Here is a 144179-nt window from a genome sequence, read left to right as displayed (position 1 = left end):
CCCTGCCTCTCCTGCTTCCTCTCTCTCTCTCTCTCTCTCATTGTGCAAGAGCCCGCTAAGACGACTCTAACATTACGCCGAGTTTCATTTACTCGTCATGCTTATTTAGTTTATCGTGGAGTTGTAAACGTTTCGGAATTCCCGTCTGCCATCAATACCTGGGCTTTTACGGGAAAAGCAAGGTTACAAAAGACGGCTGTAACTCGTGCTTCACCGAAATTATTCCAAAACAAATTTTGTGACGTTTGACTGCTCAGACGACTACATAACCATGAGGATGTTTATCTGAGCCGGTGTCACGGGTAATTATCAGTTGCAGTTGTGATGCAAATAAAATGCTGCCTCCGCTGCCACGTTCCAGCAGCATCACAAAGCCACCATGAAACGGACATACCCATGTTTTCGAGATGCCTCTTTATTGCACAAGTACGTTTATTCAGCAACCATCACCACGTCCCGGCGCAAAACAAAAAAAGACAAAGAAAAATACGACAGAGGTCTAACATATGCAGATATGTAGAGCGCCTGGCTGGACAGGTTTTCATTTGTGTACTTCAGAAAGATACACATAAAATACACAGGCTCGTTTGAGAAAGTTGTCTGTATTATTTATATGTGGTCTGCAGGGCGGCCCACTTATTGCACAAACAGTAGTTTAAGAACCGCCAGCTTCGGTCATTGCGGATTAGCACATTTGCAGTACTTGCGGTAATACACATAAATTCTATCCGCACAGAAACAGCCAAATCAAAATACGAGGGCGAATCAGAAAGTCTTTGTCCCTATTTTTTTATTAGCCAAAATAAGTTACATACAGGTAATTACAAATATACGTATATTCTAGGTACCTCGAAATTTTTTTCCACATAGCCCTCGCACCGGTTCAGATATTTCTCCCATCTCAGCTCTAAATTTCACATGCCGCTGGGGTATAATTCGTCTGGCTGGCTGTGGAACCAACGTCGGACTGCTGTCTTGGCTTCACCGTTGCACGTGAATCGCTGTCCTGCCAGGAACTTCTTGAGCGCACCGAAAATGTGGAAATCGCTAGGGGCGAGATCCGGACTGTATGGTGGATGGTCCACTCCCTCCCAGTTGCTGTCGTCAGTCAGCGATGCACGCGGCCTCCCCGAACACTCACTGCATGCTAGTCTTCACAGCCTTTTGCGAACTCACAACACCGCCGCCTCGCACTTCTCAAAGCAAGTCACCTTTTCCATACGTGGGCTGCATTTCCCTGTTGATTTCGGTGGGCGTTCGTCCCTTGCTTCATAGAAAACTTCGTTGCTCGCACGCCGTCACCGTGGGGAGCACAACCGCCACTGACAGCAGCGCCGTTCCTCGAAGCTACCGGCAGATAGACCTAGGCTGGTCCAAGAAAGTTCCATCGCTGGGAATGGATATGTTGACTTCGCATTTACAGCCGTAATTTGGCTAAGAAAATAGGGGCAAAGACTCTCCGATTAGCCCTCGTATGTAAAACAAGAAAACCACCCCCAAAATTAGAAATGCACATTCAAGGTATTTTTGCTACTTCACATGATGGTCCCGAACGTAACCAATTTTCACGTAAACGTTTGACAAAGCCCATAAAATGGCCTCATACCTAATGTCGTGCTCATGCAACATCCTGTCATGGCCCCTGGTTGAGCTATCAAGCAAATTTGTTCGACAACTGCCAAGCCACAGCAAAAAGAAAATTTATGAGCTACAGCTGCATAACGTACTGCATAGCCCTCCAGAACGGAACGCCTCACCGGACAGGTATAGTTTCGCACCTTAGGCACACTTAAAAAAGACACTCGTAAAATGCACCCAATACCCACAGAACGCACAGTCTGTCTTGTTGAAGGCCATAACAGGGGCTCGCACCCGAGGTCGTCTTCATCAGCAGAGATTGTCCCATCACTACTCATTGTGTCCTCTCCGAGGTTCACCAGCACTAGTTCCAGACTGTCAACAACATCATCAAAGATGCGATCCACTCTGGTCATCGAGTCTTCTTCGTCTAGAGCGGGCTGTACGTACCTCGTCCACTTCTCTGTACTCACTTGCTGCATCCCCCTACATGCCAGCGGCTCCACGCCTTGTATCTTGAATGCCTTGTTTTCCCTGGCCACGAAACTTTTGACGTCACCCCATGCGAGCTTTATCGGATTCAGTTGCCAGTGATAGAGTGGCAAGTGCACAACGAGGCGGCCCGATGCTGCAGCGATACAGTCCACTCGGTATTGGTCTCCACCCGTGTTAGTGTTTTCGACGAGCTTCATGAGCTCAGCCTTTACCATGTCCTGGCCATACGCAACACCCTTTGCAGAAAGCCAGTCCTGTATTTTCTTTGTCGGGCTTCTCATTCGCGGCTCCTTTTCCTGCTTCACGGCGTGATAAGGTGCATTCTCCATGACCATAACACTTCCAGGTGGCATAAAAGAGTGCAATTTGTCAGTAAACCACTTTTCGTAGTGCTCTCCATTCATCTCCTTCTGATAATCGCGTGAGCTTTCCTTTGCGCGAAACACTTCCCCTGCACCTTCAACAAAGCCATTTTCATTGCCGCAGTGGGTCGCAATAAGCTTGCCGCCTTTGCCACTGGGGTTTCGAGCCGATTGACGCGCCTTATGCAGGGTATCTACGGTTTCGTCAGCCTACACTTGACTACTCGTGCGGCCAGCGTTCACCCACGTTTCGTCGGTGTAAAAAATCTAACTTGATGTCGCAACTCCGCAATCTGGCGCAGATAGCGGTGACGGGAGTGCACAATCTGCGTCGCTTCGATGAGCAGTGCGCTCCGAGACCGCTCCTTGTACCGGAAGCCAAGCTTCTTCGACATACTGTGCATAGCTACCGTCGATACGAATGTCAGCTCGTTGTCCCCTTCAAAGTATAGCGCGTCAGCTCGGCCACAGCGGGCATCTGGTTTCTCCGGAAAAAGTTGTGCACGACTCTTCGCAACAGCCCCAGACCGAAGTCGTCCAGCTTATTTTTGCGCTCACGACCTCTTCCACCAGAACGCTACTTCGGTGTCGATTCTCTGCCCGCCATTTCTTTTTCCCACTCCCACTCGTATACATTCGTATACATTCGTATACCCACTCGTATACCACTCGTGTCCGCTCCCTCACCTTCGTGAGTTGTGCTGTCCTCTTGAACAGAAAAATCATGCTGGCCCTTTCGCCGCAGTGATTGCGAAGCGATTCTAAAATGTTTAAAGCTACCGATTTCGCCTCTGTCGGGAAAGATTGCACGTTAGAAGAACGGCGTGCACAAGACACGACTGCTTCGGCGGACGCCATGTTTGCTAATGACGGCGTAATACTGTGCAGGAAGTCTCCGCTTCGTTCTTTCGCGCTTGCTACGTACGTTGGTTTAACTGCGTCCAAAAAGAAGCTGAACAATAGGCTCAAATCAGTGCGGCACCCGTGGATTGATTTCCGGCATACTTGCAACATTATAGTGGAATGTGCAAGGTACTATCTTCAATGGTATTGGCGGAAAGTAAAAAACAAATTTCAATACTAAAGCAATGGGGCTTAAAATAATCAACATGCTAGTGGGTCTTAAATTACACCAATACGGACAACAATACCTATTGTAGTGATCAGACCAAGGAATAGAACCTGCAATGAGCGCACAATTTGACGCTGCGCCTTGACACCGCCGCCGCCGCGCGTTCTTCCACGAGAGGGAACGGATAACGAGCGCGCGCTGCCGCAGCTGAAATACTCAATTTAGACGTATATCGTTTCAGCAACAACAATGGCACAAGGTGTCTAGTTAATATTTTACGTTCTACTCATCCAATCTATACTAAGCATTTACAATGATTAAAAGAAATGCGACTACCTTTTATAGAAAACAGTGAACCTTATATCAACCTGTGAAATATAGAGAAGTAAGATTGGGTTAAAGCACAATAATCCTGCTGTATGGACAAGCATTTTTTTTTTCACATTTTCACATTAACGCCGTCGTTGCGCAATAGCACAGTCGCAATGTTGGCGCGACGGGCTCTGATCTTCAGTTGAATCATTTCAATCACCAATGGTAGGCGAACATTCGCGTTTTTAAATGCCCAAGCATTTTCTATGCCTGCCCACTGAGGAAACCCGACCGTCCGACCGTCTGTCACGTAAGACGAATCACTATAAAGAAATTAATGTGTCATGTATAGAATAAGTTCGGTAGGAAAGCCGTAAGCGGTGATCAGTTTCGAACACCGACGACCGCACGCTCAGAAGCCGTGTGTCTTAGCCACTGGGCCAAACACCCACGCTTGCAGAAAGTGAACATATCTGCACCATATGAATGCGTTGCACCGGCGGTACAAAAGTCAGAGGAGAACAGTTTCTATGAAGGCTTTGTTGAAAGATTTGGTGATGGTGGAATAAAAGCCATCTTTAGGACCACATGTAGAGCCGGCTTGGAGCATTGTAGACATCAGGAAAATCCCGATTTTGCGAAGATCTGTTGCAAAACACGCCACATCCCCGATGCATTTCGGTGGTTGCGGGATGCGCCTTCCTTTCGCGCGTTCCTTCGCCGACCGAATGGCACTAATATTTGAGGTTTCATGCGCTTCACGTCGCGCATGGTTTGCTGTAAGGGTAGCTCTCCCGCCGTCACCAACAGTACGAGTAGTAAACTCACTTATTTTCTCATGGTTCTGGCTAAACAAGTCGCAATACGTAGCGCAGCAATTCTTGCGTCTGCCAAAATCCAACGGAGGATGGAGCTTGCCGTGCATAGTTACATTCGGTACGCACTAAGAGTACATGTGATCTACTTGATGATGATGAGTACCCTGGTAGGCCACTGCTCCTTTATTGGCTGGGCCATTACCGTCGAACGCTTATGCCGCAGAGTACAGGCAACTTGCTTCCGACGGCGGTAACGCCAGCACCGCAGTATGCGGGGGCTGCGCGCTTGCAAAGCTTGCTTGTACAACTAAGAATTACAAAGTGGCGTGCGACACCAGTTTCCAGGCTTTGTGAAATGTTGTGTGAGACAGCTGTACCTCCACGGACAGCTACTACACAAACATGGACAGCTGTGCTTTCACCTGATTTGCCCTCTCAAGTGAAGGATTTTCATTGGCAATATCAGTGGGGCATTCTACCTACAAGAGACAGGCTTGAACGCTGGCATATGGTAGCGAATGATAGATGCATATATTGCGCACAAACAGAGACCAACGCGCATGTAGTAAAGGACTGCGTTTTAGCACGCACCTTCTGGAAGCTAGTTGCAAGAATGTTCGGAATATCCATCGTGCGGCCACCACAGCGCCGAGATCGGTTTGCGAGTCTCGTCTACTACAGCGCCAGCTACGTTTTGTGGTGCTTCCGTAACATCGCAGAACGATCTCGGCAGTCAAATAGAGCAATGTACCCCAGCATGCGGAAACTACGGGTGATAGTATGGGGTCATCTTGAAGAACAGTTGTTCAAACTCGGTGAAGCCGAGTTTCTTCGCCGCTGGTCTACGCGGTACATAACCGTCTCCCGAGGCAAAGTCTTTCTACAGCCAGAATAATGCTCAATTCTGTTGCCTGATTTCAGACTGTATCTGTATGTGCCCCGGGTACCTTTCATAAATTCGAGGCTGACAATAATGCTTTTGCGTGGATGCGGTAATGAGTTTTGTTGTTGTTGTTGTTGTTGTTGTGTGTGGCAAAGCCAGTGTCAAGTAGACACCATTTATTATTTCATTTGTTAATCTGTTTTGTTTACATCAAGTATGATGTATTACATGTGATGTACTTTATATTGTACTTTTCGTTCATACCACAGTTGTAAGCGTGCCTACGGGTGAATAAATTTCCTTGTCAGCAACACCGACAGGTAAGCAATGAATGAGTCGATAAACAGTGGTGAGGGGGTACATGGGTTTTCATGGTTGACAATGGTTCGACGCGGATAAGGTCCTAAAGAGCGATAAGAGCTTAGGTTGGTCGGAGCAAATATGATAAGCTTAAGAAGCACCGATAAGGGTTGATTAGGGTCAGAGCAAGTCCGGTAAGGCTGATAAAGACCGATAAGAGCTTATAAGGATCAGATCGATTGCGATAAGGTTGCTACCTACCATTAAGAGTTGATAAGGCTCGTATCGAGTTCAATAAGGTTGATAACACCCGATAAGGGTCAGATCTAGTCCGATAAGATTGATAACGACCGATAAGAATTTATGCTGGTCGGATCAGGTTTAATAACATTGATAATGACACCAGGCTATGTGGAGATGAGCAATTGGCACAACGCTTTCGCATACTTAGGCAACTCCCAGAGGAGTTTCTGCGTGAATTTTTCTAACTAATGTTTTCCCGTGCTTATTCCCCTTAGGATGATCTGTCCAACTTTCTTCATCATTATCCTCTAGCATTATCTTCAAATTCAGCGTTATTGTCACCTTACAGCAAAACAATTACGTCAGGAACTCCACAGGAGTTGTTCAGTATGTGTAAGCATTGTGCCACTTGTTCATCTCCATGCAACCCACTGTCATTATTTGGTCAAAGTTGATCCGACCAGTGTAAACCCTTATCGGCCGTTATCAACTTTATCGCATTTGATACGATGATAATTAACCCTTATGTGTCCTTATCAACCTTACCGGACATTGTCCCACCGTTATCGGTTCTTATCAACGTTATCCGAGTTAATCCAACCCTTATAAACCTTATCGGACGTTATCCGACCGTTATCGGTTCTTATCAACGTTATCCGATGTAATCCGACCCTTATCAACCTTATCAGAATTTATCCGACCATTATAAGCCCTCATCACATTTTAGCACTTTATCCATCCGCGTCGAACCATTATCAACCGTGATCAAACCCGTATAACCCCACATCACTCTTTACCAGCCTTGTTAAATCATTGATTGCTTATCTGTCTGTGCTGCGCCACGTGAAGCACGCGAGCCCTCAGAGGTCGGTGGCATTTCGGTCGATGAGCGAACGCGCCAACGGAAGGCGCATCCGGCGACTACCGAAACGCATCGGCGATGTGGCGCGTTTGGCATTACATTTCCGCAAAACCGGAATTTTCCTGATGTCTACAATGCTCCAAGTCGGCTGTATGTCTGGTTTTTATCCCACCATCACCAAATCTTTCAACGAAGCTTTCATGGGAACTGTTCTTCTTAGGCTTTCGTACCGCCCGAGCGACGCATCCGTATGGTTCAGATATATTCACCTTCTGCAAGCCTGGGGATTTAGCCCGTTTAACCCAGGAGGTAAGACACTCGGCTTCTGAGCGCGCTGTCGTAGGTGTTGGAAACTCACCACCGCCTACAGCTTTCTTCACGAACTCCTATATTTAACGCCAAAGCGTTAAGGGCGACGCGTCGCAGAAAATCCGGTGTCGGTGTCGGCGTCGCCGACCAAGAAAATCATGTCGAACTACGCATCCCGATCCACGCAAGCCCTCCGCGGGGCGCTAAGGCGTTTCTGAACTAACTGCCTTTCTCAAAGTAAAATACGTCCGAAAATTCGGATAGTATGACTTACCCACAACCTAGACATGATAGCGTCGGATTGTAATTTGAATATCCCAGAAAACATAATTCTGTTACGCGGAACCTCAAACAAAAACCCCTTTTAACGCGATAGCGTTTTTCAGGTACCGTTAGAAGTCTGTCTTAGTAGGAGTGGCGCGGCGTGCCGGATTTCTTGCAACATCATCGAAAAAAGGACCACAAAGCTCGCCTTCACCACCAGCGTTTCCAGGAAAACATTAACGTTACATAAGCTGCAGTTGCCGGGAAATGCGAGAAGCAGCCAAGGTTCTTTCAATGCTATCGCATTCCACTCTTAAAGGCGAAGCTTAAGCGTCCTCCGAATTGTTTGATACAGTAATTGCTTTAGAGTGATTCGTCTTACGTGACAGACGATCGGACGGACGGGCTTTCTCGTTGGGTAGGCATAGAAAGTGCTTGCGCATTTAAAAACACGCATGTTTGCCTACAACTGGCGATTGAACTGTTGACCATACGGCAACGCACAGTTCAGAGTCGGTCGCGCAGACATAGCCACTGTGCTAGAGAGCCTCCGTAAACTGTGCTATTGCGCCGCGGCGAATGAGAAAAATTGGTTGTCGATACTGAGGCGTATAGTTCGGCCTTAACTGAGTCTTGCTTCCCTGTATTTCAGAGTTTAGTATAAGGTTCACTGCTTCTTATACATTGTTGTCGCATGTCCTTTAACCATTGTAAAACCTTAGCAGTTCGGATAAGTGGAATCTAAAAGGTTATAAAAAAAGAAACCTTGCGTCATTATTTTTGCTGAGACGACAGACGTCTAAATTGGGGTTTGAGCCAGGCCCCGCACACTCTCAAGTTACAGCGGTCGCCACAGAGGGCGAAAAATAAGCCCCGGTACGTTCTAGCATGAAGCGCGTAAGTGGAGCTGCTGTAATTTGGTGGTGTACTTTAAGTTGTATTTTTTTCTCCTAGGGGCGCTCGACGCGGCTAAACATTTCATCTACAAAGGCACATACAATAACCGACAAACATAGTCATCATGTCACTTTCACAAAACACGTAGGTTATTGTTTTACCGCGGAGATGTCATACGCTAGGTTCTGGCGGTTTGTGTGCGTAGACAAAAAAGGATGGCGGCCACCCCAGAGCTAAAAGAGATAAAGCATCAAGCAAAAGCGTATCGTCCGGTATGCCCCAGCTTCGTTTAACCGCGACAGGTGTCAGAACGTATTGTGATAAAAAGAATAGCGTAATAAAAAAGTAAAACCGGAATAGACACTGTTGAGTATGGATTGCGGTTCGTCGTCACGGGATCTATAGGAAAACCACGCAACGTAAGCTCACTTCCCTTGCAACCGTGCCATGAGTAGACCGCGCTCAGTAAGGACTGCGGAAGAACACCGCGCCTACGAAGAACACCGTCGCGAACAGAAGCGGGAATGTGCGCGGCGACGGCGGGCGGCACGCAGTATGGACGAAGGTCGCGCCGCATAACGCCAAGCGTACGCACCTTTGGTTGGATCATCACTACCGACTCCACTACCATCGTAATTGTGGGTGATTTCAACATAGACGTGTCTCGGCCAGACATAAACTGGTTCGTGGCGTTTCTCTTGGAGACGTTCGGCATTCAATGTTGCACAAGCATCAGTGTGCCCACGACACGTTATCGGTCGTGTAGGTCTCTACACGGTCGTGTAGGTCTCAAGTTGGCCAAGAACCGTGCACCGTCGCCACAGAGCCACTGGCCGTACATCATAGTGATCATAAAGCGATAGCCACCTTGGTGAACAAACAATAAATCCCAAAAGGCAAACAAAGGAAGGTTAAAAATCAAAAAGTCTTGAGTATGCGATTCAATAAAACAACAAAAGAATCGCGAAAAAACAAAATTCATTGTTCTATGTGTCTTTATTTCCAATCAACGTATTTATTGTCAACATATTTATCACCATACATACAGCTCCGCTGGTCCTCCACCTTCACGGAGTGGAATGGCCCTGAAATTTTTATTAGGCTTCCGTTAATAATGTCCGTGCTCTATTACTTGAATGAAAGTTACAAGACCTCAGTGACGTTCGATAAGCAGCAGTTCATTGGCGTCGATTGCAGTCCGCGCCGTTTATCGACTCAAATTGCACGGCGGTAAAATACTTGCGAACCGGCTGGTCGTTCCGTTTGAGCAGCATCACGCAGGTTCGTTTTAATTATGTACCAATAATAATACCTCAGCCACTTTATGCGTCCAACATTCGATAGCCGCCACCAATTAAGCCAACGTATTTAAAGGGGGTGAGCTTTATCGGCTACGGCGTTTCGCTGGCGTAACAGTTGCACGGCTTCTATCGTTAGTAATCCGCCGCGTATGGCCGCGTAATGACATGTGGCTTGAAAAAAAAGATATCCTGGCAAGCTGGAAAGTTCATCGATGTAACCGAGCACAGTCTGTTTAGAGAGTATACCCGAAAGCGGATTAGCCTTGCAGCCTCTGGGCATGTGCACCGGCGAATAAAAAGCACGGCTTCCCATTCTCAGCATTGAATTTCTTTGTATGCGAATCGGATAAAAGAGATTCCTCTAGTTATTTCTTAAAAGTGCAAAATAATAACAATTATGAAGTTATTGACCTTCAAATCGTAAATCAAACGAGGCTCCCTTAGAAATACAAACCCTACTAGGTTCGTTTCTAATTATAATTTTCTGTTACCATCAGTTCGTACTAACTATGGTAAAAAACATCTACATTCGCTACCATTACACTTTGGAATCGTTTGCCTGCTTCGCTTAAAATACTACCTACATTTCAGCGTTTCAAAGCTTCGCTAAAAGATTTTTTGCTAACCTCTGATAATTTTTCCTAATAAGTACTTGTATTTTCATAGTTACCTAATAAGTATCACCCATTCTTTTCTTTTTTTTTGCAGTGTTCACATTGCGCCACATTTTTCTGTCCCTCTTTGTTCGTTCTTTCTTTTTGCTTTTTGCCTTTAACAATTGTATAAATTTTGTCACTCCCCGTTGTTATATCTGTTATACTATATCGATTAGAGCATAGTTTGTTTGGTTTTTCTTCTTTTTTCTTTTCGTTATCATTTGATTTTCTTGCAACTAATATATTATTATGCTATCCACTGTTATGCTGCCAACTATGTCACAATTCTGTTGTAGTTACTAATCGAGGGTACCGTTTTCAGTATCAGTACTTTGGTACCCTCGTCTGTATATTACATTTATGTACCTATGTTTTTTCATATGAATAAACTTCAACTTCAACTTCAACTTCATCTTCACGTTGCTAAAAAGCACCGCATAAATAATAAATAGTTTTGTCTGTTTGTGCATTAATGATATACTGTGGTAAGCTCACTGCACATTAGCGGCGAACGTACTTCCGGTGGTGCGGTTAGCTAGTTATTGCGTTTGAGACATAATAAGATGACTGCGTTTATTACCTAGTATCTGGCAGTAAAAATGTTCATTTAATCGAGGCTTCACTAAGCACAGTTCATTCAAAGACACCATTGAAATAACTGCACGCGCAAAACAGTGCTGTGCGTGAGTGCGTGTGTTTGTCTGTGTGTCTGTGTGTGCTTTTCTGTCATGGACCGTTTTGAGCACTGTTCTTACTCATTGAATCGCATGCTCACCCACACCTCCACCATAGTAACTGAGGCTCTTTTTTCTTTCGACTCCAGCCTTCAAGACACTGCCAATATTTGTTCACCCTTTTGGACAATATTGTCTCTGGACTTACAACTGCACATTGAATGTTCCACCACTGGAAGTAACGTCAAAGGCCAGAGTCCTCACAAGGTGTGTTTCTGAATACTTCAACTAGAACCGTGATTTATTGATTTATTGAAATAAATTTTGTTTCACCATTCTTTCCTTGCATGTTTGTCATGGTTTCATCATTTATGTTTTCAGGACGACGGACAAGGGAGAGATTATTCGTCTGCAAGCTGCCCACGCCAAGCCATAAGACGCTCAACAGTCACCATAGTGGCAACAAGTCCTCTTGCAATTAGCTATGTGCCTCACCATGAAATGTTTCCAAGTATATCAAATATAGGGGTGTGAGCATCAGGAAAACAACAGTCTACATTTTCGCATCGTACCGAGCGGGAATACTAAAATGTTGCATACAATCTTACTTGCATTTAAAGGCGTTTTCTGACAACCGGAAAAGTAACATGTTGAGTGCCAACTTCTTTCTTTTCAAGTCGCTATAGCCATGACTACCAGAAGAGAAACATTGTAGCAAGCTGCTGCTTGCTAATTCACAAACTATGTCACGCGCTCCTTGCAAATCAGCTTGACGGTCATTGTTACTACTAAGTGTCACATGCTCTGTCACAACGTTAATTGGTCACATGAAAATGCTAATAATATTAAAACCTTCAAAAACGCTCAATTACCTTTTGAAGAAATTATACTTCTTGTTCACTGAAACCCTGGCAGTCACTCTTCATTTTATTATTTTATTTAATATACCCTCAGAGCTATATGACATTAAAGAGGAGAGTGGTTACAAAGTAGTAAAGCAAACAAAAAAACAAGTGCAGTGAGGTCTGGTAACGTAATGATTCTCCTGAGTATACAATGTTAGCTAAGGTTTTGCAAGAAAGTTTGCTATTGGTAACAGCTACCATACTTGAGGGAAGCTGGTTCTATTCCTGAGATGTACGACGGATGAAAGATTGAAAGAAAGATTTCGTGTAACATGAACAAATTCCTACCTTACTGCGATGGTCAACGCGCTTTGAAATGTACTGAGGTCTCAGTATGAGGTCGTCGTGAAGTTTGGTGTAACAGAAACTTTTATGAAATAGCGAAACACTGTCGACATTGCGGCGGTTAGCAAATGGAATAAGTGCTGGGTTAGTTTTGATTGAGGTACTCGTGGTACGGTTATAATGAGAAATAATGAAATGAGTAGAGTGAAGTAACAAGACTAACGCTGCTAGGATCCCATATTGCAGATGCATATTCAAGTTTCGAGCGTATTAGAGTCTTTAAAGCTGTAGTTTTAAAGTATAGACGGTGCTTTGGAAAAGTTGCGTAAGTACCCGAGCATGGCATGTGATTACCATTTTTAATGACGTACTCTGTATTAATGGCCCAATGTAAGTTATTTGTAATGAGTACACCAAGATATTTATATGACATGACGAAATCTAAGGGAATTTTGTTAAGATGGTAAGTTCTAGGATTATAATTACATATAGATATGCGCATTATTTTACATTTGTTAATTACAGATGGTTCATGCACAGTTCCCATGAAATCAACAACTGGGCTAGCCCCGCACCGTAAGAGATAGCTAGAAAATTTTAGTTCGCGCAACCTGCCTACTCCCACTTTTCAGACAAATTAGTAAACATATTATTTCTTTCTTTTCATACAGTAGATGACAAACATGAGCACAGTGTTCTCGCAAAAAAAATTTTGAAATATAGTTGGAGTAGTAAACAGCGCTAAACAACAGGACGAAGAGCGGTACACAGACCGCAGCGCTGACTAACAACCGAGTGTCTTTATTGTTGCAGTGTCGCAGTGTATATATATATATATATATATATATATATATATATATATATATATATATATATATATATATATATATATATATATATATATATATATATATATATGTATATATATATATATATATATATATATATATACCGCTATCTCAAAGCACAAAAACAACTGTAATTCAGCATGCGGAGGGCGAATAAACCGCAATCAATGAGATAGGAAGGTTATCTCCTTCGGAAGGAGAGAAATGTAGGGGGGGCTTACACATGCTTCGCCGCTATTATGAATGTGAAAGGCTTCGGAAATAAGACGTGCGCGGTCATCGCGGTATTTTGACAAATACGTCACATCTTTAAAAGACGGCTTGCAACCACATACATTGCGATGCGGTGACAATTGACTGTCTCTAGCTTGTTTTTGAACGTTGTTTGAGTGTTCGCGCATGCGGTCATTGATGCACCACCCCGTTTGACCGATACACAAACGCTTGCAATGAAAGAGTAATCCTATAAACCACACAGTCACAACAGCCAACAACAAACCTCTGCCTGTGCTGCTTTTTGAAACTTTGTTCTCGGTCACCTGAGTGACTTGGTTATACAGGCAATCTAACTTATTTATGGCAGTGAACAACCTAACGCCTGCCCTGCTGACAGCCTTTTGGAGATTATACGCAAACTGGTGCAGATCTGGGATAACCGCAGCAATTTGCAGTGAAACAGTCACTCTGACAATCTCATCGCAATCTGGCTTGCTACGAGCAGCCAGAGTGTCCATGTTTGTCAGTAGTAGACGCATGACATTCGTGAGTGACTTCAGCACAGCAATCACTTGTGGGCCCTTGTCTCGCATGCGGTCAACTGCAGCGACATTGGACGTTAAGTGGCGACTCATGAGCTGTGGCTCTGGTGCGTGGCATGTCTTCGGGAGTACTGGCCACACCTCACTTGACGAAGCATGAATAGTATGGCCACTTTTTTCGCTGACATTCGTGTTCTTATTGGAGACAGATGGAACAGGAGGCGGCGTTGCCGGACGAGACATCTCCCTTGAACCGGAAAAGGATTTCGTAGACTTTCGTTTCCGGGAGCAATGTCGCCTCACCGCAGCAGAAGCATCTCTGTGTCAGGATCTGTCTCTGGCCATTTTTCTCAAAATTTCTACTCTTTCTTTAGGCGTGGACCGTCTCTTGGGAATGCAGCGTGCAAGCCCTGACAATTTGAGCACTTGAGCTCCGTTGCACGGCAAGTGTCAGTGTCGTGTTGTTCGGAACATCGTGAGCATATTGTTGAACCTCGGCAGACATCACTCACGTGTCCACTTGTTTGACATCTTCTGCACTGAAGTGGTTTGGGTACGAAAGGCTGTACCACATGCCGAAAGTGGCCGACTTTTACACGTGGTGGTAGGCGGTCACATCTAAAGACATGTCTTGCACAGGTCGAATTGCCAAGGCGCCGAGCTTGCAGTAAGGCAGCACCGTCTGTCGCAGGTTTGATTAAAATTGGCGGGTCGCTGTCGCTAATCGATGCTTCAATATCATAAACAACAACCCCCGTGGTTTCGTTGTCCTGCGGAATGAGGTAGTACACATGGATGTATACCCAGGAGCTTTACTGCCATAAAAGCATTGATTGCGCTTCGGTTCTGGACATCGATAGCCAGGACGTTCTTTCTATTACTCATTCTGATATCCTTGTTTTCTCCTGGGCCAGGAGCCTCCAGAGAAACGGAAATCGCTTGTGGATTAAGGCGGTTGAGGTTGTCGGCAAGTCTGTCCGACACAAAAAGAATTGTGTGCGCCGATGGCCTTCGCTGTGTCACGACACTTGACCTACTTGACGAAGACCGTCCGCTCATGTTTCTTCTCCTGGTCTTCCGGTGTACCACCCTTTCGAAGCCTTCTTTATCATCTGAGGCGTCATCGCTTGAGCAGGAATACAACACAGTGTACCCGCAGTCAGCTTGACTTGGAGAGTAGTTTCTCTTCCTCGGGCCGGTTCCTGCCGAAGCAGTCACTTCGCGTCGGCGCTCTGCCGACTCCACTTCCATTACCGTCCCAATGGGAGCGGCGTCTCCCAGTAACACACGGGAAAAAAAACGAAAATACTGCAGCGCGAAGGAACAGTGGCCGCTACAAGAATCGCCTCGTCGTCGTCCCACCAGGTCACTCACTAGGTATGTGGCAATGCGTATATGTGTGCCGCTTTTTCAACGAACCTTTTTTTTTTTTTTTGACGCCGACATCGGCCACTGCGGATGCGGCGCCGGGAATGTACCGGTCTTCAATGAGCCTCTTCGACGCCGACTCGGAGCACTAGGCGTGTGCCACACTGGGCCTGTGCTACTCGTTAATGAACGTTCGAAACCAATTTGTGTATTTGGGTATGTACCAGCGGGTGTGTTCCGCTCTTCACTGAACCTCTTTGACCTGACTTGGGTAACTAGGTATGTACTATACACGGGCGTGTGGTGCTCTACAATGGCAAAAAAAAAAAGACGATCCTTAAATTTGTTTGATGCTCGGCGGAATCAAACCCGTGTCACGATCGAACTTAACGGCAGCATCGCTGGATGGCACATCATGTGCAGTAAGAAGCGCGAGAGACGAACCCTGATGCATACACGTTTCGGCGTTGGAAATACGGTGCGAAGCTACGCTGCTTTAAAGCTAATCGCATTAACGTCGGCATTCACTGGGAGATGTGTTCTGTCAGATTTAACGAAACGTGTCACGGCTCCATCGCGTCTGATGGAGCGATCTGATCGTATGATAAGGCACTCGCCACTTTTTGGGCATGCTTTCGCTAAAGCAATAATATCGAAACCTTTTCTTCTTTTTTTGCGTTGTAGGAGAAGAGCAGGAAGCGAACCTATAGGTTATTTCTTAGACTGCGAGTGTTGCTACGAAAAATTGAAAGCCTCGAATAAATTGCACACTTGTTCAGCTCGAGCTTTTGGGTCCGACATGGTGATTCCCTGGCTAGGCGAAAGTACCCATGAAACAAATACTTGCACAACTTTGGCTAGATCGTCCTCATAAGCCGCATAAAACGCGCTATATACGTCGTTTTTATCATGAATTACCAACTAGCCCAAGCAACCACCCTAATTCACTATATGAACAACTTTAACTCTTTCCGACTTCCTTGTAGGTACGCACCCTCGTAAACCCGGGACACACTCTAAGAAGAGATTACACCCTTTGGCGTGCCCCTTCTGCCACACAACGATAATCGTCATCTGCCTTGATGCGTTTCCTTTCGTTATCGCCGCGAGCCCGGAACTTTCCGGTAACGAACGGCACGCGCGTTATCAGAAGGGGCACTCCAAAGGGTGTAAACTGTTCTATGCTGATAACGCGCGTGCCGTTCGTTACCGGAAAGTTCCGGGCTCGCAGCGATAACGAAAGGAAACGCATCAAGGCAGATGACGATTATTGTTGTGTGGCAGAAGGGGCACGCCAAAGGGTGCAATCTCTTCTTAGAGTGCAGTTAACCTAACCTAACTCTCGTTTCGCGCCAAGTGAAAACTACCTTACCAAGCAGGATCTTATTTTCAGGGCATATCTTATCTATTAAGCGAAGCGACGCTTGGTGCAATACGCGGGCAAATCAATAAAATTGTCTACATTAGCTCGTCCATAAACTTCTTATCGCGTACGAATAACCAGCTTACTTGAGCCGTGGAAGGCTTGCAACGCTCTGTCCAACTATAATGGGTTTCAAACAATCTGCGCGAGTGTTCTTGTCGAGGACAAATCATGAAAGGACTGCACGTTGACGACGATGTATCTACCAACAACTTTACACAAGCAGTTAAGCAGAATATGGTAGTTCATGGCGGTAGTAGCTTTGTGCGCTATCTGGTTGAAACCCTTCGTCAAAATATGTCGCTGGCAGCGCACTCCGGAAACAGAGCATTCCGCACATGACAATACGTTTACAGAGGAGCCGAAAGAAATGTATTGCCTCCGTAAATAACATGGCGTTGCGGCGAAATGCCATAGCCGAAACCAGTTGCAGCATTATTCGGCGTGGTGTTCCCGTGGGACTCCGCGTTCGGACCACCGTGACAGCGGTATATAAGGTGTCTCCGTCGACGGCCTCTGCACCCCCGCGTGGTACGGGACACGGAGAGCGGCGGCCGCGTCTTTTGACACCACGAGCCGCGGGGGGCCCCATTTCGAGTGCAGGCCACGAACTCCAAGCGCGCAGACCAGACGAGTGTGCTGGCGTTTACATCACGGCTTGTTGGAGGGAGCGTTCCTGCGATGTGCCATTGACCCTGGGAATCGACGTTCGCTTGGCACAGCCGTGGATGAAATACCGAATGCCCCGTGCCAGGGAGGTCTTTAAAGGGACTGACAACTGGACAGAATGTGTTGTGGGACGTTGATGGAGATGAAATGATCATGATTTATAGTGATAGAATCGGCATTTAAGTAGGAAATGTAAATTTAAATTGGCAAGGAATTAAAGTCAGAAAAAAGCCAGTAAGTAGCGAGGCCTGACGGTGAAATCTTGATGCTTTAAAATGAAGTCAAGATATTACTGTACGAAGTCCACTGTCATTAAGAACAGTGTAATTATTGCTTAAAATTGCAGTTGGTGTATTATTAGACACTTGCGCTTTATTCTATGCGTATTACGAAGTAAAGAAAGTCCACGCGCTAACGAGCGGCGCTCGCGTCGCCCCACATGCACGGCGGCGCACGTGCTGTTGTGCGCGCGCGAGTATGTAGCACGAGTTTGCGAGTGCCCAAATTTTTATGATCCCCCCGCGATACAACATGCCATCGACGAGTTGTGCCGTAAATGGGTGCGTTTTTTTTACCTCCGTGTCGGCGCGTCTGTCGCACTGTACCGACGCCGAGCTCTCCGCCGACCGTCGGCAGATTGTCGGCGTCGGCACAGTTTGACAGAGGCGCCGACACGGAGGAAAAAAACTCTGTCGCCAACAGTCGGCAGACCGAAATCGGTGTCGGGTCGGCCTAGTGTGAGTAAGCCCTTAGCAATTGGTAAAGCACTTATTTTAGCACTTATTTGCACTTATTTTACCGGTAGGCACCCGGTGACACCGGTATTACAGAACGTCTCCTACGACATGCCTATATATAGACTTCGCGTCCTGGCGTGAAACGTCCTTAAACTCGGTCATAGGGGGTCGCTTGCTAAAACCACATGTAACAAAAACGTGCTATATTATTGTTGCTTATATCACGGCGCCTTACTCTGGTATCGTTGTCCAAAAGAAAGAAGCCATTACTCGATCGTACGCCTGTCGCGTGCTCAGATGGCACTGTTATCGCCACGTGCTTGACGCAATCGGAGATAAGTTTAGCCTCTCGCTCTGCATTCAGAGAGTTGTAGCTCGACAGTACGTTTGTCGATCCGAGCAGGAGTGGCCGCGTTTGAGGCAGCTTACTCAGCCGTAGTAGGCATCTTAGTGCCCAAGCACCCTCTGTAAAACAAACGGGTCCATCTGCGAATAGGCAGTCAGCACGATCGTAAAATTAGACCGTAAGACCCCCACTATATGTAACGTAAGTTAGACGCGTGAATTTTTGAATTCGTGAATAAATGTAACTTGGGCATTTGAAAATTTTATGCTAGTGTTTTACGTGAAGAAAAAAAAAAACGATTTGATTACGAGGCACGCCGTAGTGGGGGATCGGGATTAAATTTCACCACCTGTGGTTTTTCACGTTTACAGAATGCATGGTACACGTATACCCGCCGTTTTTTTTTTTTCATTCTTTCTTTCGCGTTCTGTCCCCATCGACAAATGTGGCCGCCACGCCCCACATCCGATCCCGCGACCTCGTGCTTAGCAGCGAAACGACATATGGCCGCTAAGCCACCACGGCGGGTTTGTGTGTTCGCTTATATCATTTCTGTACCTTAGCAACTATGCACCTCCTGCAGCACGCACAAGTCATCTATACAACTGCGGCTGCCTGTTAGGTCCCTGATGCAGGCTGCAGCCTATATGGTTGGTGTCTGTTTTTTTTTCCGCGTACACACTTAGTGAAAGGTGCGATTCTCACATTTACGGGACACCTAAACGATGGTTGTGTTGTTGTTAGCGCAGGCTCATTCAGTGTGTTCTGATAAAGACACGCCGGAGCGTTGCTTTAGATCTCTAGTGTGTTATGTCGCCTGTTCATCACCGACCCAGCGAACAACTAGTCGTGACATTACACTACTTCAACATCACGCAATCTACCAAGGACGCAACATCGCCTATCAGTGGATATCGGACCATCGCGGCACCCCTGGTAACGACCTACTGATGAGGCCGCCCGATCTGCCCGCGATGGTAGCCAGTGTACAGAAAATACCACTGTCGAGAACTGGTGCATCTACAAGCCTTTGTTCGCCACCACGCGAGCTTAGACTTGCACAATGAGATTCCACGGAAATTGATTGTGATGATGATGATGATGATGATGATCGCTTGTTTAATGGCACAAACCCGCTGTAGGGGATAGACCACGAGAGGGGTGGTTTTACTGGTACCCACAGATACGCCTGCAACATCACCTTCCACCTGGGATACCACGAGCTGAAGCGACACTCCTGTGCCGCCTGTGGCTCAAAATAGCATTCACTAATGCCTATTCATTCGGCGTCACAATGACCGACAGCCCTGCGTGCGACAGATGTGGCTGCATGGGGACAATTAGGCAGCTTCTTTGTGATCACCCTCGCTTCAATGCGCCTAAATAAAGTATCCTCGTACACTGGTCCAGACCGACTTAAACGCAGAAGGCTTTGAATGCGTCGCTCCGCGTCCTAAGGACTTGCGAACTGAGTGACCGACTTTAGCGCTTCGTCACGTTTACTTGCAGTTTTCTTTCCTCCTCTAAATTTCTTATTTTATTTTATATATCGCCTCTCTATCAAGCATATTTAGGTGCCCATGGATACCACTTACCCAAGGATAGGGCAGACGGCAGAGTTGCGGAGTGGAAATTCTTCGAGCTTATGGATCTGGAATCATTCCACATTTTTTTTTTTTTAAACGCTTGCAATGTAGTGGGAACAGAATAATGGCCCTAGTCGAGCAAAGAGAATGGGACCCCGAGATTCTGAAATTGAGTTGAGACGGAGTTGGAAATGTTGATTTTATTTAAGCAAGACTATGAAACCGGGATATTTGCCAGTTATATTAGACTTGGCAAACTCAGCCCATTTCTCAATTTTTATTCAACACCAGCTCTTGTAGTATTTAAGCAGGGTTTAGGGAAGCAGGGAAGACAATCAGCGCTTGTCTTCGTCGTTCTTTTGGTCCCTGTCTATGCACGCGCTGTAAGCGATGTTTGAAACTTGTAGTGCTTACCTGCAGGCGATTACCCCTACCACGGTAATTATAAACAACACGGTGTTCTACACAGTTTACACTTTTGAATGCCTGGAAGCTTTTTTATTTTTGTTTTACGTTGGGTCCAAGTGCATTTCAAGAGAGCAACATTCAGTTGCCAATAATGACTCAATTTATGAAGAGCCTGCTTTACCTACGACACAAGGGTGGGGGTACACAAACGACGTTGCAAACGGTTGCACCTTGGGCGAGTTCGCAGTGATGATGATAATGTTCACTGGCATCCCCTTTGAAACGAGGCGGCGACAAATAGTCACCTAGCCTGCCTTATCTAATCATGTTGTACTGCATCTAATCGCCGTCTAGCATTTTTCGCCTTATCTCGATCCTTACTTTTGTCGTTAAAATCTGTTTCGATATTGTACCTTACGTGCCTTTGCAACGACTCCGGTTCTATCAATGTCTTCCCTAATTTTTGCACCAATATACATTAAGCATCTCTTACTCTTTAAAACTGGTGGTAAAACGGTGAAAAGACGACACGACGACGAGAAAACGTTCCCTCGTCGTCGTGTCGTCTTGTGTTCGTCCTTTTTAGCGCTACCACCAGTTTTAAAGAATGCATCACCAACTAGCCCAGCACCAAGTTTTATTGAAGCATGTCTCTTACTCGTCTCGGTGATTTGGAAAACATGCGCCGCGCTTTCTCGCACATTGTAGAGCCTATCCAGAAGGTACGGTAACAGGCGCTGAGAGAGGTGTGCCAGGAAAGAAGAAAAAAAAAGGGGGGATATCGTTGACAGGGAGTTTCGGGAAAATGTACCCAAGCTTTACTAAACCAAAGGCCCACGCCCTGCTTGCGTTCTTTTGCGCACGCCGGTGGGTTCGCATTCCTTAATTTTAAGTGTGAAATACCTAAAGCTCACTAATGTGCCAGCAAATGTGAAACAAAAGAAGATCATCCTACAAAACATATCGACGTGCTTTGCTTTTAGGTTATAACCATCAAAGTGATAGCATACTATCGCGTATGCATAAAAAATAGTCGATATCCATAACGTTTGTAATGGTTCGAGACACGTTTTTAATTGATAAGCACCCGAGCGCAAGTACAGCAAACAATCACGTGAGAAAGCGCTTCATTTACTGGAATCGGGCGACGCGAACGGATAGGCCGAGCGACCCACAGCCAGGAATGGTCCAACTTTCAGCATTCTGAGAAGTTTTATTACAAGGAGATGGAATTACGGGGTTAATCACTCTACGGATTCAAGTGTAGGACCCCACTACGCAACTCTGGCAGACAACCGATTTTAGATTGATTTAACCTCCCTGTCTTTCCCTCTCTTATTCATCATCCTCCTCCTCTGATAAACTTATTTTGATGCTTCGAACCATGCTTACACAAGGTACAGTATGTGCTCGCAGCCGAGTGTGTGCGCGTGCGTTGCCTTCTGGTCTTCTCTCGAGGTTTTACGCTAAACACAACAAAAAGTCTAGAATATGCCGGTAACTATAACGGGTATACCATGCGTAACTGGGCAACCTTACGCGTGGCAACAGCTCGTAAATAAGTAGGACCCTCCAGACGGCACCAACTGTGCCGCACAATTGAAACGCTGCTTGAATATAAATCTTATTGCATTGAAACGTACACCAGAAAGCTAAACGCACGAGGTGAATGCACGGTGCGTGTTTCTTCTATTTGGACACATCGAAAACATTTTACCTTTATTCGATCGCGGTACGAAAATACTTTTCTTGGCAAACTAGGATGTCAAAAAGCACGCGACCAGAGTTTTGACGAGATCACAAATACACTGCAGCCACAGTGCGGAACGACGGCGAGGTTCGGTTCAGTTTCCAACTCGCGGCGCTTTCTCGGCGCTCTGTACAAACAGCTTGAAGGAAGCCCTCGGGTAGGCATCTGCGCTGTCGAAAGCTTAGCAGTGCACGATATCGCCTGCTTCGCTGCAGCGTTCCGTTTCATGGATTCCTACGGCTCTACTTAAGCTGCGGCCAGCGCTAATTGCGGTACATTCCAGTCCGAGTCGTTGCAAAAAAAGCGGGACGTGTCCAGCCTTCTATCGATCCTGCGTGTTAACTTCGGAAACTGTGCTAGCGTGAGCCGCGCTTCTGACTTGGAAGCGCTAAGGAAACGCGCGCGATACATCCAGCGGGACCGGTTTCTCTGATCACGCCTGACCTGCCGAGCTCGATTAATTCGGTGCCTAATTTTCTTTTCTTCTTGTTTTTTTCTTCTTGTTTTTTTTCTTCTTCTTTCGTTTCTTATGTCGGGCCAAGTGTCTATCGAGCTTATTCTTAGAGGGGGGGGGGGGGGGGGGGAGGGGGTGTACGCGAATATGCGCTGGGGCATCGGAGGTGACCTCCGATACGAGGTGCGCGATGCGTCTGAAATGGAATCGCTACGGCTCCGACTCTTACGGAACACGTTGGGAGCTCGTTGGACTCGGTTGTTGACACACACTAAACTCGTACGTTGTATAACGAGTGCGATAATTCTAGGAGCACAGTTTTTTTTTTCGGCGAAACCAAGAATCTAACTCCAATTTCTTCTTTTCTGACTGCATAGTGTTCGGATAGAAACGATAATCGTGGTTTCTCTCAGTGATTTACAAAAAAAAGAAGTGAAAATAAAGGGAAGGGAATGCCCGCACCACCTAGGTATAGCAAGCTTGGAACCAATTAAATTTATAAAAAAATATGGGTTTTAATAGAAAACAGATGAGTTTGGAGTGTACATCGAGGTGCGTGAAAACGTCACGTATAACAAGCTCGACTTTTTTTTTTTTTTTTTAATGCAGCTGCCGCACTGCTCGTACCAGTGGTTTAACAGATGCGCCCAGCTCAGCCCTCCTCCGCGCAACCATGGCCGATTACCTAGAACGTCTGTCGAAGTTTAACCTAAGTTGTCAAATCCAATTAGAAGCCGAAAAACACATATCCCAGTGACACAAAGCAAGAAATGCGCTCACAGGAAGATGGAGGCTCGAAGTGCTTAACAGTGGTAGAATGCTGTTCAAGCCACCGTTTCAACGCGGGGACTTATTTTCTTGCTGCTTTTACGAATACAAGTTCCATTCTCGAAATGTTGGCTTCACCACAAGTTTTACCACTGCTAACCACTTAAAGCACCGGGTAAGCATGCGGGTAGCCACGTCTGCCGGATGCGCTTACGAAACCAGTGACGCGTAACGTTTACGATTGGGATATGTAGGCATTCATCATCATAAGTGAGAGCAGATTGATTGATTGATTGAATCATGAGCAGAATCATGATTGATTAAAGAGAGCAGAGCTTGAAAAAGGCCTAGTTGGCATAGCTCGATCGTTCACTCGTTGTTTTCTAATAACTTCGTGTGTCACCGGTGCCTGCCTCAGCGCCAGAGCACGATGAATATTTATTTGATGCCTCAGCCCTGCAGACTACGCCGTATATAAGCAACAAAGAGCGCGTTCCGAAGCTTTTCTTTTTTCATTCGTGGAATTGACAATGAGGATCGGGGCCAACGCGTGCTGCTTCTCGCCTTTTCACGGTGCATAACGTTATGGCAGCTGCGATGACGTCAGGACGCAGCTCTCTATATATACTGCGCAGCTCCCACCCCAGAAAAGTAGAAACAGAGTACACAGGCAAAAAAAAAAAAAAGAAATCTATTTTCCAAAGATACTTTGAGGTAACGATTTCTCCTGCGACGAAAGGAAGACGTAGAATTAAAAAGAACAGCTTTCGAAAAACAGTCAATCAGTCAGTGAAAAACTTATAAACAGCGAATATGGAGCGTTGAAACAAGAAAATATATTCATCCGATTCACATCTTTCTTTTCTTTAAATGCGCTGTCTTGGGTATTCGGACGACATACTACGAAGACCTTCTTATACGCCCCCCCCCCCCCTCCTTCCCCTCCCCCCTTCAAAAAAGAGCACATGTCATTCATTTCTTAAATGTACTCTTATTCTTGAAATGAACAACAAAAAAAACTCACTGCCCTTCCACTCTGTAAAGAACGATGACCATCGAAGCTGTGTATGTGGGCTTCTTAATGGCGACGTGCACCTTCGCTGTGGGTCGGCCCGGCATTGCACAATCTTCGGGATTTTGTGTTTACACACGGACAAGATCCTGGAGGAACTAGCCCTTAACAGCTTCGCTGTGAAAATATGACCTTTCAGCTGCCTAGCTCAAAGTGTGCAACTTAGGTGTCCAATCAATCATTAAACTACTTCTTCTTAGGTGTCCAAACATAGGATCACGAAATTATTTTCAGCATATCAAGCTCCTCGCGACGATATAATGAAAACGTAGTAACTTCAGTGCCCTTGTTTTAGTTAGGTGCTACGATGCTGTAGTCGCGGACCTTGGCCCCGAAGAGCTATACCTGGGCGCCTATGAAGGGGAGAGGAGGGGCGATGGATAGTCCGACGGTACCAACGTCGCGATTAATCTCTCCCGCGAGAGAAACGAGATGCAAGACACGAGGCGAAACCATCCTACAGGTACGTTCGGCGTGGAGGACGCACGCGCTACCGAACGCCGCCAAAAAAAAAAAAAAAAGAACGAAAACACGCGCCTTGGTAATCGGATTTCCTTATGCGCCAGGATGGCGCCAAATCTCGACCGATGCTTTTTCCCACCATTGAGAGTGTGGCCAGCCACAAGTGAGGAACGATACTTTTGGAACAGTTCGCTGCGTTCGGCAGGAAAATAAGTTTTTGTAGTATAGGCGTCCAAAGGTCGCAATGTGCCGTGAATCGAAATAACGCTAAAGGAAGTACAAAAGAGGCCAAGCGGAGCTCGGTTTACTAAGTCCACTTAGCCGCTTGGGTTAGAGCACTGCGCGGGCTAGGGCTTTACCCGAAAGCGCGGGCCCGGCCCGCGGGCCATGCTCGGGCCGGGCAAGCAAGTTTTGACGTGGGCCCGGGCTGGTCTCGGACCTATAAAGGAGCTTGGGGCGCGGCTCGAGCACGTGCTTCAGGCCGGCCAGTAAAGTAGGCCCGGTTATGGCGTATGTCTAGCTGCGCGAGACGGTCGACTATGAAAATTGCCGTTCTTACAGAACTGTGAGTGACTGGCGCTTGTCGACCTACATGGGGAAGCAGGAGTGGCAAGGCCAGAGCACAGCAACGGCGCACTCCGCCGAACAGTGTACACTCCGGTTCTCGGCAAAACGGACACAGCAGTGGCCACGTACCTGCGCCCACTTAAGCCCCGCCTTCTTCTGTTTTCGCGACGTACGGAAACTCTGGCCAACGTACCTCCCGATATGGTAACGTATTCGAAAGACATCTTCACGGTTTACCTGTCCAAGGAGGCCTAAAACCCACTGCACACCTACCCAGTGGTGTGGTAACGTATTAAGACTACGAATTCCTTGCGCCATGCCACAAAGCCTCTGCTGGACAGTACGAACGCTTGTGACAGCTAGCGAACGTTCCCCCGAGAGTGTATTGGAAATGACTGCCTCTTTATTGGTTTCATTTAATATATTTCTTTCGTACCCTTCCACTTTTTCCGTCTCCAAGTTTAGGGTAGCCAACCGGGAAAGTCCTCTTGCAACGTGCGTACCTTTTCGTCATTGTTTCTCTCTCTCTCTTTTTTTTTCCTGATTCCATAAGATCGGCTTCGCGCTCGGGTAAGAGACGGACGACCCAACGTTCGAATGAAGGTGACCATATGGGTAACAACGGCCCCACCGGACAACAACGAGAAGCTCAATAGCCGGGTAGGGTGTGGTGCGAAAGACGAACTTGCAATAGTGGTGAGGCGGCACGGAGTAAGAACTATAGATGACTAGCTATTAGAGTTATAGCGCTGTGACGAGCATCGAACAGAAGGGGGACGGACAAGAGCGCTAGACAGGTATTTGCATCGCAATGGCGTTAAAGAGACGAGACGCCCGCTGGAATAGCGGAAGCGTCACAGAAAAAGAAATTTCCTAGGCTATCTCCGGGTTATACCAATGATACTTAGTACTCCTCGTATAGCAGCCGCAAGCGCAAGTTGTGAAATATAATTTAGTGCAGCTGTTTTACGTTTTTCAAGAGTATAGAAGACGTGCCTATAAGAAGCAGTCACTGGACAACCTTTTGCTCCTGCACAATGGTTTTTAGACTTTTCGGCAGCAGTGAATAATGTGCGGCTTTACAGTGCCGTATATGTGGTCACTTTATTGCAAGGACAAATAGTAAAATTTTACACTCTTTGTTATAGTATCGAAATAATTACCGCAGCCGCAAATAAGTTCTGGAATGTATCGCACGTTGACAAATTATGTTGCACGATAAGGCATATTGCAGCTCTCTACTGGTTTCCACTTGAATTAATTCGATCAAGCAAGTTCAATAACCTACCGTAGTTTATTGCGCATAATTAGACCAACATGACTGAATTAAGACTTTCAAGTGTTCTTAAATGCATCAAATCAGCGAGAATTCTGCAAAATCTTGCGCCATTGGGGCGGAGAACGTGGAAAATAAATCAGAAGGCAGAACATTTTCCCCCCTCAGCGCATTTTTTTTTTTTTTTACTTATCCTCTCGCATTCGTTTATCCTGGCATTACGCGTTTTCGTTGGGAATTGACATGAACGAATACGATATCTCACCTTAACCCTTTCAAGGCCGATTAATTCTGTCGAGTGAAAACTTAGTTTGACGAAATTCTGTCGAGTGAAAACTTAGTTTGACGACCCTTTCTTTATCTTCAGAATCATCAGAAGCGTATTGCTGCAGAAAAGACGAATAATTTTCAATTCTTCATTTAGTATTGTCACGTTTACAGAATGTGGACCCCAATCGAAAAGTTCCTGCTAGTAGGATCGTGAGACATGAGAACGTTAACTACAGCATGGCTAGCATACTTGGAAACCACTCGTCCAGTCGCTTTAAATGTACGGTGGACAAAAAATATTGAGAAAAGCAATGACAGAAGTGAGCCCGTTGCATATGACGACCTACAGACACCGATCTCGTTTACTAAACACTGCACACACATTATTACATATTGCGGCGCTGGGCCAATCAGAAGTGTTCTAAGACGCTTGCGACACATTTTAAAAATAATTGTTTTCCTCGGTGCCTTACATTTTGATGCGCTATCTCGGCGCACACAACTGTGCACATAGCGCCTGAAACGTTTAACAATCTTTTTTTAAAAAGGCGTAGTTTAAGCTGTATACATGCACTGTGCTTAACCCTTCACATGCTAGAAACAAAACCGGACAGAGCTGAAATTCATGCGTATTACGAAACACACATACTTCCATAGCTGATTGAAAAAAAAAACTGAGGTTAAAAATGAAGCCGAATAAATAAATCAAAATTCCTTGCTCCATGTGATTTTATGGTGGAGCATCAGCGTTACCTTCGAGCGTCAGCTGCTTATACACAAGTGTATTGCGGAATTCTGAAAGCCACACGTTACGGGTCTGAAAGATTGAGGGCGGACTGGGCCGGGCCTCAATCTTCCGGATCCGGGCTGGGCGCGGGCCAGTTTTGAAACCACCGGTCGTGCTGGGCTCGGGCGGGTCAGCGCATGGCACTTTCGGGCTCGGGCCGGGCGCGTGCCAGGAAAAAAAAAACCGGGCCATGCAGTGCTCTAGACGGGTATGCTATTTTTAAGCGTATCCAGGGGGCCCTTGTAGCGCACCCTAAAAAAACCGCTTGCATTCTTTCGTATGCTCACTTTGTGTTCCATTGTATGTATGGCAGAAAGCGTCTCCTCGGGTCCCCGATTCCTACAAAACTCAGTCTGCTATACGTACGTGCGAGACTCCCTTGCTGTGCGGCAGTGTGATTAATGACTCCGGCCCAAAGCCGAGTTCGTAAATGAGAACCCTTATTCTTGTAAGACCCAGTTGTAATTGTCATTCATTAAAAATTTCGTTTTCCACTCGCGCTTACAGGTCGGGCACGCGGAAGCATTAGTGCTTGCAAAAGGGCCAGGAGAGCCTGTTAAAGTTTCGCGACACAAGTTTGAAGCCGAACCGCATACTGCTGCACAAAAAGCAACTCTACACTAATGAACAATAATCAACACGTAACAGTTCGTCAGATAGCTTGTCCTCACATAAAAAGAGTATTAAAAATGAAGTCTGAGGTATATTCATGCGGGGAAAACAAGACTTACTCGGCTGACTAAGGCGCGTACATCAATTGGCAGGCTTGTCAACGCACTATGTACAGTCGCTGTCCCGTGTATCCTGGCCGTGTCTGCGCTTATATCGTACAGGTTAATAAGGAGACTCAGCGCCAAACTGACCACATCCCGGAAATTTGCCCAGCACAAAACACCGCATGACAACGTGGGACCAGCTCCGACAGCTCGGAAAAAATAGATTTTTCTAGGTAAAGTTGATCTCTTTACCTACGTACAGCGCATAATTCCGAGTAAAGAGAAACAATAATTAACGAGCATCGAAGACCTTGAAACAAGACGAGCGAGGCGCTACTTTATCGAGAAACTTCGGGCACCGATGAGACCGTGTGTACATCGTCCCTCCGCCAAACATGTCACGAGGAGAAATCATATACACAGGATGTAGTACTTACAAGGCAATTTCAGGTTGCACAGCTCTTTTTGCACCAATGGTAGGACTAACGCGTGGAACACCTGAGTTAGCCACACCGTTGTCGTCGTCCGAGCATCGACTACCGAATTATCAGCTTTGTCACATATCACGTGGCAAATACGTCACTTCCTCTGGGACTTCTCTGCACCTCTGGAAGTATAAAAAGAGCAGTAGAGCGAAACTAGGTCAACTCACAAGTAAACACCTCAAAGGGGCACTGCAGTAAAACACTAAACAACTCTAGACTGATGCAGTATTCGAGGGGAACTCTACTTTGTTGATTTCGCGGTGACAGGCTGATTATTAGAAAAGAAAATTACGATCAACGTTTCATTTTTTTTTTTAAGTTCGCGCCGAAACTCCAGGGTTGTAGGTCAGTGTGACGTCACGAACTGCACAGCACTTTATATTTTTTCGCATTTCGGTCGCTGTGGTAAAGCAAGAGTTCTTGAAACTTATTAAGTTCAGTTTATGGCTATTTTAGAATGCAGTGAAGTCCCATTTTTATCGATAAAAATTTATGCAGGCCCGATCAGACAGCGTGATAATTTGTGACGTTTTTGTGAGCTGGTGCAGGAATTTCAAGGCGGCGTCGCCACCAGTTTTTCGTTTTTGCCTCTTTTATGGCTTACCAAACGTCTTTCAGCAGTAAGAATTTTTTTTTTGTATTATGAGACGGTAATTTACTAACACAGCTCGAATCATTTCTCTCTTTAGCCACCCTTTGATAGTAAGCTGACTGACTGATAGATTGTTTGATTGATCAATCGATTGCTCGATTTATTTATTTATTTATTTATTTATTTATTTATTTATTTATTTATTTAATACCGATGTTAGATTATGCCTGCCCTGTATGGGATCCATCGGAAACCACTTTGATTCCTCAAATAGAATGTATTCAAAGAAGCCCAGTCAGGTTCGTCCTGGGCAGGTATAGAAGAGCCGAGAGTGTTGCCATGATGAAGAACTGAGTGGAAATCACTGTATCTACGCCGAAGAAAACTAAGGTTAAAGCTGTTCTTTTCTTTTTCAAATATTCTACAATAAAGTTGTAATTAATAAGGAAACTTATGTAAAGAAACCGTTTTATATTTCCAAGCGCGGAAATCATACCCTATGAATACATGAATACCGGCCCAGGACGTGCCTGTTCCCCAGTTTCTTTTTTCCCAAGAGCATAGAGGAATGGAACAAGCTGCCTGAATAGCAATACGCTACCAAAGTGAAGAGTTGTTCACGTCCACGCTGTAACGACCCCCTCCCCCCCCTTTGTTGCAAAGCCCAAGTAAGGGCAATGCGGGGTGATACTCGAACAAAACAAAAGGGAAAAAACGGTTTACTGTTCCAAAACAGCACTTGGGCTGTGAGAGACGCTATAGAGGAGAGTTCCGGATCAATTTGGACCACTTGAGGTTCTTTCACTTGCTCGCCACATCACACTTCTACGATGGAATTCACCGGGCTTCAACTCACGCTTGCACTCTTTCGAACCTACCTTGCGACTTCACCTGCCACCTGGACTCTCCCATCGCGAAACAACTTTACTGTGTCGCATGTGGTTGGGCGTCGCATTTACAAACTCCTATTCGTTCCTGACAGGAATGGCCAACTGTGAGACTCTAGAGCGCCTTCTGTGTCACTGCCCATCCTTTTACACTCAACGACGTACTTTACAAACGACTCAACCTGCTGGACAACAGAGCGCTCTCAGAAGAAAAGATCCTTGGACCATGGCCTATGCGTTCTTGCATGCATAAGGCCACAAAAGCCCTTCTGCGTTTCTTCAATGACATTGGATTGTGTGAACGCTTATAACATGAATATTCCTCTGCGACCGACTGTGAATGACTGACTATTGTTTTTCTTTTCTCTCCTTATCTGTTCTTCCATTTTCGTCCTCCCCAAGTGTAGGGAAACCAACCGGGCACGTCCTTGGTTAGCCTCTCTACCTTTCCCTCTTCGTTTCTCTCTCTCTCTCTCTCTCTCTCTCTGGGTTTCTTTAATGTGCACCTACGCGGCCTTTCTGGAAGCTTGCACTTCTCTGTGTATTGCGTACACCAGTATACATGTACTTTATAATAAACGGACGCCATGCTCACATGCATGGCGATGATGAGGCGAGGTCAGATGCGAACTGGAGAAAACGCCGTTGACAAAGTGTGTACGAGCTGGCCAGCCTCAAGATTCCGCAGCTCCTCCTTCTCTGAAGTGAACGAGGATGCTGCTCTCCGACGTCAAAGGAACAGAATAGGTGCTAATTAGTAATCTATGTCGGCATTCAAAGCATGTATGCCATGTTCTAAGGGCACGGCGCCTCTACCTATATCCGAAGGAGTGTTTCTGCGAATATTTTGAATAATATTAAAAAATATCTGTCTTTAAATAAAATGGCGGTTACTTCAAAGACGTTCCGTCATCAGTGGCGACTATGGATTGACGGGTTATACGTAATAATTAGCTGCCAATTAAGAAAGCGTCTTTTAATTACCATTTAAGCTATGTAGTTCAGCGAGCTCATTGTAACTGGGAAATTGAAGCAAACTCTCCCGTACAAGCTATATCAACTTTAAATCATTTTTTCAACTTTTCTAGCTTGGTCTCGTTTCACTGTAGGCGTCGGCGTAACCGAACGAACGAGCACAGCGAAGGATGAAAGAGCGTACGCGGGAGATGAAGGACGGCGATAGCAAAGAGAGCGCGAGGAGAAATGCAGAGGAGGAGGGTGCAGCGGTACCATGAGGCAGAAAGCGGAGGAGGAGGGTGTGGCAAAAGAGTGAGAAGAAAAGCGTAGTGCCGCGCAAGACGGGCCCTGCGGCGACGAGCGCAACGAGATGGCGTCAGAGTAGCGCGCCGTCGTCTGTTCAGCGATTACGTCATCGATAAGGCGTGCGGCGAGCGCCTCCACCGATACCATATACGGAAACAAAGCGCTGCATGAGCGGAGGTCTCTCTGCGGCGGCTGCTGTGAATCGAGGCAACGCGTCACCCACACGCTGCCTCTCGCCATCTCTCGATTTGGCGAGGCAGTTGCGCCACACTTCGCTCCGTTTGCAACATGCCGTACGAGACAGATTGTCCGCGCCAGCCAATATATCGCGAAATGAAAACACGTACAGAGCTGCTCTTAAATTTCGCGTTAGGAAGTATCGTATCGTCGGTGAATCTTCTTTTTTTCTTGCGTTAAATGAAGGTTTGAGACCTTCAAACCCCAAATAAAATGCTAACAGGCATTAGACTACCCTACATAATTCAATATAACAGTTCTATAGTCAGTTTAGGTTTTGTTTCCTAGCAGGTTGCTGTGACGTCATGACGCAGGAGGTGGTGAGCAGGACGTTGCGATGTTTTGACATCGCTGCGGCGCGTTCGGTTGCACCCTATGCTTCTATCGTAGTGAAGGCCGATGTAGCAGCATAGCAGACGACCGAGCGATTGTCAAGACGTCGTAATGTTAATTATGTTCCCACGTGGCCACTTTCTGCGTCATGACGCCACAACACAGCAGAAACCAAAACGAAGCTCCATGGTTGTAGAAAAGCTATTAAATAGCTTTTCAGTTAGGGAGTCTGAGGCTTGCTTTTGAGGTTCCGAATCTTCGCTAAACTGCCATAATGCAGAGTCAAAAATAGGTCAGTATACACGTTTAACGCAATGTACAGTATCGTGCCATTCATTACAATAAGCACGCAATATCAAACCCTGCACACTACTACTCTTCCTCCGTTTTCACATATGTGCATGTCTAACAAATATATCAGGCATGTATTGCTGATAAAGTTGAGGGAGCGCTCCATATACAGGGTGTCCCATGAAACTTGAACCAAACTTTAAAATTGTGCAAATGCCACGTAGCTGGACCGAACCAAGGTAATGTTGTTTGCCGCCGCTTGGAGATCCTCAAACTATTTTTTGATTCCACCTAATTAGATGTGTCCTAATTATTTAATCCACTTCTAAAATAGCATAAATTTCCGCGTGATTGGCCGCTCGAGGCACTTTGCGTGTGTTCGCGGGCTTCTTTCACACTCGCAAAAACACTTTTATGTGGGACTTATCGAGCAACAGAAAGCTGTATCGAGAGGTTTTCATGTTGCTGTACAATTTTCTCATTGGCATTGTTCGTCTAATTACGGTAATTAAGAAGTTGGTTAATTAATTAGGACAAATTATCTAATTAGGCTGAATACATGAAATAACCCGAGTTTCTCCAAGCGACGGCGAATAACATTGGTTTGGTCTAGCTACGTGGCATCTGCATATCTTAGAATATTGGCTCAAATTACGTGGGACAGCCTGTAAAAGATTTATTACTATTTCGAGTCTTTTATTTATTTATTAGTTTGAAATGTGGGTCCTCTAAATCCCATAAATATGCTGTCAAGACCTAGAGCGCCATAAATTAGGCTTATGTGAATATAACTTTTTGGGCTTCAAGCCGTATAAACGAATAGTAATTAGTGTCGAGTAATTTCGAAGCGAATAGTTCGAATAGTTGTGGGATTTGCATTGAACCTTGGTACAAGTTTCAGACGTTGCAAAATCTAAAAAAAAAGATCGCTCTTTACTCGCCAAAACGGAAAGAGTTTCATCTCCGAAGTGAGTTTATTTTTGACGTGTTGCAAGACGTTCACGTATTTTCTACAAAAATTACAAGTTCGACATTTCTTACAACTCTAGCAGCACAGATTTGCTTACAGGCTCCTTGCTCACAGTTGCGCTTCAGTCTACCCGGCATGTTGCGGTGGTCGAGGCTTCGCGTTCGCCCGTCGTCGCGATGCCGCGGAGTGCGGCCACGACTGCGCGCGACGCCGGCTGTGTATGCTGTACAATTCGCGGAAATACAGCTCGACGCTTTTCGTCGAGGCGCTGAGCTTAGCCGATTCTATTCCGCAAGCGCACAAACGAACTTGGTAGGCCCGTTCGCCGCTTAAGCGGTCCATAGTCTCGCCCACGCGCATGATGTCGGGCTCGATCACCGAAGGGCGGCAATTTTCACGCGACAGTTTACCACCGCGCCTGCCTTGGCTGTTAGGTCAAGGCAGGCGCTGTTTCGAAGGGTGTCGGCCGCCAGCGTTACTGTTGTGTCGAAAATGTAACAAATTTAACAGCAAAATCGGGGGTGCGAGTTATAAAGTTATATGCAAATTTCGACTCAATGTACGTGTGGCTTCATGGCAGTGCGTGCCGCGCTGCCGTGAAACTACCTTTAGGGCAGAGTTCTCCGCCATCAGCATTGCCGATTAGGTAAGAAACAGCCGCTGGCCGAAGATTCGACGTGAATGTAGATTAGAAGATCATCCGCTAATGTTCACTCTATATGGAAAGGTTTCAGCGTTGTATGGAGTTATTTCCGCGAGTTCTACACACGGACAAAACGTTTTTTTTCGTTCCCCCTCCCCCTATTTATGGGGTGTTGTAATTCGTTCCTTTCGAGTACACTCTTCAAACAGTTGCACCCTGTAACAAGCATGTGACGCCCCCTCGGGCATAATCTGGCGACGAGTACCCATGGATTAGAACCCATGAGTGCGCACACTGGCGACGAGTACCCACGGATCGCCCCACGCCGCCGCGAGCGGCGAAACACCGCCTCCCGTTGCCGCCGCCATGCCGCTGTACGGAAGGCTCGAGCCATTCGAGGGAGATTGGTCCACCTGGTCAATTTACGAGGAACAAGTCCACGTGTTCTTCCGGACAAACAACACACCCCAGGCCAAACAGCGGGACATTTTCCTGGCCAGCTGCGGGACCCGCGTCTTCAGTCTCCTGCTCGACCTTCTCAAGCCAGCCACGCCGCATTTTAAGACGCTGGGTGAGCTGCTCGCCATACTGCGCTCGCATTCCGGGACCGTTTCGTCTGCGGCATTAACAATCCCGCCATGCAGGCGCGACTCCTGGAGCTTCCCGACCCCTTGCTGGACGACGCCGTGAAGGCAGCGCTGGCTATGGAAACTGCCGCCAAGGACGCCGGCGAGATTGCCCGTGCGACTGGCTCACTGGCTCACCACGTCATGGTCGAGGACCCGCCGATTTTCGACATGTGGCACACAGGCCTTGTTCCGTTGTCTGTGCCGCCGTACATGCTGACCGTCGAAATCTGCGGGCACCCCATTTCCATGGAGCAGGACACAGGGGCCAGCGCGTCTGTCATGGCTGGGAAACGGTTCAAGTGTACCTTCCCCGACGTGTTCGTCGAGGCTTCGGGCGTGACGCTGCGCAGCTACCCCGGGTAGCTCTCCCAGGGCCAGGGTCAGGCACAGGTCAGCGTTCGCTTTGGCGACAGGGAGGCAACCCTTCCCCTTTACTTAGCCAAGGGGTCGTCGCCGACGCTGCTGCGCCGAAACTGAATTCATGCACTGGGCGTTTGTCTGCCTCAGCCCCGGCCATATTTCAGAGGGAGATGGGCAACCTCTTCAGGGGCATGAGGCACGTGGCGGTGTATTTGGATGACATCCTGGTTACTGGCAGCGACGACGGGGACCACCTGCAGAACCTGCACAACGTCCTGGCACGGCTGCAGGACGCCGGTCTCAAGCTCAAGCTGTAAAAGTGCGTTTTCCTGGCCCCCGGTGTTGAGTACATGGGGCATGTCATTTCCCAGGCTGGCCTAGCCCCGGCTCCACGCAAAGTCGATGCTGTGCTCAAGGCGCCAAAGCCCCAGAACAAGAAGTAGCTTCAAAGCTACCTCAGCCTCATCAACTTCTACAGGAGTTTCCTGCCGAACCTGTCGGAGCATCTACAGCCGCTCCATCTTTTGCTTCGAGATGGTCAGCAATGGGTCTAGAAGAAGGAGCAGGAACAGGCCTTTCAGCGCAGCAAGGAGCTAATCACCAAGGCTCCAGTGCTAGTACACTTCGATCCTGCCAAGAATGTCGTCCTGACCGTAGATGCGTCGCCGTACGGCGTGGGAGCTGTCCTGGCGCACCGGGACAACTATGGCCAGGAACGCCCTTTGTCGTTTGCTTCTCGTCCGCTTCATGCTGCAGAGCGACGCTACAGCCAGCTTGACAAGGAAGGCCTGGCCCTCATGTTCGGTGTCGAACGCTTCCACCAGTATCTGTGGGGCCGGAAGTTCGAGGCGGTCACGGACCACAAGCCGCTATTGGGGCTGCTGGGACCTGACAAGGCAGTTCCCGTGCAGGCATCACCTCGAGTGGTACGCTGGGTCTTGAGCCTGGCGGCTTACAGTTACCAGCTGGTTTACTGTCCGGGAAAGGACCTGGGACCTGTTGATGCCCTGAGCCGCCTGCCCCTGCCAGAGGTGCCTGATGCTGTTCCGGAACCTGCTGAAGTGTTCCTGCTGGAGCACGCGTACTCGGAGGTGCTCTCCAGGTCTGCAGTATCGCAAGCGACCAGCCGGGACGCAGTATTGTCTCAGGTGGTCAAGGCGGCGTCCAGTGGGGACGAATTGGTTCAGCAGGCCTATAGCCACAAGACCGATGAGCTTGCAGCAGGGCTGCCTACTGTGGGGTTCCAGGGTGGTGATCCCACAGTCTCCAGTCAAGGGTCCTGCAGTTGCTGCACGTGGATCATCCTGGCGTGGAAAAGACCAAGATGGTGGCCCGGTCCCATGTTTGGTGGCCTGGCCTGGACCAGGACATCACTCACGTGGTGCAGAGCTGCCAAATCTGCCAGGAGTATCAGTGGGCCTCACGTCATGTGGAAATCACCCCCTGGCCGTTCCCACAGAGACCCTGGTCCCGTCTGCATGTGGATTTTGGGGGGCCCTTCAAGCGTCATTACTTCCTGGTGGTGGTGGACGCCTTTTCAAAGTGGGTGGAGGTTCTACCTGTCACCACTCCGTCAGCAGGCGCGACCATTGCAGCGCTGCGACAGGTCTTCGCTACCCAGGGGTGGTAGGACGTCATCGTGTCCGACAATGGTCCTGCTTTCGCCAGCACAGAGTACCTGCCCTGGCTGACGAAGAACGGAATCCGCCGGATGATGGTTCCGCCGTACCACCCTGCTTCAGATGGTGCAGCCGAGCGGGTGGTGCAAACCATCAAGGACAAGCTCAAGAAGAGCCAGGCTGGGGATTTCCGAACGCAGATTACCCGGATACTGTTTCAGTACCGGACCACGCCCCACGATGTCACTGGCCGTGCCCCCTGTGAGCTCCTGCTGGGTCGGATGGTCAAGACACCCTTGGACGTCTTGCACCCGCACCTCCGATCCACAGCGCTCCTGAAGCAAAAGCTGGCTGCTGACCGAGGGTGCCGTCCCGGGCCTTTGCCGGAGTCGGGAGCACCAGTTTTCTCCAGGAACTTTCGTCCTGGCCCACCCTGGTCCGCCGGACAGGTGGTGTCTCCTACCAGCGCCTCGTCGCTGCTCGTCCGTATGCCAGACGGGGCCACGTGGCACAGACACGCCGACCATGTTAGGTCTCGCCTCGGGACCTGGCTAGCACCCTCGACTGCCACTTCCGAGTTCCAGCCGGCAGGAGGACTAGCAGCAGTACCAGACGCTTCCAACGGAACACCACCCACCTAGGAGGCGGCAATCGTTGCCAGTGGCGCGGCGCCTGTTGGGCCGGTGTCGAGCCCGTCACCACTCACAAAGCCGACCACTGTGGACCCTCGGATGGAGCGAGGCTGTCTCAGGCAGCACCTGGCGTTGCCACACCCGGCCCGTCAACGCCGGTGCCCAGGCGGAGTACTCGACGGCGGAGGCCACCAGACCGTTACTCGCTTGGGTAGCAGGCACCGTCGACCCAGCTAGGTCGGAGTCAGAGCCTTAAGCTCTGAACATGGACGTTTGTTTCTTTTATTTAACAAACAAACTGGGGGTAAGGGGGTGTAACAAGCATGTGACGCCCCCTCGGGCATAATCTTCGTTGGCCCGCCAGGCTCGGTGGCCTGCCAGACTCGGTAAGCAACATTGGTCACCGCATCCAATAGACATCGGCGAGCACAGCTGCTTGGCGGTCAGTCATCGTTCGTCACCACTGCGCTGCGGAGCATCCCTCTAGCGGAGGGTGCATCGAGCCCTCCCTCGTACACGAACCCGGGCGGATCGTGACACACCCTTTGGAGTGTATATTTGTCCCACAACAATAACCGCCATCTGCCTTGTTTGCATTTCCGTTCTTCAAAATGCTGCGCTCGCCACTTTCCTGTCGAGAATGCTCTGTTGTGCTGATAAAACGCATGCACTTCGTAACTTGGAAGTACCGGGCTCACAGCTTTAAAGAAAGGAAATGCAGGCAAGACAGACGACGATTATTGTTGTGGGACAAGATATGCCCCAAAGGGTGCAAACGTTTTGAGAGTGCACTTCGAATCGTGAAATTTTAATCCAAGCGAATGGAATAGCATAATATTCGATCGAATATTCGCACAAGCCTAACCTCAATAATTGAATCTAACAACTTTTCTACACATAGTTTTGGTTTTGCCTCTACTATGTTCTGACGTCACGACACACTATATGATCACGTCAAAGCAGGACATTTCTATACTCGCTCAGTCGTCTGCTATGCTCTCATATCAGTCCTCACGAGCATATGAAGCTACCAAGCGAGTCAGAGAGAGTGTCAAAACATCGCATTGTTGTGCTCCCACGTGACGAAATGCTGCGTCATGACGTCAGAACACGTACATTACCCTTCTGGGAAACGAGACAAAAAATGGCTGTAGAAAAGCTATTATACTAAATTAGTCGTGCCACTCTGAGGCTTGTCATTATTATTTCTAGGGTTTAGAGGTCTAGAACTTTCATTTAATACAAAAAAAGAAATTAATGGTCAAAAATGTCATGTCATATGGACCATACAGTAGTCAAAGAAAAGTGCACAGGCTAAGCACACACATGCAAAAGTAGAGCAATGCAGCACACAGTAATCCATCCAACCTTTTTATTTATGGAAAGTCCTATAACATGAAAGCCAGCATCTAGCATCCTTGATATGGCATCACTTGTAAATTGTCTCCTCTGCATTTTCATGATGCGAGCAGATCCTCGCCGCAACGAACAGGTAGTCACTCAACCTGTAAGTCATTTAGAGACATAAAGTGAATGTAAAATGCTTGTGGATTGACGACCAGCAGCTTCATGGCACAAGATGGCATGAAACAATAGACCGGTGGAGCGCTAGCACCGTTACTAGGCAGTAAATTGTGTTTGCACAAGCCAGAGTTAAAAGGGCACTGCAACCATTTTTGAATAGGGTAAAAAAAGAATGTTTGTGATCTGTAGACAATGCTGCCATGATCGTGTAAGCCAACTATTATTTGCAGCAGGGAGCCCACAATTTCAGATAAAAGATTACTCCCTCTCTGCTATGGCTTTCCAGGCCCCCCTGTTTTACGCCATGCCTGTGACATGAGAGACCCGCGTGGGAGCACACAGACACCAGCCATTGAGTGATTGTTCGTGCTTGCGAATTACTCTCAAGCAAATGCTTGTACACATGTGCGCCTCTCTCCAATCGTCTAGCAAATGGTGAAGCAGCACAGTTTACGTGCCTTGCCCATCCTGTCATCGTTCCTTTGTTGCTTTCCGGCACCTTTGTCAGGTGCCAACATTGAAGGGTTGCTACAAGTGCACCGTCTAAAGAATAAATCATAAGGAAGGAACAGGGCCTTGCCATCGGCACCGTCTCAGCTGAGAGGAAAGATTGCGTTGAAAAGAAATAGGGGAGGTAAGCATTACAGTCTTTTTTAGTATCCCTATTATTAGGTACTCTTCAAAAGTATCTGATAGGATGCATTCGCTGGAAGACATTGTACTCACTCCAGTGTGCTCACAGTTTTGACAGAAAGGTGTTCCAGGGCTCCTTTGAGGAAGTGTCAGTCACAATGGAGAGTACTCAGCAGGCGTGCAATAATTCAAGGCCAAATTTGAATTTCGTTGAAATCAGACAAATCTCAGGTTTTTGCCTGGCCCATTATGTTACCATAGCATGTTAGAGCCATTTGGTACAAGCAAATTAAGAAGGCGTACAGTTGGTTCAAGCTATATTGGTGTTCCAGAACAGAGAAATACGGCTATAAAATGGCGTATTAAAGAAGATTGAAAGACATGGGTAGTCATATGTGCCTACATTGGGCATTCAGGTAGCACAGAGTTATTGGGGTTGAATAGCTGCTCCGTTTTTACATCTGTACAAACATAACAAGGTGTCTGTATATCTATTTATGCAATAACCTAGAATCCTATTCCAGATCACATTTTACTTGACTGTGGATAATTCAGACCTTCTGACAGTTCAAATGAAAAATCTGTAGTGACTATGACTTTGAATTAACATGAATCAACTGAAGTATAGTTAAAGGGGCACAAGCTGCAAAAGTCTCTGTGAAAGCATCTTGTCAACAGAAAAACTGGATTGCTCTCACCACTACACACAGTTGGGGAGCCTTGTTTCTTGTATACTATGAACAAATCTTTGTTTGAAAGTTCAGTGTACCACTTTTTAAGCCGGGCAGGCCTTTTGTTTTCAAATAATCTGTGGTCACAAAACCTCACATATTACGAAAACTAGGAGTGTGTAAATGCAAATAATATTGAATCACAATGTTCGGCCACGTCCCAGAACGTTTACAAATTAGCAGCTTTTCATGTACATTGCTCTATGTTGCTACTGTTGGACACTTCTTTGCACATTTTTACGTGCTTCAGTAATGTGTGGGCACACACGAGTATGCGATTGCAATCAATTTCACTTTGCATCTATATATGGGCCATTTTTGAAGAATATTGTCACGATAGCGAAACATCAAATAAAATTACAAAAGAAAAAAATTCAAACCAAAAAACTGAATCATCTAAGAGAAATTTTCATGAGTGACCCTTGTGTCATGCATTCATCCAAACAGAAATTTATTTTCATTAGCAGTAGATTGTTATTAACAGTACATATTTTATCTGAAACACTAACTGCATTAAGAACATTGTTTCATAACTTGTGTGGTTATATAACCTCTTTGTGTTCTTGTTTAACACAACACCATAGGATGTAATGAGTCGAGCATTGCTATTTAAGCATTGTTCTACATTACAGATTAGCCACTTAGAAGTCGACATAAAAGCTTAGCGCCTTTTCTATCCTATCCCATTTTCTAGCTTTGTATCATAGAATGAGATGGATTATGTGCTACTTCACTCCTTAAACCTCATTTCATCTCAAATGAATAAAAAATAAATAAATGTAGCATGCCATGCACTCACCTGTTTATATATTTCATCACAACTTCATCCACCTCATTTTCCAAGAAAAGCGTAGTCACCCTGGAAAAAAAGAGACATCCAGTCATGATGAATGCATGATAGCTTTCACATTAATGTTAAGCTGTCTGAAATAAAATTAAGCGATTGGGGGTTTAATGCCCCGAAACAGTGCAGTGGGTTATGAGGGAAGCCACAGCAGGGAGTGTCCCAAATTAATTTTGACGACATGGGGTTTCTAAATATTCACCTAAATATCTAAGCACACAAGCCCACATTATAATGCAGCCACAGTGACGAGAATTGAACCCTCGACCTCGTGCTCAGCTGCAGAATGCCACAGCCACTGAGCCATGACGGTGGGTCTGAATTGAACATGACTTTGTGAACCATGAACTGAACTGTCACTAGCTCATGCGTACACCAACACATGTTCAGTTCGTCAAATCTGTCACCCCAAGCCAGTCAATAACCATAATCATTAGAAAACAATACTGTGCCAAATGGCACAGATCGAGTGTCAGGTACTCGATGAATGCCTCTGCTAGATTTTTTCTTTGATTTCTTGACAAAACAAAGATGGCCACAACAACTGCACCACTAATAAATGAGCGCAACCTTTTCAAAGCCATGGTGCACAAACTAAGGTGTGCTTTTCACCGGTTCATACATCCCCGGGAAACACAATCTTTCGGCAACAATTTTCAGTACATCGCCACACAGTGATCAGATTATGTGTTTTCCAGCCCATAGATCCCGTGTAAACAGGAAAGGGTGGGAAGCGCACGCGTTTGAGAACAGTGTACCTGCCCTCTACAGCAGCTTCCCCACAATACTCAACTGCCCATCTCACGTGAAAATGCTGGAGTGCACTCAGTTTCTTATTCCAGCACCAGCAAATCTTCTCCTGGGTCATTGCACACTGCATTCACAGCTATCGCCGCCAACCCTATTGTGATAAACATCTTCACTTGTCTGTTTCATAGCCCGTGGGGAGATATAGTGCCACTGAAAGCACACTGTATGCATTTAATAGATAATAACCAAAACATGTCGCCTTTCCCTGCTGCAGACAACGCAATGTGAGCATCATGTTTCACTCTGGCGGCGTCGTACGTATTCCAGAATCGCCCGCCAGCTCGAGTTCATTTCAGTTTCCCGTCCCCGTCTTAAAACACCATGCAATAGGAAAACGACCACATCCATCTCAGGTCACTTGGGCGCTATCAACTCGACATGCGTCTGCATTTCGCGCCATAATGATTTGCGCCAAGTAGGCACATAAAAAATTCCCACCAAAATGCCCCGCTTGAAGAAGCTTCTGACTCGGGCCCATCTGAGGACCGCGAGCGTAAGCTTGCCAAGCCACAAAAATGACAACGCACATCTCAAGCCGCTTGGGCCCTCCACTAGCTCGGTGTGCCTCATGCTGCAATGATTCACACAACGCTTCGCGTTGCATAAATGTTCTTACGTAGATGTTACGTAGATACGTTCTTCCGGTTAGCACGTTTTCTTTTTTTCAAACTTTCTTTTTCCAAAATGTATGACTGAGGTTCCACTGCATTAGTTACACACTGACATTTTATATTTACATCAATATTTGCTATATTCATGTTCAATATATCAAGGCTTGACTGTACATGTAGATAAAGCACTGACACAAGTTTATAAAGAGCCTAAATGCCATCGAAAATCAATCCCCATCACAACGATGTAATTTAGCCAGCCTCTGCCAGCGCAATGCAATAGGAAGCAACAAAGACCTAAGATCACTGCTTGCAGCGAAGAGAAAGGTGACCACAGGTAAAAAAACTAAAACATTTTTACACCTGTGCCCTATGATCAGATACGCTTGGCTCAGAAGCAAAAGACAGTATGGTACCTTCGTTCAGCACGCCGGCAGACAGAGCGGGCTATGTGGAGGGCAGCACCAGCTGGACTTCCGGACTTAAAAGAGAATAAATAACAAATCTATATTATAGATTATAATATAATATAATATAATAATTAATCTATATATCCCTCTGCTCATGCAAGCACAACTCATTCAGCCATCATTAGTCTAGGTTATCACTAAACACAAAGTTGCTTGTGCATTTGTGCATGTAGAGTCTGGTACACTGTTAAACGGAACACTGCAACGTGCATCTGTAACTTTGTTGGAGCTGTAAGTGCAAGCGCCAGCTGAAGCTTTGTCGACATACTGCACCAGTTCTGTAGAAAAGTGCCAGCACCATCAATCACATTATCCGATTCAAAACTGGTCCAATGTATACTGCCAGGTTGAAAAATTCACATATGCACTACAACTACGTGTTCCCTTTAAGAGTAGCCCGCATTGTACATTGAAGACATTTAGTAACATCCTAATGGTGCTCACTTGCCAATCTGATTCGCAGTGCGCATCTGCTGTACAATGTAGAGGACAGTTTTGAGTAAGTACAGAGGCTCACCAAGGAGCTGAGATTTGTGGTTTTGAAAGCATTCCAAAGGCCATGCAAAACCTGAGAGCTCATCAAAACCTTCAGGTTTCCACACATATGAGAATGTATACTTTGTTTCACGCTTAGAAGGCAGTGATGTAGAATGTATGAAAGTGGTGCAGCCATAGAAGTCCCGCTCCACGCATTTTGCAGCACGCTTGTTGTTTATCTGCAACACTTTCTATGAAATGTACCTACTTTACATATAAGGAGGTTGTTTATATTTCAAGTAAAACATTTAATATGTAGAACACTGCATTCTCTATAGCCCGCACTTTTTAAGTTGCAATATTTTGCAACTCAGCAACAAGATTTTTGCATTTTGTCTCAGTTAAGATTTTTTTTCTGTGCGAAACAAGAATGTATATGGGAAAACTAGTTTCGATTCCATTGTTTCGAAGGGTTTTTCTGCAAAATATAACAATGTTAGTTAAAACAAAAATATTCGAGACCCTCTTCGCGACTGTCCACATCTGAACACACCCTGCTGAGTCCTCCAATGCAGTCGCATAATCGTGCTTTCCCACTGGGCTGGTGAATTGGTCATATAAATGGGGACCATTTCAGATAGCAGCTGCAATTAGAGAGTAGTGCCAGAAGTAGTTTTCCCAGGCCCGCCTTAGACAGCTAGCCGCACGCACTCTCATGTGCTTGCTATAACGGTACTGTAAAAAAATACAGATAGAAGAGCCCTGAAGTCCCAAGCTTAACTCGTTTCGTAGCTCAGAAGAAGGAAGAAAGACACAACCTGAGTCACTTTTATTTTACTAGCACAAGAACAACGAACTCGGAATGCAATATGAATGTAATTTCTATTTTAATATTAGAACTACACAGATCACAGGGATGATGATACAGAGTTCCAAAAATAGGCTCAATTTTTCTGATTAAAATAAAATAATGTGACATGTTTTTGCATGAATAGACTTATCAGTCCTGTGAGGGCACATTGTAAATATTTAATGAAAATCGGCTAACACGTTTTTTTTTTCTTTAAATGCCCTTCAAATTGGCCAAGTTCTATTACTTTTGCAATTTTGGTGTTTTGGGAATTTTATTACGAAATAAATGCATAATGTAGCTGCACATTTTTTGCTGTAATTTGAAAGCAAGTATATGAAAATTCATCAGAAAATTTTTGAGCTTCGTTACCTTAGCTAAAATGGCCCGACAAAGCCACTTATCTCAGGGTCAGTGAGAGCCGCTTGCTCAAAAAGCAAAGTTTGCCACTCTTTCAAAAAAAAAGAAAAAGTACTGTGGGCAACCAAAGCCTCAGTTTCCTTGTGCCAGTAGTTCTAATAGTTTAGATTTAATTTAAAAATGTTGGCCGTGTACAATGTTTTAGTTTTACAATGATAGGTCTTCAAACTCGTAAAATCTACAAGTTGCAAAAATGCTCTTCACTCTAAGTGAATTACAATTATTTTTCTCAAAATATGCACTGCGTCTCGTAAAACAAAGGTTGAGTCTTTTCTACAGAGACATTTGTCCACCTCACACAAAATTTTTGCTGTAAACAAGAAATAGTCGGAACCCCCATAAGTATGTCCATATGAGTGAGGACAAACTTATGGGCAGTTCCGACTATTCCTTGCAAAATTTTTTTACATGTAAAACATACCAGGAAGCGAGGAGCTGCACACTATTTGGATACTACCAAGACATCGCAGTGTTTAAACTAGAAAGTTTTAACGGCCTTTTTTTTTTCTTGCACTATGCACTTCGGCAAGAGTATTAGCCACCCCAGAGAACAGTGAAACAAAGAAAGAAAATGGGGGCAAACTGATATGCACCGCGCATCCCGTCACTTTTACTGCACTTCAAGGCTGTATTCTGTCCTTCCACTTAAACTCGTGTTGTGAAGCAGGAACTTCAAATGACTTTTACTGGCTATTCCTATTAATCAACTACCTTGGCCATGCTCCCCACAGCCATTTCTGTCAAAAATGGTTGCCCTTCTCCAATAATTTGCGCAGATGATCATGGCAAATTTTTCAAATATATTTTATATATATAATATATACATAATATATACATATTTTATATAATTAACACAGAAGACTCGAGGTCCGTGCAGAGAGAGCATAAATCAAAGGGACAAGGCACACACAAGAACATGCAAACACAGCGTGTGAAACATGTGCAAAAGCAATCATCACTGAGCAACGTGATTTAATGACAAGAATAAACAATTCTAATTAGCAGTGGCTCACAGGAAATCAAAGTGTACTTAAATACACTGCCATTTGGCCAAATGAGTGGTTTGAGCATTACATCAACGATGTTAACTCTGTCTTGTCATTAGTGGCATTAAAAAGGTGATAGATTGAGCAGTGGTCAGAGATACAGCAGAGAGCCCTGGTTTCCTTTTGCAAAACCCAAGTGACTGAATGTTGCTAAGATCTCATTAATTTACTGCAGAGCCAATGGGCAAAAGATTACGCTGATTAGCATTGCTGATCATGATATACAGCAAGACATTCATCACTTATGTGAAGTAGAAGATTGCCATCAGCCTTCGCACATCATTATGGTATTCATTGCAGAGCTTCTCGCCAACAGGCTGCCATATTTCATGCATAAAGTGCGCCACAAATGAAATCTGAAGAGCGAAGAGAGCGATCTCACGGGAAGGATGAAGTTCTTGAGTGGTGGCAAGTTCTCAGAATGTGAATCAATCCACTGCTCCAGCTCCTTAATGTGCTCAGCCGGAAACTCAGTCTTGACTGTAATGTAATATAAAACATGTAAAAACGAGCCAATCAAATGGAAAATTTTATGCTTCCCAGTTTTTGCACTTATACTTTCTCAGTAGACTGTCTCATTACTTATAGCATTCCTTCTTAAACTTGCTGCAATATTGTTGTAAAAGAAATAAGAATTCCTGAACCACTTTTACTATTATTGCAGGGTGTTCCAATGAAGTCTTTAACTAATACATTATTAGAAAGAGGCTCTTTCTTCTTTTTAAATAAAGTCATTCTTCCTTCATACTAACAGTGTCAATGCCAGCGGATGTTGGAGAATGAGCCTAATTAACTCTGTAGCTACTTGATATTGCTGCCTCATTGCAACTGTAAAATTGAAGCAAGCTTCCCATGTGCGTGCCATAAGTTGACACTTAAATCTAGAAAAACGAAACTGCCCTTGGAGTTGCAGCCATGACAAAATGTGGCTGTCCGGCCACAAGCAGGCACGCTTTGAAGCAAACGCCACTGCTCTCCGTTCATTCATGAATCGGCTCTTTACATATTGAAAGACACCGGTGAGACAACACTAAACTTCTATGACATACATTACGGGAGAACTCAGTCAGCAACACTAATGTGTCAGTAAGCCATTAATGTGTGCTGTGTTGCCAGTAACGGGACATCAATGGTGCTGAAGACAGTAGTGCTGCCCTATAAGAGCTCTGGCTTTGAAATATTTAGGACAATCTTTAACACTTCCATTTCTGTGTCTGATTTTTGCAATCGAACATCGACTTTTCTATGAAACTGCATTGGTATGACCACACCAGTAACTTATAAAGTAGCTTAGAACACATTCTGTGCGACTGTCCTGAATATAATGTTCAGAGACAGTCCCTGGCATCCATTCTAGCGCACCTTGACAATAGATCATTGTCAGTTGAAACAATTTTCCCATGTCGCCGACAGAAGACATCGCAGCTGAAGGCGACGAAGGGACTACTTCAGTTTATGAAGGAGACAGGCTTGGACAAGCGGCTGTGACAGTGATGTCACGTACCATGCACGAGTGCTAGACTGTAGCTGACGATGTGTGTGCTGTGCTATGTGCTCTCTCCCTCCTCCCCATCTTTCATCCCTCCCATCTCGCTCCCATGAGTAGGGTAGCAAACCGGTTGAGCTAAACTTTAACCTCCCTGCCTTTCCTTCTCCACTTTTTCATTCCTTCCTTCCTATAAAGTAGCTTAAAGAGCCTTTATAGACTAATGTCTCTAGTTCAAACTGCGCCAAAAAGCTGCAGCACACTGTAATCTTATTGCATATGTTCGACTTAAACGCAATTCTCCGGGAATGCACACAAACTGACCTCTCTGTCCCTCCGACGCCGATGACTTCGGCGTTGCGATGGAAGCCTGGAGGTCTTGAAGTAAGCACTGAACCTGCGGTGATTATTGAGCACTGTGAATTGCTATTCCATTGCCAAAGCTGAAACTGCAGACAGAAGACATTACGGCAGCCAGAGCAACACAAAGATAACGCTGTTTCTACTCCTGCCTGCTTCATTTTAATTGTACAGGAATTGGACAATTCAGATGATGAGGAAATAGTTTGAATTCCCAGAGTGTACTGACTGCAAAACTTCTGTCACCTGCTGTGCATCAGCGACTGATATTCGTGCACAGCACATTAACTGATGAAGTATAGGTATATCCCGCTTCTCTTTCTCTTTACACTTGCTTATGCACAAGCGCATTAATAAATGCACAGATATGAAACACTAACATTGGCTAGTGCTTCGTGTCTGTGCTTTTATTAATGCGCCAGTGCGTAAGCAAGTATGCAGAGCCACTAATTAGCCCCCTTCAATAAAATTATTTCTGGTGTTTTACGTGCCAAAATCAGGGTATGATTAAAAATTAGCCTCTTTCATAGCCCTCTTGAATCTTCCTCTTTGTATGGTGCTTATACTGGGTGCAGCGTGTAACTTGTACCAAGGTTTAAAAATCTACCATCGCCACGCTGCTGCACAGAACCAAGGTAACGCTCTTTCCTTATGCTTAGAGCAAGTCAGGCTATAAGCACAGTAGCATTAAGGGCGCCGTGTCACAAAAAAATCAGATGTCGGCATCGGACGTCTCTTGGCAAAAAATCATGCCAAACCACAACCACGCAGGCCCTCCGCGTGGCGCAGAGGCGTTACTGAACTAATTGAATTCCTCAAAGTAAAATTTGTCAGAAAAATCATAAAGTACAACCTAAACACAACCCACAGACATGGTAACATGAGAGTTTAATTTGAATACTCCAGAAAACACAATTCTGTTACCAGAAACTCAAACACAAACCCCTTTCTCAAGCAGCGCAGCCCGCTCGGTTTCTTGCAACAACACCATCGTGCTCACCTCCTAGCATCCGCAAGAGAGCTGTGGTTGTCGGGAAGCGCGACAAGCAGCCAGGGATCTTTGAAATCTATTGCGTTGCACTCTTGAAGGCGAACCTTAAGAGACCTCCAAATTTTTATTGCATTTTGCTTAATTGCATAACTGGAGAATATTAATTAACCAACTTCTCAAGTAGTATATTTAGAGCCAAAGTGTGCAAGAGAAGGCCATAGACCGTCTGTCTGCTGCTTGACACGCGTTACAGGAAAGCTTTCGTTTTCGTGCACAAAAGAAAGCCAGTGAAATGCGAAATAGTGCCACACGACAGATGATCGCATGCCATGACAGTGGCCCTCTAACACATACAGTGCATGCACAAGGCCCTATTCCAGCCAGAAGCAGCAGGCTGCACACATTGATGACGCCCGACCACGTTATTCGGGCCTGCCACTGGCATCGCATTTGTTCTGTGTGAGAGCCACGTGAAGATTCACGATGTCAATAAGTGGTGGGTGGCAACCAAGTAAAGGTGATTAAGCACTCTTTTTTATTAACCCACTAAGATGCCTAGAGACCCACGCAACGAAAACTGCAAGCGGAGTTCACAAAATCACAGGCAGTGTCATCAATGTGTGCGTCCTGTCATTTCTGGCACGGTTTCGTTGCACGCACGAAAACAACACCGTCACGATGCACTAGCCCCTAGTCGAGGGCTTTCTTTTGAGCATTGAAAAATCTTTCATGCGAACATATTAAACAGCAGACAGCTGGAGTGGCTATCTTTTTTTAATTATTATTCTTTACGACTTTCTCATTGACACATTTGCTGTGAATACAATACTTGAGAAGTTGGTCGAATAACATTATCTCGTTATGTAATTAGGCAAGATAAGAAAAATTGTGTGACTACCTCCAATCAAAGAGAAGCAGCATTACTTCAGTTCTGTCCAGCTACGTTGTATATCTTTGTAACCCTTGGCACAAGTTGCATGGGAAATCCTGTATAAGTTTACATGATTAATAATAATAATGATGATGATGATGTGTATGCAGTACAATGAAGGTGTGAGTACACATTTCTAACTAGTGAAGAAAATCCCAAGTGCACAACATTGGAATTTCTCTTATTAACATATCACTTCCAACTTGGTGATCAGTGACACCACCTGCTACATTATCAAGAATCTCCATGCAATGGTGACAGGTGGTGTACTCTTGTATGTTCAGAGTAAAATTTGGTCGCACACACTTTTAAACTGGTGCTAAACCTTCGACAGAGTGCACAACATGTCGTCTATATAGCTCATAAATAGTGGTGAGCAACCGAATTACTGACCATCTACTTTGCAACTCTGCTTAACGTTTCATTGACAGAGTATATATAATATAGTATCTGGCGATCTCAGTTTGCTTCCAACCAACATAGATTTTTTTTTTAAGCCTTTGATGAACCTGCTTTGTTGGGCACATTTTGGAGTTGTCAGCAAGGCTTTTCGTGAACTGAGCTCGTAGTGCAGTTTCCTAGTCACTACTGAATGGAACAGGCAGCACTTTGAACTTTGGTGGACACCTCTACGCTCTGACCTAAACGCCAGCAGAAGAAACATCAGGAAGGAGATCAAGGTGTGGTGCAAGCGGTGAGAAAAGGTCGTGCGTGCAATCCTGCGCTTAAGCGCTATCATATAGAACTGAAAATGTGTGTTGACGTGCAGTAACTATATCATTTTGTAATAAATGATCCCATTGCAGATTTCCTCTTGAACACTTTTTAGTGACTGTTGTAGTAGTCCATTTTGCGACTTGTCCATAAGGTGGTGCGGTGTTCGTAACACGGTTAATGAAGCTTGTCTTACACTGTACAGTTATGCGTCCTTGTGACGTTTTGTGTAAAAACTTCGCAAGGCGCAGTTTATAGCTAGCTGGGGACCTAAAGCTAGAAGGGTCACTGCGGCACCGCTCTGGCGCAGAAAGTGAGGAGGCCGTTGAAGTGGTCAAGCCCCTCACCCATTTGAGCTGCTCGCCGACCTCCGGGTGGTGCAGGACCGAGCGGACGTAGCCGATGTGCGAGTTCAGCTCGTCCGTGGCGCCCAAGGCCTCGAAGACGGCGTCGTCCTTGCGTCGCCGCTGACCCGTGTACGTTGCCGACGTGCCTGGCACGGCACAGAGTCCACTATTGTAAGCATACAACATTTGCAAACGCCAGGCATTTCAACTACTTCAATTCGCAAGCTTCAGCTGCGACAGTTACAAATTAACTAACTACAAGTAGGCATATACAGACAAGCAAACGTTTTAGAGGGCCAGTCACGCTAGCTAATACCACATGAATCAATTCGCTCCGACTTAGTGTGTGTGCGTGCGTGTGATCTGCCCAGGAAATGCGTTGCTTCGGAATATACGAAAAAAAAAAATCATCCAGTTGATAGAGCCGGCATGCCATTAGGAGAACTATTGTGCATATATTATTAGTAGAATTGTGCCACAGTATATCTGTTTAATTATGGAACAACGTAGGTCAAACACGTTAATTAGGATGAAAATGCGTACCCAACTTCATTAACCGCTTCACAAAGGCGTCAACTGCACACATGCTGTGCATGATATTGAGCGTAACAGGCGAGTTGCAGTGCGTTGGGGTACGATTTCAGGCCCGCACACTTACCTTTGTCACCAGTGCGAGTGTAAATCTTCGTATGGCGGGAGTCGCCAGAACTGCATGGTGAAACGCAAATACTATGAGCACACCACCGACGCCGTATTAGCGCTTTGTTCTAACGCAAAACTGAAAAGTTTGAGATGTCACCTTATGAGACGCGTACTGATAACCCTCGAGACAATGAGAGATCGAGCGATGCAGCGCAAAGTAGACATTTCTCCCAATAAATGTTTAATTCGTAGAACGAAACAACTTGTTGATTTACAGTAGCAGACCAAAAGAGCGCGTAGGCTTGGATTGGTTTGGTAACATCTTCAACTTTTGATTTCAAAATCGTTATGTTTACAAATTAATAAAGTTGCATAATATGTGGCACCAATATGCACGTTAAAGCAATGACATGATATATTTAGTACATAATTTGCAGTGAAAACAAAAGGTTTTGTGCGCTTTTGCAGTGCCCCAGATCATTCGGACGCCGGCCAGCGCCATTGCGTACGCCTCGTCTGCTAGCCTTCAGACATGGCGGAACATTCGACGTGTTTGCGCTTTTAGAAAGCGGCAGCGCGTTTACCGCCAGAGAAGGCTTTCTACGCTTTGTAAAGCGGATCTAGGCGACCGCGTAACGCATCTAAACCTCGCATACTGCATCGCGGTTCGCTGCTTCGCGTACTTACCGCGCCATGAAGAGAGACGTGCTGCTGATGCACGAACGGAGTGTGTTCCGTACGCCGCCGGACTTTACTGTTCTGGCCGAGAAGTACTTCGATTTCTCGCAGCACGTCACCTACAACACCCTGGGCAAAGCCAAGCTCGACTTCAAGGATGCGGATTCTCAGCGCGCCCTCTCCAAAACGCTGCTGAAGCACTTCTTCGACCTGGACGTGCGGTTGCCGCCGGGTCGACTGGTGCCGGCCGTGCCGCAGCGCCTTAACTACCTGCTCTGGGTCCAGGACCTGGTGGAGAAAGTCTTGAACAGGAACGATAACGTCGTGGCCCTCGATGTCGGTGAGCAGGGTTGACGCGACTCTCCCAGGTGCGGCCACCTGTTGACACGTACCCCTCCACCGCGTAAATGCGCGTCAGTGCGGGAAAAATCCGCTTTCATCAATTAAACACTGCCCTCTCGTCTTGCGATCCTAAAGTTGGGGTTCTTTTTTTATACTGATTTCGCGTCGTGAAGCCAATTTCACTAGCTCTGTCCACTCTAAAATGATCCTAGCGTACGCAGCGCGGTGGGGCGCCTCTCGACATCTACGCAACGCGATCATCTGGGGTTGTGCATCCATGGCGCAGTGCCGCAGTTCTGACCGTAGAGGAACGGGCGATTGTTCTCGCAGTTCCGGTTCCGAACGCTGTGCCAGCGACTCAGCGTTCCTGCTGCTATGTCAAGTTAGCACGGAGCGACTGACAGCACGAGCTTTCCCCGCGTTCTTGCTGCACATCAAATATCTCGCCTTTCGCTTCGTTGTACGTGAACAGTGAAGAGTGCGTGTGACATCTTACTTAAAAAAATGCACTAATTTTTCTCTGCCGCCGGACAATCCGAAGGCAGTTGTCAGATGTAATATACATTAAAGAAAAAGAAATGCTTAATAAATTGGCGCTGGGTGTTAGGTCACGAACGAGCGATCGGTATCTTGCACTTAAGTCGGTTTTCCACACAGTGGTGTGCTAGGGTAGGCACACAGCGTAACTAGGAGCAATAGGTGTTATCCTGTGTGAACTGTGGTACTTTTAACGCCACAGGTTACAAAGTGGCGAAGCGAAACGCATTAGTAGTGAGTTCAGGTCCTCCCAGAAAGACATTCACTGGGCTTCAGCCGAAAGTGTGCTGCAGAGACCCGAGACCCACAAGGTGGAAGAAGTTTCATTGTGGGAGATTCTGGCATCCGCCTGGCTTTTCCGGGACGTTTGATAAGGACGTCAGGGTTGCCGAGCATCACAGGGAACTTGGCACTGCAAGTTCTAAGCAATTTACTTCCAACTTTCAGAGTTTTGAGTCTCTATCTCTCCATCAGCATGCAACATATAAGAAAGGAGCTAAAAATCAAATTGTTCAACAATGGTTGGCAATTTACGCCTCCTTCAGTGCCACTGCTAATTAACAGGGTATAATGACTGGCCAGCAACGCTCCGCCGAGCACGTGTTCCTCTTAATTTGTCAATACCGTGTGGTGTTTAATCAGAGCAAATGCAGTAATACCGCTGCCGTTACAAGGTAGAGCTGTGCACGAAAGAAGGGGTGTGATTCAACATCTGCTGTGCTGCCTGCCTGCAACGAGAAGATGCTATCTATTGGCCCAATCAGTCAGGTAGCTTTGGTCAGATTAAAACTTTGGTAACGTTAAAGGAGAAGTTTAACCCTTTGGGGTGCATCTTGTTTCCAAACAATAATTGTCATTTGTCTTGCTTGCACTTCGTTTCTTGAAACTCGCTACTTTCCTGTCAGTAATGCTATGTCGCGCTGGTAACGCAGATTCCGTTTATGGCCTTGAAGTCGCGAGTGCACAGCGTTACATAATGGTAGGTGACTATCATTGTTTGGGGGCAAGATACACCCTAAAAGATGCAGACTTTTCTTATAATGCAGTAACTAGAGGTACACAGTGTGTAAGATGCTTTTAGACGGTTGAAAATACCCTCACTGTCATAGAACATTACAGTGTGGTACACATGTAGTTATTACTTGCAGCGCATGCTAAAAACAAGGACAAAGAAGAGAGACAAAACACGAACGCTGACTCACGACAATAATGCAGATGTACCGACTCGCCCAGCTAGCTACTGTACTACACGTGTAGCGGCACCAAAATGACACTGAAGTGCACTTGTCGAAGCTGTTAATCGCTACTGTGACAGTGACGGAAAGTGGCAGTGGATGCTTTTTCTTGAATAAAAAGATGTGTTACCTGGTAGACGCTGCCCACGATAGCAAGTCCATGTGTAATATGTATGTCTATTGATGGATGAGTTGTTTGAGGTCTGGCTGTTGATGAAAGCTTTAAAGCTGCTGAATTTGTAGCAAGCTTTTGTCAGGCTCTTTGGCGGTTCTAATGCCTGTGTTTTGAACCTCAGCAGAGTGTGAGGAGTGTGTCAGTTTATAGATCTTTAGGTCACAGGTGTGTACTGATTTTGTCCACAGAGAGAGAGAGAGGAAGAAAAGCTGTTTAATGAAATGCAGATAATTCTGGTTGCTTATATGTAGGTGCCCACATGCTACCCTGCATAAATGATGGTATTGGGGACAGAAAGGCCTTAGAAGGAGGAAGATGGGAAAGGAAAAAAAGAGAAAATATGTATGATCATTGGTATTTACAGTGAGACAAAGGTGATGCTGCTGTAAATAAGCTGGAGCTTGTCAGTTAAGGCAATGTATTGAACAAATGAAAAAACAAAACTTAGAGCTTCAGTTTGCTTTGAAGGAGGAGGCATAGGACCTAGCTCTACTGCCCTATGTCCCAAGCTCAAACCAGCCCCAGCTAAGTCTCTGCGGTATCATGCAGGCCTGGTCATGGGGAAACATGGGCCGCAACATGAAATATAGAGAAAACGTTGAAGCCAAAGTTGCTTGCTAATTAGCACAAACTGTCCCTTATTCCTACAAGAATTCTTGATTAATGCCAAGGCTCAGCCTTGGACGTGCTCAACGACTGAACATTTCCGAAACTGATTTAAGTGCTGTGAGGAAAACATACAAAGTGAGGATAAAATGTTTTCCCACTCCTATTCTTCCCTTCTATTATTATTATTACTATTGTTGTTATTATTATCATCATTGTTACAGTTTACCCCCTTTGTAGTTTGCCATTTTAATGTGATTAAAGTGACATTAAACAGGAATATTAATTTTGGCTTTAGTAAATGACTCTTCTGCAATACAAAAATGACCAGTCATAGCATGAGAAAAGGCTTGGTAAACCAGAAAATAAGCAATAACGAAAGACAGGTGATTGCGACGCCCTGAAATTTAGGCGCTAGCTTGCCATGGCGTTATGGGTTTGGCAACCTTATTTGGGGTCTAGGTAATTGTTTATTAGCAGAGAAGCACTGTCCCATTCTAGACAAACAAGAGACAACCTAGCGAGGCAACACACCATTGTTCAAGCTATCTGTAGCTCCATGTAGTGAAGGTCGGTGCACTAACGTTACCTGGCTCGTGCATCTTGCGGACAGGGACGGGAGCATCGTGCGTGCTGGCACTGCTAGGCCACAGGCAGTGCGGCTGGGACTTCGTGGGCACCGAGACCGATCCTGCGGCTGCCACTCCTGCCACGGAAAATGTGAGCCGCAACAACCTTGAGGAGCACGTCAAAGGTGGGTGCCAGCTGACGCTCCTTCCTTTTGTACACGCTGACACCTTACCGTGAACAGCAGTTATGATCTAGGGAGCAAGCCGACGGTGTTTGTTTGCCATTGTTTCGTTCAGGCACCGCACGTCATAGCATTAAAAAGAAAAGACGCCCAAGCCAGTAAATATGGGTCGAACCAATGACCATGTGAAGACTTAGCAAGAAGAAAGAGTGTATAAAGGTGCAAGGGTGTGGTGGTTGATGCAATCCAGTTCTTTATTTTACTTTCAGATGAAATGAAGGAGAAGCCACAAAAGGCTATAACACCGAGTAAGTTGGTGAGGTCGCTACCTCCACAAAGTTGCAGCGACAGATAGTTGGCAGAACAAAATCTGATTCACAGTCGGTCGGTCGATCGGGCGGTCTATAGAACTGAAGGAAAATTGCAAAGCAACACTGGGGCTATGAGAGACACTGTGTTGGGGTACTCGGGAATAATTTTCACTGCTCATTGCTTTTAATCTACACCAAAGTCTATGTACTATAGTGTTTTTGTGTATCGCCCTTGTCAAAATGTAGCTGTCATTGCTGGGAATCGAACCCACAACCTCATGCCGAGCAGCAGTACGCCACAGCCACTGCAGAGGGTAGAGGTATTAAATATGTGGCTAACAGACGAGCCGACAAGGACTCAAAAGTCAGAGCAATGTTTATTGGCGGCCGCCTGAGTCGAGAAATCAATGATGGCTGCTAAATTGAGTCGAACGTGCACATTCGCTTTGTGGCCCAAAGCGTCGTCATTGTCTCTTCTCTAGGAAGAATGCACGAAACACAGCACATGCTCGGCCACGAAGCGAAGTTGCGCTTGTATTTCAAGTGGTAAAAGTCTGAGTGGTGACCCTGTTATCACAAGGTAGCCTTGTTGCTTGATTGTGCAATAGCAAACGTGTCCGTCGTCTTGTCGGCAGACTTCAGTTACTCTTGTGAGTTGCCACGTGTGACGGGGCATGTTTTCAGCATGTACAAGCATGACAGCGCCTGCGTTAACTTTGTTGTTTGCCCCGTCGGTCAGAAACATGTGCTGACCCGAGTTGGAGTGGGTACTACTCTCTTGTGGATCTTTTGCAAAAGTTTTCGATCAGACACTTTCTCTTGGATGCGACATTCTCCTTGTGGGAATTGTTCAAAGAGTATTGTTCACTTTGAGTTGGTGTTTCTTTTGCTTGCCTAATTTCTCTCCTTCACTCAGTCATGCTCGCTTTGACTTGACGAATTGCAAGATCCAGCCGCACTTTCATATTGATAATGGTTTCCTTGTATTGCAATATTCTCTCTATTGCTTCCTGAAGCCTCAATTGTGTTCTCTACTTCTCTAGCCATTTTCGTTGAGATGTTGGAATTGAGCAACAAAATCCTTTGGCATGCAGTGAGGTTACTGAGTGACAGCTTCCTGAGGCATATGCTGCTCTATTTCCGTTATAAGTGCCGTCACATGTTTCCGGCGAAGGCTTCGCCTTTCGATGAAGGCCTCCGTGACTCGATCTGGTGTCCCCGAAGTCTTCATTAAATGGCACCAAGTCGCTCACTGGTGGCAAAAGGCGGTCAGCAGCTCATTGCGGAAGGCTGCATTAAACCAAGCTCCACCAAGTGGGTGGTTCCAGTCCGCGAGAGCTTTCCCGTCGGTGCAGTGTGCTTCAGGTCGGCGAAGCTCCTTGGTCTCGGTAAACTGCATCTCCTAGCTTGCGGTCCATGAGGAAATAAAATGTGGTTGACACAATGAAATTGTCCGCTCTGTTGTCTCACCTCTTGGTTCGTTGTTCCCAAGTTTCGGCACCGGGAACCAATGCAGTTCACAACTGAGACCTGTACGGTCACTTCTTTTGATCAAATAATAATCTCATGGTGATGATAGCATCGGCTGGAGGCGTGGCGCATGTCAACATTTCGGATGGTTAGTATGAACAAAAAAAAGAGAGTGAGAGAGAAACCACAAGTAAGCCAAGCTTTCTTTTTTTCGGTGTCTTTAGCACTTTCAACATTGAAAAAAAAATGGTACAAGGTACTTCTTCACAGATGCATGCCAATGTGAGCAACTGATACCTCAAAGACAGCGAAGCTGTATATGCAAGTTCTCGCACCTTTCGGAAGTACAAGGCGTCTGTTTGCTGGGTCACAGCTTTCCTCGAACACAGCTGCTGCATTTGGGGGCAGTCATGGCTGGCTGTTCTTAGTGATCACCCCCATGTAGGTGGTGTTGCAGCACCATGGCGTCGGCTTTTATTGCCACAGTCGGACAAACTCCTAGCTGACCTCCAACATTGAGCTGATATAATTCAGTGTGAGAAACAAAAATTACAGATTACTGAGGTTAAAACAAAATGTGCATTCAAGTTGTTTTCCATACTAATAAAATATATGCAAGATAACTTTTATTTTATGGTCATTGATCATCACATTTCAAAGCGAGGTCAGGGCTCGGCACACATTCCATTGCATTTGATATTGACCATGCCATCGTACACAGGCCTTGTCTGCATGAAACTGTTGTGGAGCTCCCCTCAAAAGGTTCGCTGTGCAATTCAGCTTGCATCCTTTGCACCAGCTTTCAGAGTAGGTGTGGGAAAAAAAATTTAAAAAAGAAACATTCTCCAGCTAATCTTTTAGGTCGCCGAACTCAATTCGTGCAAACATAGATTATGAGTGCCCGCCTTCACGATACGTTTTGAAACTACCACATGACCTTCAGAAGGTCAAAGTTCCTGCATTGTTTCGAGGCAGTAAACCTCGTGAATGAACCCCCTTTGACGCTATGGCACAGCCTTAACCTAGGCCTCTTGACTAAAGGGGCATAGGTCGAGGCACTAACTCTGCAGAAAGTGATCTTGATGGGGTTTAGGATTTTATCGTAAGATGTCAGAGCTTTAGAGTTTGTTTACTATTGTCGTAAGTATGGCAAAATTGTTGATATTTTTTTTATGCCCAGTTTAAGGCAAAGTTAATTTTTTGAAGAATGCAAATATGATCGGTGAATGATTTTTCCAAGCTTGATTTTTCCAACCTACCAGCATTACCACCATCCACCTCTCAGGTACTAAGCATAACACCAACTGAAAATGTATTTTGCCGTTACTTTAATATTTTATGACTAAACTTCATGAATGCATTTTTGTTTGGGTTGCAGATCATTCTAGTTGCTACGTAAAGCAGAGTGCCTGTTCACATTGTCACTACATAAGAAACACTGTTATGTTAGTCAACAACATTCCAACTAACAAAAGTTTTTAGTAATTTCAAACAAAAGTTACCATTTTTTGGACCACGACTGTAGTATATTATTTAAATTTTGAGGCTGGCAGGTCTGCCACAGTATGTAAATTGCTAAAGCATGCTTTATTTTATGATTGATTGACTGAAAGCATGTATGTTGCTTATCACTACGTGTTACTGGGACATTTGGTATATAGTTTTTATAGTGTGTTAGAATGCGAGAAAAGAAAAGCTGAAATAAAACTAGTGTCCTGATCTTACTTTGCTTTGTTTCGCGTCCTAACACACCTTCGTAATGTGTGTACATTGCTGCAATGCCTGTTTGCACGGGTGCAGTGCTGGAGGTGGGCTCGCTCGTCGAGGCCGTGGAGAAGTCGGAGTCCCGCAAGTTCGACGTGTGCGTCTGCAACCCACCCTTCTTCGCCTCGGTCGAGGAGGCGGATGCCAAGACGAAGGCAAAAGAGCAGGGGCGGGCCTCCCCGCCTTCGGACATGGGGGGGGTCGAGGCCGAGAAGGTAATCCCGGCGCTCGGAGAAGTAATTGGCTGTGTGATCAGATCAGGTAGTTGGAAGTGGCTGGGCAGGCAGTCTGTTAAGAGGGCGGTTGATTGAGTTAACTGGTGATAGTAAGTGTTCTTGCACTGTGTGTGTGGCAGAGCACTCACTGGGACGAGAGGAACGCCGACTTGGAAGGAAAAACACAAACCGACACAGAAAAGCGAAAACTACTAACTGGTTTATTGTCAGATCGAAGCACACGTTTAACTGAATGCAACGGTGCATTGCGAATGCGTGAACAAATGGGGAATCAAATCAACAGATCCTCTGAGATCGCGTTATCACATTTTTGCCCCCTATATTTGTGTTTGTAGCTTCTGCATACATGTACATCACGCGCATATGTAGGTAATTTCGGCATCAGTGAGCTCACCTTCTGTCGTGCCTCGTCGCAGCAGTATAGTCCACTGCAATGCATTCCTTCAAATGACCTAGAAAGCCGAGTAGTTCAACCAAACGAATGTTTACATAAGGAATGCTCAAGGTTGGTTTTCACTCCTACTCTACTGTTAACTAGTGCCTGCAATGGAACATGGTATCAGGCCAGTGCGTGCATATCAACTTCAAATAAAGACTACGCAATGAGATATGAACGAAGGAAAGGCACAGTGATGACAGAGGTGAGCTCACTGTCCATGTTTTGTTGTGTAGCTTTTACTTGGACACTGTCATCACTTTGTGCCCCTGCATGTTAGAAGATTCATCCTAAGCTTTATTTTTGTTTTTGAAGCTTATATTGTGATGCACTCAGTTGCATTCCAGCAGACAATATATTCATTCAACAAAGACTCAGTAGAAATACTACATTATGATTATAGCAACTTTTGTAAATGCAGATACTACCAGCACTGAAATATTGAGCATAGTACATGCTGCACTTGCGTAGGTCTCGAATCTCTCGTGCTTTAAGCAACTCTTAGGCGTGCTCCCTTCTTTGCAGGTGTGGGCAAGCTCTGGAGAGGTGGGCTTCTTCAAGGACGTGCTGCTGCGCGACAGCCTGGTGCTGCGCGACAAAATTGGGTGAGAACATAAACACCAGCTTTTCTGTCAGTAATTATGGTGTAAATGTGAAATCCTCTTTTGTGAACTTCGCTACGCTTGTCAGTGTAGCTGATCGAGCCTTCGTCACCACCGTCGTCAGCCTGTTTCATGTCCACTGCCAGGATAATGTCTCTCCCAGCAACCTCCAATAACCCCACTTGCAACGGGATGCCTTGCATAACGTGGTGAGATAGTTTGTCATGAACAACAAATGGACATGTTTTGCCGACACTCCGTTAAGGCAATGCAGCATGTTAGATCCTATGCCCTGCCCTTCCAAACAGCACTGGGCCTTAGATTTGTTGTTCACATAGTACCTTCTCGAAAAGCCTTTAAGGGGCCCGGAACCACCCCTCGGGCTTGGTGAAATAACATAGTCCGCGGGTAGCAGACACTGTTGTGAATGTCTCGGCCAAGTTTTGCTTTCGTACATGGTGCATGGAGCTCGCAAGTGGAATGCAAAGTCACCTTTCTCTCAATTGCTCTCTTTTCAACAGAAACCTGCTCCTCATTCTCTTCTGGATGCCTTATTATGTAATAAAGTGGATTCCCATTCACGACTGCTATTGGTAGCTGCAGTTTGCTACGTCACATAGGTACCGCAGCCGCCGCAGAGCACCCACCACGAGTCCACTGGCTGAGCGCATTACGGTTCGCTGAGGACAACTGCGTTTGGCTTACGTTTAGCATGTTGTAGGCACCAAAATTGGAAGTCGTGGCATCTACGTTAACATCCAAAATGAAATTTGCACTGCTCGCCACGGTGACATTTAGAAGGCTGATTGTCGTGGGCATGCCCCACTCTGCTTTAGGCTTCCCAGTGCAAGGCATTGAAAAAATAAGGCGAGAACAGCGGAGGCTGTGTTTGGTTTTCAATAACTCCGCTTCTGCTGAACACATTGAAAGTCCTTTTGCTGACAAAGTATTTCTGAAATACGCTATTTTCAGTTTGAATGCCTTTCTCCACTTCGATAAAAAGTGGTTCAGGGCCCCTTTGGAGGGCTCCTCACCAAGCCACATAGCAAATTTCAGTTATATGCAGGAAGTTGTTACGTGCCCTTTAGGGAGCATTCTACCACAAAAATTTATCGAATCGGTTCATTAATAGCCGAGATATAAATATTTCAGTGCCGCAGCACATGATTTCAGGAGGTGAGCGTCACTGCCAACATAGACACTTTCCACCTGCCCCATGTAGCCTCCGCAAGCGAAATTCCTTCCCTGCATTCTTCCATACCAGAGCTCGAGGATTGCGTGACGCATACGTCACGGGCCTCACCTTCCTTTTTTTTTTCCCTCCCTTATTTTGCTGCGCAAGCCAACTTCTTCTGATGATGTCTCGCACGAGCTGTTGCATTTGTCTCGTTTCGCACAGCGCACGATTTTGCTGCACAAGAACAACTGACTAACGGTATATATAAGTCAGTGCTACACGAATACTGAGGCAGACGCAAGTGAATCACAGAACATGATTGCGGACTGGAACACGGTAGAAAATGACATAGTTTCGCTCTCTGCCCGCGCAACTACACGACGCGGGAGCAAGCAGACATTCCGTTTGTATGTTTGATTTTTTCTCTAAACTTTAATTCGCCTGTTGAAGCAACAGCTTAAATAAATAACTGATGTTGCCTTGAATAATTCTTGAAGTCATGTGTCACCAAGAGTGACGTCACAGCACTACCAAGTGTATGTACAATTGCACAAGTGTATGTAGGCACACTTGTGCAATCGACGTCAACTCTCCAGCTGGGAGCGTGGTGCCCGCGAGGAGAAGTGCAAACAGTGTTTAGTTTGAAATTTAAGGTATTTCCACGGTGTGTAGGGATGTGATACTTAGCAGGCATGATCACGAGCATGTGTTGTATGCACTGCACTTGTCAGCTCAAAATGGCCGCGCCTTGTGAGGTGTCCTGGGGTAGCCTGGTTCTGAAATGCAATTTTTTTTTCATTTTTCAATCAGTCTTGGTGAATTATGCATATTTGTTTAGTTTTTCAAGCTGATTTCAAGTATTACTTCAGTTTCCACGCAGGTCAATTATGTCGTGAATTAATTAATATGAATTAAAAATCACATTCTATTGTTTCAGTCCTCTGTTATGATAAAATGGCAAGATAAAAATTGTGATGCATAGGTCAATAGACTAAAAAGTGAAAAATGCAATAATGCAAGCGTTTTTAAGAAGTTATCAGTATGAGTGCAATTATAATAATACATTGAAGTTAACGTTTTGCAGTGGGGAACTATTCGACAAGAAATAAAGCAAAATAATTAAATTGTGAAGCCAGAACTTTAAAATCTGCTTGCATTATACCACTTATGATACTTGCAGCTCTCTCGTGCAAAAAAAAAACTGATTCTACCTGCTCTGAACGCTGAGATATCAATATCAGTGCTGACAAATTGCAAGGAGTCAAAAAACCTAATTGCAAGAAACTCGCCAGAAAAAAAGGAAAGAGCCCTTCATTTTTTCCTGCTAGTCACAAATCTTTGTTCTGCTGTATAAAAACAAGTGAAGCCATGATAAAATATTTTACGAAAATCTTGATGGGGGCGAAATGAAAAAATGCCTGTGTCCTGTACATTGGGGGCATGTTATAAAGATCCCCTGGTGGTCAAAATTTGAATTCTCAGTTCCCCCAATACCATGTGCCTCATAATCAAATCATGCTTTTGGCGCCTAAAACCACAGAATTGAATGCAGTTCACAAAATTCAGCAAAGTGCTTCTCGTTAAGAGTTCCAGGGGTGGGAATACTTTGCCAATTACAGCATTTTGATACTCAAGCAAATTGCTGCGGCAAGTGGTGCCAAAAGTGGAAAAATGACCGAAGTTATGCCACGCTACGCCAGAAAAGCTTTAGCTTTGGCAGGCGTCGGCAAAAGATCGCTGGTGGAGTGCTGGATGTTGTGTCATTGGTCTCAGAGCACATGTAAAAAAAATCTTTCGTATTCTCGCTACCAGTAGGCGTGTACAGCCACACCCATTCAGTCCCACAAATGAAACTAAAGGATAGCAACATTGTTTTGTCTTGCCACCGAAGCCGGCAACCAAGGTCAGGCGAGGAGGTGTGGGGCTTATCCGCGTCTCACTGTTGTTGAAGTAGAGTAAGAAGGTTGTTCTGGCACTGTTTCCACTGAAACACCCATGAGCGCCAGCCCGTTGCTGGCTGTGCCTCTTTTAATATTATTATTTTTGTGACTAGCAAGCACCACCGGCACAACCCCACAATCGTCGCAATCGCAAATCCTGATATTGCATCGATTGCATTGCTGCACAGCGTGATCGCCCTGATCAGAATGTGAAAACTGTGAGGGTGAGTGGCAATAAGGCAAAAAGGCGAAGGGACTTGGAAAGGGAGAGGCCAAGAGAAGAGGAATGTCGCTCCCTTTAGCTTACTGAGGGGGGCTTATGCCCAATCGCTCAATGACAACTCCAGACGTCCAGGTGGTTCTCGTGTGCCTAGTGAATTGCGAAGCGAAGTGTCATGCACAGAATCTCGGTTTGAGCTAGTTAGTGCTGGCACATTACTTAGAAATGTCTTCAAATGAGCCACTGTGGTGTTCACTAACCCCAGCTTCTTTGCAACTGCTGTTGTAAAACACCCCCAGTCACTTCACCAGCACTTAATACAAAAAATGATGTGAAGATTGTCTTTAGACACCTCTTGAACACTTTAACGCTGCAGAATGCAAGGCTTTGGGACTGTTACCCCCCACTTAATTATAATAATGCTTTAAATTAAATTTGCATGCTTCAAACGGCTCCAATAATTTGATATATGTGCTACAGACTGCTGGAAAATAAGAATTTGTCTGTTCCAATCTCTGCTCCACGATTAAATTTCATCTGCACCCAGAATTGCTGCAAAGTGATTTTGGACATTCTCGCCTCAGCCTTTAATCAATTAAAGAACTGAATTGTTCTGAACCCTCTGTGCAGCCTGTACACCTGTATGCTGGGCAAGAACGTAAGCGTCAAGGAGGTCCTTAGTGCTCTTCAGAACAAGGTAAGCTTTCCAGCGGGGCACTGAAGACTGGTGGGAAAGCAGCAGACTGCAGAAGAGTTACATGAGCCAAACAAATGCACGAACCGTGCAAGCAGGGGATGTTGGTCAGGATGTTGGTTTTTCTTGCAGTGGCTTGACTCAGACAAAGTAAGGAAATGCAGGCGGCACGTAAAGTAACAACTTTGTCAAGCAAGCATATGTACGCATGCACATGGAACATTCTACAGTTAAAAAAAAAATAAAAAAGCTTATGAAATTCTACGCATCTGCACCCCTCTAAGGCCATCTGTCTATAGTGCGTTCATTGGGTGCACTATGTGCAGTGCAGCCAAAGCTACAAGTTGCATCAGCCAACTGGGATTGCAGACCAGGAAAAGAGCCTCGTCATTGCCCTCCGCTAATCTTTTTCGTTACTGGGACAAAGTATGTGGATGGAAGTAATCCCATCGCTACAAAGAAATTGGTATCAAAGGCGAGTCAATTTAAGGAATGTCTCCTAGTCATATAATACAGTAGAACCTCGTTCATACGTTTTGCAAAAAAACACGAGAAAAAATGTACTAACCAGGAAAATGTACGATCTGAACTAACTAAAATATGTGACAGACTCAACTATTGTCGACATCTGTTTAATGCAAAGCATCACATGGATCGTTGCGGGCATAAGATGACCCACATTGAGCTGGTGGTGCTCCAGCGGCCCGAGATGCGTTTTGTTGTGTTCCTATTGCATATTGTTTTAAGAGGGCGATGGGAAACCGAAAAGAAATTAAGCTGGTGGGTGACAACGGCAGCTATCACCTACTAAAAGTGCGCAGTACGCTACCAATGGCACTACGCACCACGCGCTGTAAAACAGATAGGTTAAGCTCCTTATCACAATATGTTTGGCGCCGATAGCTGTGAATGCAGCATGAGACGACCCGGGGGAACATTTGCTGGTATGCCAGAATAAGAAACTATGTGCACTGTCACTTTTACGCGAGACAGGCAGACAAGTATTGCGGTGAAGCTGCCACGGCAGTCAGCTATATACTGTTCTCGATCGCGCATGCCTTGCGCATTTTCTTGTTTATGCGGTAATAGGAATCGCACCGCTGGCACGAGTTGTTGGGGTCTCGGTGCTGACGCCCGTTATTGCCAATAGGTCGCAAGCCCCAAGGGTAGCGTTGGCCTGGCGGCCTGGGGCACTGGAAGCATCCGAAGGTCCCGGCAAAGCAAGAGTAGACTGGTAACAGAACAACTTGTTTATTCTAACATAGCAAAAGAGCGGCCGGTCAGTTCGACCGAAGTGGAGAGACGGGAGAGCACGTAACTCAACAGTACAAATCGGAGCCTCTCTCCTGGCGTCCGGGGGCAGCTGCTCTTATACCCTCGGCGTCGCGGTCCAAAAGGGAAGGTCACGGGAAGAGCCCACGCGACGGCGGAGCATGAGCCCACGACGGCGCGCACGGTCGAGCTGAGAGACATGTTGAGCCGAGAGACATGGTGAACCGAGTGTAGTGACGCATCGCCAACCCGCCCACACGACGGCGCGCACGGTCGAGCCGAGAGACCTCCTGGCTCCTCATTTGGGGAACTCCGCTCCCCGGCTGCCGCGCTTTGACAAGCGAGGGCACACACACACACACGCACACACGAAGACACGTGGCACTGAAACACGCCTGAACACGCTTGGCGGGGAAGCGTTGCGGCGGCGTCGCACGGGCCAAAATGTCCGCCGCTTTGAACGAAGCCCCGGCGTCCGTTGCATCCGCGCCGGCATTACCGCGCGTTGTAGGCGAAAAACGTAACAGACCGCCCCGCCGGGGGAAGGAGATCCCGATGGTCAGGGGACTGCATCCGCTGTCCGGAGGGATGTCGCTCGATGATGCTCATAACCGAAGTCGGGCGTCCTTTGGCGTTTCTTGAGCGCAGCGCACAGAGAAGGCCTCGTTCTCACGTTCAGGTGCACACAGGACACTGCAAAGTGACTTCGGGAGAGTTGACATTTTTGTTCTCGTTTCCGGCAAGCGTTAGAACTACGCCGAAAGTCAACCGCTCAGTCAGCAAGCACGGCACAACCCTCACTAAGCCCTGCCAGGCCCTTTCCCCTTTTATATTGCTGCCTAGTTCCTTACAGTAGTTTAGCAGCACTCAGAACGCGTCCATAAATCGGAAAATTGCACTAGAAAGCACATCATCACTTTGAAACACTACACAAAAGCAATAGGTTAAAAATCCTGCCTCAGGAAGAAAAACATCAGTAACAAGCAATTTTGAGGCTGATTCCCACGTTAGGGGCTTCGACTTAAGCCATCGGCGTTACCGTTGAGACTCCCCTTTTTGTAACGCACCTCAAAGGAATATTGTTGCAAAGCGAGGCTCCAGCGCAGGAGGCGGCCATTTTTGGGAGAGATGGTCTGCAGCCATTGGAGAGGGCAGTGATCCGTTTCAATGATAAACCTCGAGCCGGCTAGGTAACATGACAATTTCTGAACGGCCCACACGATACACGCACACTCTTTCTCGGTGGCGCTATACGCCTGCTCACGACTCGTCAGCTTACGACTAGCATACAGGACGGGGTGTTCTACTTCTCCATTTTCCCGTTGGCACAGTACAACGCCCATGCCTCGCTCACTAGCATCACACTGAACAACGAACCCTTTTGTGTAGTCGGGCGATCGTAGCACAGGCTGGCTTGTTAGGGCGCTCTTTAGGGCGCTAAAAGCTCTTTCCTTTGTCTCGTCCCAGACGACTGTTTGCGGCTCTGTCTTTCTTAGAGCATCCGTCAAGGGAGCCGCGATATCAGAGTACCTGGGGATGTACCTATGATAGTAGCCGGCGACACCTAAGAACGACCGAATATCGGTCTTCGTGCGCGGTTGCGGGAAGTCTCGCACAGCGGCCACCTTTATTTCAGAGGGGCGGCGACGACCCCGACCAATCACGTGTCCGAGGTAGACAACCTCGGCCTGTGCTAACTGGCACTTGGGAGCCTTGACTGTCAAGCCCGCATCGCGCAGGCGGGTTAGCACTGCCCGCAAGTGCGCCATATGCTCAGGCCAGGATGCGGAGAATATCGCTACGTCGTCTAGATACGGTAAAGCGAATTCTTGCTGTCCCCGCAACACTTTATCCATGAGGCTTGAAAAGCAGTATGGCGCGTTCTTCAAACCAAAACTCAAAACTTTAGGACGGAATGTCCCCATTGGTGAAATGAACGCCGCATACCTACTAGCCTCTTCTGTAAGTGGAACCTGCCAATAACCCCTGACAAGATCTAGGGTGGAAATAAACTGAGCGCTACTCACTCTCTCAAGGCGCTCCTCGATGTTAGGGATCGGATAAATTTGATCCTTAGTGATGGAATTAAGCCTGTGGTAGTCGACGCAAGGACGAGGTTCCTTGCCCGGTACCTCAACTAAAATCAAAGGGGAGGTATAATCACTCTCACCCGCTTCAATAACACCGAGCTGTAGCATTTTCTTTACCTCAGCCTCCATAATATCGCTCTGGCGGGGTGACACCCGGTACGCCTTGGATCGTACTGGCTCTGGGGAGGTAAGTTCTATGTCATGAGTAAGGACAGAAGTCCTACCAGGCCTCTCAGAGAACAGACCTTGAAACTCTTGTAAGAGCTGGTGTAGTTCGGTTTTCTGCTCAGGCGACAGCGATGCTTTACTTATTAAGTCACTAATGACTTGATCGGTGTCTTTCCTGTTCGTCACTGAGCCTAGTCCCGGAAGCTCGACCGGAAGCTCTTCTAACTTTCCCGCATCGGGAATTTCCTCTCCAGTATCTGGTGCCTTTAACGCTACAGGCTCAATTTTATCCCGTTCGGGCGTGCCCTGAATACCAGCTTGCTGCGCCTCTGACCCTTTTTCATCGTTCAACAACGTCGGCCCCGCAACTACCGCCTTTGCAGCGAGCTCCCGAACCTTCGATCTGGTTAAGGCCTGAACGCTAGCCTCACCAAACAAAAGCCCCTTCTCGCGCAGGAGGTGATCGGACCTGTTCGAAAATAGGTACGGGTACTGGGGGGGCAGCATAGATGACACTGCGGCCTCCGTCTCAAGTGCTCCGAAAGGTCCTTCAATAAGCACTTTTGCTACCGGCAGACACACGCTATGAGCTTCCACTGCTTGCTTGATCCATGCGCACTCGCCCGTGAACATATCGGGTTCTACGTAAGAGGGGTGAACGACATCCATCGTAGCTGCGGTATCGCGAAGCACTCGGCACTCTTTCCCGTTCACGAGGAGGTCTCGCATGTAAGGCTCGAGAAGCTTGATGTTCTCGTCAGTGCTGCATAATGACAAAAACACGACTTTTGGTTTTGTTTCTGGACACTGCGCCGAAAAGTGACCCGGCTTCTGGCACGTATAACACACGCGCACTTGCCTCATCTCGAACCGCTTTCTGCGTTCGGCTTCGGCTGCCGCCGTCTCCTCACGTTCGGTCGGACTGCTTTCACTCGCATCCGCACTACGTGTATCCCCCTTTGCTCTCATGGGCGTGAACTTCGGCCTCTCAAACTTGGAGCCAAATTCACCCTTTTGACCGTCCTTAGCTCCACGAGCCCGACGCGTCACAAACTCCTCGGCTAGCTCAGCGGCTCTAGCCACCGTACTAACGTCTGGCCTATCCAAGACCCAGTACCGCACGTTCTCAGGTAACCGACTATAAAACTGTTCTAGCCCGAAACACTGCAGAACTTTCCCGTGGTCACCAAACGCTTTCTCTTCTTTGAGCCACTCCTGCATGTTTGACATAAGCCTGTACGCAAACTCTGTATATGACTCACTTTTGCCTTTCTCATTTTCCCGAAACTTCCGACGGAACGCCTCCGCTGACAGCCGGTACTTTTTTAGCAGACTCGATTTCACTTTGTCGAAATCCTCTGCCTCCTCTCTCTCCAAGCGAGCGACTACGTCGGCCGCCTCGCCGGGTAGCAAAGTGAGCAAGCGCTGTGGCCACGTTTCCCGAGAGAACCCCTGCTTCTCGCACGTTCGCTCAAAGTTAACCAGGAACAAACCAATGTCCTCTCCAAGCTTAAACGGCCGCATCAGGTCAGTCATTTTGAACAATACTCGTTCTCCTGCACCGTGTGCCTGACTTCCATTACGAGCGCGTTCCATCTCTAACTCGAGACGCTTCATTTCCAAAGCGTGTTGACGGTCGCGCTCTTCTTTTTCTTTCTCTTTTTGTTCTTTTAGTTCGCGCTCCTGTTTCTCTTTTTGCTCTTTAAGTTCACGCTCCCTCTCCTCAATGGTCTCAAGGCATTCCGACAGCTCGTCATCCTCAGCTTCTAACTCAAGAATAGCCCTTAGCAGTTCTGGTTTTCTGAGTTTGTCTGAGACATCCAGACCCAACTCTCTTGCAAGCTCCAGCAATATCGGTTTGCGCAACGACTTCAAATCCATGGCTGCTCTGAATGCTGCTTTCTCTACTGCCTACTATTGTCTTGCCGCAAACTAACCCGGCAGCAACGACAACCCCAATTACCAGCTCTGTTTCTAACACTAACAAAAGCCTGGCAAAACTCAGAAGAAGAAAGTCCCGCACTCACCAAACCTCGCAGCCAAGACTTCAGCGCAGTCGTTCCGCTGCAGGCAACCAGTCGTCACACAGGGCTCGTTGCACTGCTCCCGGATGGTCGTTGTGCTGCTCAGCATACAGTCAACCGCATCTCTTCGCTGCTGGCCTCCGTTGTCGCGATCCCACCGCTGCCACCAGTTAATAGGAATCGCACCGCTGGCACGAGTTGTTGGGGTCTCGGTGCTGACGCCCGTTATTGCCAATAGGTCGCAAGCCCCAAGGGTAGCGTTGGCCTGGCGGCCTGGGGCACTGGAAGCATCCGAAGGTCCCGGCAAAGCAAGAGTAGACTGGTAACAGAACAACTTGTTTATTCTAACATAGCAAAAGAGCGGCCGGTCAGTTCGACCGAAGTGGAGAGACGGGAGAGCACGTAACTCAACAGTACAAATCGGAGCCTCTCTCCTGGCGTCCAGGGGCAGCTGCTCTTATACCCTCGGCGTCGCGGTCCAAAAGGGAAGGTCACGGGAAGAGCCCACGCGACGGCGGAGCATGAGCCCACGACGGCGCGCACGGTCGAGCCGAGAGACATGTTGAGCCGAGAGACATGGTGAACCGAGTGTAGTGACGCATCGCCAACCCGCCCACACTACGGCGCGCACGGTCGAGCCGAGAGACCTCCTGGCTCCTCATTTGGGGAACTCCGCTCCCCGGCTGCCGCGCTTTGACAAGCGAGGGCACACACACACACACGCACACACGAAGACACGTGGCACTGAAACACGCCTGGACACGCTTGGCGGGGAAGCGTTGCGGCGGCGTCGCACGAGCCAAAATGTCCGCCGCTTTGAACGAAGCCCCGGCGTCCGTTGCATCCGCGCCGGCATTACCGCGCGTTGTAGGCGAAACGTAACAGCGGGATCAAGCAGCCAGAAAATGCATCGTACGATTGCAGTTTGATGGCGTAGTGAACGTTGGTGCCGAAAATCATGTTTTCCGGGAACGTATGAACCGGTAAAAAATGAGCTTAACTCTGTTGGGTCATATCTTTGTGTTGGCGGCGGGAAAACCTACGTAACAGGAACATATCAACAAGGTTCTATTGTAATAGCCAAGGCAGTAAGTTGATGGGAAGTACAGAAAATACAGAAGTGACCAGTTGTAATGCAATTGCTTATTCATTAGTTATTTATAATTAATTTCTTTATTTGTTTATACAGGAAGGCTACATTGCCCTTACAAGGCACTAATATAAGGGGAACAAGTTATACAAAGTACAAGGCATAATTTCACATAGCCCACACAGAGGGATACGAAGACATCACATTTATCAATATAACTGCAGTAGACTTCTGTTAACTTGATTCCGGTTAATTCAGTTTTTCAGTCAATTCAATCCCAACCAAGGTTCCGGCAGGCGCCCTTACATTTCTATGGTCCCAAGTTTCCTCTATTTCCATCTTGAAATTTGCCTTCACAAGATAATTCAAACTTGACTGTAAGCACACATGCACCTGACCCCAATGGTGATCCGAATGGTGACTCCAATAGTGGCAGTGCCTGTCTTGGTAGAACTTGGCGCACAGCGAATGAGTCAAACACGCATCGTCTCAGCATGTCAAAAAAAAAGAGAGAGAGAGAGAGAGAAAAAGAACTGCCCACCATCATTGCTAGGGATTGTACTTGTACTCCTGTGGCAATGGTCAGTTAGGAGCTAGACACGTTGGCTATTTGTCCAAGCTGTTGTGCACGACATTGGCTCGGAGAGTAGTGTCGGCTGCGGATGTATTTCGGAGGCCAAAGCAGGCAGCGCTATTGCAGACGAAGGCAATTTTGCATGCAACTAAATGTAGTAGTCCTTGAGATGAAGGCAGCACCCACTGTAAGAGCCTGCTGCTGTTGCTCTAAGTGACTTCAGGGCTGCCGAAGTTGCTGAAGTGTGCCAATCTTTTGCTTTCTCGTTGCTTTCTTTACGCAGGTCAAGTCCTGTCGAGTTGCAGAGTTTCACCAAGGAAAGACAACTCGCTATGCCGTTGCATGGACCTTTCTCAATGTCAACCTGCAAAAGGTATGCGGACTCACTATCCTTCATTCTGTCATGTAAATTCATGCTCCACATGGGCCCGTTTACTAGGGCTATTTAGCACAGCAGAGGTGCAATAGCATAGAGCATACGTTTGTTTTTATGGCATACCTTTGTTGTCGCAACTGTGTTTGGTGCTGCATTCATCCTTTGGAAATGATTGGTGATGTTAACGCTATTGCCACTCTATTTTATTATCGGTGTGTAATTGATCATGGGATATGTTTTATATATTTTGTTGATTATGACGATTATTGTGATGATTATGATTATGGAAGTAACAAGACAGAGAAAGAGTTCCCGAAGAATGCTAATCGCATTAAAAGGGCCCCGAAACACTTTTTTGAACATAGTAAAGAAACATTGCCTATCTGTTAACGAAACTCTTGTGAACATGTGAGCCAAACATTGTTACACTTCATGCGGCAGAGAATTTAAAATTTCGTATCAAAAGCAGTAAAATATCGCTTGCTCTCGCTTCTGCAATGTCATCATGCAGTGTCACTGCAAGCAGCTGGACCCGCAACATCTGTTGGCCAATTTCACGAAAGCAACAAATCTTCAGTAATTCAATTATTGCTCATTTTAGTTCAATAAGTGAAAAATGTGTATGTCTGCAATCTCAAAATGACAAAAAGCCATCTCATATATTTGCGTTGCACGTCTACACATGACAGTTTCTCATTGGTGCGTCTGCTGCGCATGGCCTCTGAGATGAAAAACATAGGCTGCCATGGGGTGCCATCACGAGCCATCTCGCCGCTGAGACGTTTAGCGTTTGAGCGTTTTAGCATTTTAGCGTTTAGCGTTGAGCGTTTTAGCGGGGCATTGCTCCCTTGCACCTATTTGCCGCCTCCCGTGTAGTTTCTAGCGCACTAGTGGAAATGAAATGTGAGAGAAAGTTGCCCATCGGTCAAGCAACTATGTCCGACTTCGCTTCTGCTTGAAGCATTCGAAAAATATTGCAGCAGGAGATTCACAAGACGGCATAATTTAATAGTGGTGTCATTCTATGATTAGTTTCAACAAGTGTTTCAGAGCCCCTTTAAAACACTTGCGTAATAGCTCTCTGCTGCAGTGCCTCTCATAGCCCTCCGAGTTGCTTTGAAACGACAAGAGGCAATAAATCATCAGATCAGAGAGAAGAGCAGACTTCCACTGTTGTGTGTGTATGTTTGCAGCTTCCGTACTCCAAGGTGCGACAACAGAAGCAGCAGACCAAGATTGAGCTGGTGCTGCCGCATTCACAGGTACCGGTCACCTTGCGGGTCCACTACGTCTGGCGGGAGCTGCTCAGTGCCCTCAACTCCATTGAGGTAATTGCCCAGCACAATGCTCACCTGTGCCTGTTGTTCTCCAGGAATGATACTGTGGTATTGTCGAACCTCATTATGACAAAGTCACGTCTGACACAAGAATACCTTCATTATATGCATTGTTCGTTATGAGCACATGCTTCTTCACTACGTGCTGATATTGATGATAAACATATTAGATTTACTTTGTTATGTCAAAGTTTGACTCGGTGTGTCCTAAGTTTACAGTATCATAATAGCATTAGTGTCAAGCCACAATTTAATGAAACCTGAATTTTCTGCTTAGCTAGGTGCTTTCCATTCCCTGACATACTTATGGAACCTAATGCACTGAAAACCTTGAAGCAATAAAGTGAACCATCTCACCCGATGGAATGAGGTTTACGGAGAAAATATTGGTAAAGAGAGACACCAAAGGAAATCTCTTGTGTTTAAAGTGCCTCAAATTTAATTAAATTAAGGCTACAATAAACTCGTTACCATGCCCATTTGAGGCAAGACACTTTCTTTGTATGAAATTTTATGAAATGTATGTATGAAATTTTATGAAATGTTTGTATGAAATTTTATGAAATGTTGAAATGAAACCAGACGGCGCCAGTTGCTCTATTGCAGTCAAGCAGAAACTTGTGTGGTCTTCCCAAGGCAACATTAGTCCACAATGTTTTTTTTTTCTTTTGTCTAGCAAAATTAATGCGGGCAAAGATTACATCTCTTTATTGCTCTTGAATGTTGTTCACGTGAGTGTTTTAAAGGGGTCCCTGAAACGGATTTTGTTGTGAGCCTTGACACAGAGGGCATCTGTCAAGGAATGCTTTCTCACAAGAATTTCCTGTCAGCTCGCTATAATAGCACAGGTACGAGCCCCCTTCTCAAGCCGCTGCATTCCCCCTAACCTTTATGGCGTGTAGCCATCGCTGTGTCCTGTCTCGTTCAAGCGGTGACGCAAATGTTGTCTACTTCTGATTGATTTGAACCGAGGGTATGTTCATATGTCTCTTTCGTGCACACCTTTTATCGTTATGCCTGGACTATGTTGAGCAAAATTTAAAGACGAAGAGCACACGGCGGATGCAGATGCGACGGCACATACTACGCAGAATGTTCACCTTTTCTTTTTAATTGCTACATAAAGCAAAAAAGATACAGATGCCATCATGGGCATTCACTGCATTGCCGCGTGCCTATATGCAATGTACAAACTACAAAGTAGCTGTTACTGATATTATTTCGGTTTGATTACTGCCTGATAGCATGAAAATATCTAATACGTATGTTTGCGATTGTTTTCATATTATGCTCTTAAGATATCTTTGTAGCTGTCTGCAGAAAAAGAAAGCGCTGCCGCTAGCTTGTGAATATAGTGAAATGGGCTATCTATAACGTTTTCGCCACTCTAGAATCTGAAAAATAATCGCCTTGATATAACAAAGTATTTAATTTTTCATAACCTCTTGTCCATAGTAGGACGTTCTGGCGGGCTAGTTGGTTCATAGCTATAGACATTTCTTATAACTGTCCGAAAAAACAAGGACACAAGAAAGAAACACACCACACCACAAGCGCTTGTGGGGTGGTGTGTGTTTCTTTCTTGTGTCCTCGTTTTTTCGCGCAGTTATAAGAAACGTCTTGTTCATAGAACACCACATATTTAGATTAGAACCAAACGTCTGTTTGTATGCCATTTCAATATAACGAAATTTCGCTTCCGCTGCAAAGGAACGCCGAGACAATAAATGGAAACTTCCGCGGATGCAGATGGTCAAATGATTGAATTACAAGCGGCTGCTTGCAAACGCACCTCTAAAATCGCGCGCTGCGCGACAAGAGCGGCCACCGTAGTGGAGCCACATCACGTTCCGTATAAAGTCCAAGTGTGATAAGATCCTATCATGCCCCATGCACTTTTTGGTTTAGGTAAGAGTGAAAGTGTGCGAGGGTGAAACATGAAAGGTGGTGGCTTCACGAGTGCCACTTTCCGCGCGAGCAAAGGGAAAGAGGGGGAGGGGAGCGAGCTCACAGTAACGCGATCAAGCGCGCTCCCCTCTGGGCCATGGCTGCGCATGGCTGTACGTGCGGCTGAGCGCATGCGCAGCCGCGCACCCTGCTTTAGAGGTGATCTGCCGCATGTGCAATGAGTGGGCGTGCCGAGACGGCGTGGCATCATGTAAGCTGTCTTACTGCGCGTTTAGTATTGCAGGTTGCGTAATCTCGAGTTTTGGTGACTCATTGGAGCGAGAGGCAGACTCGCTCCCCGCTGCCGGCGCTTTCGTCCCAGTGCGGGCGGCGCTATCAGCCGCGGGGGCGGAGTGCACGGGAAAGTGTGGCTGGCTTCACTTAATTCATATTGCCGATGTGAAGATATCGTCAACATGGCATAAAACCGTATCAGCCATTGCCAACTCCCGCATTCATCAAAATTGTTTTCTCATTCAAATTTGCTTTTTTTAATTGCCTGATAATTCGGAGAATTCTGTGGCGTCTTCCCGTGTAAGAAAAATTTATCGGCGACTGTACTTATTTGCATAAAAGATCGAATTTCAATGCAACTGAATTTCAATATAGCGAAGCAAATTACTGGTTTTGCCCACTTTGTTATATCAGGGTTTAACTGTATGTAGAAAAAAAAGTAAATACTGTATTCGCATGATTCTACCATGCCATGGATTATAATACGCAGCTATATTACCACCCAAATATTCAAAAAAATAACTTCGTGCCGATTCTACCGCGCACATCAAGTAACAAAACCTGAGGTGACGGGTACCGTGTGTAAATAATTTTATGAAACATACAAAGGCATACAGACATGCACACAGCTGAAACTTATTGGCTAGTCGCTTTTGGAGTCTGACGACACCTCCTTCTTGCTGCCTACCGACCACAGAAAGTAATTTTCAGTTCCATTTAATGCATTAGAAATGCCACACTTCTTGAAGGCTCGTGCAACTCGTCTTCGGAAGGGTATTCCACGCACCATGAGCCCACTTTGTGATGTCTCTGAGCATCGCTTGGTGTTCTGTGGTCGCTTTCCTCAGACAACCTGTTCAATGGCAGCTGTGGCTAGCTGCTACTTTGCATTGAGCTTTTTTTGAGTAAGAATTGGTGTTGTTTTTAATTTTGAGTGGAATTAGTTATGATTGTAAAGCACATGCAAACTTGAACACACACTTTACTCAAAAAAGGTGCACGTTAGAATCGTGGAAATACGGTACATCTATTGGGAATCGGAGCCAGACTTTCTGCATGGGAGGTGGATGTGGTACAACCACACCAAAGCCTAACTCGAGATGGAGGCTTTCTGGTGGATGTTATGAAGCGTTGTAAAGCGCACTCAATTTTCTTCGCTACGCTTTCTTTTTAGAATCTCGGCTTGTTGGGATATCTTCCTGCTATCATGATGGAAAAATTGTATATACAAAACTTTGCTCTCTGACAAATGCAAAACCACCTGCGTTTACCGCTGAAAACTCCTTTCTTTGCAAAACTGCGGGTGACCGCTGTGTTGACCAAGGAAGTTGGTGTTGACACTGACGTGCAGCGCTCGTGCCTTCTACAGCATGTAGACATTGCAGTTTGCTCCCTGCACACACCTGCAGTGCAAGACGAGCATAATACAATGCTGGTACCCTTCGTGTTCCTGCCGCCAATGAAGACATCATTGTTAAATATTTATGTGAGAACCTCTCCGCGCCCCATCGGCTGCCCCATTGCCAAAGCTGTAGCATACAATCCACATTATCAGGCAGTAGTGGACCTCTGATTTGAAGAAACCTCTAGATGTACTACATTCGTGTGCTTATCTTGAAGGGTACACAAGTTACTGTGCATACATACGCTACTAAAAATAAACTTATTGCAGCGTCATGTATCAAGCATTCCCTATGACTCAACAGGGGTAGCCAATTAGATAGCTGGCCCAATTGATGTCACGTAGCTGCCGTAGCCGGGGACAGGGCAGGCAAGAACTCGGGGTAGCGGCACCACTGCAGTCGTGAACAATGCGCATTTTGAAACCTTATAATAAATTATATGCACTACGAGAAGCGCTTAAATGTGCTACTTGATGATCAGAAGGCCCTACCCTAACGACTCTGTACATCTGTACAAAATTGTCAAAATCGTTTCAGGGTTCCTTAAGCATTTTCTATTTAACGAAGGTCCTGTTTTAACAAAATACAGTAGAATATCGTTGATACGATCCCGTTATGTATGATTTCTCGGCGCCAATGTTTGTGATCAAGAACACAAAAAATAATGCATACAGCTACGCCTATATTTTGGCGATTCGTACATTCCCAGAAAACACAATCTCTCAGCATCAACGTTCAATAGATTTCCAAGCTGCGATCGTATGATATGTTTTCCGGCTAGTGGATCCTATCTAAATAAGAAAAGGCGTGAAGCAAGCATGATCTAGAACAGTAGACGCCCGATAAAGCAGCTTCTCTGCAATACTCGCCCGCCTGTCTTGTTTGAAAATGCTTGTGCAGACTAAGTTTCTTATTTTGGTACGAGCAGATCTCCTCCCGGGTCATCGCAAACCGCAATCACAGATCTTGCCGCTAACCCTCCTGCGATAAGCATCCTCACTTATCTGTTTCGTGGTGTGTGGGCCGTAGTGCCTTTGGAAGCGTACTGGGTGATAATGGCTTTTAATGGGTGATAACCAAAACACGCCACCGTTCCCTGTTGCATGTGGCACAGAGGGGCGTCATGTATCGCTCTGGCAGAATCGTAGGCATTGTATTCCAGCGTTGCCAACCAGCTCGACTTGGTTTATATTTCCAGTCGCAGCCTGAAAACACTGCGCAATAGGAAGAAAACGACAATGTGCGTCTCCGGTTGCTGAGGCCCTACCAGCTCGATGTGTGTCCTCGTCTTGTGACGCAAAGATTCACGCTGAGTGGGCACGTCAGAACTTCCCGCCAAAATGCCCCGCTCGAAGAAGCTTGTGACTGAGGCCGAAATTAAGGAGCGCAAATGTGAGCTTGCTGAGGCCGCAAGAACAACAGCACACGCATCGGGGCCGCTTGGGCCCCACCAGATCGGCTCGCATCGGCATCTCATGCTGCGACGATTCACGTAACGCTTGGCGTTACGTAGGTGTCAACTACAGAACGAGTCTGTCAATTATTTAGTGACTTCCGATTGTACATTTTCTCGGTTAGTACGTTGTTTTTCTTGAATTCTTTTCTAAAAGGTATGAATGAGGTTCTACTGTAATTATCGGGTCTGATCAACTTAGTCAAATTGAGGCACACTGTAAGTGCAGTAGTGCTGTGTTTGCGAATAATCGCATAACATTGTATATTTGTCGAAAAAAGAAGGAAATTGTCTGCACATAGCACAGATGCCCCCCCCCCCCTTGTGTTCATGAATAGAAAAAATGATAGGTGCCAAATTTACCTTTACGGAACGGAAATTTATTCACAATGGCCATCATCATTCCTGATCGAGAGCTCCTTGTTGCTGCCAACTGACCACAGCATGTTGTCATCCATACCGGTTGCCACTAGATTCGTCTTGCAAAATGATCTTTTTTAATGAGTTTTCATTATGAAAGCGGCGCGTCAACGGTACTTCAGTGACCACAGATAGCAAGCGCATGGATCGCATTTGAGGAGAAAATGAACCCACAGTAACACTTTACCCACAGCAACCTTCACAAAAACATGCTCTGTCACTATCTTTTGTTGGCAATGACATTGTCTCTGATGGCTCCAACGGTAGTTTCGTGCCAATGTCACAAATGTGGTTTTCATTTAGCATCCGATTGCAACGCAGTGGCCATTTTTGGACCCATTAGATTCAGGCAAGTACGATAAGTGCTTGCAGTCCGTGCTGGAACTAAGGAATACCAAAACATAGATGCTGAGCTGTTCTCGCATCTTCCAGATTTAGTTTCATTATAGCAGCGTAATATTACTCATTGAAATAAAGCACAAATAAGCTTTACATTTTCTTCATTATATTCAATAATTCGTTATGTCCGTGTTTGTTATAATGTGATTCAGCAGCCCAGTTGTACTGTTCTCTGCCACCAGATGGCACCACTGCCCCATTGGGGATGCGATTTCTCTGGTTTTGCATCTGCCAAAGGCACTGCTAAGTTATGATGTCGTAAGAAATACATCCAGTAGCCATCGTTTATATACCTACCAAGAGTAGGGGAAGAAGGTGCCGTGGGCTTTGAAAAGTAGAAAAAAGAAAGAGCAGGCAACCTAACCTTTCAGCGAAATTGTCGGCTCCAAGCTACATATAAAGAAACAACATATGTCAGATGTGTTCATGACAAGTTTTAAAGAGTGTTGCATGGTAATGCTTTTTAAAGGAAATAGTTTTTGGCTTGCCTCTTTCATCAAGTTTTTATGATTGGTAGTTGGCAGTACTTTCGGCACCCATGCAAAGGCGCCGACGCAAATGCATGTGTTGTGGCTCAACCGAGTTGCAGAATGGGTTCATCACTGTTGCCCAACCAAGAGCTTTCGCTCGAGTTGGCCAACATCCAAAAGGCGATCCTCTGCAGCGTCATGTGAACAGATGAAATTCCGGATGCCATCTATGTGCCGTAGCACCTCGGCGAACGTGGTAGGCACAGGCACGGCATCTGTGGCATCGTCGTTGTCCTCGTCCGATGTGTCGCAGCGGTGTCAGCACTTGGCAAAGCGTTGGCGTCATCCAACAACACTTCGCCACAAATCGCGACGTTGTCGTCGGCCTCCACGTACTCGGCGAAGGTCGTGGTGAGGTTTAAACCCTCGAAATCGTCGTCGGTGAAGCCTTCATCGGCCTTGAGTGGCATCACGGTTGTTGCGTCCCCAGCAGAGGAGGCAGTCTCTCACTTAAAGCCACAGTGCTTGAATGAGTTAGCAATTGTGCTTCGCGACCCTGCGTTCCACGAACTGGCGATAAAATGCATGGCGTCGAGCATAGTGATCTTTTTCCGACTCGCTGTGCTCCATAGCCGCCAGCCAACGCTGCACTAACTGCTTCCAGTACCCTTGCTTGATGCACTTAATGATGCTGGCATCCAGCAGCTGCAGCCAGCTTGTGCAGTTGGGCGGAAAAAAAACACCTTTATGTTCCTCAGGCTGGATGTATCGGGTGGGTGTCATGGTGCGTTGTCCACAAAAAGCAATATTTTCCTTGCCTTAGCACCCATTTTGTTATCCAGCTGCTGCAAGCGAAAACATCATCCACGCCTTTTTGTTGAAGTTGTAGCTGCGCCGCAGCGTCATCAAGTTCTTAACCCTTTCGCTGTCGGGCCTTTCTGGCCGTGACGCACCCCCAGTGTCGGCTTGGTTTCAGGGAACGAGCATAACAGGGAATGAACATAGCAATTTATTTTTGATTATGATTGGTATACAAATAACATAGTCAATGCAGTATGCAGATTCAGTGTTCTGCAGCTGTTGTTAGTAAACATCACCATCATCATCAGCCTGACTAACATCCGAATCTGACGATGCGGAACTCATCTCTTCCTCGCATGAGACGCTGTCCGAGTCCAAATCCGAGCTCGGCTCATATTCTGAATTGGAATTGAGCCACCGCTCCAATGAGCAGACAAAGGTCCCGCGCGCTCAGCCATTCGAAAGTAACCACGCGCAGGGAGGATGTGCTTTCAGTCGCCCACACAACGGAGAGAAACGGGACGTTGCATGATCAAGAAGACAGAGGGAGATGGAAAAAGGCTAAACAAAGTTCGAAGGGCTTTACGTTTACTGCTGCAAGTAGGAAGCGAGGGTGCGGCGAGAGAGCGAAAGCAGCAATCGAGTCACTCTTTTCGGAGAGGCAACGGCGCGTGCGCCTGAACTTGACACGCCATAGCAAACATGCCAACAGAAGAAAAATAAAAACCTTCAAACCAGCGGAGATGGCAGAACAACCCTTGAACCCATAACTACACGCGCGCGACGCATGATCCACCGAACGTGGAGCCACCGCGCCACTCAGCGAAGAGAAAGGGGCGAGTGGCAGTCGCACTGTACTCTTCAATACATGTACTACACAGGTCAGGGCGAATATACAAACTTGTAGAAAGAGTCAACAGATGGCGTGGCCAGTTTAGGAGTGCCAGCTTTGCGCTCAGGCGCGAAATTTTGAACGCACGATAGAGAACGTACCAGTACGTCAGTGACACTGTAGGGGGGAAGCACGATGACGTACCGGTACGTCCGTGACAGCGAAAGGGTTAAAGCACTGTGGCTTTGCAAACTTTCCAACAACGAGCAAAGACATCCTCTCGGAGCCATCCTCGTTAGCACAGAATAGTGCCGTGACACACTCTTTACTACGCTTGCCACCATTACAGCTGTCACCCTTAAACGCAAGGGTTTGTTCGGGCTGCATATGGTAAAAAATACCGCTCTCATCGGCATTGAAAACGTTGCAGGGCTTGTATGCAGCAATCATCACCGGCAGCGTCTCCATCCACTCGTTCACTGTCGAAATGTCCATGGAAGTGCTTTCTCCGCAGGAGTGGCTGTACACAATCCTGTTTCATATTTTAAAGCGATCCAGCCACCCGTTTGAAGCCTGAAAGTCATCGATGCCCATACGCAATACCACAAGGTCCGCCTTTCTTTTAGAATGGCGCCGCCAACGTTGATCGTAGAGCTCCATGCTTGATGCAGCCACTTGACAAGAAATTTTTCTAACTTCTCATGCTGTCCTTTTGCCGCTTTGCGTTTGAGCCCGAACTTGTTGGCATTCTGCAGTATCACCGCTTTGTTTGCCAGGATCGTCTTAAGCAAAGATTCGGGTATCTTAAGGTCCCAGGCAATGCTGGCTTTTGTGGTTCCATGCCGGTTTTCCGCTTCCTCGATAATATTCAGCTTATCGCCGAGTGACAGAACTGTCCACTTTCGGGACATCGTGCGTTGCATTGCTCCACACAACTCAAAACCTCCGCTGAACACTGGTCGCTAGGATCATGACGAAGAACACGTGCGATAAACCTAGGCCTCTGCGCGCTACCTTGTCAACGATCTGCTGCTGGAAAACTAGTAGGAGAGAAATGCTTCCCCAACACGACGAGAGGCGACGCTGCCAAGAAGAGAGGAAGAAAGTGATTGTGGAGAAGAAAAGGTGCTATTTCAGCACAGCGAGCATCGCGGGCAGCTGCTGGTGGGGGAGAGAGAAACGAACAATGAGACGAGGCAGGGAAGAAAGCTGCGCCAGAGCGAACCGGTCAAGCGGTGTCAAGCGCTCCGCATGCGGAGAGACGGAGCAAAGAAAGAGACCCACGGCACTTTTCTTTCGTCTGCCGTTCCGTCCCGCGCTTCGCGAGGGTCATCATATAACGTGGATCAGGCGTAAAGTATCGGCGGATAACTGGGGTTATTAATGCATTGCTTCTATGGGGACTTAGCCGGGACTGCGCTACTCCGTCGTAAAACCCGAGTCGTCGCAACACCGGGAGACGTATAACCGGGGTTCCACTGTAGTGTGATTGTTGATAACAAGTGGTTATTGATATCATTAACATTAATTAGAAGTAAGATTGGCTCCAACACAGTGCCTTGCGGGATGCCTGATTTCACCTTTAATAATGGGGATAAAGTATTATTCACAAATACAGACTGATAGCGATCACACAAAACACTACCAATCCAATTAGAAATCTTAGTGTTAATGTTTAGGGTGGTCTTTCCAAACATCATGTCTTTCCAAATGTTTTTGTGTCACATCTTTCCAAATGAAAGACTTGGACACGAAATACACGAGACCAGGCAGATTGTGTCCAGGGGCCGATTTCTGATAGATGTGCATCCTCGCAGGTTCCCTACGAGATCATCAACGAGGGTCAGAACATGTGCCACCTTTGGGTCAAGGCCAAGGAGAACACGTGGACACACCTGCGACGCAGGCGCCGGGAGATCGAGCGCAAACGTCGCTTGCGGGAGGAGGAGGCCAAGAAAGCCGAAGAAGCCAAAAATCCAAAAGAAGAGGAGCCTTCGGGTGACCAGCATACACAGGACATGCAGCAGCAAGGTCGGTTATGAGGATGTCAGAACGCTTTCCAGTTAGCCGAGGGTTCTTGAGAGAATCGAGGTGCGGGGTGTGAGCATTCACTGATAGTCGAGGCAGTGCGCTGTCAACTTCGTCATTTCTCTGTTGCAAAGATTAAAAAAAAGATCTCTGCCCTGTGAGCATACAGTGAAATCTGGTTAATTCGAAATCTCTTCATTCGAATTGACGAGTAACTGTAACTGCTGTGTTGGTCCCAGTAGAGTCACATGTAGTCGTTCTATAGGGAAAGACTCACGCAAATTCACACTTCAAGAACTACACAATGTTTATTTCAAACATTATTTCTCACTCCTATGGGCTGCCTTTCAAACAAAACAAGACCAAAAGCCAAATTCCATTACGTCGCTAGCCACAACGACACATACAGCAGAAATTGAGCGTTTATAATTGGTTGATACTGACACATGTACTTATCTTTATCGGGCGACCACGTTTCGCCACCTAACAAATGTTATCGCACAGCACAGGACACGCCTGCATGTATCCGAAGTTTCTGGAAAGTTATCGATGCTTCTATCCACTGTCTGTTGTCGCCGAACCTTGTGTTATCTGATTTCATCGCATGACGCGAATTGTGTAGAACTTTGTGGAAGGCACGCGGGTCCCAACGATTGGTCTGGAACATTCGGCGACTGCTGTATAAAAGCCGACGTGCTTGACCCGCTGATCAGATTTCCGACGTTCGCCGACTGTGTTCGCCGCTATCGTTGCGCTATAAGTGTAGCCACTTTTGTGGGCACAGGTTCGCCCAATAAAAGTTAGTTTTGTCTTTCACAGTATTGCTACTGTGTTCTTCAACGTCACCACCACGTGACATCTGGTGGAGGTGCTTTGCGTTCATGTACCAGACGCCCCGACAAAGCCGTGACCCAAGCCCGCATGCGGAAGACAACACCAACGTCGCCAAGGACCAGCGAGGTAGCCGCAGGCTGCAAGGACTGCCACAGGAGCACGGACTTTTGCCTGAGACGACCAGGAAGATCGCTACCAAGTCCACCCCAATGGCAGCCCCAGTGTCCCCCGTCGTGCTGCAGAAGCTCAGGGAGCCTCCGACGTTCCACGGTTCAACGTTCGAGGACCCGGAAAGCTGGCTCGAGATGTATGAGAGAGTCGCTACATTTAACAACTGGAACAGCGACGACAAACTGCGACATGTCTTCTTCGCATTGGAAGACGCGGCCAGGACGTGGTTCGAGAACCGAGAAGCCACCTTAACGACCTGGGAACTGTTCCGAAGCGGCTTCCTGCAGACATTCGCAAGCGTCGTGGGCCGAGAATGAGCCCAAGCGCTATTAGAAACCCGGGTGCAGCTACCTAATGAAACAACCGCGATCTTCACAGAGGAAATGAGCAGTCTATTCCGCCACGCCGACCCTGAAATGCCCGAGGAGAAGAAAGTCCGCCTTTTCATGCATGGTGTGAAGGAGGAACTTTTTGCCAGAATGGTACAAGCCCACCGAAGACCGTCGACGTTTTTCTTCGCGAGGCCACCAGCATCGAGAAGACACTCGAGATGCGAAACAGGCAATTCGACCACCGCACGAACTCGAGAAACTACGCCAGAGTTCAATCACTGGCCACCGACGACCTGCGCGAGACTATCCGAGCGGTCGTGCGGGAGGAGCTACAGAAGCTGTTCCCATCATCACAGCCTCAAGTGGCTTCGATTGCCAACGCCGTACGTGAGCAGCTCCAACAACAACTCGGAGTAGCCCCTGAATCGCCGCAGCCTCAGCCGCAAGCGATGACATACGCCGCTGTAGCCCGCCGTCACGTTCCCCCTCCGCGCCCACGGCAGTGCCCCGTGACGACACAGTTCCATCATCTACCACCACCCCCGCCGCCAGCTCTCCAACCCGTCACCTCACGCGGGGTTCCAAGGAAGACTGATGTTTGGCGCGCCCCCGACCACCATCTGCTTTGCTATCACTGCGGTGAAGCCGGGCACATCTACCGCCGATGCACATACCGGGAGATGGGACTCCAAGGGTTCGCCGTTAACGCGCCGCAACCACAGATCGGCGAACGACCTCGAGATGTCGCCGACTACCTCGCCGCCACTCAGTGGAGCCCTCGATGACCGTCCCGTTCGCCGTCACCAGGCCGCTACCTGTCGCCGCAGCGCCGACCATACACTGGCCCAGCCCGGGGCTGGTCAGCGAGCCCATATCCGGAAAACTAAAAGCAGCAACCGATGGAGGTGCGGTTGCTGTTCGTTGAACTGACGGAGATCCTCCGCCGCCGACGAAGACGATGAAGAAGTCAGGAAGCCAAGACTACAACGACGAAAAACGACTTGACGGCGTGACGTTCCAGCTTCAGTTCAACACGATGCAGCCGTGATCCGACGCCAAGACCTAACTGCAACGCCAGACAAAGAACCACCGACCTCGACGTGCTTCTCGACGGCCACGCAGTTACCGCCTTAGTGGACACAGGGGCCGATTACTCCGTAATGAGTGGACACATCGCCGCCCAGTTGAAAAAAGTTAACGACTACATGGGAAGGCCCTCAAATTCGAACTGCAGGAGGACACCTCATTACGCCGACTGGAATCTGCACGGCAAAAATTTCCTTTCATGACCGGACTTACCCTGCCACCTTCGTTATCCTCCAACAGTGTTCACGAGACGTCATTCTCAGCATGGACTTCCTGAACCAACACGGCGCAATCATAGACCTGAAGTCAAAATCGATAACGCTGTCGGAAGATCAAGCGATACCGACGGAGAGCCCTCGTAGTCACCATGCCATGAGTGTGCTCGAAGATCAAGCGAGCATCCCGCTGCGCTCCAGCATTATTATTTCCGTCGGCACCGAAGCACCTGCCGATGTAGAAGGCGTTATCCAGGGCGACCAACATCTACTGCTCGACCGTGAAATTTGCGTCGCAAGAGGGATCGCTCGACTGCACGGATGTGGGGACAGTATCGCACTGGCCAGCAGATAAATAAAGGATGACTGTTGCTTACGTCAGCAAATTAACTGTGATCGTAAGCACAACTGTCCACAGAAAGACCTCAGTTCCATGTTACCGTGGAGCAACAAGTGGAATATCAATGTTAAATGCCAGAAGAAGTTAAATTTAGCACTGCATAAAAATATATTAGTAGCTCTAGTGCAGCTACAGAGAAGACTCAGTGCTAAATTTTGTGCACAAAATGCAAATGGATGTCAGAAGTAACTTGCCAAATTTGTGCTTTTTGTAATAAAAAAAGTGAGGTCATTACTGCTTTCCAGAGGTGCCGCAGAACCCAGCCGACCCAAACTGCTTGCTTGCTGCTTCAAATGCATTGCGTATGCTGCGCACAGCTGCACCAAGTGACATTGTTGCGTAATGACCCTTTTCGCGGCAATCCCGTAGGCACCTCCATGTTTTATCACATGTTGATGCATCCATTGCCTGCCTCAACTGCCTCCATTGCCTAATCGTTTACAATGGGTGTATATGACACCGGTGCTGCTTAGCAATCCTCTGTTTCGGAAGGTATCGTAGCCAGTGACCTTGTGGATGACACAAAGCTTTGGCCACAGTTTCAGAGGACATGCGAAAGCGCTTTGGAATCTGATTAAGCTGTATCCAAACGCCGCAAGCAGCAGCGTATATGGTGCCTGTTTTAAATGCGAGACTAAATATGTATTCCAAGCTATCCAAACTTTCCATTCACGAATTGAAGCAGGATGAGTGTGTTTTGCTCTTTGTTCTTTGTTTGGCAAATATTTAGAAGCAGCGGCTTGTCACATTTCTGATTTGGTACATTTCCTTGGTGCAGTCACTATCTGATTATTTCTGCCTAATTGCTTGGGGTGTGCCCACTTCCAATAAATTTGTTCTTGCTGCGCACAAGGCTTGAAACGTAGCCATTATGTACATTGTAATACCTTGTAGCAAAAATGTATTATCGCTATTAACTCGCTTGCTCTTGTGAACCGTGACGAACCATGCGGCTTCAACCATTCATGTGCTCTTGGTGTAGACCATCATTTATTGTGCGTACAGTAAAACCTCGTTAATTCGAAGTCATCGGGACCGCAAGAAATCTTCGAATTAACCAAACACAAAAAAAAATTTCGCTGCAGGAATGTGCACCTTTATTCAGTGATCTTTGGATTACTTAATGTAATCAGAGATGCTGGTTTGCCGCATCCTGTAGTTTGAGGCTCCAAGGGTCATGTTTTCTAGTTGGCCAACTACGTGCAGCATTTGAGAATTTCCACCGTGGCACTCAACAAAACTGCGGATAACATTCAGAGATCCAATAACTTCCCCGAGAACGGGTGCTCGGGAGGCATCGTTAGCGTCGCCGTCGTCGCTGTCATCGCACATGGTCGCATCAGCGGTACCTTCACTCTCCAAGCCTGAGTAGCATGTTTGTTAATCATTTTCAAAGTGCGGATACTTGGCAAAGCCGACTGCACCGGATTTGCTATCCCCTGTGCAGATTGCATTGATGCGATCGCAACACTCGGCCCCTTCTTCATCAAGTGCGCATGAATAGTCAGCATCAGCATTGACGGTGCTTTCCTTCGAAAAGCCATCGTGTTCAAAACACCGCATGATCAAAGTGGGCTCCACTTGCTTCCATGCATACACAATAAGACATATGGCCCCGAGGAGGTCGATGGAGTACTCCCTGTCGTTGTCGTAACAAAGCAGCATGCGCTTAAGCAGGTGGTGGCGGCAAATCTTCCTCGTGCGGTAAATGACACCTCAGTCCATTGGCTGCGAGATCGACGTGGTGTTCAAAGGAAGAAATACCATCCTGATAGCTTTCAGGTGTTGGATGTCACTTTGCGCCAGGCAATTATCAACAACGAAGAGTACATTCCTGTCTGTGGCTGCGAACTTGTGGTCAAGCTGCTGAACGTAATCTTCAAATATTGCGCCTGTGACCCAGGCTTTCTTGTTATGCCGGTAGATAAGCTCATCCCTTGACGGCAGCCGTGCATTTTTAAAGCAGCAAGGCTTCCCACTCTTTCCAACTACGAGTAGCATCAGCCTGTATTTACCGCACATGTTCGCGCCGAACAGAACGGTAATTCTTTCCTTGCCCTGCTTTCGACCCTTGACCACAGTGTCCTTCGCTGCGAATGTTTTTGTTGGCAACATCTTGTAAAAAAGAGCTGCCTCGTCAAGGTTGTACACATCGTCTGCACAGTTCTCGCTAAGCAACGGAGCCAATGTATGTTTCTTCCAGTCGTCGACGACGCTCTTGTTTGTGCTGCCGCACTTGCCACAGATGGCTACGAAGGTCAAATTATTGTGCTCTTTAAGATGGCTGAACCGTCCATTGCTACACTTGAACTCTTCATGCCCAAGTTGTAGAGCCAAGTCGCTGGCCTTCTCCCGCAGTATAGTTCCATTGATGGGAAGGTGGGCTGCGTTTGCTTTCTGCAGCCAGCGAAGTAAAGCTGATTCCACATCTTGGTACGTGGGAGCCCGTACTCGCAACCGCTTCGAAGAATGTGTCTTGCTTTAGACCTCCAGTACCTTCGACTTGTTCTTCAATATTGTGAACAACGTCGAGAGGGGCACGCTGTGCCTTTCAGCCAGCTCGGTCTTGGAGCACGTGTTCTTACCCGCTTCTTGGATAAAGCAGAACTTCTGCTGCAGCATTAAAGTCTTGTACTTTGGCATCTTCGCTCACTGGCACTTCTGCACAGTTCAGAAAAAGAAAGAATGAACACCACGCTAGCTGCAACACCCCTAAGCACCGCACGCAAAGAAACGGCGTAGACTGACGTTGCACACACACACGTCGGCGCAGGCACCGAGAGAGAATGGGCGAACATGCACTGACACTGTGACCACTGCGACTGCGAGGAACGTGCGAAGTGGGGGACGAGAGCACGTGACAAAACCAGTCTGCGCACTGCGTTGCAGTATAGCACGTCTTCTCCTCAGCAGGCGCGCGTTTCGGCGGTGCGCGGGGCGTACTGTTGACTGATTTTTGTGCTAGCAGTACTACGAGTCAGGCGCTTCGTCTATAAATAATCGCGATTACTATGTGGTGCCGCCTCGCGGCACCGTATGGCTGTCGTTTCGTCGGGTGTGCGGTGAAATGGGGATCGGGAATTGTCACATAGCACCCCAAATCTTCGAATTAACTGGGTTGGCCTAGGCTGCCGGTTCAAATTATCCGGTCAAATTTACATTGAAAATACGGGACCACAGAAAACATTCTAATTATCCGGGATTTCGAATTAACCGATGTTCAAATTAACGAGGTTTTACTGTACGTGGTTTACACGTGCCATACAAATGGGGCTTGTACTCGCAAGAAAAGGAGACATAAGAATCGCATAACAGTGCTGAAAAAAAGACGCTAAGAGAACTTTAAAGGACAAAATCAAACATAAGTAATCATTTGAACAACATAATAAGTGTAAAAAATAGTCAAAGTAAGGTGATGAAATTTGTACTGAAATCTATATGTGAAGAAAAAAATTGCTAATGGTTGCACTGTCGCCATGCTGTTGTTAAGCCATTCTACTCGATTGTTGTGCATGGAAAAATAAAAATGAGTATCCTGAAGAAAAGGAGAATATATTTCAGTTGTCAGTAACGTCTCCTACGGAGTTTCACAACCTGGGTGGTTAAGGAGCATTGGGCTCACATGACACATTCAATACTTTCTTAGTGCTCCTCTTACAGCTAGCTATAACCACCACTCCGGAGCTTAAGCTTTCACACTTTAGTTGGGTGTATCTCAAGCCACAAAAGCCCAACGTATCATTTTTCACAGGCTGAATTTGATGGCTAAAAACTCCGACTTAGGCGCTGGAAGCTGTGGAGCCCATGGTAACATTTTCGATATGGTGGCAGGAGCATTCAGTTGTGTATAGTTCAGCAAGTCAATTACTAAATAAATAATTACCATTTAATTTATTTAACTAAGTATAATTCATTTTTATTACATTGTTATTTCACTCTTTTCTTTGCTCTTCATAGCCAGAAATTTTATTTGATATGAAATGGTGTTTGAGGTTTTGTGGGGTTAAGAAATGAAAACTTCAGCGTAGTTTCGATTTGACTGTTTAGAATTCCCTCCCACCCCTTTTTTATCTCCTAGTTCTCCTCTTTGTACATCTTTTATTTTTTCCTTTCTTTCTTCATTGTAGAGCAATCTTCAGAGGCAGCTGCAAAAAATGACACATCTGAAGCCGAAACAAGTGCAGGAACTTCCGATTCCATGGAGGAGGGGTCAGCGGTGGACGAGACGACTGCTCAGCCTGTTGGCTCTTCGGAGGAGTCCTCTGAAATGGCGGTCTCGGAACAGGAGCCAGCTGAATCTTCCAGTGAACCGGCCGAGAAAGAGGCAGATCAACAGCAGGCGGAACTGGCTGCCCCGTCCCAGGAGGTCTCCTCAAATGGGCCTTCACAAGCCGAGTCAGGCGAGTGCTTCAGCGGCCCGGCTGAGGAGCAGGAGGCAGCACCAGAGTCGTCTCAGGAGGAGTCGTCCGCCGTTTCATCAGAAGTTGAGACCCCTTCATCAACTGTCACGTCCTCAAACCATGTGCCACCACAGCCGGACGTAGACCCCATGCAGCCGTCTGAGCAGTCTGCCAGTCAGTCGACTGTGGATGAGGCCATGGAAGCCAACAGTGGCACTGACAGCGATGGCCACGAACAGGGCGTGAAGAGGAAGCAGGCAGACGAGAGTGCCGCGGACGAGCCACCAAGCAAGGTTTCACGCCAGGATGACAGTGACAAGTCTTTTGAGGAAAATGCAGTGAGTGCTTCAGTACCTATAGATTTTATGTTTCTTATGCTTTGCCCAATTGCGGCATTGGGACAGAGCACTTGCCCGCAGTTTCAGCTTATATCTGCCTACAGCAACATCAAACTCCTCCTCCTCTTGTAGTTAACTTACAATACACACGGTACATTCAAACCTCGTTATAACGAAACCAAATTCCACGCAAAAATTACCTTCGCTATGCCCAATATTCATTATAAACTTATATCCGTTAATGCAATCTACATACATATGAATTTAAAGGATAGGTTTGAAAGTTACTGTGCACAAAGGTAAATCAGTATTCAATAGCATGTTGTGTAATTGAGAGTTTTGATCGGTAGTCGGCTTTCTTGCAGTGATGCTCGAGTGTGTTTATCTAGTCCATGTAGTCAGGTGGACTAATCACAAGAAGGATATTGGAGAAGTAAAAATGGAACAATAGATGCATTTGCCAAGCACTCCCAGCAAGCACAAACTCAATTGTGTGCCTGAATAAAAGGAACTATATGCTACAATCACTGTGTTAGACCTCCACTAAACCATGTACCTAAACCTTCTAGAATGTGGTAACAAAGAAATTTAAAAGGAAGCTAGGCATCATGCGAAGATCGGTGAAACAAAAAATATTAGGCATGACGAGTTTGCATTAAGAAATGAAATACAGTCGTATGATATTCTTCTTGAGATAAGTGCAGTCAAAAGTGTCAGCAAAAAAAATCCGGAAATGTGTTCAGAATGGTTTTTTTAATGCATATCTGGGTAGCAAATTTTTTGAAAATTCCAGGTACGTTTGGCAGGAAAGCAGTAAATCCACAACTTGTGTCTTAAAATACAAACATTTTAAACAAGGAGGCACTTTGCAAAGTGTTCCATCCATCTAACTTTGTTCACTGCTGCACCATATCATAACTATCATCGTAGTTGGCGACGTCAGAGTCACTAAATGTAGCACAAAAACACACTCCCAACAGTGTCGGTGCTTTCATGCATAAGCAAATAATCTTCATAGCTTGATGACTCGACCAAATGAAAACCACGCTATTGCAACGGGTACAGCAACACGTAACTGGCAGCCACCATTTTTTTTTCATCTCTACCGGACTAAGTCTGTAGGCCCCCTATTGACCTAAGAGAGAACTAGACCGGCCCATTACTGGCACTCGGAAAGAGTGCCCGAACACAAGGAATAGACAGACTTGCCCTTGGCACCAATTACAAAAAAAATATATGTATATAGCTGAGTCAAACTCGGTCACAGTACTTAAAAGGGTTAAGAGAGAGAATCAGAGTTGGGGGGGGGGGCAGGTCATGCAGTGCGTAGAACAGATAACCAGTGTCCCATTAGAGTAACAGAACAGGCTGCCAAGGGAATGGATTTACAGTCGAAGACTGCAGGGAACTAGGGGGTGTAGTGAGACCATGAGATTTGCAGACATAGGATTGAGTTACCATACGCAAGACAAGGGCTAAATGGAGATCTCTAGTCTTCATCTTGGAACGGACTTATGATTAGCTGGTGATGATAATGAATTCTTAGAAATGCTGACATAAAGGAAGAAAATAGACTGAGAGGGACCATGACATCGGGCAGCTAGTAACCTCCTGTGACACTCCACTTCTGGGGCCTATGTACGCATTCACCATCATCAGCCTGGTTACGCCCACTGCAGGGCAAAGACCTCCCCCTTACTTCTCCAAATACCCCGGTCATGTGCTAATTGTGGCCATGTCATCTCTGCAAACTTCTTAATCTCATCCGCCCACCTAACTTTCTGCCGCCCCCTGCTACGCTTCCCTTCCCTTGGAATCCAGTCCGTTACCCTTAATGACCATCGGTTATCTTCCCTCCTCATTACATGTCCTGCCCATGCCCATTTCTTTTTCTTGATTTCAGCTAAGATGTAATTAACTCGCATTTGTTCCCTCACCCAATCTGCTCTTTTTTTATCCCTTAACGTTACACCCATCATTCTTCTTTCCATAGCTCGTTGCGTCGTCCTCAATTTAAGTAAACCCTTTTCGTAAGCCTCCAGGTTTCTGTCCCGTACGTGAGTACTGGTAAGACACAGCTGTTATACACTTTTCTCTTGAGGGATAATGACAACCTGCAGTTCATGATTTGAGAATGCCTGCCAAACGCACCCCAGCCCATTCTTATTCTTCTGGTTATTTCAGTCTCATGATCCGGATCCGTGGTCACTACCTGCCCTAAGTAGATGTATTCCCTTACCACTTCCAGTGCCTCGCTACCTATCGTAAACTGCTGTACTGAAACTGTTAAGCATTACTTTAGGTTTCTGCAGATGAATTTTTATACCCACCCTTCTGCTTTGCCTCTCCAGGCCAGTGAGCATGCATTGCAATTGGTCCCCGAGTTACTAAGTATGTACGCATTGACTCGTGGGAAATATGCTCGACATAGTTGGCAGGCCTTTCTAGGCCTTGTTAGATTTGTGGTAGCTTTTAATGATGCCTTCGTCACAGTTTGTTCTCACCACCCACTCTGCTCTTCCCTGTACTGTCCATACATTCGGCGGCTAGAAATTAACGCTTGACTATCACATGGTGAGAGCCTATTTTCCATCAGCCTTTTCTCTCTATATATTTTTTTTCATGACTAGGCTTCAGAACTGTCACATGATGCTCTTTCATAGTCTCTTTCCTTCTTCCCTGAATGCTGTACATTGTTGCCAGTAGTGGTGCAAAATTAGTGGTAAATTGACTATTGATAGTTCTTTTTTGAGCTGTCGACAGGATTACAGTATTTTGTTATGAAACTACGAATGTTGTGAAATAAGTTGATAGCAGCGCTGTCGATAGTACCATCAATAGTTTTCCGATCCCCGGCTAGGGATGTTACCCGAAATTTCATGATAACTGACCATCAGCACTGAAACGGAACAGGGAAATGACACAAATTTGATAGTGCAGTACTTACATGCGGTACTTCACATGATATTAAATTATTGATATTGCACTATCACATTGATAAATTATTGATAATGCAATAGTGCACTATTGATAGTGCACTAGTGTACTACCGATATTCTTGTACTATCGACAGTTCTATAATGGCTAAACTATTGATTGTACTGTTAACATTTTGCACCACTAATGCCTTCTCTGATCAACCTAAAATGCTGTTGAGTCCCCTGTTGCACACAGATAATCAAGTATCATTGATCTATGCTAATTTCTCTGACTTAGTGCTGAGCAGAATGACACTTGTGTCATAAGTGTCAGAGTTCTGCTTTGTTGAATGACATTGCCACACAGGTGAAACGGAGCAGATTGTGATGTCCATTGAGAAATTTCTTAAAACTTTTAAGATATTATGGTGGCTCCTAGTTCTTCAGAGCCATGTCCAAGAAAATCCCTAAACCCAAGAAATTGAGCTCAACAATGAGAACACAATTTTGCTGCTTGCAAGTCTTTTGGCTTCGTTTGTATCTGGTAGAGCTGGAGTTCAAATCCCTGCTTCTCTGGTAGAAGCAAGCAGAAGCTGTTCACAATGCACGTTGTTGTTCTGGTTCATGGTCCGTAGAAAGTTGTGCACACAAACGGAACCCACATGGAGAAAGGATTCAAAGCATGCATGCACAAATTAGCAAGTCACAACTTCCGAGCCTGTACATTTTGATTTCTTAGCCCCTGCGTAGTCCTGTTCTGTGCATATTTAGTTTGTGAACTCATCATTGTTGTAGCCATGCTACAAATCGTATCAGTCATTGTTGACCTTTCATGGTCTAATAAGAAACATGCCTTGACAGCCAGTTTATCCTTTTAAGAGCAGCAGACACGAAGTATCCACTGCGCTAATCCTTCAGTAAAACTGTCTCTAACGGTCCATGGTACTCATTATTGTACACACGTTATGCGTCCCCATGTTCAGTGTGCCTCAAGTTGAATCTGATGGAGGATAAATACACAGGTCTTTGCAGCTCAGTGACATAACGCAGACTATTTCATTGTAAAAAGAAAGGGATGCTTGTGAGGAAAAAAAAGAAAGCAGGAAACATCACCATATTCACTCCATTCTAATGGCTTTCTTTCTTTTGCCAGAAAAATGCACTGAAATATAATCAGTGCATTAAAGTTGACTACAAAGCAGAAAATGCAACAGGCGGTGTCCAAATCTCACTGCCCAATCTCAAATAACACCTTACAATCTCAAAAGGTAGTGCTTTGCCATACTGGGGGTTCGGAAGCTCCTGTGAGCACTGGAAGTTTGTCATCATTCCTCCTACGTCTTCAGAGTTTTAGATTTTCTTTTTCCATGCGAGAATAAATTCATGTTTCTCTCTCTTACCATGAAAATGCAGTGAGGGAACAAGCGAAAATATTACATTTTCTGAAGTATGAAATTGGGACGCGTGTTACAATCAAGGGTGCGTTAGAATGGAGTAAATACATTACTCTGTTTTGGGAAAGCTTTGAAAAGAAAGAAGTACCAATGAGAGGACCTCAGAAGCCTCTAAAACGGAGAGTCCCAAAACAGCGGGAAGTCTAGCTAACCATGTTGAATTGCGGTGGGGTAGCTAAGGTCGCCTGACACCTAAAAGGCATTTGTTGCAGTTTGGGATGAATGTTCACTACAAAATTAGCGTTACGATGCATTTAGAGGGACACTAAAGAGGAAAATAATTTGAACCACATTAGTAAATTGTGCTTCTACAATACCGAAAAAGCCGCTTCTACCATGAGAGGACAAGTAGTGTGGCAACAAAGAACAAGGCGGGCGGCAACACCGCCTTGAACTTCCCACACCTAATCAATTGTTTATCAGTAAAGATGGACTACACTGTATTCTAGAGAAGCCAGTGACTGAACTTAGCAAGTTTCAAAAAAGTTTGCTGGGCCACAATGGGCTAAAGGAAAAAAAAAAATTTGCAGTTCATGGCATTACACTGACTTACCCAGTCCTGGAGTTTCGGTGCGAAATTCAAACATTGGTAGTTTGGCCTTCATTTTCTTTTCTAGCAGTCACCCTATTATCACAAAATTGAAAAAAAAAAACAAAAAAACAAGAGCATTTCAAAAGAATACTTTATCAGTCTAAGTTAATATAGTGTTTCTTTTTAGTCTCCTCTTAATGTAACCCTTCCTATGCTGCTTATTATTTTTATCCCAGCATTGCTGTTTAGGCTGCATTGTCGTTGGAATCAGCCAGTCAGTGTGGTCTAGAAAGAAAAAAAATTTTTTATTATACCAGCATTGGCTTTCATGCCTAACGGTACAGCCATCACTCACAGGACGACATGGCAGCTGAGGAAGGCTTTGGAGGCGCCGATCCCGAACCAGACAGTTCGCCCCTGCTCCTGAGCACCGATGTGCGGGTACGGCGCGTCTACACCGACATAGTCATCCACATGACCATCCGAAGCGGCCAGTCGGACGTGGCACACCAACTGCTGCAGTACATCAAGAACTCCTTGTGGGGTGTCTAACCCTCCACACTTATTGCATACACCCCAACCCTCGATGCATGCTTTTACTTTTTGCCTTCTTTTAAGTCGTCTTGCTTTGTGAGCCACTTTCCAAAAGGGCCGAGAAGCAGAATTGCACGTGTGACAACGCACATTGTGGGTCTCTCATTATGTTTGTCATTTCATCTGCATTGTGTGAATGTGTTAGCGTGAAGAAATACGGTGAGAGTGGGGGCTGGCCTGCGCATGGTTTGGCACAGATGTCTGCTTTGGATGCATGCACATTCAGCGTAAATAATAAAAACAAAAGGAATTTGCACCTTTCAAAGCGTTCTTTTGTCCAGCTGTGCATTAAAATCTTGTACACCCTATGAAGCATTTTCTTTTGTCTCACAACATTATTTGGTCTTTTAAACTTGGAACTCAATTCATTCCTGGCCATGGCCAGAGGCTGCTTTCCTTTAATAACAAGTTCTCACGTACACTGCAAGGAGAGATGTCGAAATGCAGTAGCAAGGAAGTGCAACTGCGAGCAACAGTGAAGGCCATGGTGTGCGAGAAAGAAATTGCTACTGTTACGGCTTGCACGTACAGCCCAACATCCAGTGGCACAAAGCATGCATGTTCGACCAGTGCAATGAATGTCGTTCCTCCATCCAACGCTCCGCCTCGGCTCGAGAAAGGGAATGGCAACGTCGCGTCTCGGCTGAAGTGGTCGCCGTGCTTCGACAATTTTCAGCGAAATTTTTTGCAGCCAGGCGTTCACATACAGTACTGAAGGCATGCTTCTCTAGCAACTCCTCATCGTAGGCCAAGGAGCATTTCTTAAGTGCAACGTCTTCTTCAGACGATGGAAAGCACTGCGCTCGGCTCAGTGGAATCGAGGCTTGTTTGAGAACACGTGGTTGGGGTGCATGACCATTCCAAAAGAAGATTTTTTTTTTTTTTTTGCTAGCTTTGCTCACATTGGTACGTGCAAGATTGACAAAATACACTTTGAGAGGTGCAGAGTCATTTTAATGAAGCTGGGTGTGCAACTGTAGACATTTAGTCACTACACCCTTTACCTCCCACCCCCTCCTCTATTTTTTTTCTGGGTTTTAAATAAAGATTGGTCACTATTGTGGCACCCATGAAAAGGAAGTGCTTCTAGCTGGAGAGCAGCCTGCAATAAGTTGTTCTGGTTGATTGCCAATGGCAAGTTTCACATGTATAAATGTGTGGCTCATGGTTTTAGCTGTGAATCAATTCTCCAAATTGGCACTGTTTTGCGATGATGCCAGCATTTAACTACACATAGCAATAAGGACCAATGCAATTTTCCTTGGTTGCCCGTAGTTTCATGCAATTTACATGGTTCAGTGACGAGATCCTTCACGCAAATTCACAACGCATTTGTCTTCATGTCTGCATTCTGTCAGTCAATATTTGGCCTGTTCATTTGGGCTTGGGTGTTGCTTGCGCTCATTTACTACCTTGGCAGGCAAGCTTTGCGAGAAATGCGCACGTAAATAAAGTCGTGAAGCGTACAGCTGTTGCTGCAAACTCGTGCAGATTTGATACTAGATTGAAACCAGAGGCTTCATCGTTTTGACCACTGGTCCAAAATTATTGCCTTAATTATGCGTGATGAATGGCTGAATAGTATAAAACTTGCTTAGAAAGAAACAAGACTTTCTACAGACTAAATCAGACATATCTGCATTGCAATACGAGACACCTGTTTCTTGGTTGGTTCTCGTTCAGTGGTCTATTTCCTTGAAGAGGAATCTTTAGCGTGAAAGCTCCTATCTAAAACACTACATGGGAACAGAGAAAACAGTTTTCCTACAAACCAAGCTCTGATTTCGATGAGCATTAGTTCTGAAAGAAAAGTTGAAATGGTAGTGACTACAGGAGGCAGATTTTTTATTAGGCCATCAATTCCTTAAATTTTCTTTAATTGCAGAAATTTTAAGAACAAACTATCAAGTTTGCAACTGTGCAACTTGGCAATAAGAAACAATATCAATTCTGGAAAATATACACGACACATATAAAGCAGACAAAAACTGTGCGATTTCAGATGAGCTGCATTTGTATATTAAATTTGTCCGCTTAAGATGCTCCAACAGATGCAGTTTACAGAATTGCGATGCGCTTTTTGTGGTGTAGTTACGAATTCGTTAACCTTGTCTTTTCTTTAAGTTTGAAAGTTTTTGTGAATTTTTGTAGAACATTCAAGGTCTTAAATTAAGATTTTGCATCGTAGAGTTGCTAGAATTTACCTTTCTGTCTTGGATGCAAGAAATTTCATTAAATCCTACGGTTTCAAACCCTTACTTTCAGGAGGCAAGCTTCATCACCAATATACTCTCTCCCCACTTTTCCCTGTATAGCCTCTGCAAGTGGAATTCCTTTGCTGCATTCTCCCATACCAGAGCCAGAGGTTCACATGTTGCATACATCACGGACCCCCCACCTTCCTTTTTATTTTCCTCTCATTTTTGCTGCATGGTACACTTCCAGTCACGATATCATGTGCGAGCGAGCTGTGTGCAAAAATGCCGAACTAGCGGTATAGGTCAGTGCCACAGGAGCACCGAGGCAGACAAGTGGATAAAAATGCACGATCGCACGTTGAAACCTGTTAGATGCGACACTTTCTGCACGACGTGCAAACAAGCAGAGAATACGAAGTATGTCCCTCTTGCTATGGCACGGAGTGAAACAGACTCACAGACATTCAGCTTGGTCTTATTTCTTGTAACTTTAAATAGTCCAGTGAAACAAAAGATCAAACAACTGCTGTAGCATGGAATAATTCTCGAAGTCGCGGTGAGTGACGTTTCAGTAATGCAAATTACATAAAGGCACTTATGCGTCTGATCTTGACTCTGGCTGGCAGCACAGCTCCCTTGAGAAGGTCACGCAGCGTTTGGTTTGAAATTTCAGCTGATGTTCCAGCACACAGCGATGCAACGCTTTGCATACGTGATCGTCAGTGTGCATTGTATACACTACTCCAAACCTGGCGAGGGGCCCATTGCATTGTTTTGGTTTTAGGAAAAGCTGTGCACTATCTTTTCGGAGTGGCACACCCCTGAAAAGCCAGACACCTGGCCAAGGGGCTACTTAGAGAATTGAAAGTAGCAGCATTGGTGCATCTTAATACATTTTTTTTATTCGGCTTTCCTACATCCAGCGGTACAGCAGCGGCATTCAATGGTAGGAGACGGGGAAGGCAGGCAGTGCAAGAGAAACTAATGAACGACACCTGCCGCCACACTTTGTTGAAGAAAAGAAGAGGCGAATTGCACATAATATGAAGAGGGCATCACAAATCTCACACAACAGAGGTGGCAACATGAGGAAACCAGGAGGAGGGAAAAAAAAAACAATTGCTAACATTGCCACATGTACACATATAATAAGTACTGTACAAGAAAGAGTCAAGCAATAAAAAAAAAAAACCTGATTGGCAAAATAAAGGCACCATGAGAAAGGATATTAAAAATATATATATAAAGGTGTCCAGTGGCTCCCAAACAAGCCAACAATAGCAAGCAGCACTTTCTATGTATACTGGGCATTGTATAACCGTCTGTAATTGCCTGAAAAAGAATGAGGGTTTTCATTTTCGGATGCCAAGCATAGCTGGCATCAGCACTTGCCAGTCTGTTCGAATGAACAGTGCAGCTACACCAATTAGAAGAATTCCAAGAGAAATTTTGACAGGAGCTGCAGCGTAACATATTCAGCTTAGCACATCTTGGTGCACTTGATTGATGGCAAAGCTAAGGATGTTCGAACAAGGCAGGGGCCGTAATGTTGTAAATTGTAACATGACCAGACTTCAGAGGGCAACAGCATCCCCCCCCCCCCCCCCCCCCCAAATGCTTTGGCAAACAAACTGTTGAGGCTTTACAAACAGTTATACAAAACCCACCTGCCTTCGCTCACGAGCATCCCTATAAATATATATCTGTAGGCGTACATTGTATACACATAGGACTCGGCAGCACGCACACACACGCACACTCCTACTAGGTCACTAATGTGAAGGATTGAACATTCGCCCATGCTGCGGCCAATTTAACCAGTCTTCCATGTGCAGCAATGTGGTCTCAACAAAAATTCAAAAGCCCTCGTGTCTGAAGATGACTGGCTCTAAATATATAGGGTCCCAAAAAGACTGTGCCACTAGGCAAATTTGCGCGTCACTCAACAGCAGCGTCCAGTGCAAACGCGAGTTTACGATAAGCTTATCCATGTTGCGGCAATTTCTCGCCAAAGTGTCATTGGGGAACCAGTTCGCAATGACGTTTGCGCTCCCTACAGCTCGGAAAATTTTCTTAAGCGTCACACTTCCCTATGAGCAGCAGCGTCCACCGCACAACTGCCTGAGTGTTAAAGTGCTTAGGACATCATCTTGTTTTAAAATTTAAGCACTGTTCTGTACCCACTAGAAGCAATATTAGCCAGTCCTGCCACTATGTGGGAGACTTCTCAGCTCACAGGAGCGGTCACTACGCCACAAAAGCCCTAGACGCAACCGCCAGTTAATGTTGCCCACACTTTTAATAAAACAATGCCAGAATAATACACAGATCTGCCCAGCAGAATGAGCAGTGAATGTTGAAGCCGCGTGCGTAACAGTGCATGCAGAGTTCGCCTCTAAAGAGCATCTCCAAGCAAGGATTCACTTGTGCTGTCTAACCAGCGTCAGTAAACCGAAACCCACGTTTTCACAATGCTGCTGCCTACCGAAAATTCCCCCCTTTTTCCTGCCCAAGCAGGCACATGAGATGACCAGTGGCTGCCAAAAGTAGCTTATGAAGCTTTTTCTTTTTTAACATTGCATGTATCAGAACAAAAGTCAGCACATCTCAAGAACAGAAAACAGCAACAAAGGGCAATTGCAAGCAGATCACTGCTTTTATAAATTCACTATACTACAACACAGTATCGGAGGAAAACATAATGGTAAGCATCCCTCACACTTCTGTTACGATCGAACACACTGTGAAGATGGCACCAGGAGAAAGATAAAAGACTTAAAAGAAAAAACCGACCGACTTTATCTCAACTTCATGCTGCGGTAGTCACCAGCTAGACCTGCTACCTTTCTAAAGTCCCTGCAGCCAAGTAAAATATTTAAAAATGTGTATTCGCAGAAGTGCTTGCACAAACAACTCTCCCAAGGACAACCAGCAGGGAGGATGAAAGCAAGACACAAGAAGCATGCACATAAATAAACAAATGCGCTTATGTTTTATTTTATCCTCTCTGCCGGGGCTACAAGAACACAAAAGGAACAGGGATTAATATTTACAATTCCTCACGAGCTTCGGGTTAAAAGACGGCCGAAAAGGAGGGCCCCCTCATTTTATCGAAAAGAGTGAGGCACGCATTTGAGCTGGACAGACAGCAGCGCATTGAACTGTGGGTTCAATCACGATTATTACAGAACCTAGAGGCATTACCAAAAACGGCACAGTATAGAGACAAAAACGACAGAAACCAGAAACAGTGCCTACCCTCTGCATGCAGCAGAAGAAAACCCGTTCCGCAAGAAGTTCACCTAGCAAAAAACATAGAAATGAAATTGGATGTCAAAAATAACACTGGGCAATAAATCGGTAGTGCCCCAATTCCAGACAAGTTAAAAAAAAAATATGCATATAAGATTGGATTGGACAGGCAGCTTTTTCACTGGATCATGTCCCTCAACCTCTTGTTTTTTTTTTTCTGTTTTTTATTCACTCTCTCTCTCTCTCATTTGCAACGAGTGCAACAGCCTCGATTCACTGCTCTCTTCTCCGTCCGGGACTGTTCATCTTTTTTCTGACCGAGCTCTTCAACAGGCCTCCCCAGCTAACACCACATACCCGTTTCCTGGCTCACAACATTGCACACATCGCTGCAGGCATCGCAAGATTCTGGGGCGTAGATGCGCTTTGTGATATACGCACTGAAACACACTCTTTCATGGCAGCTGCAGGTCATTTTTCATACAAGACGCACAGAACTTCAGGTGTTCTAGAAGTTCGAGCATGCACGCGCAACAGAAGAAAGCCAACAGCCACGAGCATCATCTCGCTGCTCACAGTCTGCAAGCAATCGCACAACCGAACATTAAACAAACAGTCTCTCTCTCACCGCCACAAACTCGTTTCTCCAGGAAGTCCTGAAAAGGCTGGCAGAGCATGGCAACATTTTGAAACCCTGCGCACTGCAGTGTCACCGTAGCATTGCTACCTTCTTACCCCATCCCCACTAACCACCCTTCAAGTTGCCAAAGAAACTCCAGTAACATCCGTAATACACATGGGACTGTGCCTCCGGCAAACAGCGCCCAAGGTACCTGAAACTAAAAAAAAACAAAACAGAAGATGGCACAGGTGCACCCTGGCTGACAATGAAGTAAAAAAAAAATTTTCTGGACAGGCAGTGCCCTCAACACCAAACATGGCGTCCACTTGAAACGTAGGCAAAGTCCTGCGCTCACGAGCCACTTAGTGCGTCGGGCAGTGGCATGTATAAACAATGCGGTGTTGCAACAGCAGCAGCAGAAGCAGCAGCAGCAACCTCGAGTGGTTGTTGTCAACAGCTGGCGTGCAACAAGCCAGAGGAGGAAGGGTAAAAGAGGGCGGGGTTGTGGTGGTGGTGGCGGCGGCAGCAAGGCTGTTGTTGCCAGCATGGGGAGAAGAAAAAAAATGTTGGTGTGCAGTGGGGCAGTGGAAGAGACTCGGGAGGAATGAGCTGAGTCACTGCCAAGGCTCGTCTGCAGGAGGGACTGCTGCTGCGGTCAGTCGAGGCTCCTCGGCACGCAGTGTGCCACGCAACGCTCACGGCGGTGTGTGGCATTAGCGGCATTCCCACACCTTGACCGTCTGTTCGACGCTGCCGGTCACCACGTACGGCGCCGTGCGGTGGAAATCTGCACACAGACATACAGGGGCCGTCAAAGACAGTCAGCACGGTCGCCTGTGAGAAACTTTCCCTCAGTGCGCTACATCGGAAACATTTCAATTGAGGCTGCGAGGTAACGAACCACACAGTCAGTCTGCAGCCTGCAGGTGAATGTACAATTAACGATTGTCAAATTGACGTGCTATTACAGTAATAAAGCTAGAGATGACAGAGAGCTGATGAAACGAAGCAGTCTGCCCTGAAGTTTACACTTTCTTGTACGCACGAATTCTCGTCGATAGCATGCTATAGATGGTTGCGAACTGTGTACTTTCTCACTTTCTGAGCACTCTTAGATGGCTTGCAAACATCTATTGGGTTAAACTATTCATTCAGTCTCATTGTCCTAGTTTCTTCTTCCTCCACATGGGGATTTTTAAAGCACCTCTGGAGAAGATGCGTGGTGGGGGCAAGTTGGCAAGCGTCTCCTCTAGCGAGGCCGTGTCTGTGCACGGCTGTTAGCGCAGCGGTGCACATACGCAATCTGCACACCGTTTATTTTTTGGGGGGGGGAGAGTCGCAATATCTAATTGCATCTGGTTGGCGATAAGATGAAGATTAGCGGAGGTTTGTCACATGTTTTGCTTTTTTGACGGGCACACAACCACACAGTTTTCTTGAGTGTGCTCACCTACACAGTTCAATTACGCTATGGACGTGAATAGTATGAGAGTAGGAACTTGCAAAATATTCTCGTGTGCGCATATTCTAAGCCTTGAACTATAACAATGCATCAAATTTTGAATTCTTACAAGTTTATTTCCTTTTTTTATTGTTCTTATTCGTGAATAAAGAGTACATATATACATACCAATGCAAAATATCTTTTTCTCACTTTACGGTCACCCTAGAAAAATTAAGGTAAATTTTTTTCGACATCGATCCCTCAGAAGAATTGGAATCTGCAATAAAAAAAATCAATCCTGAGCGGTCGCATATGGTGAAAGAAATCTACCCTGAAAGGGTTAACCTTTTGAGAGTCAAACATCTATGTATACAGTGCTGCGAACAAATCCCAAATGGTTGATGCCGTATATTTGTGATGCAGTCTGTGTTTCAAAAACGCTCCAATTTTTTAATTCTGCATAGTCCAGACCCTGTGTGCTGTAATGGTTGGGGTCGGGCATGAAATAGATTGTAGGTGGCCTATGCCATCGTCCTTATCCACGCTGAGGATGTTGTTGAAGGGAGAGACTTGTTCTCATCGAGAACGAGGAATATGGGATTTATTTACAGTATCTACATAACGTTACAGTTCATCAGTCTAACATGACTGAAAGAGGATGCACACTCGGCAGCCACGCTACAGCTGCTTATAAACACTCTGTCCTCCCTAGATCCCTAGGTGAGGGAAAACGGCTGTTCAACAGTCGACCAATTCGGAGTGTCCAAAGTCATCGTAGCAAACCCGCCTTTCAGGGGGAGGGTTTACACACTCACTTCCGCACAGGTTTCATTGACCACACCGAGGAATAATCGGGCAATCAAAACAAGCAAGTGTGAATGAGAAACATTTCATTTTGATAAATTTGGGAGTCAGCGACGAATGATACGGTTTCATTCCACGTACGTCGACAATATCTTCTCGGCGCAGCGAATTAAGCGAAGCCAGCCACGCTTTCATGTGCACTCCGCCCCCTCAGCTGATAGCGCCGCTCACACTGCGACAATGCTATCGGGAAAAGTGCCGGCAGCAGGCAGCGAATGCTTCGTCTGCTTCTCGCTCCAATGGGTCACCGTAACAAGATTATGTAACCTCCAATACTATATGTGTGGTAAGACGGCTTACATGGTGCCACGTCGTCTTGGCACACCCACTTTTTGCACGTGTGGTAGATTACCTCTAAAGCAGGGTGTGCGGCTGCGTGTGCGCTCAGCCGCGCTTACAGCCATGCGCACCACAACCGAGACGCGCGCTTGATTGCATTACCGTGAGCTCGCTCCCCTCCCCTTCTTTTGCCTCGCTTGTGCGGGAAGCCGCTATCTTTCTTGTTTCACCCTCACACACTTTCATTCACACCTAAACCACAAAGTGTACGGGGTGGGATAGGATCCTATCACACCGGGACTTTACATAGAACATGATACGGCTCCCCTTCGGTGGTCTCGCTCTTGTCGCGTGGCGAGTGAGTGGAGAGGTGCGTTTGCAAGCAGCCGCTTGTAATTCAATCATTTGACCATGTATGTCTGCAGAAGTTTTCATTTATTGCCTCGGGATTCCTTTGCACTGGCAGTGAAATTTCTTTATATTGAAATCGTACACAAACACACTTTGTTATACCTAGGTTCTAAATACATGATGTTCAATGGACAAAAGGTTATGAAAATTAAATACTTAGTTATATCTAGAATTTCATCATAATTAAGTTCGTTATATCGAGGTTTGACTATCACGTACAATAAAGTAACTTTCGAAAGTGATCGTCCAAGAATATGGCCAGAGTTTGTCATTGCGTTTTGCTGCATGCACATATGCTTGCCCTTGGCCAAGACATTCTGTGGACGCAATTTCCCAACACTGCCTCTTGTGCTATTCCTTTTTCACGTCTTTCACGTTTCGTCAGTGGTCACAACGATGGTGCAACACTCCGCACGCATTATAATTGGCATCTGCTGGCCATGAACAGTGGATAAGAGTGACATAGGAACGAGTGGACATCATTGCCGCAAATTGCGGTTCGTATCTCTAAATACGGGCATGGTCGAAATACGGGCTGCAATTTCGTGGCAACGCTTCACGTGGGAGCAAGAAAATGCTGCTCACCGAGCGAGGTGCAGAAGTGCGAGTGTGCCTCTAGGGTCTTGCAGCAACGCTGGTGCGCCAGCTCCCAGACGCGCAACGTCTTGTCATCCGAGCAGCTCAGCAGGTACTTGCCACCAGGGTGGAACTTGACACCACGCACCCAGTTGTCGTGGCCCACCTGCAATTTAAAGGACACACATTAACGTGCTGGTCCTGACCTGCTTGCAATGCGTTCACCCCCTCACAGTTGAGTGCTTTCTCATAATTAAACCCAAAAACATTTTTTTTTTTGCAACATCACCTAACATTGCAGTGATACCACCAATCATGTCAGCAAAGCTGTTTGTGGATAGGGTTCCGTGCATTTTTCATGTCTGCCAACAAATCTGCATGAGCAAAAACTACCATCATTAGAAATGGCTCGAGCATAGTATTCTTCCACAGCTGCCTCGTTGGCGCTCATCATTCCAATATAGAATTTTTGTCTTCTGTCGTCGTAATGGGGAGGCCGCATTAAAAATTATTTACAGGGGTATGAGCCATTCATTGTCTTACGTGACAGACAAATTTCTCGTTGGGCAGCTGTAGAAATGCTTACACATTTAATAACAGAAGTGATACGAGAATGTGTCTGCGTACCTATCGTCACAATGAACACAGATAAAGACAATAAATGTGTTTGCACCTTTGTTCAAAATTCTCTGTCACCTCTGTGTCGTGTGCTAAACAGCACAGCTGGTCATCCACCTTCACAAAGTACAATGGCTCATGTTACTTTAGTTTTTTTTTTACTCTTGCCATAGCCGCGGACAGCCATTTTCAATTCAGTCTTGAATGCATACAGTCGAATTTCGATATATCGAACAGCGCGGTGATCGCAAAATAGTTCGATATAGCCAGAATTCGATATATAAAATCACGCAGAAAACGCGTCAGAAACTAGCGCAAATCAATCAATTAACCAATCGTGGCGCAATAGATACTCACATGAAGCTTCAAACAAAGTATTTAATTAGTTCGCTGAAAGTACTGAAGCAGCGTAGCCTGCTTCATATTAGCAACCGCGTGCTTGACCACGGCGTCCTCAACATAGTCCAAACGGTCCACAAGAGACAGTCCAGTGCCTTCTATTGCGCCGCAGTAGCGGCGTACAACAGCCAAAGCAACTACAGCCTCAGTTGCAGTCGGGAGCGGGGCAACATCAGCGCTTGCTGGATCAGCCTCGGCAGCGTCTTCGTTTGGCCGCTCAGCAGTCACTTCTGCCGCGATCTCCACGTCTGTTAACTCCGCCACTGTTTCGGTGCTGTCGTCACCGCCAACGAAGTCTGCAATGCACATGATGTGTGGCTCAGCACGGACAAAGCGCTCCAACTGGCTCCACGGCCGCCTCGATCACGCGTGCACGGCGGGGGCAAGCCTTGCCGTGCGCGCGTAATCGAGGCGGCTTGCCCCGCCGTGCGCGCACAGGTGCGCGCGTGATCGAGGCGGCCGTGCTGGCTCCAAGCCGCCGCGTGTGTACGCCGCTACGTTCAAATGGCGCCCTCGGCGCAACCGATGTGGGCAGCTGTCGTACGCAGCAGTCTGGAACGCCGATCGCGCCGCCGCTATCTTCGAGAGTGTTGCGGGAAAGCTCGCCTCCTGTCAACAGAGCGCACTTGGTCTGGGGCGGCGGAGTTCGATATATCTATTTTACATCCGGCCCCGTTCGAAATAAAGAATTAAAAATGCATGCGATTTTCCATGTGATATAGAAATTGTTCGATATACACAATAATTCGATATATCCGTGTTCGATATATCGAGGTTTGACTGTAGTACTCGAGTGCCAACTGGCCATTCAGATAGTCTTTCTAACCATGATTCTGATAATGGATGACCACGTATGCTCCTAATAGTCCTCAGTATGAAAACAAGCTGCTTATTTTCTCCCTGATGTGACATTTTTGCTTTAGATAAACCATGCTTTGTAATATGCAATGTATAGAGAGAAGCTTGCCAACTTTGTGAACACTGTCAAGCTCACTTGCAACGATACTGGGTTTAACAATATACAAAATACAACAACGAGCAGTTGATGCACCGTGAACTTTGGTATGCATTCTATAGGAAAACAAAATTCGAAGTGCTGTTTGAAGCCTCCATTTAGCCATCTGGTCATTGCTACAAAAACACAAAAATGTGCTGTTTATGCGACAGAGACACTATGTGAGGGATGCTAAGAGGTAAGCTTCCCTGCTCCACTAGAGACAGCCGTCAACAAGGCAACGTGCAAATACCGAAGAACGCCGTTTATATGTTGTTAAAGGGACTGTGGGAAGAAAACGTACCAGCCGGGAAAACGTAACCGTGAGGAAGGACGCAAATCACCACAGCACGTCGTTGGAAACAGTCTGAGTGGCTACCAGTGCAGTTATTAGACGTCTCGGTACTCATATTGTGACCAGGAACGGCACATGCACACGTAAATAATTAAGGGACATGTACGGTGCTCCGCGACAGTGGCCCTCCCGCAGTATTTTTCGTACGCGTCAACGCATAACGCAGTTCTATCGCACCGAAGCTGGCTAAAGAAGACCAGCAATTGTGAACTGCAAGTAAGACCCTCGGAGGCCCGAAAGTAAATGTAGCCCTGTACTTGTTGCCAGTAGGTTTTAATCGGTGCACGCTTCTCAAGACGCTTCACCGACTGCCCTTTGCATGTATTATCCCAATGTTTGTGCAGTGCCTGGCTTGTGCAACTCTGGTCGTTTACTGCAAACTTCGTTTCACTTGCTGCAACGAATCAGTTGCTCATTGCAACATGCGAGGGCCAATTTCTCCCCGCACAGTTACATTTACATGGCAGCCACCTTCAAATGCAACGTAAGACGCGGGAACATTACAGAATGGCGCTGTATCAAACGGAAACAAATACATGGGAGTCAATAGGATTTAGGTCGGGACAACAAAAAGGCGACGCAGCAGCCAGGAAAATGCAACAGTGAGGAACGTATCAATGCGGTTCCACTGTACAGTTCTGGGGCCCCCTGTGCTTTTGTGGGATATTGTGCAACCTGGCCAACCTGCTCTTCACAGGGCAGAGCAGAAGCATGTCTTGGGGAAAGAAAGGAAAGCAAGGTCCTTCAGCCAAAAGGCAAAGCACTCCAAAGATAGGACATCCTGTGATAGGACATATATTATAGCCTATGCCTATGATAAGCCTATGACAGGACATCAATGATTACAGCTCTGGTGCCTTTTGATAACTTGAAATCTAACGTACAACATAGAAAGCCATTTCCTCAAAAATTTATCTCTTGCCGCCTGCTCAACTTATACCGCTGATTTCTTCATGAATGCAAGTCTATTTCAATTCTCTTTTTTTTTTATTATTACAGTATTTGAAGTGCAGTTCAGGGCATGGCATTCTTGCTTTTCCAGTGTGCGACTTTTTCTGGATTAATGATTCAACTGGTTGCTCACAGTCTAGATGCCTGTTGTACAGTCGCCTCATGAAAAATCAGAACTAAGAAAAAATGGGACATTGTAAATAAAATATTAGAATGTTCTGCCCTCAACCATTCATTTTGGAACACACAGTTCTTCAAATGAGTCTTCTATCACATTTCGTAAGTCGTTCAGGCTTGGGACAAGCCCAAAAGAAAAAAAGAATTTGTAAATAAAGAAGTTGTGGAGAATCAACTTCGAAATTTCTGGTAACATAACAGAAATATTACCACTACATCTGTCAATTTTGATAAAAATCGAAGAAGTAAGGAAGTTGATTTTGAAAGCCACGTCCCCCCACCACGTTAATAGAGCTTCCTCCAGCTTAATGTGGAGGGCTGTCTTTGTCTCCTTCGCGTCGACAATGAAGCAAAGTAGTACATTCTTCATTCTTTGATCTTGATCATTCATGGTCTGGACACCATTGTCCAACATCACCTGTTGTGATGGGCAAACCACCGCCATCACCATCGCTGTCGCCTGTTGCGAGGCACAACTGTTCCACTAATAGCTCCACTGCTTTGTTTTTGTTTTTTTTTTGCCAAGAATGGCAGCAGCCACGCAAGTACACTGCAGCAGTAGTTTATGCAATTTAAGGGCACAATGGATGCATTTGAGCAGTTTTTGGACACAGTGTTACGTGAGTAGATTATTTGCAGACTGTCGTTCCAGCAAATTTCGTTTAAGGCCAACTGCAACAAAATTTCACTTGGGCTACATTACTATAAATACCTAGCATATACTCTCACAGTAATCTTGACAAAGCCACAGGGCTGATAATTGCCTAATTCTGTTACTAGCAACTATTAAATAGCGCCTATGCAGACGAAGCGTGCACCTGGCGGCAAAGCAGCAGCGATGCGGATATGGTGAATATTGAAGAATCGCACACAACTGTTGCTCTCTCAGTTGCGCAATTTCGCGCCTAGGCAACCAGCAGCATTGCTCACTCATCATTTGCGAGTTGATGGGCATTTCTCTCTCGGCATGCATTCTCCCGGTGCACTTGTGATTTGAGCTGTTGCAAGAATGCCGATGCATTGGCTGTTCGAATACGTATTCGAACACGAGCAATGGCTGTGCACTACAGACGATTACAGTACAGGAAGGCCGAACACATCTTTCCTGTCCCAGCTTTCCGAGTGCAAGCGTGCACCGCAACGCGGCAGGCAAGTGCGACGCGGACCAACCAAAGCCTACAAAGCATGCAAACTGCAGTAGACGAAGCTGCACTTCAACAGCACAGTCACTTACCCATCAAGATCTGCTTGGCAAACACTTTCTCAAGTTGACTATATGCCGCGATGGCACACGAAAACCACAGGTAACATGCAAAGGTAAGTTGTTTTCAAGGGCGATATTCTCGAGCGATCAATTCCGGTAGTGCATCATTTTCAAGATATTTCGTGCATCTCTACATCCGACACGTTGAAATAGACGAAGGAAATCCTGTTCGGCACAGCACCAGAAACGAGCAGGAACCACATGCTGCATTTGTCACGAAGGAGAACGTGACGCGGCGGCCATGATGTAGATGCGGCGGCAAGCCATGCAGGAATGTAATGCCTCTAGATCAAAATGAGCAACGTTTTATCACGGCGGCAGTCCGGCCTGTCTGGCCGCAAGTTTATGCGCACCTGGCACCGAGCCCCACAAGCCCAGCCGTGCCAAGCCTCAGCTGCTTATCTTTTACTGCAGATGGCAGCAGTTGATCGGCCTGATCTGATCAGACTGATCAGTCGACGCCTCCGGCGCTTCTAGCATGCCAGGCAGCAACCGGTGAAGTCGGATACGTTATGCCGGAGACACTAAGATCGCTAAAATTTTACCCTGCGCTTTAAAGGTGACCCACAGCAGCACAACAATCGGTTGTTGCTGCAGCGCTAGCGGACAAGTTCGCAGGAAGAGAGCGTTTCTTTGCTTGTTGAAAGCACAAACGCAACACACTCGCTTCAGTGAACCCGAACAGCATGCTGCTGATCAGCCATGCTGGCGCGCAATGCACTGTTCCAGCTGCTGCAGTTACAGAAGGCAAGGTCAGAAAATCACAAATGCATTGAAATATGGTCACTATAGCCAATAGGATTGTTATATCTGAGGTCAACAAAGTGGGTTCAACTGTGACATTTTCTTGACTGCGCCAACAAACAATTGGAGAGAGAGCAGACAAGGACAGGCGCAGACCTTGTCTGCTCTCTCTGTGATTGCTGGTCACGCAGTTAAATAAATGTTTGAATATGCACCAACTCAACTAACAACAAGTTCTAAACTACATGCGAGATTTTCTTTCTTTCCTCCTTTCTTTTTTTCTACCAGAATACACATTTTGAGCTGCATGCGAGCAATACTTGCTCGACTGTAACCAACATTGTCTTGGTTCTTGTAGTTTGTTTTATTATAACAGTAAAGTACTGAAATGAAGCATGGCAAGACAAACTCTGGATTAACTTTGATTGTTACACCCCATAATGTGTTATTGACGTTTGTGAAGTCAAAGTTCAACCGTACTGGAGATCAAAAGAACACGAGTGCAGTGCAAAGGCGAGAGCCCCTCACACCCACCAGGGTGAAGACGGCCAGACCCGTGCTGACGTCCCACAGCTTGATGGTCTTGTCCCGTGAGCCCGAGGCCAGGAAGGGTCCCGTGCCCTGGGCCCGGCCCGTACCACTGCCAGCCGGCCGCCGGTTACTGTCTCCACTGCCGTTGCCACTCAGGTGCGGGTGGGCGCTCTCGGGCGCCCACGCGATGCATTCCACCACGTGGTCGTGCTCCCGAAGCTCCAGTTTGCACTCCTTCGTGCCCACCACCCACACACGAACCGTCTGCACCAAAACAACAAAAGGTTGACGGATCGCGACAAGAGTTCGCCACGGTGAGAGTAAGAAGCAGGGTGGCATTGCAGGCATCGTGATTGCTTCCCTGCATTGCAGGCACATGAACCATTCCACAGCTACCAGGTAAAGTCGACGTGTTACCATATTTACCCAGCTCTAACTTGCATTACATCACCCAACCCCCGCCTCCAAGAAGCTGGATCCACGATTTGCCTGCCCATGTCAATCGCACATGAAATCTAAACATATACAAGTTGCAGCAGCCTACCGTCGGATTCAGCATTGTCACCACAATTATCGCAAGATGGCAACATATCAAATCATGCAGGCTAACAAAGGCAACACATAACTTTGATTACAACAGCTCATTCAAGGGACAAGTTATTTTACATGCTAAGCCAGCAACAAAAGGAGCACGTCAAGCACTTTTCGCATTCTAGGTAGTTGCATGCATTGCAGGATGAACTGGGCCACGACCCCATTCATGATTCCTGCAGAGTTGTTAAAAAAATCTGGAATATCAAATGTAATGGACTGGCTGCAAAGCAGCCTGAGAGTGAGGACAATGTGCATTAGGTGCAAGTAAATTTCCATTCTGTGAAGCCAAGTTCTGCAGGTTTTGTTTTTCTGAATATAAAGGTATGCTGCATTTTTCTCGTTAAATTGAGCGCGCATTATATATGGGCGAACATTGTATTCTACTTTGAACCCATAAAACAGGTTACACATTATATCCAAGTGTGAGTTATAATCAGGTAAATGCAGCCAAATAAAGCAGAACCAATTCGGCTGATAGCAAATGCTTCACAGGACAAACGGGATGTTGCCTTAATGATCGCCTTCAAGAGCACGCCAACAACATAAAACAGAATTACAGCAGCAATCTTGCTCTGCATTGCAGGTCGTGTAAATGTATCCCCTATTTTAGAAAAGTCACCGTCATCCAAATGCACACTGACCAGCGTAAACATGAAATTATCAAAGCATTTGCCATCACCCAACGTGGTCCTTCACACTTCAGTTCACCATCTATCCAGCTATTAGACAAGGAAATCATGTATCTGCAAATCTCTGCCCACCTGCAATCTCAAGTCATTCTTTTCGTGTTTTCCTGCCATTTGTGTTTTTACTATTACTGCTCTGCCTATATGTTCTAAGCTCGCGCAATAAGCATACTTGTTGGTAGTCGGCACCTGTGTCATGTGCCTCTTTTCTATGTCCCGTGATTCGCGCTGCTTGCTAAAGAATGTGTTTGTACCAACAAGCCCTGCTGGTCACTATTCTGATGCTTTGATACACTGCAGCTACACTCAAAGAAAATTATGGCACTCTCCACTCTTTTGCGAAGCTGCAAAGTTGCAAGAGCACCCCTATTGACAAGCAGCTCCCTGCCACCTCTCAAAAAACATTGCACACTTTCATGAAACTGCTCCTTGATAGTTAAACCCCATTTTCAATCACTGGTCACAGCCATCAGATAAAAAGTTCAGCAACCACATCTGACGTTAGTAACTGCTGTTCACTGAACAGAAGCTTTTTTCACCCTGATGTCACACAATATGACCAAAGTTCATCACCTTCGCCAAAAAAATAAGAAAATGGTGGCTGCAAGGTAGAAATCCTACATTGGTAAAGCCCCCAATCCAACCTGCAAACCTGTAAGCTAGTAAACCAGTCACCCTGTACACTACAGAGCATCAACAGAAAGGCTGGCAAATGCCCCACAGACCTGGTCATTGGAGCAGCTGGCCAGAAGGGAGCCATCGGAGTTAACACGAACCATGCGGACCCATTCTCGATGGCCCGTGAACGTCTTCACACAATAGCTGCGCACACGTGACAAGGCAAACAGATCGGTTAGCAGACGATAGCGCACAAGCATCGACAGTTTACAACTACGATTGTACTGCAAAATGTTCCAAGAGGTAGAATCTTGGTTTGCAACTATAATTGGTGTGTCACACTTAGGAAAATCTATAGCAGAAAACAGATGCAGGCAGAGAACACGTATGACAGGATGGGTGCCAACTTGTTTTTTGTAGCATGTTCACAATGGCCATGTGACTTGGCTGTTCGTAAAAAATAAACTTTTTCTGAATAAACTCAATTGGAAGTTGGCGCCATCCTGTCGTATGTGTTCTCTGTCCGTGTCCTAGTCGAGCTGTACACATCCTGAAGTTTGTGAGGTAGGTTTACTTCAGGTGCTCCAACATAAATACATGGGAAAAAAACATTCTCTTGAAAAAACATACCCACTGAAGCAATTTTTGGCAAGGTTTACTGAACTTAGAAAAGAAAGCTAAAACCTACCGACTGTTATGAGGAGATTTTTTTTAGGCAAGCAATCTTTTTAATATAAAATTTCAAAACAAAGAAGCACCAAGCTTCTAATTCTATACGCCTTGGCAATAGTGGACAATATTGCAATTATGTAAACTACATCTACTGGAACAGATAAACTGCACAAAATTGATGCATTATACACCACTCTCAAATTATACTACATTCGAACCCATTCAAGTGCCACAAAAATTTCATTCTTATAAGCGATAACTGTTATAACCGGGTTGCATGAAAAATAGAAATCAAACTGGGGGATGGCATAGCTGTTCCAAGAAAACTTCAATCACGCTGCAATCACGTGTTAACAAGCCACAGCTGTCGGCGCTCGAGAATGGCACTGCTGCAACAACTGCCAACAGGGGTCACGGGCAGCAAGTGACATTTGGGCTCTGCCGAGGCATCACATTGGTGGCCCCAAAAGGCGCCTTTTAAAAAATGCGGGAAGGTTGCCGCAGCGGCATCTCAGCTTAAGAAATCCAGAAGAAACACTGGGACGAGATCGCCACAAGCATCTCGCCATGTATTCCCCGATGGCTTGCACGAGAAAACTGCATGTCTGTCAGCCTTGCTTACTTTACGCAAAGCTTGCCGATACCCTTCTCCAAGGCATCCAGGTGCTCCATGCAGTGAACCGGAAGGTCCTTCACGAAAACACGCCCACTAGGGACTGAATCATCTACAGCACCTATTGCGGGGACCATGTTGAGGCAGCCTGCCCTACGGCATCAGCACTGCCGTCGTGGCCGTCACTGTCGCTATCCGATGCAAGCACATTCGGGACGATCACCTCATCGCTTAGAAACACTTCCGTTTCCAAATACAGTAAAACCTCGTTAAACCGTACCCGCTTAAACAGTAGTTTCGGTTTAAAAGTAGTAAAGTCAATTCCCCGACTCAGCGGCCATTGAACATAATGTATTTAGTATCCGCATAAACCGTACCAGCTTATTGCGTACGCATCGGTTAAAACGTAGCGTTTCCACTTTTCGTCGCGCAAACACGGCGGTGCGTCGTCTCCACCGGGCGGTCCGGCAGAACAACAAGCCTCAGAGATCGGTACAACGGCCTCCAAGCGCCCTGTGCGTTTGCACGTGAAGCCGCATCAACATCAACATCATTTCGACGCCATGCCAGAGAGCGAGAGGGCGTTATGGCGTCGTGCAAGCGAGGACTCGCGTCATGCCGAAGCTCGGATAAAAAAGACGCCGGGTGCTCAGCACAGAAGAAAAATTAGACATCGTCCGTGCTGTCGAACGTGACACGAAGAAGTCGGCGCTGGCCCGCGACATGGATCTGCTGTTGACTACAGTGTGTGGCATTTGGAATGCGAAGTTGCTCGGCAGCGCTGCTGCGACCGCGAAGAGATGTCGGCTACGAGGTTCGACTTTTCGCCATCGTTGCGTCTGTTGTTGCCGAAGTGTCGACTAGCGACAGTGATGAGGACGACACGGAAAGCGACAGCACGGGCGATTCAGGCCAGACAGTGGCAGAAGCTGCGCGTTACGTCAGCCTCGTGAATGCAATCGTCGCAACGAGAACAGGGGCGCGATAACGTAACTATTCCAAACGAAAAGTTTTCCGAACTCCGGCACCCGGCAATGAAAAAGGCGCCCCGGAACTTATGCAGCACTAGTGCGCGCGTGCACGGAGAATACGTAACGCCAACGAGGAATCTGCCGTGCGAGTGTTTGCCGAGAGGAGGGGGGCTGGCTGAGAAGCTGGCACGCAGCTTGAGTAAGTTTGAGGCTGCTGTCGTCGCGCTAGGCCGCCGCGGCATCAAACGAAAATAACACTTATGTCGCGCGAAGTGAATAAATACTGCATGTTTTTTTCCCCTTTCATCGCACTCTCTCTGAGTTCCGTTTTCTACAGGTAAGTGGGCGATGTCATGCTATTTCGGTTAAACAGTACTACCGTTTAGTACGTACTTTTTCCGAGCTCCGGCCGACTACGGTTTAACGAGGTTTCACTGTACAATGCACTTTCTTTTCACCGGCAATGTCGTGAATTGCCGATAATCAGCGGTCAGATCAGCCACGTTCCGTTTCAGCAGCGAGTCGAACTAAAACTATGTGACCAGGAACAACTTCGACGCAACCAACAAAGACGAACGCGAGCAACTTAATCCATTAGCATAACTACGCAGAATGAGGGCCCAGCGAGCAATCTGGGAGCAAGCGCCGGCAGCATGCAGCAAGGTGCAGCATTATCAGCGCAGTTGGGGCGGTCCATTTGTGTTTCGGAGGGTGGCGCGGCTCAGAGCTAGGGGCGCAGCCCATTCATGCTCATAGGGGTGGAAGGGCGACGGCAGAGATGCACGAGAGGTTGGCGTGCATCTCCCATGGAGAGAATCGCGCGACAGCAGTTTGGGTGGCGGGCGATCATGCAGTGGCTCGCATTTAACTTTTTCTTTTTTCTTTTCAAGGATTTCGCATTCTATTAGCTTTCGGCACAGACACCCAACAGCCAGATTTCATCGTTATAACCGATAATGTGGCATGGGGACATTTTGGTAAGTGGGCTATTTCTCCATAGAAAACATACAAAAGTTGATAGTGCAGTAGCTTTTCACTGTTATAACCGATATATTGTTAAAACCAGTATGATTATAAGTGGGTTCAACTCTACTCATTTCCGAGTAGGACTTATGCAGAACTTGCATAAGCAACGTAATAGGATAGGATAGGAATAAACTATTTGTCCAACGGTTATGGCTGTTGGTGCCCGGGGCTAGGCTGCCAGGGGTCCATGGCCAGAGGAAAATCTTCAGAAATCCTCGACAATGGCCCCGGCCCGCTGGACAGTCCACTCCTAGTCTTTGGGTGCGTCGCTTCAGAGGGCGGCTTGCCATCTCTCAGCGAGGCGCCCCGCTTCAGAGGGTCCTGCTGTTGTCTTCCCCGAACTTAATTTCTTCAGTGCAGGCACAGTGCAATGCTCAAAATGAATGACAAGGTGCAGGCACCTTGTTTTTTCCGACTAATATGCACGGAGTGCATAAATTTGAGAACCCCTGAACTGCTTGTATGATCAGCTCCTGAGGCATAAATAGACCCATGCCTGCGTAGACACAGAAGACCCACACACATGGGGTTCTAACGACGCTTGCCCATGCGTGCCGCGTCGTCTGCTGTTTCGCACTGGTACGTCTGCACCAAGTCGGAACCGACAGTCGAGAGGGTGCCGCAAAATCGCGAACCAGCACTGCGCTTTTCCTGTGCCTTTTGAAACGAACGGCGTCGTTCAGAGGGCGCCAGTGCTGCACCGCTGAAACGAATGGCAATGTGCAGCACCTCGTGAACTGGTTCAGGCGATGCAGGCAAATCGAACGTACCTCCATATGTCTTCCAATAGAGCCACAGATTGAACATAGGAAAATTCAAGAACCTTCGCTCAGCCACAAAGGCCTCAATTCAAGAAAATACCCTGTCATCAATGACATCACCCTGACATACCAGCAGCACCCCAGCAGGGCGTGAAATTAAAAAAACAATTTTGACCTTCATTTTCTTTTCTAATAATCAACTCACTGCTGCGAAAGTATTGAAAATATACATTTTTACTGAACACTTCATCACGCTACATTGATTTAGTTTATCTCTTCAGTGCCCCTTGAGTACACCAGGATTACCATCACAAGTTGATGAGAGTGGCCACATCAACTTGTCGAATGGCTATCTAAGTTGCTGTCGCACAGCCAGAAAGAAATGGACATAGAAGGCACATGAATCAAGCAATGCATGTTGTCTTATGTACCCTGTGTTTCATGCGCTGTACCTACGCTACAACAAATTAGAATCCAGAACAAAGTCTGTGACAGGTGCATACTCGCTTCAACGAAGTTTTTCATGCAGCTAACCTGGTACTGGCAACGCCAGCATGGAAAAAAAGAACATCTGAGAGCTACTCCTGAAAGTCCCGACACTGACAAATGCCAACGGCCGAATAAAACACAAGCCAACACCATCAAACAGTGTCATCGCCGCTGTCATCACGAGATGGTGACAGAACACGCTTTTGCATGTCGGGCACGACAGCGAAGCTAATGTGCATTTTTCAACTAATGCTCGATCGAAAGACATTGTTTTACATGCTAAGCTTAAGAGAACAGAGCCTCGTCCCATGCTTTTAGCATTTCTCTAGCTGAGTCAAGCAGAATTTGCTGCCGACATGCGATTGCTGTGCCAACACCTCTGTGATCTTCAAGGCTAACTCCCAAGTTGTTCACAAAGAAGTGAACAATGACTAAATCATCCGGAGCGCTCACGATAATTTGGCTTCATTGGACAATGAATAAGCTGCCACAGAGCAAACGCTCATTTTTTGCAGCACCATGTGTAACGGGCACTTTTGAAACAATCCGGAGTTTTATCAGTGTGCACGATGAGAAGTCTCGTTGGCCTGCCCGTCAGTGCAAAAGCCGCATCCCATCACAAACTGAAATTAAAGTTGAAATTTAAGCTTCCTTTCTTGCCACTAAAGCGCATTTCTAAATTTCACATCTACGAACTTCCACAACAGTGAAATTTCTGTACAAGTACCATCAACTTCATTGTACCTGCACTTGTCTGTAGCTGGAGATTTTGCACTACTACAGCAGCAGCCGGTGATGTGTCCCGATAAACAATTCACACTGGGATCATGCCAGACATTGGCTCCGCCCAGACAGGAGCAGGCAACACGACAGCCACTCACCCGGTGGATAACTCCCACATCTTGATGGTCTTGTCTCTCGAGCAGGACACCACGTGGTCACCACTCGGCAGGAAGGACACCGACGACACGTTGTGGTCGTGTCCTGCGCCACAGTGGGAAGTGGGGGAGAGGTGAGGAGGGGGAACGCAACAAACAGCTATCAGGCAGTGTCAAACACTTGCCACTAACAGTTGATTCAGCACAGAAGGTTTCAATGCACACAAGTCACGTCACACAGTGACTGAAAGACTGGTGGCTTGGAGTACACAGGAAACAACCGGAACTATCATCCTTGGCCCAAATACAAAGCACTCACAAATATACCACAATGACAGAGCTTTAAATTACTTCAAGCAAAGAAACAAAAGAAGTAAGGAGCTTAATGTCCTGAAACTGTACAGTCTGCGTAGGGATGTCGTAGTGTGTGCGAATGTGGGGGGAAAGGAGGAGTCATATCCCTCCCCATACCATGGGCCATATATATTAACTATCACCACCTGGTACTCTTTAACATGCACCCAAAGTAAGGTACACGAGCATTCCTGCTTTCTGAAAAAAAATTTAGATATAGAGAAAAGAAGGCAAGCTTGCTATCTAAGAAAGCGTAATGCAGTCACGTCTGCACACTTCGAATAACAACTTTTAACAGAGGGACGTGCAGTCGGTCATTGTGGCACATTCCTCTGCAAGGCCAAGGCATTTGACAAGGCCAGCATAGGTGCAACAAGGCAATGAACTATACTTCATGCTGCTATGCTAAAGCATACTAACCGGGTAGCAATACAAAGTAAACACTCAACTACCTGGGTGCACAGACACCGTGCTGTTAAAATTTGTTAAATGACTTTAGCTCCCCTGCGGGCTAACAATTTTTCCACGGATGAGCTGAAATTCGTTAAATTTTAGCTTAGACAGTGCCGTGTCTATTATTTATGACATTTCAAGGCAAGAGCATTGAAATGACTCCAGTTTTAGAAGCAGGGTTGATTCTATCAATAAAAAAAAATATACAATTTCTTTTTTTTTTAGCTTTCAGTACGAAGGCTACTACTCAGACCCAAAGGTGGAAAAGCAGCAAGACGAACTGTTGAGAGAGGCAAAGCTTTGACGTTTTGTGGGTGCAAAGTAGCCCTTCACCTAACACTCACGACGATGGACAAAAAGACTCACCACTCATGGTGCGAATACATTCATACGTCTGGAAATCCCACAATTTAATGGTCATGTCTGCAGAACAGGACACTGCAAAAAACACAAAGGGAAGGATGGAACATTGCCATGGCACATCAGTGACTCACAAAGTAAACATAGGCATTTGTCAAAGTGATGTTTCAGTAATTTTCAAAGTCATAAGTCAACTGAAAATAGTTAAGTGACACGCTCATTCTTCTTCATCAGCTATGCCTGCCCTGTTGTGCTGTAGTGAGCAAACATTCCTAGGGAAACTACTGCGATTGGGCTGTACTAAAATATTAAATTATTGGGATTTGCGTGCCTAAACCATGACCTGCTTATGAGGCGTGGTGTCGTGGGGGACTCCGGAAATTTAGACCACCTGGAGTTCTTTAACGTGCACCTAAATCTAAGTACACGGGCGTTTTCACATTTCGCCCCCGCCAAAATGTGGCCGCCGTGGCCGAGATTCGATCTCGTGACCTTCTGCACAAGCAGAAAGACACCTGCTTGTCTTTTTTTTTTTTTCAAATAAATGTTTCTTCTTCTCGTGCTTAGCAGCCCAACACCATAGCCACTGAGCTACTACGGCGGTCGATTAGGCTGTACTATAGATAGAGAGATAACTGCTAATCCCCTTTCCGCTTACACGCAACATAAGTCTACACATAAGCCTTTTAGACTACTACTGCTCGGACAAAGGTTGGCTTTTCATATGCAAAGTGATCTGGTATCTCTTTTCAAGCATGCTGATCACTATGAATACTGTCCAATTCGCTCAACTTGCAATCCTTTCTTCATAAAGGATCAGAAATACCTATTAGTTATCGCAGTAAACAAAAACAAAAACATTTTCTTAAATAAAGCAGCAAAAATGTTGGATACCAGGGAACCACTCATAGGTAAGGATGCAGACAGCACAACACTAGTCACATACACACACTTAAAGGAAAAACATACATGTACACCTCCCCCCCTTTTTACGCACACTCCAAATGCCATTTTCAATTTTTTTTTACTGCACGTGGCAAACAGCAACAACATCCATATGCTTTCCTTAGATAATGTGTACTGATCAAACAGTTGCAGCTCAACTGAAATGCATGTTATAAGGCACAACGATATCTACCCAGCACAGTAAGGAAAGCAGATAAGACTAAAGCAGCCTAGAGACCCCCTTTCCCAGCTGTGTAAACAGTGGAATGACAGGCGAACACATGCCAGGAAATGAGAAACAGCTGGCAAGTCCCTCCTTTTCAACACATGCTTCTAATTCTGGAGTGCAGCCCCTCTGCAGAGCTCACTCCCTGCAACTGTGAAGGGCACTAGCGATGCCTGCTCTTCTGTTGTCTATGCATTGTTCGCGCTATATCCTTTACCACGAATACGTACCAACTTGCCAACTTTTCCATTTTGGTTCAGATTTCTCAAATTGTAAGAACCATGTTAAAATGCACCAAGATAATTTTCAGCGTACGTAATAAATATTTCAATACCAAACTAGGGCATAATCACGAATTGGCAGCGCAATTTAGCTTTTCTCAAGTATAATAAACCAACTTGCCATCTCATCTCCTCAGTTTCAATTCCCGAGACAAAGCGCACATCATCTGCTTCAAGCAGAGTTCTATCCAGGTTTTTGTTTCTATGCGACAACCATTTTTCTACACCACAGGCACCACGCAGGCAAAAAGAACAAACAGCACCAATGTCTATTTCCTTCGTTTGAATGTTGCCTACATTACACAAAAGCAGTTATAACTTGCAAATGACATCCCTGTATTAACCCTTTCTTTACTATCGGCACTCAGGTACAGTCAACAACAGAATTTGTACCATCAGAGCCGATGATGAACGTAGGCAACATGAAGCCATATTTCTGGGAAAATCTCTGGGAAATTTAGCTCAATTTTCATAATCTCCTGCAAGTACAGACAGGGTCAAAGCAAATTTGTCCAACTACAATGAGTGAAAGCAATGTGGCGCCGCACGCTTTAATCGAGACCTGCCACAAAATGTGCTAGGAACCCAGCAACAGAGTTGCATGCACGGTCAGAAAAGCAAGGGTCATTAACCGAATGTTGACGCTCTAGAGTTTGCAGGCAGATACTGTTTGCCTCGCTGTGAAGCTACTGCACGAACCAGATTGGCGCAGCCTTGGGATTACTCAACATAATGTGTCAGCAGACAAAAGACAGAAGCGACTCAAATCTCCGTAGCTCATCATCCTTCCGTGCTGCACTTTCCTAATGGGGCACGCAAGCACAACGCCTCACGGCTGTGACACGAAAGGCAGCAAGCGCCAACCTATGCACTAATTCTTTCTCTACCCTGCCCATTGGGTATCGTTAGCCTGCTATCAGTGGTTTGAAAGGCTGCTTTTGAGACCTTCCACCCCGCTCACAGGTATGCTGCACTATCAGACGTGAAGGAGGAGAACTATATGTTTGCTTTCAAAGCAGTTCGCATTTCTTCCCCCCCACACGGTAATCTTTTAATGCGCTCCAAAGTTTCGCAATCGTCCAACTAGAAAGCAAAAAAGGCCACCTTCGGGAGCAGTGCACGCACTTCGAAAATTGCACATCTCGTGATCACTGCATCCGCGGCCGATTTTATCAATGGATCGCGCAGCAACGAGTCTGAGGATGCTGCCTTTACATGACTTTCACTCTAAGAGCAACGATGCAAACCAGCCCGGAACATCGGCGGCCACGGCCCGGTAGGCCCAACTGTAGTGCTTGCAGTTAAATTTTTGTAGTGGAATACCTGTTCAATGAAAAATTATTTTTTTTAGATAGTGCCTATTAGATGGCAACACATTTTGTATATGTCGTCATTTTTATTGCATTTCTTTCTTAGTAGATACAAGCATGTCTTTACAAACTTTGTTCAATTTTATCTCACAATCTTGATTCTGGCAATTTGTACCTATTTTATGACACAAATCTCCTAAATAAAAAAATTTTATGCATGAAAAGTGCATTCATTCTGCTTATTTTCTACCTATTTTCTCCATCGTAGGGAAAGAGTTAAGGCAATTCCCAGGCCTACCTAGAAACTTCCCGGTGTGGTCGAACCCTATGTCTTGCACGGAGTCCGTGTGACCCTTTAGCGTTCGTTCGAAGTCGCCCGTCTCGTAGTCCCAAACCTAGAAGCATCCAGGTGAGAGAGGAAAGGGCAAATCACATTTTATCAGCTTGTCTTAATTTTCAAAGAACAGTGTGGCTGCACCTTTTTAGGAAATTTTAAAAATGCTTGACAAGCCTCAGCTTGCGTCCTTCCTAAACCAATAGCAGCCTGCCCTCAAGCCAAAGTGAAAGCCAGAAAAAAATATATATATGACAGTGCTCTTTATACAACCAGAGTGCTATAGCATGCTGTAGTTCAAGCATACCTGCCAACCTGTTAGCTCTACAACTCATCAAAATTCTGCCGATGTAAAATCCCACGTCAGAGAGGTGAGGATAACAGCCACATTTCTAAAGCTTGATCTCGGCACTCCCATTGTCAGATACGTACACACATTATTAACACTTATTTACCGCAAAATGCAGCCCACAAGCAGCCCCAAGCTTGGAACAGCTGAAACTGACAACATTTTTAGACCTGTTTTTGCCTGCTTCAGGAACGTACCCGAATAAACTTGCTCGAAGCAAGTACCCCTCTGGTATACTCGTTTGGCATTTTGCGCGGCTATTAAGAAGGCAGACCACGTACTATCACAATTTATTTTCACATGCACTTAATCTTGTACCACCCCACTTTGAACAGCTTTACAACATCTTCACGAATGCAGCTTATTTTTCGTAGACCTCATTACAACATTACTGAAATCGCAGAATGATTCCAACTTGGTAAACACTGCCAAAAATTCGGGAGAGTTGGCAGGTATGATTGCTAGTAAAGAATTTCCTTCAACAGGCCAGCTGCTCCAAGTTTTAGTGATGCTTAGGACCACACATCACAAGAAACAGAACATGACAAAAGCAGTTTAGTATCGATACCTTGTTTCGAAGGGGAAAAAAAGGCACTGATTGCATAATATGAAGCATTTCATGCTTGCAATTATGCACTTCCAGATACAATAGAGGCAAATTTTTTTACATGTTATGCTTGAAAGTGCAAATTAAGAATGCACTTATAAGCTGTGGTGTGCCTGTGAGGGGGGGTCATTAAAGGCAAAAACAGCTATTTGTCGTGAGTACAGAGTACCTTTTAAAAAAACAGATTAAAAAAGAAAATCGCATATCTGCACAGGATACAAAATGAGATTTCATTGATTTTCTTGCAAAAAGGCTCATTGATGCCGCCTCTTTCCACTACTTCATTGTAGCCATTTAGTAGCCCCCCCCCCCCCAAATAAGACTGAAGGTTGTATTCATGCTTTTATCATGCTTTCATCTTGCTGCTCCAGCAGGCGAGCGAGGGCGGGCAAGGAGGTGCGTGCCTTCTTGCCAATGGAGCGGAGTCACGTGGTTGCGCTCACAGAGCCTCCACGGATACAAGCACACGAGCACCCGCACCATGCTGACCATGCCTTTTGTTTTCTTGATTCAAGTTGTGTCGGCGCCATGGCCCTTGCTCATACTGTGCTGCAGACGGCAATGCATGTGGCGTCTTTCACGCAAGTTGCACTGACACTAGCATCACCGCCGAAGTTTCTTTTGCATGGTGCCCTGCTTCAAAGTCTGAAGAATACAAAAATGCAAGAACGAGGTTGCCTCGCATTTAATTTTGCATCATGCGATTTGGAGGACCTTGGGCAATTGTTTGACTAGCGTGAATGGCAGCGTGCATGCACTACGGTCGGCAAATTTGTGCACAGGGTGTTCCTTTTGTTTTGTGCGATTGGTACTCCGAAGGACCAAAATCACTTTTTATAGAGCGCATTAAAAAAGTGTGTTACATGATGAGAATTCTGTGAAATACGGGTGAGCTACAAAAGCTGCACAGTACGGATGGACCTACGCTTGTGTATACGTCGAGAAAGTTCAAACTGCTCTATTTTCATTGCAACGCACTCCAAATGTAAGGAGTCGTATTTCTTTGTTTGTTTTTTTCAATCTTGCACAAAATTTATTCCCCAACTGCTCTAACAAATGACATTCTATAATGTTCATGGACACTACAGTAACGCAGCAGCATGCTAAAGGTGCACGTTTTTATTTCCCGTGCAAGCTCCTGATAGGAGGGCATTGAGCTTATGAAGAAACGGCCAGACAGGAGAGAATGTCAGCGATACGTCTGTGAGCCTGAGCAGCAATGAATATCAGTTCATCGAGTATACGTACTCTAGAATATGCATGTATATCAGTAATTTAGCTTGCATTGTTATCCGATCTGACCTTAGTGAAAGTGTGGCTGGGGAAACTGGTACCCACCTTATTAAACACTGTGTCTTCTCTAAACATAGTTGTAAACTACATTCTTTTCTGTCCGGTCGTTTCTATATTGTTTCACAGATTTGCTGGCTGTGAACCAAGTAGCCGAGCAAAGTAGTGATAAGCTTTATATTTGTTCTGCCATTCGTAAACTTGTTACAAAAAGTGCACTACCCCAATAAACAATTGCATTTTGCCGAGCCGTTTAATTGAAGATACCGGAGTACGCTTACAATCAAACATTTCCTTTTCTTTACCTAGTATCGCTTTTAACATTTAGCGCGAGACAATAGAAAATGATGTTATATAAATAGCTTACAAGCGAATCATTCTATCAAGTCCTTCACCTCTTGCTTGGTGCAAGATTACAACAAAATGTAAGAAAGGATTAAAACCATCAACTAGGCCCAAAACAATTCACGTGATTCCACAAGCACTGCTTAACACAGGGCCTGCTGGAGCAGATAGCCAAGCTAGAGCTGGCAATTGCTTTCCACAGTAGCCGTGAATGTCATGGGTGCAAATTATTGTTTAGACCAAAAACACTACAGCCTCAGACTTCAGCTCCCGACTAGTGCTTCAACACATCTGCAAAGTCCTTTTACACCAAAAAAGAGAATAGTTCTTGTTCTTCTGGCCCGCCTAGCAAACCCTAGGATACTGCACCAAAGACTATCCACACAATAAATGCCGAATACATGACCAAAGTGCTAGCGGAAAGTGTGTTAATAGCGAAAAAGGACACCAGCGTGGCACACAGAGTTCAATGGGTACTAAGCTCACCACGGATTGAAAGAGCAAATCGCGAGGATGAGGAACAAGGGAAAGTGCGGACTATAAGGAGACCAGGAGACAGAGAGGCCGGGCAAGGAGAAATGTCGCTACCTTTTTATATTTATTCAGGGGGGGCTTACCATTTAGGAGAATGCATTGCGCTCTGAGCTTGAAAGCAACTAAAGCACCAGGACAAGCATGGCCACCAGAATGGTTGGCCCAGTACAGGTTTCCTGCATTGTATTCACTTCAAGAAAAAAGCATAGAACAGGACAGGCACAAACGAAGGAACCAGACACGTGCCTTGTGTGACCAGTTTCCTTGTTCACGCCTGTTCTGTAGTATGCCGACCCTTGAAGTCACGCTGCCCAATCTTCCACAAGCCCAAACCCTGCTGTTAATGACCTACGAACTCGAATTGAGGAAGTGGCATGCTGCTGTCAACTGCAATTTTCTTGGGGATGAGGTCACCTTTCCGCACAATGCAAACATGCGTAGTTCAAAACACAAATTCTACCACTCCAACTGCTGCCAAGATTTGTTTACGTGGCTACTGTACTCCCTTTTCATACATTGTACAATGCTGCATAGGCTATGCAAGTAGTGGAGTCACAGAGGTCTCACTCATCACGTTTCACGGTGAACTTTATTACCTTCTAGAGAATAACTACTTCGTATATTGCAACTACAACTTGCGTGTACATAATGTTACACCAAACCAGGTTTTATTTCTGCATCTTTGTGCTTCAAACGTGCTGGAATGCCCTTCCGCTTGGTAATTATGTCCCATTTTTCAAAATAAACGTACGACACTTAATCTTTACATCGAAGTACATGACTCATGCCTATGTATTCCATTCATGCTATGTGACGCATTATCTTTCGGTTGAAAATGAGAGCAGTGGGAAAGGTCTCCACGGCAGTAATGGCCTGCTACCCTCGCGGACAGCTTTCCATGGCACTGAAGGTAAAGCTACGGAGGGGGGAGGGGTGGCAAAGTGCTCACAAGTAAGAGAAATGAAAAAAACAATGAAAAAAGAACCTCCCACATTCTCATCCGCGTTAGCTTAAGCTGGGTAAGAAAAGACAAACATCTCATCTACAACAGCAAAATAACACAAAATATATCACCGAGAGTCTTTTTATATAACTTTCTGCTCTTCTCTTCCACATTATGCAAAACAGTCATACAAGGATGCTATATAGATTGTGTCCGTCCCAAGAAACCAAAAGCACTGCGAAACGCTGCTGGTGCGCATTAACAGATGTGCGGAAGCTTGGCCCCTTTTGTATTTTCTATCCTTGTCGTGGGAATTTGTTAGCCAGTAGGTGTACAAAAAGTACAGAGAGGCAGCGCCAATCAGAAAGCAGCAGGGAACAAGCGGGGGAGGAGGGACAATGACCTTGATGGAGGCGTCTTCGGAGGCAGAGACGACCACACTGTACACTGGGTGGAACGCCACTCGGGTGACTGGTGACCGGTGGCCCGTGAGTGCATGCCGCTCGGGGGGACGGGGAATCCACTCTGTGGGGGACCGCTTCTCGCGGGTGGGAGCACCAGAAATGTACTCCTTCTCGGCCTCCGCCAGCCGACTCTCCAGGTCCATCACCTGCGCACCACAGTGACGACACTCAGCGGGGGGAGAAAAAAACAACGAAAAATTGCAGCAGCTTTTTTTCTGCAGGAGAAATGCGGGAAAAAGAAGCTTCGTTATTATCACGTGCATCGACACCTGCATAAATAAGGAACCTGAAGCTCGTAAAACCCCACTCTTACACAGTGGAAGCTGTTGTGGGCTTGATCCCTCATTTGTGTCAATAACCCAATAACCCCCGGTGCCTGCTGGTGACTGTTGCAGGAATTCTAAAGTGCTTCGCAAGAAGCTTACAAATAAAGAAAATAAAGAAGTTACACAGATTCAATGCACATGATTCAAACTAAGTGAAGCGAAGCAACAAAAGTAGCACTTCACTGACATTTCATCTTTTTTAGGGAGAGGTTTTTAATATTCAAGTGTGTATGACATGACTACAGCAGGTAACGAGGCAAGTCATGAGGCGGGGGGGTTGCGTTCCGATATGCTTGCAGTACTCATATTTTAATTGGTACAGATGAAGACGTGGCATTTCATTATGGATGTAGGCATACAAGACAAATATTGAGTACTTGGTTCAATGGTGGTCCCCCCTGCAGTGACGGTCAATTTTGCATTAAAATCATGTTGCATGTTTTGCTTACTGACTTTTCATTAGCATTTTCTAACCTATCATGAGATGGCTCCCACCTCCGTTTTCCAATTCACAGTTACCTTACTTTTATAGCCTAGCTCATCTCATCTGGCAAAGGAATATACACTGTCTTCGTCCTTTCCTGCTGCCTTCCACTTTGCGATCTGTAATAAATTCGCGCACAAGGAAACTATCCTTTATCAAGAATTTAACAAAATATTTCTACTGTTTTTGATTTACCTAAATTTCCTGCAATGTTTTTTTGCTGCTTTATTGACTGTAGGAACAAAAGCACCGTCATCTCTGACGGCAGCAGGAACTGGGCAGAATAATAATAATGTTGGTGCGATCCTTATTCTCTCTTTGTATGCGCAAATGTCGTTGTAGCCAGGAAAGAATATTTCGCAGAAATACAGGTAAGAAACTATAGCACGTGCTTTGAGAACAAGCCTGCCCTTCTCCTAAACACATATGCTCAGCGTACTTTATAATGTACACCTGCATTCATTTACTTGCAACACTATATAGACACATTAGTAATACACAATGTCATGCATTGTTTACAGCACTTTTTTAAAACTTGCACATAAAAATCAGCCACGAGAGGCATATTGCAAGCCTCATAAAAATAAGTTGCATGCACAGCAGTACCCGCTACATTCAGCACTTCCAAGCTTGGCAATGAATAGATCAAAGACATCTCATGGCTGACAAAAAGCCATTAAGTGGTCGTTTTGGCAATACCACTCTAAGAAAAACGGTGCAGTAAGAAGAACAATATGTTTCTTCTTAAATGATTTACAAATAAACATGCTACTGTACTTTCAAAGATCCATTGAGTGCTAATGGGTTGACACAGCTTTCATTAGCAGTCATTTCCCTGAAACAAAAAGCCTTTTCACCAAAGTCAGCAGTAGACCGAAACATGTTCCACCCTCAAGTTAACCTAACTAAACTATCTGAGGTAGTCCAGCAGCAACTAACTGAAGAACATTAGTGCTAATGAGTTAAGGACAATACCCACCTTCTTTTGCAGCCTGATTACTGATGTCCATTTCTTCTCAAGAATGCCAGCATACTTCTTGTCGATGTCACCAGGCTGCACAGCAAGGGTGGGCAAAACATTGATTAAGAAACAGTAAGGACTGAGGAAACCGCATCAGCAATGGCACAGCACACATCCATCCCGTAGCCAACTTGGATAAAAACATTACGCTACTCTGTACTTTCCACATAGAACTATAAGTGATGGAGCCTTCCAGAAGGGGTAGCCCTCTGGCGGGCCTCATATACAAAGCAAGTGATTTGAGCCATTAAACTGAACCTTAAGGAAGAAAGCGAAATGTGTTCAATTTAAGAAGAGTTTTGTTTGCTGAGAAATGTGTCTGGGTTGCAGCACTATGTCATACAGCCTCTTAACAGTGTTTTCCAAAACGTTTCGCATCATAAAGAAAATGTAGCAGCTAGTTTTTTTGTTTTTTTTAACAAAAAGAAGAGATGACCCCACAATTTGGCCTAGTATTCACAAAATTTATTCCGTAACTACTACTTGCTATGCAGTAAAAATGTAACAATGTGTCCGCACTTAGACTCCTAATAGCTGCCGCTTTCTAAAGATGGTGCTCTGTACTTTTTAAAGATGGCTTTGTCATAACAATTTGAAGAAATCAATAGCGATCATGTCCATCAGCGCATCACAATTAGCATGCACACTGGAGATCTGGCAGCCTCAGATGAGATTGCGCGGGAATAATCAGCTGATCCCTGTGCATGCTTGTTTCTGTTGACAGGCCTGCAACAAACGCAAGTTCCTTGGCCCATTGGACACAAAAACTGATACTTTGTATACAAATTATTTCTGGTATTATATTTTCTTATGTCTTAATTTTTTCACACCGCAATATGAAGCAACCTAGGTGCTTAACAGTGGAATGCCTGAATGTTTTATAAAGAAGCAGCCGCTCCTTGTGACATGTTGGTTGCGTGACTGTTGCACAATGTCTGTACCCGCTGCAGCTATGCCCCCAACTTGAGGTGGCTGCATTTGTTAATTAAATGCTTCTCACAGCACTGTCAACACACTGAACAGGCTTGTTTACTATGCACAAGAAGTTTTGCAGGGTCACTTGACGTTCAGGAAACAAAAGTGAGCCACTGGGAAAGAGCACTGCATTTCTTCTCCGGCCTCGTTAAATTTAGTTTTAGTCAGCATTATGATTGACACCTGGGGATTCACTGGTCCTTGCATTACAAGAGATAGTGCCATAGAGGAGACTCACCATGTCAGTCTCCTTCTTGAATGCTTCAAGAGATTCCATGAAACCGTTCGATGCCATGTAATCGGCAATCGCCTTGTTGCTGCACACAACGAAAGAAACAGTTTGAGAGATGACGACCAGTACTAACAGTTTTACGCCGACTTTTGGCACAACAATTCCAAACTAACATCAGCAATCAGTAATACACATGGTGACAAACCAAGAGTGCAGAGCAAGCTCTCCCCACACAACTGCACTGCATCGGCCTGAAGTGCAAAACCATTCCTGATGCACAAATAAACTGGATGTGCATAACTGCCTATGGTGATGACTAGGCAACAGTACACACAGCATATATTCAGTTATGCTTTGCCTAAACATTACGCACTCCATGTTAAGCATTTCATTTGATGCCGATAATACATATTCCAGAGAATCCCGAGCGCTTGAAGATACTGATGATAATGATGATGATACTGGGTGGGGTTGTGGCTAAAGGGCCAGGAATGGACAAAGAGTGCAAAGAAATAGTACAAAGCAGTCAATGAGACAGTAAATCAGTGTAAAGTGCTTAATATGTATAAGTACTAAAATAGTGATGATGGATAATAGTGTGGGCTATGACCATAAAATATATCTATAAAGGGATAGCCCCCCTCTCTGTAATATCTGACTCTGAGGGTACTGTATATAAATAAATACTGAGAGAAGTCTGTGCTATGACAGCATGAAAAGCAAATGTAATTGGCAGGTAGATCTACACATATCCTCTTCTGGGTTGGACAATGGCACATTTGACACTGTGTTCTCAGGCCGTCACCAACAAGGCAGCATAAGCAAATGTGAGGTGGAACGAAATTGTATGGTCGGTTCTCCTAAATTATTTTATGTCCTGTTTCCTCTTCCCCCATTTTTTTTACTTTCAGAAGCAGAAAATGGTATTTCAATTTGATATTCAATGCCATGCTTATTAAATATTCTTATTAAACCAGTTAAACATTCACAGTCTTTTCACATGAGCTTGTCCTGTAGTAGATTGTTCCCCTTGCAATGCCATTGAATCACAAACTTTGGCTGGATACACACTGCGATAATACTTCATCTGGCTTCAGCATTTTATGTAAAACTAGGGGTGAAATTAACTCGCGTTTGTTCCCTCACCCAATCTGCTCTTTTCTTATCCCTTAATGATGGGTGTAACGTTAAGGGACAAGAAAAGAGCAGGTTGGGTGAGGGAACAAACGCGAGTTAATGACACCTTAGTTGAAACCAGGAAAAGGAATGGGCATGGGCAGGACATGTAATGATGAGGGAAGATAACCGATGGTCATTAAGCGTTACGGACTGGATTCCACGGGTAAGGAAGCGTAGCAGGGGGCGGCAGAAAGTTAGGTGGGCGGGTGACATTAAGAAGTTTGCAGGGACGACATGGCCACAATTAGTACACGACCGGGGTAGTTGGAGAAGTATGGGAGAGGCCTTTGCCCTGCAGTGGGCGTAACCAGGCTGATGATGATGAGGAGTGAAACATGGCTTACATGAGCACCGACACACATTGTCAACGTAGCTGAAACTATCATGCGCTTCTTGCACATAAAAGGACCACACTTGCAAGTATGAAGGTTGGAAAACACTCATGAAATGTTTTAATTTGATGCTAATGTCCACCTTGAAATGCTGGCTTTGGCACCAACATTGTGACATCACTACACAGAGAAATACTTGCTAACATCATGTAGCACTAATGCTAGGTACAGTGGCAATGCTCATAAAAGCATGAACAAGCAATGCATGTGTTTCTACTGGCTCCATTCGCGTGTGGTAGCCGCAGAAATTGAAATACGAATGAGCCAGCGTGTCGCATCAGGACACATTTGCCTCCCGAGCATCAAAACAAGTGCTGCATATGAACGAATATTCCATTATTTAGGGTACTCCGATGGTCGCCATAAAAAAATAAACTCTGAGGTTTTACGTGCCAAAACCATGATCTGATTATGTGCCACACCACAATGGGGGACTCCAGAGTAATTTAGACCACCTGAGGGTATTTAACATGCATCTTGATGCCTGCTTTCTTTTTTCTTGTAGGATATAGAGCATTTGGATTTTCATTTAACACAATAAAAGATAAGCAAAATTGTCACAGCACTCCTTTAAAGTGAGGACATGACAACTGTGGCAACGGTTTAAGACCCGATGATCAAGGCCTGCAGTCAAACTTTTTTTCTCGCATCCACAGGTGATGCCTATGGCTCATCATTCCACCAATCCCTGTCACGTGTGGCAGGCACCAATATGCTGGCCAGTAAAGAAAACCTTCTACAGAAGAAAATGTTTGCGAAAGTAGGCCCTGGTGACCACAGAAAAACTCAATGAAAATTAAGATAGCAACTGCACACAACCACGACTGCTGTGGTCTGGCACAAAGCATCATGCTTTGCTCAGGCAGCTTCACATTTGTGGAGTCCAAAGTCAACCTGAGCACTTCTTCAGGGATGAGAATGGCTCCTCCAAAATGACCAGTGAAGTTCACCTCAACATGTCTTGAGAAGAAGTGTAGCATGAGTGTGTCTTAAATTTCACATGCAACTATTCCGTTAAAACCACAGACCTTGGTGTAATGGTTACCAAAGCACATTAATTCATTGACGTTCTTTGCAGCAAATATGCAGTTTTTGCAACACTATGTGACACTAACAAGCACATAATGTAACAATTAACATTTGAGAATTCACTTCCCAAAATTGAACCATATTAATATTGCTTGCCAAAATATAACATCTAATGATGAAATATCCGTTTTTTATCTAGGTTAAGGAACAACAGTTTCTCAGTTAGTAAAGCAATGAATGGGGTGGGGCTACTTGGTGGTCCTTCATGATTGTATTGGACTTAGTGTTACACTAATGGAACTAATGGATGACCACAAAGAACATACATCCGTATGGAACATACGTCCGTACGTCCAAGTCTTATTCCTTATGTTTGCCCATTAGTTCCGTCAATGTAACACTAAGCGCAATACAATCATGAATAGTTTTTCACAGACAAAACTGCAGTAACACACAGCAAGCTGGTTAATTTACACAGTGTGCCAAGCTATTGGAATGTAAGTCAGTATTGACAAGAGAAAACTGTTTTGCCCACTATAGCCAACTAAGGCTGCAGCTAGGTGGATGGCCTCCCAATATATGGCTGGGGAGTGTCACAATGCCATAGCTCGCTCTGGTAGCAGTACCACCCAATTGCCAAAAATGGTACTCAGCACTTTGAGCATTAACTGCGATGAAGTTTTTACAGCACCATAACCTACACATATACAAATATAGTGCAATCCAGTTGTATAGTCACATTGCAAGTCTGCTTGTTATAACCAAACATCAAGTCTGGTCCAACAATCAAACCATCATGTTTAAACGATATGGCTATGCACGCGCATTCCAAAATGACCAGAGTGGCCTCCCCCCCATTTATTAGAACGGGGAGGCTCCCTCTTCACAGGTTAGGGTGAAGTGTTGTTTCCCCGATGCGACCTTGTTTTTCGGCTGACGAGCATGCAATTTGTTGCACCTCAACTCAGCCGTGGAGACACCCCCCCCCGCAGCACTCTGGCCTTTAAGAGTGACTCACCACCCCCTGACTGGGAGCACAAAACCGTGGAAGGTGAGCTGAAGCATCACAGTATCTCATTGTGTGCTTCCCCAATTTTGCAGTTTTCGACCCAGCTGTGTGGAACGTTCCGCCACTGTGACTTTCGTGTTCTGCCTGTTGTACACAACCAAAGTGGGAATAAACACCTTAAGTTAAATACTCGACCCTCTGCCCACTGGCCTGAACCCACCATGACCACAACTCGCCGCAAAATGTGGGTTAGGATGCACAGATCTGGCTGCTATGGCTTGCCAAGTTACCATGCCAGCCCTTAATACTTAACAATCATTATAATAGTAAGCTGTAAATGGTGTGGAATGCACGATCACATTTGAATGAATCATGTGTTTTGCAATAATTTAGCCCTCAGGGGGGGGGGGAGGGGTCAAATGTGCCACTATAGTGGATTGTGTGCATTTAGTTGTTTAGTTGAGAACTTTGCTTCCCTCTGGCAAACCACAAGCTTCACCATAACAATTGTAGGTACCAACTTCTTCGATTTAAACGAACGGCAGTGAAAAATTTTTTTTCTGTGGAATTTTTTCAGAACTAACAAATTCCGTGAAAATTCCAGGTTTTACCTGAGGGTTGACACCCATTTGCAATTACATATCGTGAGAAGTGAGAAAATATAATAAATAAATAAACACTGAGCTGTAAAGCTTCAAGCGCCTATCGAAAGCTACAGACTAGCCAGAACTGCACTGCTGCTTGCAAGTACTGGCCCATGAGAGTTGTTTCCTTTGCAGCAATTGCTACGAACGGGTGGATGTCTGACTTTTCTTTAATTAATGGCCCATGAGAAGCAAGCATTTCCTTTGAAACATCCACAGCACTCTTACGTGCCGACATCAGTGCTGCCCAAGAGCCAAAGCTCAGTCACAAGTGCACATGGATGCAGGATATGGGATGACTCATGCAACAAGGCAATGAACTGTTTGCAAAGCCCCAGCTGGCTATGCCAGAAACTGTAATAGCAGCAGCTACTTTTCAAAGCCCCATCGACAGACACATCATCTGACACAAGCATCAACTATTTATGGCCATTCTGCACACACTTTACAACAAGGCTCCTTCAAATATTTGAACAGCACTACAAATCCCAATTTCACTGCAAGCCTGTTTTCATGCTGTACTAAAGCTAGACTGCAACACGGTACTCCGATTCCACCAACATAATGATGGTCGGCAAATATTCCATGGCAGCAAGGTCATCAAAAGCAGCCCTATTGAAGAAAACTAGTACTCCCAATAACTTCTAATCCAGTAATTCCACATCATATCAGCTTACCCCACATCGAAAGTATAGGGCAAGGTTGAAAGGGTTGGAATGGACAATGCCAACACTCTTGTCATCTCAATTACGCATGTTTTTTATGCTGCTTACAATTTGAAACCTAACCAACTAGCCGAGTCTCAGTGGGTCTAAAATGATGGTAAATATAGCATTCTTTTTAAAAATGACCAGTGTTCAGCCAAAAGCTTTAAATCATATGAGCTGCTTTGTATTAAGACTGCCCTTGGAAGCAAAATGTTGAGTATAATTCCACTTTTTTTTCATTATAGTGTAACTGTCCTTATTAGAAGAAATGCTTTGTGCTGTATATAGTGAATTCTGCAGATGTCCCAAGAACTATTTCTGAAGACTTCAAGCTCTCCGCCACTCGCATCATCAAATTAACCGGAAAAGCTTTGATTCAAGTTAGTTGGTTGAAATATGAATTATGTTCAGAAGCAAGGATCTCAATAGTAATGTTAACAAATATCATGCACTAGTCAGTTTGAATGCTTGTTTGTTTATTGATGCAGGAATAAAAGTGATGAACTTCAGCATAGAATGAACATGGCTGGTATAATGTAGAATTCCTTTTGCTCGATCCTATGCCACTGTTATCATCTACCATTTACAACGAGCTGATCTTGGTAATGCGGGCAGAGTGCTACGCTGGCCACCGACATAGCATAAAAAAGAGTGGCACTGGAATACAATATTACATCATCCCGGCCCAGGCATCACAAAAAGCTAAACAGAACATGCCCAGCATATGGCAGTAAATTCACAAAGACCCAAGTTAGACTCAAGCAAAAAAAAAAAAATATGTTAGCGCTGCATCACACAGGGAGTCTCCAATTTTGCCAGTTTATAAAAGGAAACATAATAAAAGCAGCTCCAAATGCACAGATTACAAGATATTGTCATTCATACAACAGAGATGTAAGCTTTGTATTTAGCTGTCAGAACTAGATAAACGTACATGATAATCTTGTCTAACATGGTATGCAGCCCAATCTATGCACATTTCAGGTCATCCCGCACAGCAGAGTTCAAGCCAGTAGGTGGCACTGAACTTTGCTTTGCCCATTCATGATTACATATGTTCATAACATGTGCACATGTTCTATGCGCATTCATAACATGTGCATGAAATTACGGGCTACTTTTGAACAGATTAACACTGCAGGGATACCCAGCAAGAGGATCAGGAAAACGATTCATGAACTAGTCTATAGGCAGCCAGCCCAGGGGACTCCTCAACAGATAGCTCCACAACCAGAAGGAGAAAAAGAAAAAGGTGTCTAGCAGTCCCCCCTTCCCCCCATCCTATTGTGAAGCGTTCCCTTCTTTCTTTCTGAACGAAAAAGATAAGCGTGAGAGGAGACTAGGGGTGGAGCCAGGGAGGGGGGGACACCCGAGGTGTTTGGCCCTAAGCACCTCCGACGGCCTTCCCATTGTCCTCCAGTGAGAAGGAGAGGGGGAGGGGGGGAGGTTGTGAACAATTTTCCACACACTCTGAGAAGAGCTGTGGCAAATACCCACACACACAAGAAAGATGCTCAGGAAAGATTAAAGGAGATCCGCGAGCGACACTGCACTGAGCCCAAATTGTGTCAAGACACAATGGCAGCGGGAGAAAAATGAGCAAGCATCAAATGCTTCTGTTGGAAGCCACACACTTTAAGCAGAGACTGGCCTGCGGCCATTAGAAGTAAATTGCGCTCTCCGCTCCCATCACCTTCTGCAAGATGAGAGATTGGCCTGCACCCACGTTGGCCTGTCCAAACAGCTTAAAGGGTGCTGTTTCTTAGGTGAGTTCGAAGTGCATACTGGTATGGGTTGCAGTTTCTAAGGCACGGACACAGCAAGGCACACAGAAAAACAAATGGAACCACCTTCCTGCAGGAAGCATGAAGACGCAAGCTAGCAAGTTTATACGAGTGGTTCAAAGTAAATGTATTACCTAGCCTGTCCTGCAGGTCAACAGGTAAGTATACTGACAGTACAGAAAGCACAACCTATGCAAACCATAGTAGGTTCTCTGTCTTTCAAACGGAAACTACAAAGGATGGCCTACGCTGCCCTCTAGGCATTTTAAATGTCTTGAAGGGACATGAAAGAATGTTAAGTCTGATTATTAGCTTATACTTCTGGAACATTGAAATGGTCAGCCTTACCGTGTGCAACAGCTTGGTAAGCCAAAAAAGAAATGAAAGCAAAATGCAAGTGGCAATGCCATTTTGGAAGCTTCTACACCATCTCACTGCGTCATCACGCATTTTCACGGCATCTGCTTGGGGCTTGTTAATAGCTTACAGATGAACAAGGATTAATTTGCATTGTGAAAAAGTTTTCAGCATTTCATTCTCCCCAAGAACAACCCACATGCAGAGACCTTTAAAAGCCTTGATGTCACATTGACGTAATAGTGTTACGGCTCGGGGTGCAAGATTAAAAAAGGGAGACTTTTCTCTGCTAGTAACCAGCATATTAACACCAAATAAATGGGAATAGAGTTCTTGCAATAATGCTTCACCCATCAATAAACCAAAATTTGGCGCACCTAAAGCCTTCCAGAGCTACGAAGGCAGTCAAAGCCCCTGAAAGTTGATGTCTGACCTGACGGTTCTACGATTCCAGACAGAAAAAAGAATGCATGATATCTTTGAACAACAAATTACTGCCAAGTTGGGCTAGCCGGCACATGTTAAAGCTATATGGAGTAACAGCACAGAGGACAGGACAGGCGAAACAAACACAGACAAAGCGCCAATTTCGCTGTGCTGAATGTTTCAGTGCGTCATTCAATCATTTCATTTGCCCTGTGCAACGCATGGTTACTCCAGTTCTGTACAACATAACATCCGACAGAAATGTCCACAGCTATCTTCCTGCTCACAATACCCTCCTGCTTCCCCCAAGATGAAATCAAAACAATTCATAATCCTTTCACCTTTATTTGTCCATTAAGTTTTCAGGAATGGCTTTGAACAACAATGACATACTGACGAAAGGGGCGGTCACATCAGGAACTTCAAGACAAGAATCTATCCAACAGATTAAAAAGTCACGAAGAACTGCTGTGACAGACTGAATTCATGATCCCTTAAGGATGTTGAAGAGCCTCCCTCTTTGATGCAAAATGCACTTGTCAACATGCCCAGCTGATCGGGAGCAGAAGTCACTGCTTTTCAAACACAAGAAGTGTTTCTCATTGGCCAGCTGCCCTTGTTAATATTTTCCCTGTCACTATTGTCTGGTACTCGTTCTTATGCATTGATCTAACATAAGAACTGCTTGTATCTAATTATGAGCACATGCCTCTTAACACTACTAACTACAACGCGACTCTCTCCTATATGAAATTGTTGGCATGCAAGCAAGCACACAGTAGAAAAAAACCTGCCAGGTTCACACATTAAGGCATGAACATGCATTATGGCAATTCATCAAGAAGCACTTAAGGTGGACTAGAGTGCTTCCCTGTGATACGTAAAAGTTGTTTAGGAACATCAAATCTTAACTTTTCCTGTACGGTCAGGTAGTAAAGACATCAATGCAGTCTTCTTGTATATATCATTACACATGTGCAACTACTTTCCAAAAGAACAATTAGCAGTATGCATTTTTGTTTGCTTGCCCCGAGCGCACACTTTTCGTGGGATACACGCAAACTTAATTGACGATTATTTACATCTACACGTAGAACATAAGGAGCAACAAGCTAGGCACAGCCCCGACTTAGAAGCAATAATGTTTTTATCCTAGTGACTTCTTTAGCGATATTGCTTTTACTAATTTGGCCTGCTTCAAAAAGTTGTCTGTATAGACTCGCTCAAAGCAAGTAGCCCTCTCCTTAGCACCTTGCATTGGCACAAAATGGCAGCGCAGGTAGCATTGCAATTTCCTTCTTGTGTGCATTTTTCTTTCTCCAATCTTGCTTGCCCCATCCTTCAACACCTTTTAAATATTTTTGCGAAAAGAATATTTTTTGTACAACATGACACAACATTCATAAAACTGTGAAATGAGCCTGACTTCGTAAACTTTACAATAAATTGGAGAGTTAGCAGATGCACACAAACCATCTAAGCCCTAGCAAAAATATTGGCAGGCGTCGAAGTACCCCAAATAATCTACTCTGATACTTGTGTTATGAACCAGCTTAAGTACGCAGGAGGTAGACGTCTCATGTCATGACAACGCACTGCCTCACTCCGTTCCTGCGATCACTGCAGCTGCCACATGTGAGTGCAGACTGAACAAACACACACAGCACTCGATTGCTTTTTCTTTCGTAAACAGTGTCACCATACCTGGCCTTATATACTGCAACACAACATCAGCAGGCTTTGCTCTGTGTCATAATATCACGATAACGTGGGCAACACCTCAGTATGCACTAGAAACTAACTTTCGTGTCAAATTTACATTTCTTGCCAATGTTCCCCAATGTCCGTGTAGCCAACTGTCATCCTTTTAAATGAGAGAAGCGTCTGGCAGAGTTTCGACAAGTTCGGAAATACATGTGCGTGCTCCTTTCACTTGAAGCATGGACTGCACTGAACAACATGAAAGGGCAGGCCGCATGCAACAGCAGAAATTTGACTTTTTTTTTTTCATCATAACACGGATGTCCAACAGCAGAAGGCTTCGCCCAGTCAAAACGGCCTTGCGCTAACTGGGTAAGGCTTTCTCCACGTTTTCCTGAAGCAATAATGTGCGCTCGGAGGATCGACCCTCGCTCGGAAAGCACGGAAAAATAACCTTGAGGGAGGGCTACTGACACGGCAGTCGGTGTTGGCTGTGCACCCGGTAGGAACCGCAAGTATTTTTCTCTCTCTCACACATGGGCAGGTTTACCGCATGCTTTACAAGCGCGTCGTTCACGCGTGAGCGACCACAATTTTTTTTAACGAGGCGCCTCCGTCCAGTCTCGATGGGGGAGGGAGTATTCGGTCCCGCAGTGTTGTCTCCACCACAATGCCGAAAAAAACAATCCATTCCGCCCGTTAATCCTTCCTTCTCCTTCGGTAACCGGTTCAGAGCGAAGGTATAGCACTTTTTTTCTCTCTCTCACTCCGGCGGGTTTGTCGCTTGGGATTACAATACTCGGAGAGGTATGCATTCGCGTGCAAGAACACTTGCGGCTGTACGATGCAGCAGACGTCGAGTTGTAAAGCAAAAGAAATAGCGAACGTGGCGAAAGCATGCATCGGTAACTGGAAAGGTCGCCTGCCCTCAGCGCGGAAAGGAACATAAGAAAAAGCCGCGTGATCAACACACACACACACCAACTCGGAGAGCCGTCAAGTCATGCGAGACCGCAGCACACACAAGAGTCATCGCGCTCCTGTGGGAGCGCTAAAGTCTCTTCGCTCGAGCGGATCGCCACAGGGGCTCTAGGTGGAGGCCAGCCAGATGGGCAGCGCCGGGGCCGCAGCAGCAAAACAAACATTACTGACATCACGAACAGCACAACAGGGAACGGGCTTTTATAGCGAACACAAGAGGCATACTCACAGCTCTTCCCTCTGCCTTTGAGACAACACCATTTTCATAGTCCGGGAGGTTGTGTATTCCGCGTAATCCGGGGCGGTTCGGTTTCCTCTCCGTTCAACCTGACGGGGGTCGATGAGTCGGCGGTCCGGCTCAAGGCTGTTGCCTCCACCTTGGACACCAGAAGGAGGGGAGGACGACACACAGTCAGCCGGCGGCTGTCGCACCGATCTAAGCGAAACTTCGACTCGATGTCTGGCGCACGCTTACCGCGCGCGCGCGCACACACACACGGCCTCTCCCCGAGCCCGTCGCCAATTAGGCGTAGAAGCACGCCGCACTTTACTACACGGCATCGGGCAGGCACCCCCACCTTCCAAACGCGACAGCGCCGCGTGTATTTTCCCGACAAGATGACCCAGACTCGGGGACGACCGGCCGTTCAGTTACGCAAGTGTTATTGCTCGCTTCTGGCTCGCCATCGCCAACAGCTGCTCTAACGAATCCCGGTGACGTCAAGAGCGAACCAACGCCGGCCGAGAAGGTTGCCGCTGCTTCGTCCCGTAGCAGTATATCTCCTCAATTTCTTTTCCCCCACCCCGCCCGCTCGCAACTACTCGCTGCTGCTTCCGTAACTTTTGCGCGGTCAAGAACCACGCGCGCACTGTAGTACGCTGTCAGCGGCGGCGGTGTTGAGAAAACGAGCACAGCGAGACGTTCACTGGCCGAGAAAAACCGATTGTTCGCACGCGGGCCAGGATCAGCAAGAAAACAATTCCTGTTTGCGTAGGCTGGCTACACGGCAACTCTCCTTTCTCGCGAGCATCCGTGCACTCCCCGCCGACAACGAAACCTCCGACTCGCTGACAGGCGCGGCGTGGCGAGTAGACATCGCCTAAACTTGAGCGGCCCGTCTCGGGCGGCAACGCCGCGCTTTCGCGCACACAAACTGACGCGAGACGGCCCCGAGATGCTCGTCAGTAGCGAGCCCGTTGCTCGGGTGCCCGCTTGTGTCTTTAGGCCTAGGGGCAGAGACGGCAGACAGGCAGCCCTATCAAGCGGACGGGCCCGGTCGGTCACGGACACAACGGCTACGCGGGCGCGCTGCGTTCTAGAGCCGAGGCTCGCGAAAGCGCAAACAGCGGTCAAACGTCTCTGGATTTCACTCACCTGGCTGTGCCTAGTAATTCATTCATTCCCAAAAACACCCGAGTTTCAAAGACGGACACATTCGTTTGTCACCACCACACTTCCCACAATCCCATGCTCCGCAACCAGCAGCAGCAGCGCCAGCGGCGCCACCGAGCGGCGCCAGTTAGAACAAACGCGCGAACTCTCGCCTGTTCCCGTCTGTCGAGATGCGGAGCGAAACTCGAAAATCAATCGAAAACTGACGCGCCGCTCAGCCGATAGAGCGAGCGTCTTGTAGGGCGCGCAGGGTGCATGCGTACATTGGCGGTTGAACTGAAAGTAATAATAGAAGCAATTTCTCATCTTTCTTCTCTGTGCCCTATATCCGCCTGGAAGACGGCAAATACAACAGCAACGCCTGCGCTCCTTATTTCAAAACTTGCTCAATTTAGTACGCCATGCTCAGCTGTCTTGCGCAAGTCCACGACAGCTGTTTCAAAAGCACGCCGCTCTCTGCAATCATTTACTCAAGACATACCAGCGTTCTCTTGCGGCTGGATAAAATTATTTCGATGGGTCGTTGCGACCGTCGTCTTTAGATCTGCGAAATTCAGCGAGAGCGCGTACCAGGCATATATGCACGCACCGTTAGCGCTCGCGCAGCACATGGTCCTGAATTTTTGGCTGCGCGTGTTCAAAAAAAGATTTTGCGCTCATCGCTGCACTGTTCTCGCTCAAATTTTGCAGAACGATCGCATTTTGTCGTCGACTTCGTTTGTTATAACACTTGGCACGATTGGTCACCTGTTTTTTAAGACGAAAATGAGAAACTGTTTTTCCCTATGGGAAAAATGCCGTCTGAAAAGTCCGCCCTGGATCACGAAGCCCTGGATGGATGGATGGATGGATGGATGGATGGATGGATGGATGGATGTTATGACGCGGCGGGGGTTGCGCCACCAAGCTTTTGCTATTGTACTGCTTAATTTCCTGCCAAGGTTAAACAAGAAAAAAAGAAAACAAAACACTATGAACTCCCACAACCAAATTTCTGATCCCCTATTGCGAAGTTTGCTTTTGTACGTCTCCGTTTTTTGTCCTTTCCCTACTCTTCTTCCACCAATCTTCCAAGTTCGCCT

The 144179-nt window shown here is 46.0% G+C and overlaps 4 protein-coding genes across 5 annotated transcripts in view; 1 reads left to right on the top strand and 3 right to left on the bottom strand.

Annotated features, from left to right (window-relative positions):
* LOC126524228 (uncharacterized) overlaps positions 1–2402 on the bottom strand; it is a 4583-nt gene extending 2181 nt beyond the window's left edge. Inside the window, exon 1 of the mRNA XM_050172563.1 lies at positions 1873–2402. Coding sequence (XP_050028520.1) covers positions 1873–2402 — 530 coding nt within the window. The remainder of the gene's footprint in view (positions 1–1872) is intronic.
* A 36378-nt stretch (positions 2403–38780) lies between these two features.
* Positions 38781–52080, bottom strand: LOC126524572 (corrinoid adenosyltransferase MMAB-like). Of its 2 annotated transcripts, XM_050172877.3 has the most exons (8): positions 51467–51702; positions 51326–51375; positions 50668–50813; positions 47649–47721; positions 46221–46318; positions 42992–43056; positions 41110–41169; positions 38781–38927 (listed from the first exon to the last, which is right to left on the bottom strand). In XM_050172877.3, the coding sequence occupies exons 1-8, from the start codon at positions 51532–51534 to the stop codon at positions 38852–38854; spliced, it is 636 nt and encodes a 211-aa protein (XP_050028834.1). In that variant the 5' UTR covers positions 51535–51702; the 3' UTR covers positions 38781–38851. The 2 variants fall into 2 exon arrangements, with proteins under 2 accessions (XP_050028834.1, XP_054923352.1); XM_055067377.2 differs by lacking the exons at positions 51326–51375; positions 51467–51702 and adding an exon at positions 51997–52080 and having other exon boundaries at positions 50668–50833.
* Positions 52003–99975, top strand: LOC126524230 (RNA N(6)-adenosine-methyltransferase mettl16). The gene is made up of 10 exons (XM_050172564.3): positions 52003–52327; positions 55496–55636; positions 59215–59393; positions 60376–60455; positions 64420–64486; positions 71985–72074; positions 73271–73405; positions 83191–83404; positions 90567–91177; positions 96439–99975. The coding sequence occupies exons 1-10, from the start codon at positions 52003–52005 to the stop codon at positions 96631–96633; spliced, it is 2037 nt and encodes a 678-aa protein (XP_050028521.1). The 3' UTR covers positions 96634–99975.
* On the bottom strand, positions 99754–143185 carry Lis-1 (LisH and WD40 domain-containing Lis-1). Its single transcript, XM_050172856.2, has 12 exons — positions 143080–143185; positions 141934–142081; positions 131502–131580; positions 130247–130321; positions 128397–128603; positions 123890–123986; positions 120836–120907; positions 119666–119768; positions 114360–114456; positions 112358–112618; positions 106331–106487; positions 99754–103534 (listed from the first exon to the last, which is right to left on the bottom strand). The coding sequence occupies exons 2-12, from the start codon at positions 141969–141971 to the stop codon at positions 103461–103463; spliced, it is 1260 nt and encodes a 419-aa protein (XP_050028813.1). The 5' UTR covers positions 141972–142081; positions 143080–143185; the 3' UTR covers positions 99754–103460.
* Between the last annotated feature and the right edge of the window lie 994 nt (positions 143186–144179).

This window comes from Dermacentor andersoni, chromosome 3 (genome assembly GCF_023375885.2).
Source record: "Dermacentor andersoni chromosome 3, qqDerAnde1_hic_scaffold, whole genome shotgun sequence".
In the NCBI taxonomy this organism is placed as follows: domain Eukaryota; kingdom Metazoa; phylum Arthropoda; class Arachnida; order Ixodida; family Ixodidae; genus Dermacentor; species Dermacentor andersoni.
This window is presented reverse-complemented; position numbering and strand designations above follow the sequence as displayed.

Excerpts from the sequence above, each read along its gene's own strand:
- LOC126524572 (XM_050172877.3), bottom strand. The coding sequence starts at position 51,534 with ATGTCTACTTTGCGCTGCATCGCTCGATCTCTCATTGTCTCGAGGGTT. Across the intron at positions 51,376-51,466 it reads ATCAGTACGCGTCTCATAAG|TTCTGGCGACTCCCGCCATA; the intron begins GTGACATCTCAA and ends TTCACCATGCAG. Across the intron at positions 50,814-51,325 it reads CACTCGCACTGGTGACAAAG|GCACGTCGGCAACGTACACG; the intron begins GTAAGTGTGCGG and ends GTGCCGTGCCAG.
- LOC126524230 (XM_050172564.3), top strand. The coding sequence starts at position 52,003 with ATGAAGAGAGACGTGCTGCTGATGCACGAACGGAGTGTGTTCCGTACG. Across the intron at positions 83,405-90,566 it reads ACAGGACATGCAGCAGCAAG|AGCAATCTTCAGAGGCAGCT; the intron begins GTCGGTTATGAG and ends TCTTCATTGTAG. Across the intron at positions 91,178-96,438 it reads AGTCTTTTGAGGAAAATGCA|GACGACATGGCAGCTGAGGA; the intron begins GTGAGTGCTTCA and ends CATCACTCACAG.
- Lis-1 (XM_050172856.2), bottom strand. The coding sequence starts at position 141,971 with ATGAAAATGGTGTTGTCTCAAAGGCAGAGGGAAGAGCT. Across the intron at positions 131,581-141,933 it reads CAAAGGCAGAGGGAAGAGCT|CAACAAGGCGATTGCCGATT; the intron begins GTGAGTATGCCT and ends CGTTGTGTGCAG. Across the intron at positions 106,488-112,357 it reads GTCTGGCCGTCTTCACCCTG|GTGGGCCACGACAACTGGGT; the intron begins GTGGGTGTGAGG and ends TTTAAATTGCAG.